This window comes from Haliotis asinina, chromosome 5 (genome assembly GCF_037392515.1).
Source record: "Haliotis asinina isolate JCU_RB_2024 chromosome 5, JCU_Hal_asi_v2, whole genome shotgun sequence".
NCBI classification, from domain to species: Eukaryota; Metazoa; Mollusca; class Gastropoda; order Lepetellida; family Haliotidae; genus Haliotis; species Haliotis asinina.
This window is the reverse complement of record NC_090284.1, coordinates 75,049,226-75,193,404: the sequence shown is the minus strand read 5'-3', so window position 1 is coordinate 75,193,404 and position 144,179 is coordinate 75,049,226. Positions and strand designations below refer to the sequence as shown.

The window sequence follows — 144,179 nt, the reverse complement described above, 5'->3', positions numbered from 1 at the left end:
TGTAACGGTCCGGCAGCGAAAGGTGTAGTCCTGGTAGTGTGTCATTATTCAATTGTTTTAGATAGAACTTTGGTCATTATTTTATCGATGCGAGTGAAACAACCCCAGAGGAGGTTGAGGAGTTTGGGAGCAAACGTGTTCATGCATAGGCTAGGCAGGAGCAACGTCCGACCTTTCAAACCTACTAAAATGTTGTAATGACTGAAATGTGTGTGATCTGTGGAACCATAATGGTGGTGTGAAATGGAGAGATATTGGTCGAAATATTGGCTACACGCTTTGTAGTATACTCAATTCCCTATACGACATTCCTGTCTCACTGAATAATTTGTGAAACACTGTGGTTAACGGTTGTCTAGTCAATAAATACAAACGACTCGGCAAATTGGGATACCAAATCGGTTGTGTCCCACTCAATTTGTCGTATCAGACGTCCACGGAAGCAAATAACCCGGTATCTTGAAACCAGGCGCCTGCCAACTGGATGAGATGATTCCCCAATTATTGATGACCTGTCAACGTCTTCTCGCTTCGAAACTTGCCATTTTGACGGGACAGTCTAGCTACAGATATACAAAATATACATGCACGGTACTCACATAGAAGACTATTGAGTAGATGAACCAACCATGAGTAGTCACTTGTACAGTGAAACACCACTGTCTTCAAAATACCAACGATGTGATTTAAGATAGAGTCAATTGAACCAGATTGTCGGCATGTGATTTAGCAACCTAGAATGTTCGACAAGCCACATAAGCCAAGCATAAAATGAATGAGGCTAACATGGGCATTTGAAATGAGCTTTGGATCGAAAGGAACTATTCTTGAAGGAGGTAAATAAGAGCTGTTGACAAGTGGGCACTTCCATTAATTTAATGATGATAAAGAGGGTGAAAAGTCTCGTTGACATGTATAGTACCTCTAGAAGAAAAACTACTACTACCCACTTTGTGGAAATGGTTTATGATTGATCCCAGGAGGAAGACTAACCACGGCCTATTACACTGAGAAAGGAAGGAATCATTATGTCTTCGGCGTTATATCTTTCTAACGATCATCCGATATCCCTCTCCCATTACGGCGCATCAACCCACAATTTACCTTTCTTCTGGGACAAAGAAGAAGCTCATTTAACATACAACCCCATCAGATTTAATTTGGATCTACAGATGACTCAAAATAAATGTCGCTGATTAGCAAGGCGTCTGATCTACACCTGTGTGACTGTCATATTAGAACGTTAGGTGTTCTATTGTCTGTAATGTGCAGTATTGGAAATCTATATCTATGTTATTGGTTAGTACATTATCACCAAGCTGTCTACTTTCTAACATCATGTATAATTAAGTATCTAACTACTTACAGTGTACGTAAAGGGTGTAAATTCTGTCTGGAGACATTATTAAGTCTAACAAGCAAGCGACGTCCATAAGTATCGAGATCCTGATCATGCATTATCTTGTATCATTGCAACTAGATGTTCAGCTCCACTAGTCACCTGTGATATTTAACCCTATGTATAACAAATCTAAAACGACAGATGTTAATATATATTTTGCTTTCGTTGGTCATGACACCCTACATACTGGCCTGAACCTTGGACATGTTGATCGTCCCTCACTAAAGCTGCAGGGAGTTGCACATGCCTGTCGTCAGTTTTACTTGCAGATTGTGTACTACACCTCGCGTCATTCAAATTTCATAATAGCACCACTCTCCAGTGGTCTCAGACGTTTTCCTCAGTTTTACTGAAGTGCATAACACCCATTTAAAATGTTTCATTTACCTCGTTGTTGTAGTTCATTGGGTTAGTGTGATTTCGCGCTGAATGGTTTCCTGTTACTTGTTGGAGTAGAAGTCGTATTTTCCAAGTCGATACTGACGATATGGCTGAAGTACTGCCGATGCGACTTTTCATTCAAACTCACTCACTTACTCACGTACGTTTTCCTTCCTTCCCTTTGAAACAATCTTCTCTTTGTATTCTTGTATTGAGGCGTATTTCCAGTACAGAATGACTGTATGCCAATAAAATGGTTGCCACCCCAGTCCAATAAAAGTAAGTTGAAGGGAGTGACAGCCATTAATGGTATGAGTATATGTTACGCAATGGGCATATACCAGTATATACCAGTCATATGGCATATACCAGTCATGACATGTTACCTATTAAATTCGAGTACTTATTTGATATGCACGTATATCTGTACTACTCATAACATGTCATGGACGCTGCAGTGTGAAGTTTGTCTCGGTGAAACACAGTGAGATCTTGATGTTTGGGAAATAATTTAGGATTACATGACAGCACCTGGGGTTAATACATAATCATTTTCAGATAATATATTTTTATGGACTGCATTTACAATTCCCAAATGAGCAAAGAAAATACGGCAAATATGTTTACTTTATTCAGCTCCCTCCTACTGGTAAGTCGATCAGGGGTAATTCACCGCGTACAGGTCTTAGGGGTTCTTTGAATAATATTGGAAAGTGTAGAGTACATTCTTTGATGTTTCTGTGATTATATTTTCTTAACGTTTTATATCCAGATTGCTGTCGAAAAAAGTAAACACGTTTGAAAAAAATCCATAATTGCTTTTCGAAGTGCAGTGTTATTTATGAATGTTTCGTTTGAGGCATGAAATATAGACCTAATATTCACAGTGCGGTCTTTTAACTGTGTTTCACATTTGTAAGCAAAATATATATTCACACAGGTGCCCCTTCGCAGATGGCCGTAATATATAAATCTCTGCCGAGCAGTCTTCCCTCAATATCTATTGTTAGATATCCTAGATGGAATAATCATGTTATCCTTTGTTTTTGTTGTACAGCTGTAGCCGGAACATGGATATAAAACGACATATTCTCAACACTGATCACGATTTACTGCCGCCTTCAAGGAGAAATCTAGTATTTGCTATCACTGATGGGATACTGGAGCAGATGTCAACCGCCTCTATGTGTTGGGTGGCTCCTCGGCTGTAACGGAGCAGGGTCACAGCAGAAAAATACATCAAAGAACGATACGAAGAACAATAATTCTCTTGGCATAGAGTTCACTGCTTACAATAGCGTTTTCTTGCTTTACTTGTCTGTAGAGAGATTGTCTAGGAAAGATATGACAATGACTATAGCCACTCTCAAATTCTTTTCAGTGGCGAATAATGTTATTCAAATATATCATGAGACCTAAGGAAGGATAAAGAATATGTGGAAGAACAGCTTCTTTAGTGCAACAGGCGTGGTGTTTCGGTAAAGGTATTTACACCGTTTTCAAACTAGTGGTGTACAGAATGGCTTCGCCTATAGCTATTGTAACGCCGAATGTAGGCTTATGCCTCCTTAATACGCCCTTAGTATGTAATCTGAATACATCTCGAAGATGTTATTGTAAAACCGTTGAATGACTGAAACGTATATGTAAAGTACCTTCGGTTATCACTGGGACCAAAATCTGTGTCTGTTTCATTTCCTCGTATTTCTATGTACACGGGTCGATGTTCCGTTTGTTTAACAAAATACTCCCTCTCTCGTACAATCTTTTGTATGAAATGCAGCATTTACTGTTCTTTTTTCTTCACTGAATGATTTCCATGTCAACATTGATTTCACATTGAAACCAAAAGTTTCTATCAAAGCACTATTCGCCGTGTCGCCTTTGTGACAGAATGAAGCTCTGCTTTTTATAATTAGCACCAGGATTCTACAAGAGCTTTCATAAGCCCAGAGATCAATACGAAACTTACCCGCTGCCAGACGTAACAAGCAGTGGACCTCCTTCAATGGACTCTTGATTAAATCCAAGGACTCTCTTTCCCAATTTCCTCTCTGATGCTGCCACTTTGTGTCCAGCCCAGCAGAAAACTCCTTCTTGCCTGGGCGGCAGGTCACTTCCTCCGTGTACTTCTAAGTCTGAGACGTCGTATGCGAACGGTAAACGAAAACAAAAGCAATGTCAAATACAGTTCGGTTCGTTTCACAGTGACATAACATTAGCAGTTCTATGCTGACAAGGGAGATAGGACTCTGATACGGGTGTCTGGTTGTAAAGAGGGGGTGTACACGGACAGTAGGTGTAGCTCGCTCACTTCATATTAAGACGTTGTAATCACAGCGAAACGGATGTGAGCTCATACAACGAAAATCAAGATAAATATCAATAAGCAAAGAATGTTCTCTATCTATCTGGCTGTGCTCCACTGTCAGTGGGTTGGTAAGTGACTAACTAAATTATGATATGAATGGATGCATCTGTTAGGTACATATTGATTGACAGAAATTTGTGTTAATTTAGTTTGGAAAGTTATTTCACTCTTATGACATTATTTTTGCTTAATGTGGACGTGATGGTGTGATGCAGGTGTTGCCCCTTTGCTAGACCCTGTTCACCTAGCTTGGATAGTGTTGGCAAACATTTATAAACGGTAAGGGCGAACACAGAGCTGCTGAATGAGTGAGTAACGTAGAGTCAGTGACGATAAGCATCACTGTGTTTGTAAGTGTTTATAACGTTTGTATCACAACTCGTCTGTTTGATACGAGACGGAAAGGGAGAGACGTTTGTGACTACTGTCAACGTGTGGTGTATAGTGACTGGGGATTGCCTCATGGGTAGGATGACTGGAGAATTAGCTCCTGATGAACATTACGTTGACGACCACAAGTGAATATGTTGATGACTACGAAGGCATAGTTTAGAAGTCCAAACTTCTTTAGTTGGTTTCACAAGACATGACAAACAAGTATACATGAATGAGGTGAGCGGACTTCCAGCTCAACCCCTGGGCCTTTCCAGCGAGCGGGATAATCCTGCTCGCGGTCGTCCCTACAAAGACAGTCGGAATGCCGGTCTCCACACTCACATCTCACGTACAGTATAGATGTGAGCATACACACACACACACACACACACACACACACACACACACACACACACACACACACACACACACACATATGTATGTATGTATGTATACATACATACATATATATATATATATATATATATATATTTAGAGAAGCAATAGCACTTCCTTCTACGGTTGATGTGATGACAGACACAGCAAAGGGGGATGACCAATAAAGGCCATAAATGTCATATACAGTAATTAATGGAAGCGAAAAAGAGGAACAAGATAGCTGACAAAACAATGTACTTTGCGGTAGTGATAAACATCAAGATTGCAGATCGAATAATAATAACTAAATATCATATAGCCTGGCTACATAGTTTTTGGTCTGTACAAATATTTTAACATGGCTGACCTGAAGTAGACACTATAACACTACAATGACGACGACAAAATGTCAGTACTCTTCCTACTTACATTCATACATGTTAGAACTAGGGGGGGGAGTCATCCTTTTCTGGATATGAAACTGCGAACCAGATTTAAAAAGCTTGAACGAAATCAAGAACTGCAATGGCCTCCAGACATGTATACCACCTTTCGAACTATGTTTCCTTTCTCCAAGCAACCAACAGAGATACGTCGGACATCATGCTGTAGCACACCTGATTTGATGATAAGTTTGTAATACATGGCCAATTCAACCGCTACAGACTTTTGAGCAAAGGCAGATGATTCACACAAGGTTGACCGAGAACCTTATGCAGGCTTTAGACATTATCTGAAATATACTCATGGAAACGAATAGGGAAAATAAAAGTGTTCCTTCATTTATTTCAAGATTTTTCTACACATGTCTTGTGAAGAAACCCGGACAAGAATAAGAAGAAACACTTTGAGTTTAACATGTTAATCGAGCAGTTTTGACACACAATTTTGTGATACATCACATTTCTCTCCAGACGCGTCCTTAACTTTAGATACAAGACATTCAATAGAATTACAATGGCTGCACAGTGGGGGCCCTTCTCGATGTCGAGGGAGACGACATCATCTTTGATATTTATGCGATGGGAGATGATAGAGGCATGTTTGTCTCGGTGATACCGTCCATGTCATCATGTACACGTGAATAACTTTTACATCTTGTATATCTTGTTGAAATATTCTAACGCTGCTCCGGGAAGATTCTGGATCTGGCAAAACCATGACAAAACACAACACAAACACGCGGCTGTTCACAGCTGTACGATATTTGCACATGTGTTTCACCAACTTGATGCATGATCCTCGCATAATTTATCTGCATAAAGCCTGCAACTGGCTCACCTAACTTGGTGGGAAAACTCATGTTCCATGTAGCCATATATATGAAATAACAATGCAAGGCCTACAAGCCCTGGAACGTCTATGAGCTCAATAGATGCTGCGAAGTGGCACAAGACAGAGTGTAGTGGCCAAACCGTTCAGTGTTTCTCTGTCTGTGATTTGCAGAATGGAGTGTTACAACATATGTCATGTTTGGGATTTCACTTTCTCAATTTACGCGTTAATGATTATACAATTATAATTCGTCTCTATGCAGTGTATCCCTTTTTGTTGTTGTTGTTGTTGTTGTTGTTGTTGTTGTTGTTGTTGTTGTTGTTTTGGGGACTTTTTTCTTTCTTATTTTTTTTCTTATGAGGGGTGAGTGGGGGGTGGGGTGTCGGAGGTGGGGTGGTCGCGGGGAGATGCTTTTCAAATCGCCATACATGCAATGGACATGGACAAGAGTGAATGGATGTTTGGCGCATCGTAGCATTTTGGCCCACTACTTACCAACAACTTTAAGGTGTCCCATCTTACACAAATCGTCCTTCAAGATCCTCAGCAGTCATAACACCTGTAGAACTTCATTAGTGGTTCCAACTTTTTGTAGACTGCATCCCCTCTTTACACCTTGGAAATACTAAGGCATTTCCATGAGTGCCCCACTATTTTTGAGGAATATAGTCACCGTCATCAACGAAACACGATAATTTGACTCGTGTCTCAGCTTCAAATTTATAGTTTGCCTTTGCAAACTTTGTTAAGAACTTGTAACTAATCGTCAGGTCTCTCCACATCTACGCCGAAGATCACTCTCCTGAAGAGTTCCGTGAATGTCACGCCGACAAACCAGAGAAAAATGCTTATTTCATTTTAAAGTAATTTCCATGCCCATATCCTTTAAAAATGAGTTTAGCCTGACGTAAAATCAAATTAAAATTGCATATAATGTGTTCTGTTTCGCAACAATCTATTGCAGACGGGTGTAAGAGCTCATCAGTGGGTCCATATTGCTGAAATGAGATTTTCTCAGGTCGTACAATTCTCTTTCGAACCCACACATGTCGAATTTCCTTTGCCAGCGTTCAGGTTTGTTGCTGGAAATCCCCTTCATATTTTTTTTTCAAAAGGAGCCGGCTGTATATGGACTACGATCCATGGAACTGTAGTGCGATGTTCGACTGCTGGACTTAATGTCCTCGGAATAAGGATCGTTATGAAGAAGCGAATCTGGTGATGAAACGTTTTAGCGAACGCTGCTGCCACGAGGAACACTGGACACTACAAAACACAACTGAAGACACAGAAATGTGAAATTATCTATTTTTATAATTATAAACTATACACGTACGTCTTGAGTATATGCACATTCAAAAAGGTTATATAGAACTTCAAATATATGTGCCTCACTCCGAAAGAGTGTGGTCGAAAACCAAATAGTACAATTTGCACTGGACTCTTGGTGTCTAGGTCCAACTGTAAAACTGCTTTATAAAATAATATGATAAAAGTCATAACGAAAAACAGCTTCAACTTTAACCTGTTTGCCACCTGTCTTCGGTGAACCAGGTAGGCGGCGACTACAACAGAGGGAAGGTTGTGGTCGGGTCGGTCATAGTGAATGTAGAGTAGATGGTCAAGACATCCTCTTTAATGTTAGTAACTGCACTAATAAAAGACTAGGACCGTCAACACAAATAGGAAAGTTAAGCATGATGTAAGTAATGTAGTCGGGCTGGCAGTTTTAGGAATGGGGAAAACAGTAGTAGTAGCAGTAGTAGTAGTAGTAGTAGTAGTAGTAGTCGTAGTAGTAGTAGTAGCAGTAGTAGTGGCAGCAGCAGCAGTAGTAGTAGTGCCACTACTACTACGACGACGACGACTACTACTACTACCATTAGTACCAATATTCTAAATATATGCTTCTGAACACTCGCCTCATCAAGGTCTGATTGTAGTGGTAAGAAAAGAATGAGTCCTATCTGCTTCAGCGCCGTATTAATCAAATAAACTTTGTCTGTATAAATACTAATACTTCTGACTCCGTAAAAACGTTTGATGGTTCTCCTGCCAGGCATCGCATAACGTATTGATAGATGGGGTTAGACTGCCGGGGAACAAATCATCCCATAGTTCGCAATGTTTTCTTGAGTCGATCAAAGGTGACGCTAACTGTCCGAATATTCCATCATGGCCAGGAAAGGTCCCAGCTTCTCAGTTGTGCGTCAAGAAGCACACATACTTGCATTAGAAAATATCGATGTATTCTCCTCTCATACATTGAACTATTCAACAGTACACTGCGTTCCAGGATTGATATATAGTGGTTGCCTTTTATCGGTGTATAATTGGTGATTGAAGTTGTCATAGGATGCCTCTAGTGGATGTCTGACGTGACCTTCGCACGAGGTATGGGAGATTAAGCAGTTTGCGAACGCCTGGCCTCAGTTAAAGGAAGAACATGTGATCGGAAGAAAAGGAAATTTGAGAAATGTGAATAGAAAATTAAATGTCTGGTGATATTTTTGGAACGTAATTTGGTTTAGTCTATACAAAAGTGACAGCAGCCTTCCAGTATGAATCATGAGTCAGTTATAGTCCATCTGTCTGAGTTCTTCATAGTTCGGTGGTCTTCACAGAGTGGTGTTCAGTCTCAGAGACTTCTTTAGGTTGTGTAAGAGTCATGTTTCCGTAATGTCCACCTTTGTCCTGGTAATCATGTAGCTATGGTGCTACAGTTGATGCTCTTTCCAAAATGTCTTGAAACTTCTCTCATCATGAACCTATCAAATTGTGGATGGTTAAATATGATACGTTTCACTCCTATCATACTTACACAATAACTATTATGTCCACGGCGTATTACTTAACAAGAATATTGAGATGTTAATACATTTGATGGCTGTTTGGATAGAAGGACCAGAGGTAAGACGGGCACGACCTGTTGGTTGCAGTATGTGTACAGCTGCTTAGTGACAAGCAGTAACGTCATGGCGGCATAAGCATCTGATTTAGTTTAAGAGTATTTCAGGCACAGCATCAGAGTAGATTCTAGACAGAAAACACAAGACTTCATGGACGATCAGCTTCTTTATTCTGACAATGGTAACGTTTCGCTATAGATTCTTATACAGTTTTCAAGCATGATAACGGCGCCGCTCGGTATCGATTTATATACCGTTTTCAAGCATATGCATAGGCTTTCAATCATATATTGTTTTCAAGCTAAATGTTTGAAAAGGGTATAAGAATCTATACCGAAACGTCGCAATTATCAAAATACAGAAGTTGATCATCTGTAAAGTCTGTATACCATCAAGTTCTAGAATGCCACTAAAACAAACCAACATCAACATTATACATCAGCACGTGCACCACATTAATACATCCGCCTGTACCAAGACAACAACATACCAGCATTTGTTTAAACAGCACGGCTTCAGAGTCCAGTCATTTCTAGAAGAAACAACTCAAAGAAACCTTCTCTAATTTCCTAACAAAAGCCCAAAGCAGAAAAAATGGCTGTGTCGTATCGACTACACGGTTGTATCCATGGTATAAATATGAATGAGAGAAGATGCCGAAGATACAGTCTGGTCACCCTATGGCTATTGCCGACGTAATGTGCAGAAGAAATTCAAATGTTGAAATGAGGTTCAACTCTCTTGGTATGTCATTATAAGGACATCATGTAAATCTAATGTGTTTTTAAAACAGTTTTGATGGGATCTAAAATACATGAGACGCAACATCCTGCCAATTTAATTTTTATTTCTTTGCGAAAAAGCACAGGATAATTACGTGAACTACTTAAAGTAGAATTGTTTCTTTGCGTCGCACAGACTCCTATAAAAAGAAACTACACTGTAACCAAATTATCAGTAAGGAGGAAAATGGCATTAGACTGTCAAATCTGGACAACAATAAAATGCGCATAGTGACTGACTATGGTCAGTATAAGTCCAGGGAGATTATATTATGTTAACTCACAAATGGACTTGATACACTTCCGCCATGGAGAATATCGATTCTGGGCGGTTGTCATGATAAACGAGCGCTTGAACCATCACACATCCCATCCCCGAACTGGCAAGGTAGTTACGCTACTTCCCTGTAACTCTGCAAACAAAGGATATCTAGTTATGTACCGATATCAGTAAAATAAGAATTACCGCTCTTGATAGTGGACGTGTTTAATGTCTGGAGGGAGGTGGTTAGATAGGGTCAATTTGTTAAACTCAGTTGTGTCAACATACAGTTGTGTCAACATACAGTTGTGTCAACATACAGTTGTGTCAATAGGTGTAACAGGAATGCATATAAACGCATGCGCATATTTACCTTTTCACCTGCACATCACTGATGCAGATCACTAATGCAAAGACAACGTAGTGAAGGGTAAATCTGAAATTGATGCATCTTTATATAGATACAAGTAGCCGGGAAACTAGGAACTAACGTAACAGAATGTAGATTCAAGTAGACAGAAAACTAGGAACTAATGTATCAGTATGTAGGTGCTAGTAGACAGATACAGATACAAGTAGACGGGAAACTAGAACCTAATGTATCAGTATGTACATTCAAGTAGACAGGAAGCTAGAAACTAATGTATTAGTATGTAGATTCAAGTGGACGGGAATCTAGAAACTAAAGTATCAGTATGTAGATTTTAGTAGACGGGAAACTAGAAACTTATGTATCAGTATGTAGAAGGTAGTAGACAGGAAACCGGAAACTAATGTATCAGTATGTAGGTGCTAGCAGACAGGAAACCGTAAAATAATATGTCAATAAAGAGGTAACAATACACAGGAAACTAGAAACTATTATTATATATAATATACTACCCATCAAGAGTTTACACTCGCTCGTGTAAGTGCAGTCACATACTTTAGTCAATTGTTCTAAAGCATATTTTTTAAAATATTCCTTACTGTTTAAAGGTATTGTTTACACAGGAACTGAGGCATTGTAACACAAATTTGTAACAATGCAAAGATTATTGTCGTGAGTTCAATAAATGGTAACATTCAGTGAAAATTGGTGAATTCTGAACAAAACGTAACACAAAAATGTAGCTGCTCTCATACGCGATATTATTTGCACATGCTTTTCAGCAATTTGATGCACAATCCTCATACAGTTCATCAGCATAAGGTTTGCAGTTGGTTCCCCTAAGTCAGTATTGAAATTGAAACCACATACTAGTATATACATAGCATATAGTGAGTGCTTTACATACGATACAATAAACAGGAAATTAAAACCGAATGCATTAATATATTGGCACAAGTAAACTTGAAACTTGAAACTGGTTTTACAATATGGAATATGGAAGACCTGATTGTTTGCCTTCACACATGCTCTGTATACAAAGTGTCGCAAACGTCTTGTGGCTCTATGGTGAACTCGGTTGAGGAAAAACATTTTCAAATCTGTGACAAACATGATGCAAGATTCAGTATTTTAACTTTTCTTTGATATTTACACGTCTCTTCAGGTGAACAGTTCAATAGACTTTGCCCTTGTTTATGACCAGTGAAATCGATGGGACAGGAACGTCTGGTATCATCAGTTTTTGACAGTGATTCATAAACACATGTTCGTGATATAGTCCGGACTGTAAATCAATATTTCTTCTGCAAGTGTGCAGTCCCTACTATTCCTAAATACGTTTTACGATACTCTGTGGTCCGCACACTTGGATCCCATCGGTAAAGTAGACATCCTTAAATTAATATCTAATGGCATGACGACTGTCACGTCAACAAGTATACCGATGAGCTTCCTCTGAAAATGCTGACAAAATATTGCATATAGAATGCATCGAGAGATGTGCATTGTATTCCGTGATTAGTAGATGTACTTTAAAGCTTTGTCGTGAGATGAGGTGATAAAATGTTTATCACTAGGGATGTTCTGCCCGACGTAAATCATTGCGACAGGATCACTGCTGATGTTACCCTGCTGATACATATGCCCTGTTTCTCTCTACGTTCCTTTCATCAGTCATGACAACCGTTCAGTTTTATAGATTATTGTTCAATTAAACGTCCAGTCTATCAGCCTCACGTCGTCTTCAGAAGTGTAACAAGCGCAGGTATGGAGTAAAAGTAACAATAAATGGCCCCATTCTACACTTTATACATTCGTAGCATAATGTCCTTAATCCCATGATTAGTTTCAGTCTTGAACGAGTCGCAAACACGTGATATCCTTTATACGTGAACTTATGAAAGGTGGGGTTTTACGTATATGTACCCCCCGAGAAGGTGGCCGCACGAAGAGATCCTGTTTTTAGGTTTCAAAAAGGGAATATTTGACTCAAAATTTTCAGTATGTCTGGAATATTACATTAGCGAATCAAGGAAAACCAGTGATGACCTCAGGCGTTAGAGCAAATGGTGCGAATGTCCTACTCTACCAGTAGCACCAGCCAGTGACACTAAAAGGTAGTTTGTGTTTGTTATATGACACCGTGCACCGGTGTTCCTCCAGTGACATTGTTTAAAAAATGAGATTTTTGTAAAATCGTATGATCACTAACATGAAAAAGAGAGAAACTTTATTTCCAGTGTAACTGATGCTTGCTCCAGAGACAGAATGTTCAGCACCTCCGCACATGGATCCCATCACACGGGCATCAAGGGAACTCGTCAATGCTAGATATGTAGATATGTTTTAAATAAACTACCCTGACTTTTGAATGTGATCAAGTGTTGTAGAGAAAAAAATATTTGTTGATAAACCATCGTCAATCAATGTGAGAATTCACACACACACACACACACACACACACACACACACACACACACACACACACACACACACACACACACACACATGCCCACATACATGCAACCCACGCCCGCACACATACACACACATCACTTGTCATCCTAGCAAATCATTTACAGAGGTCAGTGCTGCAAATCAGTAAAACGTATTGTAATTCCGCGAACAGAATCAGTTCACCTACGCCTACAAACAGTTCTTGCATTCCCCAAAAGTTCAGTCTTCATTCATAGGATAATCACAGCTATGAACTATGGTAGCATATTGATGAATCTAGACATTTTCAAAATCGATTCTATTCAATTAATATCTTTGCAGGAGAAAATGCCATTGCCTCCAACATCGTACACACTTCTCCCATATACTGGTCTGTGGAGGCAGATGCAGTATGCGGAGATGTGAATACCTCAAAGAGCATGGCGATTGTCTGAAATGGATGTTTTTGATACAACGTTGCAGTTACACTTCCACATGCAACCCATGAAGATCCGAGCTAGAATTGATCTTCTGAAACCAATGCTTGTGGTAATAGATGATTAACGGGATCGAGTAGTCAGGTTCGCTGACTTTTTTGACACCAGCTCATTGTATCCCAGTTGCGTAGATCAATGCTCATGCTGTTGGTCACTTGATTGAAAGGACGAATATTTACATACCATATTTGTTGGCATATATTTCGAATATACCTGAGTGTGAAGTAAGGCTAAAGTCACTTACTCACTCGAGAAGCTACAAATCGTGTAAAAGTGTTTTTTTAAATATAGGATATGCATGAATGCCATATCTATCTCATTTAACATTAAAGGTGAAAGATGTCACCATTGTGATGCACAAAACTGTAGATTGTAATGAATATAAAGGTTACGTATTCAAAATAGCACTTAATGAACGCAATTGTGGATGTGTTTTGCATAATTATTAGCACTGCTTAAGGACAACCATTTCCATGACAATGTAAATCCATTTTCATAACGATTAATTATCATTTCGTGATGTTTATGGACTTTGTTTCCTCGACTAACAACCGAGAAGGTGTATTTTGAGTGACGTAACGTTTTAACCAGTGACCGATTCATTGCTGTTGTTATTTTTAGTGGTAGACGATTGTCATGGGGATATTTGCATTGATTTAAGCAATATCAGCATTCATGTGCCACAAAAACATTCAACAGCTCTGTTCAATCATGGAGCATTTTGTGAATCACTACTGAATTTCATGAGGCACTAGAGTAATCTAGCATTTATCGAGCCCAACGCACCAGACAGAACCGAAAATATCCGGATTAACATTATCATAAGAAATAACCTCTTTAGACAGACGGATGTGACTAAGCAGCCCTTAAATGGTGCTGTTCGCCACATGGTGACGTACCCTGCCCTACCAGATGTCACAAACACATACAAATGGATTGTTCACCAGAACGGCCACTCCAAGATATACTATCCAAAAATGAAACGTATTTAAACTATATTAATTACCTGTTGAATTCAAACAAGCTTCATAATATGTAACAAGGGCGTTGATAATATGATTTTTCACATTGCACAAGTAAAGAGTCTATTTTACCTGAAAATGTTGATTGTGATGAGATTTCTTACAAGGATTAAAATGGCACCACCAAAACGCAATAGAAGTCACCTTCCACTTGAAGTTGAGCAGTAAAGAGCATGGACTGTCTGGCAATGGAAATCCAGATTACTTTCTGAAAATGGTATTCGTTTGGAAGGTGCTTCAAGGTTAAATGACTACATTCGTTTGGAAGGAGCTTCAAGGTTAAATGACTACATTCGTTTGGAAGGAGCTTCAAGGTTAAATGACTACACCACGTCTTGACTCTGCAACACGGGACATCGCCATTGAAAGAATACAGGTTGGAGATTGTCAGTTTTCTGAGCAAGATATCACGGCTTGTAGCTCGTTGTAACCAATCAGGTATAACAAATGACCGCCAGGACACCCTGGCCGGGACCGGGACCGGGCGACGTCGTCACCATCGCGCTCAACGTCTCCGTTATCTAAATTTATCCACCTGGTTACATAGACAAAACAGTCTTCTAAACTGGTGTATAAAGTCACTCACAAAGTCCATTTGTGGGCGAGTTATACCTGATTACAAATACAACATTTTTGCAACTGATTTCGGGACTGTGCATTTCTTTTTTTGAGGACAGTATATAGTACGCATCACAGAGTGATTTTCGTGGTACATTTTGGTGGTGGTTACAGTGACTAGATCCGATCTATTACCATTAACATTAGTTCATGTAATTCCCACTGCAGAATGCTGCTTAAAATGGCAAATAGGTGCCCTTCCGGTTCTATAAAAATGGATTGGTTACGCACGTATCGGGTGACATTAAGCCTTTTGTTGCAAAGTGGAGAGATGAGTCGCAACAAACTAAACTGATTATATTATCCAAATAATCTGACACAATAAACGTGTCTCATGCCGTTTTCACTTCTAGTCTGGGGTCATTGTGGTACCATGTTGGAAGATTATTTATAAATGAGGCAGTGTAAAGAAGGTCCAAATTGTTATGTCCTTCTCGCAGCTATCACGACTGTTCGGTCAGACACTCAATCTCAACTCCAAAGAAGTTTAGAAATGCGTTTTATTTTAAATGACTGTCATTGCAAATGGATGGATCTCTATACGACTCAAGAAGGTTTCACAATTTTGATGACTGAAGTGAATAATCTAACACAGCATAATGTGACGTTGGAATATCAACTACCATGATCCCAAGAGACCGGATCCCAAGTTTAGACTTTCTCCTTGCAAATGTGTAACTTAGTAATCTCCTATACATATCTTCGGAAAGTGCATTGAAACCAGAGCAGGAAATAGAGGGCTATGATGATTTTACATTTAGCTTTGTTCACCTGTTGTAGATAACACATGATCAGGTAGGATACATCTGTGTCGGACTTAACGAGGGGGATAATATTCAAATACGACCGACAAGAAAATGCCTATAATCGTAAGACTTAGTAATCTCTGCTAAAAACCCACATTAGCCACGAAGAGGCTTGTGTGTCATCTTCAGGGGCCAAAATTATGTTGAGTGACTGAATCTCCGGCCTCTGTTTGAACCCTCTTTGTCGAGACCACCGGTTAATGATGTTTGATGTGGCCAGCCGTGTAGCAGACTTCATCCAAACGACTGTCATCCTGTAGCAACCTTATTGCGTTAGTGAAACATTTGTTATCACTGAGAGACTTTTTGTTCACACTGTTTACACAGTTAATGTAAGCATGTTTGGGACCACCCCGTGTGTTCACGTACACATCTACATTTCTTTTTGCTTCCTCAGAATAGGATTTCCAAAGCTTGTCCCCATGATTATCGAGATATTAGTGTACTCTGTGGAATTATTGTTTTCGCTGCTATAGTTTTGTTCTGTTATATCTATCCAACAGCACATTCTGCTTATAACATGTGCGTGCGGAGAATGAACTGTAAAAAGTCTTAAGACATAAATCAAAATATAATAATGAAATGTATCTGCTATTGAACATGTTGATTATTCAAGCCTCACCGGTGGTACCCATCACGAACATATGGAATGGAAAGTAATTTTTCATCTGAAGGACAGTCCCTGATGCAACAAATACGGAAATAACTTACACATACAGTTATCCATTCAATATCAAAAACTGGAGTTTGTACTACAGACGTGACCATTGATGTGAGTGCGTGAGTTACGATTTGAAGTCACATCGGTAGTATTTCAGCCACATCGTGACTAAATCAAACTATAGATTCATGATTCATATTTCCGGTGCAATCAATTGCCACTGCTTCAAAGCGCTAGTGTGCAATGAACTGTCCTGGGAATAGTAGAACTAGCTTATCAACAACTCAAGAAAGATCATCGTACTAGGGCCCATTAGGACTTACAGTACATCTGTTTCCTGCATGGTACTGTAGCTGCATTTACACGTCACTTCAACCTAGCCATATATTACAGTAAATGTAACATACACTGCGATTAAAAATAGTAGTATGTGTATATTTACTGTAATTGTTTTAGTCACCTCTGCTCAGTGTTGTCAGGACAGTTGAAGAGTGCATATGGACAGTTTCATACCTAGATAGTTGCATCAATAACATTCTCTACCAGGAGCTATGGTTTCAGCGTTCGCACATTAAACTTGCCCTTCATGTCTTTGAATATATCAGCAGCTCTTACCTTTGAGGTGTACTTTTGAATGTACCTTATCAACAACGAATCAGAGAGCGGCATATGTCTTCTGTAGATGTCTGATATTCAGCAGCTTGGGAAAGTTTTTAAAAGCAACTGTAAGAATCACCGCCCAAAATGATGCAAGACGTACGTGTGTGTTGTAGGTTTTACCCAGACGTTGCCTCCGTACGTTTACAGAACAGGAACATTTACTGAGTTTGTCGAGTAGTCATATTATTCAGTATTTTTGGTATTGACAGTATCATGTGACTGCAGGTATTATTTTCAATGTAATCGTTTGAATTATTGCCCACACGTTTAAAGTTGTGAGTGGATCGCCTTGTTGATACTGGCATCAAATGAAGTCAATGATATTAATACTTTTCAGTCGTGGATATTCAGCAACTACATCAAGGCCAGTAAATAACCGACCCACCCATATGTTAGTGCACATAAGAGACAAACCTACCACTGAAAAATATATGAATGGATCAATGCGAATAGTGTTGACACTAATGATGTCCCACAAGTAGAACCACTTACAAAACTCGTATTTGGCCTCTAAGGACGTTTTCATACAAACCCATGATATGGTGGGTATCGTACAATATCTTAATATTAAACCCAAAATCAAAGACAGCTAATGAATTGTAACTAGGATGAACATTACCTGTACTGGAGCCACTATCGTCTTCTAGACCCACAGGGAACATACATACTTGGCTAGGTGAGCTGTAACTCATTCACTCATTGTTGACCTCACACACTGATGGATGGGTATGAATGGAACTCATCAGTGCTTTAAATTGTTCCATCAAATCGTCAAGACAAAAGAGAGACGAATCATATATTTTCGTGAATGCTATAACAAGATGAAGCCTTTAGGGCAATCACATTTTCTTTGTATGTGACAGACTGTTGTGAATAAACATTTGTGTCTTTTATACATTTGTTAGGCTTTGATGTTCATTGATCAGTTGTATCCATTCTGTGAAAGATGTGACATTCTGTAATCTAGTCATACCGCTGTTTTCGTCCCTTGAAAGACCTTGTGTTTAATAGACCAACCTGCAATGTGATTGCCAAAAAAGGTAATCTGAAGATTCTTTCTGCTGTTCTCAAAGCTGAATTAATTGGTTTGCATTAATTTCTAACGGTCCCCAAATTGGCACTCTTGGACAATAAGAATAGCACAACTATAGAAACTGCGAACATACTGATTGATCAGTCTGCCCAACCGCAAGACCCTTGTTGCAAAAATAGACATTTTCTAGCTACATCCTCGGTAATTTGTCTGATCTCGTGCTGTTGGCTGTGGGATTCGGAGCAGACGATTGTGAGACAGTCACAACGGGGAACAAGAATTTGTAAAGTCGGCTTTTTGAAAATTAGATTAGTAGCTGTTGCATGATTTCTTCAATTTTATGTTATATAAATCAGGCCGCGCCCTTCGTCCCAAACATGTGCATTGTGATGGCAGGGAAGTGCGACTGTGAAAGTAGGAAAAGTTTCAACCATCAACTGTATTCATCTGCTTGTCCCTTATTGGTTTAGTCAGTGGGTGACACATTACAAATGTGGATGAAATACTGTTCTGTTACAATCTATTGGTCTTTTAAATATTGTTCCGTTGCTCTGCTGTTGTTTCTTTTGCTTTCAACAGAAACAAAGCAAAAACCTTCACGTCGTCGTGGTTCTCTTGTTTCATCATATACGTGTCACATCAGTGGCCATATGTTTACGTTGTCGACGATCGCCAGAACATTAGAATATTAAATAAATCAACACAATGGCCAAAACACAGGCATAGTAAATAAATCAACACGATGGCTAGAACACAGGCATATTAAATAAATCAACACGATCGCCACAACTGTCATAATAGTTCTGTTATCAAGTGCACAACTTAAAACAGAGTATATTCCAGTCAGATTTATGTTTTGTAAAAGGACGTTATACTTTCGTCAAACAGCCTTTAAATAAACCGAACATTCCGAGTTCCCGAAAGGATGGAGAATAGATAATGTGCAATAGATTGGAGAAAAAAAAACATTTTGGTTAGCAGCTGACAGACCTTTGAACTCGTTTTGGCACACTTTTACAGCTTTCTGTATGAAACCACGCAGAGACAACAGGCTGAAACCATTCACGAGCAGACCATGGTAAGTCTAGACCATGACATAAGTGAAACTGTTGTTATTTCATATTCTGCATGTTCAGTGTCCATCACGTTTTTGCCTTTTACCACTAAAGTCATAATTGGTGTAATGCCAGCAGTATTTGCTACTGGCATTCTGACCTGAATCTGAACACCCGTGAGGGTAATTATACTTTAAAACACGATGCTACGTGAAACATGCATTGGTTTATGGCAGGCCCTTTTGTATTCTTTCCCATAAGCTGTCTGGAGATGAAATACGTTGGTAAGAAGTCCGTTTGATTTTGTACATATGAAAGAGCTGAACTATATTGTTAGAAAACCCACATGAATGTGTGAACATGTTGTTTCGAAATCTTCTTGATAATAATGTTCCTTAATGTTTCAAAATATGCACTTGACCAGAAGACCATTAAAGTACTGACTGTTACTTAGTTTCTGTATTTACGTATTGTAGATTAAGCACGGAATATACAATCGCCTATCAAATACTGCTGATATTCTCCACCTTCACAATTATATCGTGAACGAAGTGATATTCCGATAAATAACGAATTCCTTAATACTTAAGAGGAGGTATGGTGTCCTACTGGCTCAAGCGTTTGCTCGACGCGCCGATGACTCGAGAACAATGCGTGGAGCTCATTTCTGATGTCTCCCGAAGTGATGTTGCTGGAATATTGCTGAAAGCGGCGTAAAACCATACTCACTCGCCCCCTCAGTTGTATGCAATTGTTTCATAGCGACAGAAAAGGAACTCAGTGGCGGTAATCAATGTCTAAGTGAATTAAATCCGTGGCTGAAGGATTTCCACAGCGTGTGTTTCAAGTACCATTTTGCTCAACTGTATCCTTCACTAAATTAAGTAGGATCAACTCTGAATGACACAAGACAATTTTACACTTCGATGATGTGGTGTAGAGTATCAGAGCCAAGTGGAAGACGTGTGGAGGAATTGATCATTTGATTGTCATGTTATCTATTGCTTTAACGGAAATCAATTTTGACCTTTTGGTGTTTATTTTTTTCTTCGACCGCTATCCCCGGATGACAATTTGAAAAACATCTGTCAATACCAGACAAGAAAAACTATTCCGATTTATTCCATCTTGTGTTAAAAATATGTGTTTGTGCTTGGTCTTCGGGCTGCTTGTGTCGACATCACGACAAGAATCACAAGATCTAAACACAGTAGATTTATTGATGTGTGCATTCGAGTAGAGATCAAAGATTCCAAAAGTTTTATCTTTGCATAAAGAGCTTGACTGACAAAATGTTTCCACAAGACTGCATGACAAGGGAGGTGACGTCAACTTTCCCAGGGTCACCTGTCCCTTCACCTGAAGCAATATCCCTGCAACAATTGCCTGATGTTGTTCCATGTACGCTCTTGCATGTTCCTCTTGCCAACATTTCAAACAAAGGCATAAAACACTCCTCCAGAATGTGCTCAATCAAGGCATAACATAAAAGTCGAAGGCAAAGTTTTCAAATAATTCGGTAGACACGTGGAGGACATGTTCCAGTTGACGAAAATGACTCCATATAAGATTATAGTTGACGTGCGTATGTCGTACGTGCGTATGTCGTTATGACAACGGTTTGGAAGGTTATGCCGACCCTTTCGTGAACACATGGTAACATCAATATTTAATAGTGAGACATAAAGTCGGGTTGATAAATCCTGATAAATAAGTCGACACATTCCTGATGGATCCAGTGTCTTTGAAGCTGTTGATATGTCAACCCTTTTTACAACATTATCGATCTCTTTCGCTTGAGTGGCAGGTCTCCCTCTTTGTCTGTTTATCATATAATGGACATAGTTATAAATGCACTAAACCAATTCGATGTGCCTGGTATTGTGATTCCATTACTATGCAAATGAGGTGGCCAAGCGGGAACTACTCTCAACCTTCCCACATCAATGCCACACCTTCTTCGGATTCTGGTACGTCAGCTATTTATGATCAAGCTTAGGGTGAAATAAGGTTCTTAACATCCTTTGTTTCAAGTGGTCTCATGTGATGAAGATCTTATCATTTCCGGAATTCAGATATCGTCTTTTTTAGGAATGCAAATGTGTATTGCAAATATTTTCGATCTTGTACATAATCTGTACATGTACAGCCTGAATCCTTGAATCGCCATATGTAATCGCTTTATGTAAAAGCCGTTCCTATGAATGTCACTTTCAAAAATGTCTCATAATGAGGACACGTTTCTGTGTCATATTTCTGTCAGAAACTTAAATAAAAAGTTTAACCTAGTGTCCATGCTTAAATGGCAAATGGGAGCAGATAATAACTTAATGAAAATTTCTCAGTTCATGAATTCGCAAGGTCATAGATATATAATGAAGAGAAATTACTTCAAATGTCCATTGTATATTGCTCTTCAATTCCGCCTTTTGAAGAAACAAATTGCAATTTATTTCGGGCAAGATGATTTAATTGTTTTCTCGCTCTCTCTCTGGGATCTTACTTCTTTTATCACCCTTTCAAACGCGTTTGACAAATTCTCTTATGACACAATGGTTTTGCCTGGCGATGAAAGTTAGTAAAACGACAAAAACTATACTTGTGTGGTTCTGGAAACTGCATTAATTAGCCTACAGCAATTTCTGACGGTCGCCAAAATTTCAATCCACGCGAAAAAGAAAATCAAAGTTATGGACTGCGAGAACATATTGATCAATCTGTGCAACCACAAAACTAGCTTTTATTCAATTACGCTTTTTGCAAATATCGACATTTGTTGCTGCCTCCTGTGTTCTTGTCTCATCTAATCTTGTATGATGGCGGCTGTGATATTCAGGGGAGGTGAAGAACTCAAAAAGCGGGGCAACTGTTTGAAATAGTCACATTTTAATCAACGTCACTGTCAACCGGCGAAGCTAAAATTGTCTCTTTTGGAAATAGGATTTGTTGCCATATTTCTGCTTCCGGGAATCCGGTGTGTAACATCTTATGTCGCTTTTAAATCATAAAGTGTTATCCGTAGAAACATTTGGATTGTACCTTATGACCAAGCCCAGTATGTAAACGTTATTATTATTTACTGGTTTAGTTTGCAGGCTTTAGTAAACACCAATTTCCAATTTAAATGTATTTGTCTCTCTCTCACTCTCTCTCTCACACACACACACACATACACGAAATAATACCGGAACTAAGTGGATATTGTCATTTGGAAACGGGACAAAAAGCACCCAGTTTAATTCCAAAATATACTGAGTCAAACAGGAAACTTCACAAAATGAATTTTTAAAAATAATGAATATTTTGTCTCTGATGATACATCCATGTATCCGAAATGGTATCCCTACCTTTCAGCTCTAGAAAAACGTAAACAAAACCCTCTCTAACCCATCCTTTCGTCGTGCAAGTGGCAATACTGCCAAATCAGGTTTTGCAGGTGCAGTCGATCACGTGATCTTCGCATCGACGGTTTCTTCATTTGCACGTGTTTCCATTGGCCTCAAGAACTGAAAAAAGAAACACGTTTAAACCACAGTTCTAACGGCACTTTAAATGCCACGATTATCAAGTGTGCAACGTGAACGTGCCGTTGGCATGTTGCAAGTGGGAAGATCAGTTATTGACGTCGCAAGAGCAATGGGATGTAGCCGTCGTACTATGTATGACTTGCGAGGTCGTCCACAACAGTCTGACACCACTTCTGATCGTGCAAGGTGGGGTCGTCCACCTGTGACGTCACGAGCAGAAGACCGTCAAGTCGTCCTACGTCACCTACGCGACAGATTCCTGCCGGCTACGCGAACCAGGGCCGAGATGTTTAGAGGTCGGCCGTCCTCACAGATCATAATCCAGCGAGGTGCCGGGATCGAGCCCACCTGTGACCGGGTGTAAAAGAACTTGGAGTAAACTTTGTATACAGACTTTTCCAGTGTTATCACAACCCTGTGCACTTTAAAGGACCCACAAATTGGATTGGTAGATGACCAGATGGTAACCACACGAATACGTGAAAACACCTAGGTGTGGATACAGCAACGTGCAGTAAATATGGATAAAGTACTGTGACTATGTGTCCTAGTCCACCCAGTTGTGAATGGGTACCTCGTAAGGATGGGAAAACCACACTAACTCGGTGCGCCCAGCAAGAGTTGTATGATCCCCACGAAGTTGAGTTTGAAAATACGATGTGCCGTTGTAATGGACATCCAATGATAGGGCAAAAAGAAAGCGCCCTTTAGCAGTTGAACTGGTGAACTGGACATCGGCGTTATAAAATGTCCCTCATAATACGTATAATAAGTTAGCCTGGTGTATAGAAACTCCCAGGTATCCGCTATATTCCCCATACTTTACATTCTAACATCAGGATAACCTTTCAATTTTTTTTCAATAGGTTAGACTGATCTAAAGAACACGATAAAACCTGTCTCCAACCACCCACACTAAACATCGGGTATTCCCCGACAGCTGTAGACTTTGTCTTCTCAATCATTCTTTGTGCGTCCTGTTTTTAAATAGCCACGCATAATGGAAACCAATATAACCATGTCCTTCTCAAATCTAATACCTTTACCATATTCCAGAACAATCTATCCCGTGTTTTTTCGTACTCGACACAATGCTGCTAAGTGGCCCTGAAGATATTAATTCTCATCTCAGTTCCACGTCCAGTCATTGTTATTCTGTAAATGTGATAACATCTCCTTAGAGTGTGTGGTCGGGAATGAATCTTATCCATAGGTCTTCGTCCTGCTACACAAGGCCGTGGTGCTGGATATCCGTTAATCACGTATTTGTCACACATCCACAACCACTCTTCTCAAACGCAAAGGGTAGCTGATGAAGTAGTTTCCTTCTATATCGGGCTCAACGAGGAGAATAATACTCAGCCTAACCAGTCCTCAAACTGCATGCCGCAAAATGTCCTGTCTGTCCTGCGAGAACCTATACATCGGGAGCCAAAAGTGTCTGCTGTGGATGGACTTGTAGCATGCCGTGCTGTTCCTCACATAACGAAGCACTGGTTATCTGAAGCTATATATTGAAGAACCATATCACAAAACATCTTAATATAACTACACTTTATTATATAAACTACAACAGTACTTTTTCAGGGATGTTTGTATGTAACAATTCATGTTGCCAAGTACATGCACGTGTAAAGACTTGATAAACAAGCTTTTTTGTGCCATAGCTGCCTATAAATAAAATGTTGTCTGATTGGAACTTTCTGATTAATATCATACTGAATATACACATGCACACCATACGCTAAGACGCATGAAAGCTAAATACCTGGCATCTAAACCATAGATCAATCTACATTCATGCATGCTGCATACAATATTCCACTGGCAGCATTTGATCATTTCAGTGATGTAATTGTCATAACATTTACAACAACACGTTCCCAAAACGGCATTTACATCGACATACTCAGTGTTCCTTCTTGCGATTTTGGGAAATAGCTAGGCGCCTTGAACAAATCCCTGGTATTGTTTGTATGGATTACAGTGGGACTTTTTCATACTTCATATTCGTCAACATAATACAGAGTAGATTTTATGTTATGATAATTACATATAGGTTGTCACATATAATATATTTATTCTAAGAACCACATATAAAACATTTCCCTCTCTTTCATTAATGAAAGATCCCTATGTTTGTTTGGCTGTAAAAGTGACCCCGACAGACACTGACTTCTTCGAAGACATCATTCTGGTATGCAATATCTATATGGTTACTAAAAGTTTGATTCTGTCTTTCGCCAGTTCCGGGTTATTTCATCTCACCTATACGGACTGGAGGAGCAGGCAAACAGATAATCCGGGTGTCTGCCTCAATACACAATGGAAACGAAGTTTTTCCTTCACCCAGAAAGGAGCAGTTGAGCGAAATTCGAACCCGCAGAGACTACCCAGCAGACACCACGCTACATAAGAAAGCCTCCACCGAACAGTGTGAGCTCACTGACGTCCAACGAGGGGAAAATAATTATTATGTATATAGCTCATTATTACCATCGCTTATTGCCACACTAAACATAAAGCACCTTGCCTTGTGAGTTATAGCTGTAACGCTTAAGGATTGTATCACGCGCTAATACAGTGGTATGGAAAGAATCCATTAATGCCACAAACGGTTCCCATATAGTCTTGTGACAAAGGTGAACAATCACATTCCTGCTATATTCAAAGCTTACATTTATTTATTTATTTATTTATTTATTTATTTATTTATTTATTTATTTATTTATTTATTTATTTATTTAATTATTTATTTATTTATTTATTTATTTATTTGTTTGTTTGTTTGTTTGTTAAAAAATTATGTATTTATTTATTATGGTTGGTTGGTTTTGGCTTTATTTCCATTTTCATGTTAAAATTTTCATTATGGATAGGTATGATTTAAATCCACAGGATGTACATTACCTCCTACATACAGTACACTTGGATCCAAAGCTTGAACGATCAAATGGATTCATTAACACCACTAATACAAACAACAAGAAATACTTAGTTGGCAACGTGTAGTGTAGTTCTTGGGTGTTTCCAAGAAAGATATTGAAAGAATTATCAAGACACGTGAATTTATTCGATTGCCATAGTCTCTATTATTTCATCAGAATGAGTGAGTGAGTAAGTGAGTGAGTAAGTGGGTGAGTTAAGATATAAAGTCATTTTGGTAAATTCATAACAATTAGAGGTTAATTATAGACAATTGTCAACGAAGGGCAGACACCCAAATAGATTATAACATACATTAATTAAATTTAGTAATAAATCTAAAACTGTTAAACTATAGAAGACGATACAATATATACACTGGCTAGAAATATATCTCTAACAACTGAAGGAAGATCACTATACTAGGTACTGCCTTTGCTACCTCCATTGACCCTAGCTGGATTTACACAATCCCTTCTGTCACTGCTGCTGGCGATGGTAGGAAAATATAGCTAAACATTAAAGGCATACATATTCTGTCACGAGACTGTGTTCTGTTTTTGTTTGGGTTTTTTTTGTGTCTAATTTGTATAATAATTGATTAGGTGATAGTTATTATGGGTCAGATTTCGCATCATATTTGTTCTTTGGCAATAGTATTTTAGCGGCATGCCTTATTTGACAGCGCTCCAGCGTTATCTCCTTTGACTGGTTCTTTATCTTGCTGACTTCCAGCTATCGAGAAAGTTCTACGTGAATGGCGATATAACCACGCTTTGCTCGAATGCTCCTGACAACCTTTGTTTAGAGTACATAAAACGTGGTTGTTGTGTTGAGGAACACACACACACGGACTTACACTCGGAATCACACTGGAGTTGTGTGCCTCTGCCTTCTATTTGTCAACATCCTCTCAATAGTCGAGATTAACACTTAGTGCTTCAATGTTCTCTTTGGAAACAAGCTCCTGTTTCAGCTCTCAATGTAAATAAGATTCTGGTGAGTTAGTATATGATATTTGTGACTCATTATCCTAGACTAGTGAGTCAATTGCCTTGTACTAGAGATCTGTATTGTGATTCATTGTAACTTGTTCATTGTTTGTTCAATATATTATTGAATATTTTAGATTTGCCTGTGTTGTATTTGGCTGATTCAAAGGAGATTTCTTATATCTTTTGTCACGGCATTTTTTTTAACCGTAACAATTCTACGATTAAAAAGTGGTCAGGTTAAATTTACTTGGAATGTTTTGGGACTATAAACACCCATTAAGAATGAAACATTAAAGTCTAATAGTGCTGCTCATACTATGTCTGTAAATGTTGTGAACATACTAATACAAAATTCGGAGGATTGCCAGATGAGCCTAGTATGAATCCATCTCAGACCGTTCAAGGACATCATTTTCTCGTCATTGTTGGTGTTTTGCGTCGCGGAAAGGTTAAAATGTCTCTATTCTCTTCCTAATGTTCCTGTGTGGAGTGTTTATATATGAGCCCGGAGGAAGACCACATAAATAGCTGTGTTCACGTCATTCTTGCTTGGCAAAATTAAGATCAATGACGCGCACACCTATTTCCTTGAAGGTCTCGGCTTAAGTGCCTTGAAGTAGGTTCTCTTCTCGGTCTTCTACCGGCAGTTATCCTCACAAACTGATATCGCCTTTGTAGAGTGTATTGTATGTAATGAAGCTTACCCACGGGTCTTTGTAGAGTTAAACTAAAGCGCCGTGCTGAATGTCCCATAAATAGCGCATTTATCTCACAGATCGTAGTGGGAACTTGACGGGGACGTTACATTCATGCCGGTCTTGACGAGGAGGATAACGCCTAACATCATCAACCTGTAAATGGTAACCGTGAACTGCCCGTCTAACTGTCTTCTACCGTATTATCTTTCGTCATGATTCGATGTTCACGCTCAGATATTGAACAATTGGGCTCGGTTTAGTTCTCAGACTTAAGACAGAAACTCGCAATTTTCTGTAAATGCGAAGAAACCTCACCAAAAACTCCATACGAAATTGTCTGTGTTATACATTTGTTGTCAAGCATTCCTTTCAAAGTGTCCAATGATTAAGGATTAACAATATATTCCACGATTATTCTGAGCTCAAATTATGGAGTGGATGAGAATAACACCTAGGGGTGTTATCCGGCACCATTCTGTAAAATAATTCGAAAGGAAGGAGTAACATTTATACTCAGAGACTTGAACCCAGCCGGTAGCTTATCAAGGCACAGGCTATAATTCTCTGATGGACTATATCACAGACAAACTGTAGCGCAAGTGGGATTGCGCAGCGTAGAGAATATGACCAGTCTTCATATATGCGAAGCGAGCAAAGGTTGGCAACACACTTCCCTCGCTTCGGTTCAAAAAGTATTTTCCGTGTCAAAATAAAATATCGCCACCATCAAAGGTACACTCCAAATTCCTGACAGGGTTGTGATCTCAGATTTCCAACGCCAAGTTTCTGATCTCATAAAGTTGATATGGTCAAATTGTAACTGCCATATAACCATGGAACCGGGTGACAAGATACACTAACAATTATTCTCATATAACGTTTAATTTCTTTACACATACACTGACCCAAAAAAGAAACGCATAGCTGAAATCTCATTTTTAAAGTAGATTTTTTCGGAAAATATGGAATGGAATGACAATTAATGTAAATATTAAGTGTTTTTATAGTCAATACAACCAAAACAGACAAACAAACACAACCTCTGGTGATTATTCGCCACACCACAGCACCTTGAAAACGCTTTGTATAATCTGCACGTGGGAAAATCTGAAAGCATTATGCACGTGCAAATGCAGGATCTCAATCTTGATTATGATGGCTATAAAAGGGGACAGGTCCTGTTGCGATTCATTCTTCGAATTTCTTTCTATGCGACGCGAAAAATGCCAAGGTTAAATGAAGTAAACAGAAATAGAGCCATTGGACGTCTGGAAGCTGGGGAAAGTCAGTCATCAGTTGCCAGACGTCTGAATGTGAGGCAGAGCACGATTTCCCGTCTCTGGCAACGATACACGCAACACAACTCGACCAGAGACCGTCCAAGGAGTGGGAGACCAAGGGTGACAACTCCAGCACAAGACCGCTACATCCGGGTGCTTCATCTGCGTAATCGGGCCGTCACTGCTACGTATACCGCTGATCACGTTCCTGGGCTGCGTAGAGTCTCTCCACAAACCATCAGGAATCGCCTAAAAGAGCATGGAATTCGACCTATGCGACCTCATGCAGGACCTGTTCTGCATCCCCATCACCGTCGTGCACGTCTTCAGTGGTGCAGGAACGTTCGGGCATGGAACCTCTTGAATTGGAGGAGGATCTGGTTCAGCGATGAGTCACGTTTTCTGCTGTACAGAAATGATGGAAGGATGCGTGTTTACAGACGTCGAAATGAGAGATATGCTCGACAGTGCGTTCGTAAGGTCAACAGACACGGTGGTGGAGGTGTAATGATGTGGGGAGGCATATCTATGAACGGCAGGACACAGTTGGTGCATGTGCACGGGAATCTTAATGCTGTACGCTACCGGGATGAAATTCTGAACCGTCATGTTGTTCCTACAATTGACGCTAGAAGGGAAATGTTCCAGCACGACAATGCAAGACCGCACACAGCACGCATTACCACGGATTTCCTTGCCAACAACAACATTACAGTTCTTCCATGGCCCTCAAAATCGCCGGATTTGAACCCAATTGAACATTTATGGGACCAATTGGGTAAACGGTTACGACGTCGACAGCCGCAGCCACAGACACGTCTACAGTTGGTGAATGCGTTGCGAGATGAGTGGAGAAGAATCCCACAAAGGCGGATACGACGTCTTATACGGTCAATGCCCAGGCGATGCAGAGCAGTGATTGATGCCCGTGGTGGTCACACCAGATACTGACTTTCTCACTATGCCATGGAAAATAGAGACGCTTAATACCACTGTGAATGATTGTATATGTCTTGACACACATTTGTTAATACCCGTGTGAATTATCATTGCTCAAGTTCCATTACTTTTTGTGCAATTTAAGTTAATAAATCATCTCTCATAACATTGGATTTTCACCTATGCGTTTCTTTTTTGGGCCAGTGTATTATGTAAATCAGTTACAAAAACAGGACTGGCATTGATCGATATGGGAAACATTTTAAGTGTATTGGTTAGCTGTATATCATTAAATAACAGGGGTCAAAATATAGCATTCACGTGTTACCAAACTTCGTATAAAAGGGGCTTGAAAAAAAGACGAGAATTACGTGAAAAATATTTATTTCAAATAACGTTGATAATACTGGTTGTAACTGTTTATTTGTTTGTTTCCTGTGGTGAAGAATACAGAAGATAACTGAATTTTGTATGTACAATTCAGCTAGTTAGTGTCAGTTTTAGTTAGATATGTACTTTTTGTGCCCGAAATGACAATAAAAATATAGTAATATCTTAGTACCAGCAATGGTATGATGTAATCTGTTCAGAACATTTTAGGATAGAACGAGGATATCTGGAGACTATCACGTTTCGGTGCAAACCTGTTTTCCGATGCAATGATGTATTTCCAGCTTTTTACAGGTGAATAATTGACTAGTCATTGCATGTGTTCATAACAGGTGGCCCCAGTGGAACACTTGTACTTATAGATATGAAAACGTCTGTGTCTTTATTATTCACTCATTCATACATGAGAGAGTAATAATCACATGAGAATACACTGTTGGTAAGTTTCACACTAATGCAATATGCTAAATTCTATCGTACATACCTTCGCAAGCTCTGTAGTATGATATAACGTATTCGCTTTGGTCATATGTCGTGGGGTCAGAGTATGCCATAGCAAAATTATACTGCCAGTCCTGTCTTCCAGGTAACTAAGACCAAATCTGTTGCTATGCAAATGAAATACAAGTGTGTCAGGCCTCTCGGTTTTTACCTTTGTAAATATCATTGGTTTCAAAACAACCCCCTGTTATCGTCCTGCTTTTCAGAAAGTCATTATTTTCTTATGTTATTACTTGACCTGCAGCAAGGTTGAAATAACTAGTACTACGAAGCAACTCCATTATCCTTATAATAACACGCTCATCCATGATCCTGGTAATAACATGCTCATCCATGATCCCGGTAATACCATGCTCATCCATGATCCCGGTAATAACACGCTCATCCATGATCCCGGTAATAACACGCTCATCCATGATCCTGGTAATAACATGCTCATCCATGATCCTGGTAATAGCACGCTCATCCATGATCCCGGTAATACCATGCTCATCCATGATCCCGGCAATAACACGCTCATCCATGATCCTGGTAATAACATGTTCATCCATGATCCTGGTAATAACATGCTCATCCATGATCCTGGTAATAACACGCTCATCCATGATCCTGGTAATAGCACGCTCATCCATGATCCTTGTAATAACACGCCCATCCATGATCCTGGTAATAACACGCTCATCCATGATCCTGGTAATAGCACGCTCATCCATGATCCCGGTAATACCATGCTCATCCATGATCCCGGCAATAACACGCTCATCCATGATCCCGGTAATAACATGTTCATCCATGATCCCGGTAATAACACGCTCATCCATGATCCTGGTAATAACACGCTCATCCATGATCCTGGTAATAACGCGCTCATCCATGACAACCATGTGGCTTAGCATCCTTATCACAACACAAATTAGCATACGGTCGTATTCTGTAATGACGTACCTGGTCATATATTTACGTGTACCATCGCCTTTGTGGAATGTTGAATGTCCTCTTTGCTTTTGCCATTCCTGCTGGTTCCGGAAGGTTTATGATCTTTTTTGTCATTTGACGACCTCAGCATCGTTCTCCAGCACCTGAACTCCCATTATCCCAGTATGCAGTTTGCTATGGAGTTGGAGGCAGCTAGTTTCCCTTCCTAGATGTCCTAGTCATAACAGATAACAAGAAGCTCAACACTAGTGTCTACTGCAAAACAACTCCCAGGGACCAGTATCTCCATTTCTCCCCCAGTCACCCTATCCAAGTCAAGACATCTGCATCCGACAAACGCATCCCCAGACATCGAGTTGGACCATCTCATACATGTCTTCACAAGCTACAATAAATATCCTGCATCTTTCGTCGACAAGACCATCAACAACACCCTAGACCCTGACACCAAACCTCCACGGCAACAAACAGCCCCCTTAACCACCAGGCTTCCCTGCATTGTCCAAACTAGCCATCATATTCGTCGACTCCCTAAGCTTCAAGCGATCTTCCAATCTTCCAAACACCTTACAGAACCCCAAAGCAAAGAAGCCAGGTGTCTACCAGATTGAACGCGACTGCCGTGAATCCTACATTGTTAAAACCTCTGACTTGCTTGAAGTCTGCCACATAGGTTGGAACAAACTTTGATGCCTACCCGAGCTACTAACCAGAGACTATTCCTTTCTGAGCGTCGATCGTCCCAGTTATTGTGTTAACAGCACAAACGTCAATCCTTCAACAAAGACAGGAGATCGTCAATACTGATGACAGAAATTGGTCCTGGGAGTCAGTATAAGACGCATCCTCCAATTCCCATCGTTATCACAAGGCAGGAGGCTCATGTGATGTCTTCCGTCTTCCAGTAGATGTCACTTGAATATGGTCTCGAACCCGTTTATCAGCTAGGCGAATCATCAAGAACAGTATAGTGCAGATGGCTTAGAGAGCTATCACTGATGCATAGCCAAACACAGGTGTCCACAACTTTCCTCCAAATTAGAAGAATTGAACCAAATCCATGATGGAAGACTGAGAAAAAAAATCTTTATTTTGTAAAGCATCAAAAGTCAGATATACGTAACCTTAACTGTACTGACATTTATAAATACCATGGGTCGCTTAACCTTAACTGTACATGTCATAGAAATACCATGGGTCACTTAACCTTAACTGTGCTGACACATACAAATGCCATAGATCACTTAACCTTAACTGTACTGACATTAATTATCGCACAAGGACCATCGTTTAATTCCAGCTGTAACTATAGACACTGTAACAGGTCATATAGTGGGGATCAAAAATGAACTAGAATCTGATCATAACTGCGAAAATGTAATAACAAATTGATATATGTTACATTTGACAATATCCTACATGAGATTGTGTGCAACCATTTCTGTAACTGGTCTGGAGAAAGTCGATAGAAAGAGAGAGAACACCCAACAAATATTAACGATGAATGCGTAAAACTTGGGATACGAAGATTTAGTCATTTTTAAAAAAAAACGACTATGGTTGATATTGATGAATGCTCTTAGTAAATATAATAAAACCAACTGCGTAAATAGAACATTCTCGTATTACCCTAAAAACTATTTATGGTCAATGAAAACTTACTTTCAAAATTAAATTAAAACCTCATGATGCACATATAGATCTTAATGAGATAAAGTATTATTAGAACTTAGAGTCCTTACTGAATAGTTAAACGAAACTATTAGAGCTGCGCCTCAGTAAACAACTGTAACTGTCCTTGTAGTAAGCTCCCAGTATGAAACCTATTTTGCAAACATTTATTAATGTATCCATGGAAACAGAACTTAATGTTTACTACATACTTGTTTCATTTTACCAAACCGTACTTTTCTGAGATAAAAGACATACGTTTTAGTTGAATATATAGACTGTGTCTTTTTATAATTTCGGTTGGAGTTGCTCCTTTATTTATAGACCTTTTGCGGAATGGCCAATGGACCATTACCTTAACGTTTACTATGGCAATGTAGCATGTGGGGCGCGCTGCATGAGTCTACTTCAAAGAGATATATGAATCTTAACTCTAAGGTCGACATGTTTAAATTGCAGTGTCTTTTGAAGATATCTCTGCAGTCAATGGTAGTTAAGAGCTAGTTATTGACTATAACATTCCTTTTAGTTTGACGATGAGTAACACCAAATTGTTGAAAACCTAAATCAAAATGCTCTACCAGACAGCATCATTCCTCGTGTCACTTTCCACCAACAGATTGGGGGTTTTGAGCTGATTTTGCTAATGTTCTTGCATTATACATAATATAAGTCTATGAAAGGCATAATCATGCAAAATCATATCGTTTGTATGTTTGATAGAGAAAGAGCGATCTCCAAGAAACCGAATGTGATGCAGCTCCTCTGGTATTTTAAATGACCTATACGTCAAACCAGGTAACACATGTTTCACATATACAACGATGACAGTCTATAATGTGAAATAATCATGCTTAGCTCAATCAGTGTCAGTGATTTTCGAGAAAAGTTAATGCTAGCAAAACAACATACGGTGTTGTCGTGAAGCGCTGTAACAACCCAGAACCATTATTCTACAGGCAACTTGACAATGAAGAACGATGCAATATATTTTGGATGCTGAAAGGTTATATGCGTTCACTAACAAAAAACGTCTACCATTCTTATGGAAAATCCACGATAGTCCACAGATTAACTGTCAACTACAAATGGGGTAGCAATCATTCAAGACCATCTTGTTGCCTAACTCTGTGTTTGAATGGTGTTCGTCGGTGAGGGTCCTGTTTCGGTTTAGCATCATCTTTCAACGTAGATGTTTCCCCTTTTTATTCCGAGCGTGTCAGCTAAGTGAAGAATGTAAGGACACGGGCCTTACGCTGTTTTTTACGCTCACGAGTACAGTGAAGCCGGTTTGCGCGCTTATATTTCCGACCAGACCAGCCACAGTAGAGGCACAGGCGTTACGACTACACATCTAGTTACCAGAAAGCTCCACAAGTATACAAGAGCTGATTGTAAAGCTCACACACAAACCATCAAACAGAACATTATACAAGGCACACCTACAATACCTTAACTATGTATGTATAAGTGATAAGGATAAGTGAACGTTTGAGTAAATAAAACATATGTTGATGATTCCAGTATCCGGATTTGGCTTGATATAACAATAACGATCAAACACAGAAGACGTATGTAAATGTATAACGTCGAAACACAGTATGTGCTATCTATCCTTCACTTCTTTAAAACGTTCCGCAAAGTGCATAACAATACACACACTTCGCTGTACGTATTATCAGTTGTTCACAAGAAGTCAAACTGACTAGTATCAAGGAAGCGCACAGTTCCGTGAACGTTTAATGGCGCCTGTAATGAAACAAAATCTACAATTCACGAAATTAATGAAGACGAGATTGAAAATAGCACATATAAAAGGTAGGTGTGTACAAGGGTATCCCCAATGCAGACATTTATATCGTGTACCTGTGACCTCTAATACTGACTGATACTGCAGCATACTGAATGGAATAATTGTTTAGACCTTCAAGCAAGGGTTCTACATTTATTCGGCAACGCCAGAGATCTATTCATGCTCTAATCTCCGCCAAAGGAAGCATACACAAGAGTCGGCGCGAATATAAAACATGTGCGTCAACTGTATACATAACTGAGGTATTGTTTAGGGTTAGGTAAAACGAGCTTGTAATGAGGTAGTTATGGTATTAGGGCAGAAGTGTTATCATCCCACTACAGTCATGATCATATAAAGTAAGATGGAATGTTCAAAGTGACACTCTGTGACAGCAACCTGATGCAGACAGACGGAAGATCAAGGTGTGTGTGTGTGTGTGTGTGTGTGTGTGTGTGTGTGTATGTGTATGTATGTATGTGTCTATGATTGTGCAACGTTGCATTTTGCCCGTTATTGTCTCCTTAATGTTAATTCACTTCTTTAACCCCCGAAAAGCTCACACAGCTCGTTATGGTGTGAAATGAGTCACTTGTCTCATAACTTTGTGGACATTGTATCCTGAGGCTATAACGGATTAGAATAATATCTTATGTACAGATAACTTTACTGGGTGGAATGAGTTTATGTCTTTAGCAAACTAGTTAACATTTACGACATACAATATTTGGCTTGACTGAGACAGTTAATTGAAAACGGCTTAAAACCGAAGTAAATGATGTGAATACATCCCTCGCTTAAACCATGGTTGTACTGGCTTACATTTCAGTTCCGATCATCTTCTAAAACAGTGCCACTAGATCATGTACGTGTATTCACATATGCATTACTTAATGTCATGGTATACACCGCAGTGTAGACGAGGATACTCAGATGCTTAGTTAGTGTCTATAACGACTTCACTGTAAGCATCCAAAAACATTCAGTTCCAGAGCTATGATATGTGTTTTATGGCATTAACCCAATGCTCAAAATTGCATAAATTGGCGATGTGTATATCTTTTACTGATCCACGTGAGACTACAATTACGATATTTAATGTACAAATCTCCGTCGGGTTTCCTCAGGTTTTGAGAAAGTACTGACGTCAAACAGTTTGATATCATACAATAACTAAACTCTGCCTTCCCATTTAGAACAGGGCTTCAACAGCTTCGTCGTGAGGGACGACTAATGGCGGTTAGGATCCTTCATCTAACTGATTCATGTCATCTTGTCCCCACTTGCGCAGATCAATGCTGAATCACTTGACTGTGTAATCCTGATTCGATTATTTACAGATCGCTGATACATCTCTGGAACACTACGAAATTGAATACAGTGACCAAAAGAAATCTACCCAACAGCCTAATGAGCAGAAAACTTTATTTTTGATGACGTAAGAGACATGAAACAGTTCAGTCTCACAGTTAAATGTCAAGTCTTAATGAAAATAGTTATAAGTGTCAAAGTATACTGCTGTTGAAGGTTGCACAGAAACGAAACCGCCTACGATATTTACATTTTTGGGCAAAGTCGTTTTCTTTAACAACATTTGTCTGACACGCCCCGTTGAACACTTTTATGAATATGTTATACTTCTTAGGGGGGTAGGTTCGGAGGTCGGGGGTGGGATGGGGGGGGGGAGTAGGGGTCGGGGGGTTGAGACGGTGTGTAAGGATAGGGTGTTAGATCTGATAATCATTACATCTTGTATGGCGAGCGCACCTAAGGTTACAGCGTCTCTGAGACGGCAATATGTAACCCCGGGGCCCAGCTGCTGTACACATGACAACTTTCAATGATCATGATCCGACACTTCTATTCTGACAACTTTATGTTTCTGTGTGACCGCGCAAGGTTATCTTAAAGTATGACACAACCACACACCAAAGAGAATGCGGAAGGATCACCTGCAAGACCTAATCGAGGCCATCAGTGCATTTCAGTTCATCTTGTTCTGATTTTCCCAGATTGTACTTCTTTTCACCACAGCCATCAACGTCTATCCCGCACTTTGGACATCATACACATTCCTTTGACTAATTTAGCACTCACTCACCCACCAGTGGTGCTTTAAATACGAAAAAGGCATCGGTCCTCCTTAGCGAAGACTCTAATTAATGTTGTAATTCAGTGTCGGGTTGACTCGGCCGTCTGGGGGTAATGTTGCCAATGTCGCTACCGTCATAAAACACATGGGTGTGTGACGATGAAAGGGAGTTTTAGTATTCATCACGGAGTCTCTTATTAGCATTCCATATGTAGTAGCTGACCCACTTTATGACAATATCACCCGTTCTTTGTTGCTGTCTAATCTCCCAGACATAGCGATGCTACTGTGCGCCAGAGGCTTGCAACTCAGACTGCTACGGTCGTCAACTTGATCCCAACAACAACGCGACTGTAAACCTTGCTGTTCTGGTCATGTATATGATGAAGCACTATTACCCACAGGTCGTCTTCAGACGGGTCGCCGTGAAGAATGTATCGCTTACATTTATTAGAATTGTGTACTTTAGATCATACGTCAAGTCCAAGTGCACTGACATAGTGCCGATCGGTCCAGGATCATCAGACGAAAGATTCACGACACTTAGTTTCAACGTGTTCAGACATAATTGTTTTAGTATGGACGCTTGTTTTAACATACAGTTATATTTGTTTTTCAAATAACGTCACTAAATCTATGTATGTGAGATACGTTTGGCTTTATTTACCAATAAAACCCCAGTCCTATCATTATGCGTCATTTCAGACAAGCAGTTCAGTAAAGAGTAATCTCAGCGTGATTTGAGCCCGATGTTGAGCTTACCTTTCAACACATTAGTTTTCTTGAAATACTGTCGTATGAGTATATATTTCAGTTGAGAACATTATGCAGAGATGAACTTCCCCAGACAGTTACTTCTTTGGGGTACATGTATATGTAAATATCCGTGTCTATAACCATGTTCATTATATTTCCATGCGTTTTTGATCGCGAGATACTCCACATACAACCATATGTACATGACTACAATGCACAATTAGCTTCTATTTCGACACGACTTGGGCGATTTTACTTGCCCTTCGTTATATATCCAAGAATCTGTATTACGGATCAGAGTACATGCTGCACTCGCGGTTGGAAACCTATTTCTTAGTACTCGTACAATAACGTACAGTAGTCGATATCAGCGTAGTTAACCGCAGTAAGCATAACAACATTGGCAACAAACAGCATTACCCAAAAAGAAATTACAGACATCTAAACTGACCAAAAGGCTGGGCACAGAGACGCCTATATTGGTCCTTGTCATTCAAGTACTAAATATTCCACCTGTATTTACATGGAATGGTTGATATGCATAAATACATACATACATGCATGCATGCATGCACGCACGCACGCACGCACGCACATACATACATACATACATTGTTACAAGTGTGTATTTTCTATATATTTTGTTATTAATTCAGTACTTATTCTAGGGCATTCTACAGTGTTGACGATATTCGTAAGTGCCCCAACTTTCGGGAAATGACTAATATTTATATATAAAAGGTTGGTTGCTGTGTTGAGGGACAGACATTCCCACACAGTGTATGTGTGTGTGTTAAGTATTTGCCATGACCGGTCTCTCTCTATCATTTTGGTGTATAACACATGGGAGGTGCTTTCATCACTTATGACTCTCAGAGGCTGGTTGACAGAAGCACCCTGAAAATACGTGAATATCCTATACCTCATATAAACTATGCCATGCAAGCCATCAGTTGGGTGTGTGTGTGTGTGTGTGTGTGTGTGTGTGTGTGTGTGTGTGTGTGTGTGTGTGTGTGTGTGTGTGTGTGTGTGTGTGTGTGTGTGTGTGTGTGTGTGTGTGTGTGTGTGTGTGTGTGTGTGTGTGTGTGTGTGTGAAGTGAAGTGAACAAATGGAAAAGTTCGGTATCGCCAGAGTCAATCTCCCTGATGTTGTCACCATTGATTCAGGAAGTTGGGCTGGTTACCACGTAGGCATACAGTTACATCTGTAATTTACTAGTATTTATATTGGTAATATATGTCAGGTGCCCATGGCCATGTAAACATTAGACATCCACCCAGCCTAGCCAGGTTCTCCGGGATACCGACACATCAACTAATACCAGTGTATGCATCAGACCTAGGCCATGATGCTTCTTGATCTGCCTCCATATAACACACTTGTACATACCCCAAGCATTGGGCATGTCACTTTCTACCGACAATAACTACCTAACTTTCAGGTTGCTATCTGCAAATGATTTTCATGAATGTCATACGTTTCCAAGGAGCAGAGAGTTTCTAAGAGTATGTTTACGATTTATTTCGTTGAACACACATGTCTGGAAAACCCCTTGATGCAGCCTCCTGATATATAACTAATTCCGTAATATGTAATTACCTCTTCTGACTGATTTGATTATGTAAATTTGCAGATAGTTCTCAAAAGCATCGTTTGGCACCTCACCATGTGATGTAATGCCAGTTCGTGTATTTCAGATTGGTTAAGTCCTCAGACGCTAAGCTGCTGAATACAAACCCCAAAATAATTGACGATCCATGTATCGTTCAACAATGCATTAATCATTATTGTTCACTTATTAATGTTTACCACTGAAGGTGAATAACTCCACAGCACAACTTCACTCTCGTTATTTTAGCATTTTGGGAGCATAAATACTAGTAGCTGAAATTACCTCAGATATATTAGCTGAGTAATGGCATCTTCATCGAGTGTTCAACCTCCTTTTACGCGTCCTTTTCAGATTTATCGCACTGAAATGCTTAAAAACTCAACAGAAGACTCAACAGAAGGGAAACAGATGTGAAGTCGAAACAGGCAAAACGGTAAAGTGATAGCTGAAGACATTATGAGATAAGATAATCGATGAGTTAAGTGCTTTTATGATTATATATATATATATGTGTGTGTGTGTACATATATGCGTGTGTCCGTGCGTGCGTGAGCGCGTGTGTGTAATAGTCACTTGGTAATGATTATCTCGTTAAACTTTATTTTCATTAAAAAACGGATGTGGGAAGTGACATGTAGTTGACATTGCAGATTCATTAAACATCATATTTACTGCTTTAACCACTGAGATGCTCCACTGACGACATGAAACGCTTTCAAATTGATGCCTCCTGTCTATAAAAATAGGAAGGACATATATATATGTTAATGTATATCTCTTTAACCGTGCCCATCCATATTGCCCCATCTAACTGGCTAATTATGCTGCTTACTCGTGAAATTGTTTCGGTGGCGACTGAACTGTATGAATAAATACAAGCAGGAAATCAGTGTCATCTCGTTTATACAACACCAATCCTTGTGCTGAACTCAGTTCTAGACCAATTCTGCCTTACAACATGCGAATAAAAACTAATAAACAATGCTGCTCAGTTTTTATATGAGTTTGTATATTAGCGCCAACATTTACAAAGTTTAAAACAACGTTGAAATGGAATCATTTACAGAAATACTATACTGATATAGAGTAGAAGAATATTCATCTTATGGCAAGACGATGTACCTAAGTAGTGAATTAAGATGGTTTCAGTTTAAAACCCTTCATAATATACCGAGTACCAATAAGTTATTATTTACGATGGGATTCGTTGAACCCACAGCATGTGCCTTATGTGATGACTCACTTGAAACCATTATACATGTCGTATCATATCACATGTCTAAAATCATAGGGAGAAAACTTTCAGAATGGCTTGCAAAATATGCGGAAGGAAATATCGAATTCAATGAAGAGAAAGTAATATTTGGGTTTGAGGAGATGCATAATAATCCTTTTAATTCAGTCATTCTTATAACAAAATCTATGTTTCACAGATGTACAATTAGGAAAACCGAACCAAATGTCCGTTTTACAACAAGAAATATAGATATTTCCAGGCAACAAAACTTACAGCATTCTCTAGCTAGACAAACATGCTTTCATGCCTTTTGGTCGTCTTTTCATATACTTTTCAGAACACGGTGCATTGATGAATATGACATTTAATGCGACCACAATCCAGTAAACAACTATGACGTCTTCGCCGTCTCTCTATGCTCTACATACGCTTGTAGTAACCCTGTGTAAAGTCTTTGACATGAATGGCAACCCTGTGTACATCTATGGCATTGTTCTCTGCATGTACTTTCCAGTAACCTGGTGTAATGTTATTTACATCAATCATAACCTGTAACCCTGTGTAAAGTCTTTGACATGAATGGCAACCATGTGTACATCTATGGCATTGTTCTCTACATGTACTTTCCAATAACCTGGTGTAATGTTATTTACATCAATCATAACCTTCTGTACATTTTCAATGTCCTTGTATATATACTTTTGAGTATATCTAAACGAGAAACAGTTCTCTGTACATCTATATGTACATGTGTATAGTGTATATGTATTGCTACACAATGGACAGAAATGTAACCAAAAAGAGGAAATAAAAAAGAAAACACAACCATGCGTGGCATTGTCTGTTTTGTGTATTAATTCAGGTAAAAAGGTTTAGAATAGCAGTGGCAGGAGTCACATGTTTTTCTCACCATTTGTTGATTGAAACAGGCAGATATGAATGTAAAAAGACAAAATATGTTATGTTTACTTTGAACTTTAAAGTTAACGCAATAGAAGATGAATTACATTTCCTCCTGATATTTCCATTTTATGACCGCTTGCGAACCAAATATATTAAAAGATATTTTACTATGCCCCACAATATCTGACAAAATTTTCCTCACTGGTAACAAGTAAGAGTCCATTTCTTCTCCAAAACATTTCAATGTTCATTTACTATGCTGTGATTACCCTGTCTAAATTCCTCTAAAATGTCACGTAACTTAATGTACTCTACGGCAGTGGCCTTTTGCAGTGCAAACACAGATTATTGTATAAAAATGGAGACATGTCAGGTTAGACGGTGGTGAAAATCTGTGCTTGATTTTCCACATGGTAACAATTAGTGAAACCTGTTTCCCGCACTCCCAAGGTATTTTATTAAAAGTGGCGAAAAAAACGTAGTTACTCGTTCATGAAACTCAGTACTGTTAAAGCCGAAGATATTTTAGTGCTGCAATGCTCATGAATGTTTCATTAAGATAAGGGTCTTATCGAACGAAATACTTTTCTGCAACAAACGCTGCCAACGTGCAGATTCTACAAGTCTGCAGACACAGCACTCAGTACATACACACATAGTAGCTTCTAGCAGTGCGTCAACATGTCGTCTTGGAGGAGACTATTCTGGTATCACTATCGATAGTACACATCTATTTCTGGCATGGGGCAACATGTCAGCTTGGGTCGACACAGAACCTACTGTTGTGCGGTAACTGGGCCGCCTGGTTATCAGTCAAGTTATGGTGAAGCTATGTTGGAACAATGGTGTAAGTGTTCATGTCTCGATAGGCAAAACGGGTGTGCATGCCTTAAAACGTCCCATTCATATAGTAACTTCGGTAAAGATCACAGTTTTTCACACATAGGCACACTTATTAACTCATTTACCCCTTAATGACTGACAGTGTTCAGGGAAAGAAAACAGAGACGAGTAGTAAAAATATATTCCCAGGGTAGCTGACCCCGCTTCTTTTCTCATCAGTTTCTATTTGATATCTGATGGTCAGGCTCACTGACTTGGTTTTAACTTGTTATCGTACCCAAGTTACGTAGATAGTAGCTCACGATATTTTCGTCTGGTCAGTTATTTACAGACTGCCACCATATCGCTGAAATCCCGACAATAAGTATCATAACATAAAATCAGTCTATCAAAGTTATGTTCACAAGCATGTTGAAATACTGACTCTTATATACAGTAATACCTTTCTATTAGGAAGTGGAAGAGGGGAGGTTGTACACATGTGACAATACGCGCCCTCTTTTGTTCTTCAGTGTGAAACTCCCTATATTTTTAACTTGATTTCTTTGAAAAAGTATTTTATCAATAACACAGAAATATGCTTCTAAGGCGTCGAAAAAATGTGATCAAATCGATGGTTCCATTTGAGGAATTCAACCGGACTAATCATTTTGGATATTGTGATGACTAACGATACAATGTAAAGATTGGTCCCGTAATTTATGTTAACTGATTGTGTACGTCATGGTGCACTTACACGTGTGTTGACAGTATTTGATAATCATCTTAACCGTCGGTGGCTTGGATTAGTGCAAATCAGCAAACTGACTTACCGGCAACCGACAAAACTGACTTAGGCTCAACTGGACTTAGTGAATATGCTTTAGCATCACAATGGCCAACATTCCTGATACACTGCAGTAGCCTGTAAATGATCCACCATCACAAAATATTGCCTGACAACACGAGGAATGACAATTTTGACAATTATTAGAGGTGATCGCCCGATCCAATTCAGTGACCTCCTGTTCCTAAGTCTTAGGTACATTTTCAACGTACGTAAGGGCCTTGTTGAAAATAGACTAAGCAGTGTTTGATACATAACGTGATATATATTTACCACAAGTTTGGAAAATATAAACATGAATGTATGTGTGCATATCTTTGGAAAATTGAAATATGTTAATATAGAAGAACTGGGGATTACATGACTTTTTCACAGAAAGCAATGTTTGTTTGCTTGTATTACCATTGTTATAATTGTACACTTATGTGATGTAAGTATGGTGCCGAAATGAGAATGCTTGATACTTCCTTCAACGACAAAGTATTAATTTCAACGTAGATGACAAAATATAACCCCAAATGCATTCAGGGGCTGAGGATCTCTCTCAACTTGTAAAACCCTATGTGCCAACCCGATCTCATCGCTCCAGTGACCAATCTTTTCTGCAAATTTAATGTACAAGAACAAAGAGTTTTGGTGACCGACCATAATCTACCAATGCCTGTCTGTGTGTCTGTCTGTTTGTCTGTCTGTCTATCTGTGTGATTGTATGTATGTATGTATGTATGTATGTATGTATGTATGTATGTATGTATGTATGTATGTATGTATGTATGTGTGTGTGTGTGTGTGTGTGTGTGTGTGTGTGTGTGTGTGTATGTGTGTGTGTCTTTTGTTACGGTTAAGAATTTACCGTGACAACAATTTAAGAAATCCCCTTGTAAACCAGCAAAACAGAACAGAGACACGTTGTTTACGTTCAAAATTATGTATTGTTATGTAACGAGAGCAAGGTATACAAAGTCACAAGTCAATATAACAATGCAGATTTCAGGTACAATTCAAGAGAGACAAAATCTAAGTCAATGGATATATATAGTAGCAAACTCACCAAAGTCAGGGTGTGAGAGAGAATCAACTATGGCAGAATATCAACACAGCGATCGGTGCGACAGCAGATAATGTAGGTCAGGCGTTGACAGGTTTCGATTATCAAGCGTGGCAGTGATGTAAATGCGTGTGAGTGTCAGGGTATAGGTGGCAATTCTTCTGCTCCTCTCCATTTTGTGAATTTGACCTCAGATCTGATTTCAGGTGAGGTAAAAGTTGGTGTTCTTGACTCTATCCCAGGATGAATATCCGGGTATTTTTCCTTCTTGTGCAGTGACTCGTTCAATGTCGAAAGGCATTTCGACCAAGACTTCTTTGCAGAATGATACCATTTATGATTTGTCAGGTACATTTATGGATCATTCTTTGTGTGAGGTGGAGACAGATGACTTATCTTTAAAGAGCAGTAGTTCTTCAGGACTTCTTGATAAGTCAGATAGTTTGTCAGGTGGTGAACATGTTCTTTCCAGAGAGCAGCTTATTAGTGCACAGGGTGAGGATGTTGAAGTGCAGAAGTTGGCTGGTAAGGCTGTTTCTTTTGAGGAGGTTAGCAAGGTTCCAGTTTGTTATTACTACAAGGATGGTGTTTTGATGACGAAATGTAGGTCGCCGGATATTCCTGTGGAGGATGGATGGAAATTGTACCATCAAATTGTGGTACCGAAAGGATATCAAAAACATGTACTTTCGTTGGCACATGGAAGTCCTATGGCAGGTCTTTTGGCCCAGTCTGAGACAAGATGTGGCTGAATTTTGTAAAACCTGTCATACATGCCAGATTGTTGGAAAAGCACATCAGAAAATTCCTACCGCTCCCTTGAAACCTATACCGGCTTTTGAGGAACCTTTCAGTAGATTTATTGTTGATTGTGTTGGTCCACTACCTAAGACTAAGTCTGGTAATCAGTATTTGCTCACTATTATGTGTGCTTCTACCAGATTTCCTGAAGCAATTCCGCTTCGTAGGATTGTTGCTCCTGTGATTGTCAAAGATTTGATCAAGTTTTTCACCTTAGTTGGTTTGCCAGATGTTGTTCAGTCTGATCAGGGCTCAAATTATATGTCTAAGGTGTTTCAACAAGCTATATGCCAGTTAGGTATTAAGCAAATTAAGTCTAGTCCTTTTCATCCAGAGTCACAGGGAGCTTTAGAGAGATTTCATCAAACTTTGAAGAATATGATCAAGACTTATTGTTTTGAGATAGAGAAAGATTGGGATGAGGGTGTGCATTTGTTGTTGTTTACTGTCAGAGAGTCAGTTCAGGAAAGTTTAGGGTTTAGCCCCTTTGAGCTTGTGTTTGGTCACAGTGTGTGTGGGCCACTAAAACACTTAAAAGAACAATGGCTCAATGACAGACCTGAGATCAATCTCTTAGATTATGTGTGTACATTTAGGGACAGATTAACAAAAGCAAGTGAGTTGGCCAGAAGAAACTTGAAAGTTTCGCAAGATAAAATGAAGCTAAACTATGACAAAAAGTCAAAGGAGAGAAATTTCACTTGTGGTGAGAAAGTGTTAGTTTTGCTTCCCATTGCTGGTCAGCCACTGAGAGTAAGATATGAAGGTCCATATGTTGTTGACAAAAAGGTTAGCGACACAGAATATGTTGTCCTGACACCTGGTCGTCGTATACAAAAGAGATTGTGTCATGTCAACATGACAAAGAAGTATCATGGCAGGTTAGAAACCAAACATGTCAATTGTATTGCCACACTCTCCCCAGTTACTGATTGTACTAAAGACAATTGTGAAAATGTTGACAACATTGATGATTGTGTTAGCAATGGGAAGTTTGATGATCTTAGTGATAATGTTTCACCGAAGTAGAGAAATTCTGATGTGTTAGCTCACCTTGATGAGAAACTATTACATTTATCCCCTAAACAGAAAGTTCAAATGTCAGATTTGATTTACGAGTTCTCTCACTTATTTCCTGATGTGCCTGGTCGAACAGGACAATGCTGCACAATGACATTATTGAACCCAGTGACAGTCCGTGGAGTTCACCATGTGTTCTTGTGCCGAAGAGTGGAGGTGGTTGGCGCTGCTGCGCTGACATGAAAGCAGTCAATGTACTCTCATGAACTGACTCGTATCCTATTCCGAGAGTGGACGATTACATTGATCGCATTGTTCAAGCCAAGTATATAAGTAAGTTTGACTAACCGAAGGGCTTTTGGCAGATTCCACTTACAGACCATGCAAAGAAAATATCGGCATTCGCTACACCAGATGGACTCTATCAGTACAAGGTGATGACGTTTGGTCTGAAGAACGCTCCAGCAACGTTCCAGAGACTCGTCAACAATGTCACATCAGGCCTTGATCGTGTCGAGGCTTACATGGATGATGTTATTGATCATGACATGGTGTGGGATGACCATCTGAAAAGGACTTGTGCTTTCTTCGAAAGATTGTCTGAGGCGAAAGTAACTGTGAATCTCGCAAAATGTAAATTCGGAAAGGCACAAGTTGAATTTTAGGGCGTGTTGTAGGGCACGGCCAGGTACAACCAGTCCATGCTAAAGTTGAAGCAATTGTACATTTTCCAGTACCTCAATCTAAGGGAGAACTTATGAGATTCTTGGGTATGGCTAGCTATTACAGAAAGTTTTGTCAAAACTTCTCAGACGTTGTATTTCCACTTACCAACCTTTTGAGGAAACACGTAAAATTTCAGAGGGATAGCAGTTGTCAGACTGCATTTGAAAAAGTCAAAGCCATGCTCATGAATTCTCCAGTATTGCAGGCACCAAATTTTGAGAATGCATTTAAGTTGCAAATAGACGCAAGTGATGTTGGTGCAGGTGCTATCCTTATTCAAGAGGATGATTCAGGAATTGAACATCCAGTTTGTTATTTTTGTACATTGGTACCATCACTTTGCCAATTGAAGTTTTTACTGATCACAATCCCTTGACTTTTCTTCACAAAATGAAGAACTAAAATCAGAGACTTATGAAGTGGAGTTTGACCTTGCAAGGGATCAACCTTGTGATCAAACACATTAAAGGCAAAGACAATGTTTGTGCTGATGCATTTTCCAGGGTGTAAGTGTATGATGACCTGATGATGCTGTATGTATGTATCTGCATTTTGTCATAGTAATTCTGCAGGAAGTTTTCCATATTGCTCATGTTATTACATGTCATGTTGTTATGTTATTATTGCTATGATTGTAACAGAACGTTTCTGCGAAACTTTCTTTTCCTCAAGGGGGAGAGTGTTACGAGTATGTATTTTCCATATATTTTGTTATTAATTCAGTAATAATTATTATTGGGTCACAACGTTTAGTGTTTTGAATATTAAATATGATGGTCACATTTCGTTTTAATAGCTGGTCAATACTTTTATAATTCTTGTTTTCAGGAATTTATCTGCTCCTTGTTTTCTATGTACCAACTTCCGGGAGACTTATTCTAGGGCATTCTATAGTGTTGACGATGTTCGTTTGTGCCCGAAGTTTCGGGAAATGACCTAGTAAATATATATAAGGGCTGGTTGCCGTGTTGAGGGCGACTCTCACATTCACATTCATTCTTATTTGCTGGAGTTACATCGCCAACACTTGATATCCCGTCAACGCCTGAATCTACATTATCTGCTGTCGCACCAATGGCTGTGTTGACATTCTGCCATAGTTGATTCTCTCTCACACCAAGACTTTGGTGAGTTTGCTATATTGTATTTCGTGACCTCTTGAATTGTACCTGTAATCTGCATTGTTATATTGACTTGTGACTTTGTATACCTTGCTCTAACAATATACATAACAATACATAATTTGAACGTTTATAACTTGTCTTTGTTCTGTTTTGCTGGTTCACAAGGGGATTTCTTAAATTGTTGTCACGGTAAATTCTTAACTGTAACACAATCTATGTATTTATGTATGTATGCATGCATGCAATTATGTATGGAGACTGTGTTGACGTGTCTACCGTGAGGTGAATAACTAGTTGAATGTTCTAGATAATTAGATAAATTCATCTAATACCACATTAAACCTTTTCATTCTCTTTCAAGGGGCATGGAGAAAACTCGGGTCGTGTTACACCACAAAAAGTCGATTGTGTACATATGGCTGCTTCTTTGGAGAATGTCCAAACCTACATAAAGTTATTAGGGGATCGCTTACAATAAAGGAAAATGGTGAATTATAATTACTACGAAGAAACGAAGCGTTACTATCAAAAGGTCTTACGAGAGAAATATTCTTAATTTAACAGTTGGTATTATCTTGATGAACCTGTTCCTGATATTCTCATTAATGTAATCCTTCTTTCAAACTTATGCCACATAATTGTCACTGCCGCAGGCATACACAGAGATTATGGAACAAATGCTTATCGGGAATTCGTACAACGTGTTTTAGGCATCAGATCGTTTTACGGTGCTTTGCAATGGGCTTAAGTCTTACCTGACACAATGGCATGACAAATAGTGAGATCACGATTAGTGTTCGCACTGGTATTCTAATAAAACTAATAGAGACCACTTGAAGCGTTTTCAGCAATGTATTTGGGCTGGAATGACGTCCCACTAAGTACTGGCCTAGATATTTGCCGAGGGCTATTTCAGTTAATGCGTTGCCTTTCGGTATGGGCATTCCTACAATAACCAGAATAGAACATGTATCGCTCTGATTTCATGCCTATTGCTGCGAGAACCCTACACAGTGTGGTCCGTCCATCTATAATGCCATGATATATTGTACCACACATGTACATGGAATGATCCGTCCATCTACAATGTCATGAGATATTGTACCACATAGGGAGTGGTACATATACGTCCATCTGCAATGTCATGATATATTGTACCACACATGCAGTGGTCCGTCCATCTACAATGTCATGATATATTGTACCACACATGGAGTGGTCCGTCCATTTGCAATGTCATGATATATTGTACCACACATGGAGTGGTCTGTCCATTTGCAATGTCATGATATATTGTACCACACATGGAGTGGTCTGTCCATTTACAATGTCATGATATATTGTACCACACATGCAGTGGTCTGTCCATTTACAATGTCATGATATATTGTACCACACATGCAGTGGTCTGTCCATTTACAATGTCATGAGATATTGTACCACACATGGAGTTTTTCGTTCATCTACAATGCCATGATGTGTTGCTCTATATGTCTCTCATCATCATCATATGATTTGTTGTATCTAAAGCCAGAAGAGATATTTTACTATATCTTACTCAGAACTATACTATTTTCTATATTCCCTGACAACCAACAAAATATAACACGGAGAAGTCTAATTTTTTCACTATTTTGTATTGAGCAAAAATATAGGCAAGATGCAAAGATTTACAATAGAGGTTTCATGTACAACGCAACTGAGTCAGATCTAAAGCAATGGGTCTCAAATATGATGTCAACTGACCAAAGTCTTGGTTTGAGTATGAAAAATGAATGTAACGGCAGTCAGTCAGTGGTCATGTAGTTCGGGCGCTGACAAAGGCAAGTTGGTGTTGGCAGAATATAATGGTGTACTCCAAGCATATCAACAACATCGAGTTAGGGATTTCGATAGGTGTTTTGAGCAAGGAAATGTGTTCTCCACCACGGAGCAGAAGTAGTTCAAGCTGGGAGTTTTCGATACAATGAAATTGCACTTTTTATCCGCAGTAACTGTGTATGCATTCACGTGGTATGTGAATACCAAGGATATATGACCAACTTCTTCGAAACGACAAGATAGATTTTTGGACGACAACTTCTAGACATGGAACTGACAAAGCTGGCTTGAGGTTTTATGCGCGAAAATATGTCCTGTGAAATAAGGTGAAGCTTACAACCTGTCTCGATATCATAGATAGTACTAATCGCGATGTACCACGTCGTAATGGAATCAAGCTTTAATGGTACTTGTAGAACTTTCCTGTTATAATCGTAAGAATAGATACAGCTGCAGCCAGGATCACCAACATGATCATGTTTCAATACATAAAAGGAAAGTTGTCTGATCCAACGGTATCATGGTCTCCATCTTGGCGAAGAGTAACCAGGATCTATACCGACATCATTGTTTTGTAGCACTAGAAATATTAAGAAGGATATTCTTGGAGGTGGCACAGCAAAAATGATTATGTGGGATCGAACACTTTTTTCAGCTGGAACTGGACAATAACCAAATGCCCAACTCTGAACATCAAAGCGTTTTGCCAATGAAGACCACTGGAATGGCACCTGCTTGAGAATGCTGAACGATTGATCCTTTGCCAGCAATTCCTGGACTCGACATGACTAAAGGTGCTTGTATGAGATGAGGAACGCACTGACTCACTGCTCTAGTAACCAACTAACTTGATGTACCGTGAAAATGATTGCTTATCTCAATCAAGAAATCAGAACACCACACGCAGTTCTACAGTAGATAGTAAACGAAGATGTCAGCGAAACAATATAGACATGAACGATAAATGAGGAACCTGTAGTTTGTACGTCATATTGTTTGTCTATGGTACACGGAGATATCTTACTGAGTAAGCAATGATACGCAAACGATTTTAGGAGAGCACTGAGTACCAATGTCAAAGATCTAGTATGAGCACAATCGCGAATTTGCTGCTCCACTCACCGCATGAAAGTCGGTCATTTGTTCACACACTGTATATGGACCACTAAGCAAGCTTACATCCTATTTACAGCCACTCGACAAAGAAACGAAGAAGTCACACATCATTATAGCATATTAAAAGTTAAGTAAATTTATATCCTACTTAAGTACAATTGCAAATGACACAAGAAAACCTTTGCACGGGGAATGATTACAGACAATAAAAACAATGATGAGTTGTTCGCCAGGTTTATCATCAAATACCACACAGACATCAGCACACAATCAATACAGACGGTATGGACCAGGCCTTTCTTGTGATGCTGATTGAGACTGGCATAGTCTTCTCGGCGTTTGTATACGAGGCCTTAAGTAAACGAAGTGTTTAAAGAGTGGTAAGTGGTCCATTTTAGTTAGTACTGACTGGGGGCCGTTTAAGGACCCCCGAGAGTCTACATTATTGCATTTAGATTACATCTAGGCTCACAGTTCTTGTCCTGGTGAAGAGAGTGAGTTGGGGAATACATCCCTCCAAAGATAAAATCGGACAATCTGACGAAATAAAGTCTTCAGCGTAGTGTTTTATTCTACATGATGACACTTCCTTCTGGCAACACGTGTTAACTCAGTTTGACATCGAGGAAATAGACGAAGACAAACAGAAATGGTCGGGTCAGTTGAGTGAATACTCATTAATGCATTCAGTGAGAATTCTCGTACAAAAAGAGCATATGTGGTTCTATGTAAACTATCGCGTTGTAAACTCGTTTAGTAAAAAAAACGTTCTGTTTGAAGCATTTCAATCACATACAATATGTCCGGCATAAGAGGTCATATGAAGTATCGCATTCACCTTCCTGGTTTGCTCAACATATTTTAGGTCAGGGAAAGCTGAAATAAAGAACACGCTTGAGATTTTCTCATGGACTGCATTGTTGCATTTAGAGTACATAAGGACCGTGCAAACAGTTCCCAGAAGCATGCAACTGCTAGATTTTGTGTCACTACAGAGTCCTCGCCCACTAATGTGATTTCCAAGATCTTTATAAATGATATCACATATATTTGAGGTATTTGCAGCTGTGTTACATTTTATTCCTGACATTTATCTCCTGAAATGATATCTCATCTTACATGGGAATTGAGAACTGCAGACATGTTTAAGATACAATTACATGTTCTGTTCCACGTTACCTTTTGATAACAGAAGCTAACTTGGAAGTATTGAACACAATTACATTTAGATCAGTCGGGAGCGATCGAGTGTTTTATTTACCATCAAATTCATCAAATTCAGCTGCAACGAGTTATTAAACCTGTACTGGGGAAACACGCGCGAGTTTCAAGATGCTCCAAGGGGAAATCACGCCGTCTGCTTTCCCTCAAAATCTATACCTGACTCCTTGAAGGAATACTTCAAGACACAAATAACTTCTAGATTGTATTTTCTCAGTGGATTCACGTATCGTCCCTGGTGCTACGTACACGTGTATGCATGAGCTAGAGATAAAAATATATCAATTTCGAGTTTTGTATCGAGCATAGTGTTTACATGATGCTCAGGGATTTAAATTAATCACCCACAGCAAAGGATGTAAATGAGTATGCTTTTACATGGCAATACACCAGCAATATTGGAGAACACATTAATGTTCCAATGTGGGGATTGGGACACGGCTCTTTGTCGAGCTATGCTAACGTATTAACCACAAGCCATCCCGGACACCAGATTGATTTAGGATAAGTTTGAGAGCCCGTGTGCATACAGCCACAGAACGGAGGGCCTGGTGGAAGACATTTCGGCCTAATATGACTAGGATGGACAGCAATGGTGTTGCTAACTAATTTCAACACCATCTTCTCTGACGTCCACACATTTTGCCAACCAAAGAGGCACCTTTCTGGTTTCGAATACAATCCTCCACTTAGCAGTCATTTCCATAATGCTTGTCTGGCAGTTCTTTCATCATGTCTGGGAAGACTGGTAAATACTACGGTGCAAGCTTCGGTAAATAGACTAGGACATTCAGTGACTTCCAAACGATGTCGTACATTGCAGCCAGGGCAGCCTAACTTGCGCTATGGATTCCACATTCGTGAGAACCGAGCATTTCAGCCGAAGTCAAGTGTATCCAGATAGGACACGCGTATCCTGAATTGTGTGCTGTGTGGGGCAGAATCCATGGATACAACAATCGGAATTCAACAGAATAGTAAATTATCCCAGGGCATTTGAGCACTGTGTGTCTCGCACATTGTTACAGATATGATGATACTGCTTTTTAAATCAAAATAACTATCCCTGTTGTGTTACATTTAGGTTTCACTTGTTAAAACTGACAATCATGTGACCGTATAACAGTCACTTCTGCTGACTTTCACTTTTCAAAAGAGGGTAACCATTTGAGGAAAACAAAATGCATGTTTTCCAAAAGCAAAAGATAATTTGCATTATGGTTTTTCTTTTAAACCAAAGGTAATAAACCATATTATGATAGCTCTGAAAGAATTCATATGTACCAACCTATATTTTCGCAAAATATACTGGGTGGCGCTTACCTTTTCATTCACGGTATAGTATGGTACTCAGGTACACCTGCAGCATGGGTCCTAATACTCTCCGATAAATTGACAATTTCCCTTTACATGTCCACACGTGTGCATCCTGTTCACTGTATGTCTTCTTACGTGTTTTCGTTTATGAACATGGCGGTTTTACAAAGCTATAGATATTGTTCTCAACACAGGATGTGTTCTATGCTGATCAAACTCATTTTCGACTGTACATGTGTACTACCATGAAATTGTTTGCTACAGGAAGATAACGTGTGTCATATACTTACTCGCCAGCACACAGTCACCGTGACATCCACCGTGACATGGGAGTCAGACAAATGGTAGTCTAGACTGCGTACTTTGTGTACCCCTCTGAACGGGGTAGGCGGCTGACTTTATGTGCTGGCGATTAGGTGTCTGACTCCGAGGGCACGGATTCGAATCCCGGATGGAATTTAGTACTGGAATTTGTACTGTACTATGAAAGTCAAAGAAAAATCCCAAACATGACATATGTAACATTTGACCACTTTCTAAATGGCATTGTGTAATCATAGCTTTCGGCCATGGGAGCCGTGCCAAATTACACTTATAATATCAGAGGGGTACCTAAAGTACACAGTCTAAACTACCAGTTGTCCGATTTTCATTTTTGTGGAATTCGATGTGGCTGAGCGGGTTAGCCGGCTGATTCGGAGGATGCGGGTTCGAATCCCGGATGGGACTCAACCACTTACAAAGAAAGTGTAATTCCAAATATGACATATGTTATATTTGACCACTTTCTAAATGGCATTGTGTAATCACAAGCAGGTCAGGTGTACGTTTACATAACCGTTCTGCTTGGTTAATGGGCTTTCTAAAAGTTGGGGAGTCAAAGATGAAAGACACAGCTTTGTGGATTACAGCTTCTTGTTTATTACGTTAAGCGACGTTTCGATGTAGATTCTTACATCGTTATAAACCTAAAAGTGAATACAACCAAATAGTGCATGGTATGATATGACAAAAGCGGATTAACATTAACAACAGCAAGTAATAGAACAAACAAGTGCTACATAATTGGAAGAGAGCCGTGGGCAATTAAAGCGACAAATAGCACCAGTGATGAAGACAACGACGAGGGCAATGACAATGATTAAGCATTAACAACAAATAGACACAGTGCTTGGATATTCTACAGTTTGACTAGTTCTCCATAGGCCGATGTTATGTAGTATCATTGGTCTCTGTTGATCAACGGTTTGTAGCGGTGGATTTCGATGAATTCCAACAGTTTCCTTTTGGACAGGACTTCGAATTCGTCGAGCTTCATTTTATGAGTGGGGAGTTTGTGTTAATGATCTGAGAGGGCTGATTTGCTGTCTTGGCTGTAGACATTTTTTGTTCTTTTATGCGGGTGTCAACGGGGCGAGAGGTTTCACCTATATACGAATTCATAGTAACTGTTGATCTTGTAAATACTTGTATGATTTAATATAAGGGTAAGGCTATTTCCCTGGGCAATCTCCTTTACAGAAGCCAGAGATTTTTCATTAAAGGCACGACGAAGGAGGGCAGTTGAAAAGACAGAGGGCCCTGCAAATGATAATGCCCTGAAAAAAGCGTTACCGTTATTACAGATAAATGAATAGAAGTTTTAATAAAGTAAAAACAAAAACAACGGCATCGGTTTAGAAGCATTTGCTGCTAACAACAAACGACGGAGGTCACTGACACTCATTTTACAAATCTAGACAAGTCTCAAGAGTGATGACATTCGACCTTAACCCATGCCCATACTACCAACGGCCATTGTCTTCAGTGCTCAACAACGTTAGACTTCCAGTCGATATTTAATTTCATTGCTTTATGTGGTAATTGTGGTACAATTGTTACGGTTGGCACAGGCAAGAGAGTGCATAATGGCACAGGTACACGTGACGAATGTGAGCCAGATATATCTTCAGTAATGAACTCAAGTTCAAATGAGCCGTAGACTAGGACAGTTGATTCGGGGGCCATATCAACGCATGTGCTTACATCAGCTGAAAACGTTGTCACTTCTGACATTGCCAGTAAGCTTTTACAAATACGGTTTCAACGCTACACTGCACGTTTCAACTTTTCAAAATAGGTCATTATATTTTGAGCAGAGTGAAAAACACAGAGAGTGTTTCTTATGAATTTCCATATTCGATTTTTACGTTCTGTGTCACAATGCGTGAGCTGCCGTCGTGATTGTGACAGTTTAGATATATATATTCTGCAAAGCTTCTTGAATGTAACATTGTCGTATCCACTTGGTGCTGGCTGGCGAAGATAGTGAGCTACATTCTACCACAATCCATCATGTATGCCAGTCAAAAATAAGACACAAATATGGTAGCATGTATCCAGGTACATATTCACAATAAGGTTAGTGCGTTCACTCAAACCTAAATTCTCTTTAACCTTTGTTTCAGCCAATACCTCTTCACTCCACATCTCAGATACCAGCAAAGGTGGTGCGTGAACTTATGTCATGAGAGGATGGATGTCAACATGCTTTACAAAGTGTGCCAGGGCACCTTTGATGGATATGGAAGCGTATTAGGGCCACCGTGAATCTTTTTTAGTCTCCTACGTAAGACTTAGTATCTCCTACGTAAGACTTAGTATCTCCTACGTAGGACTTAACCTACGATAGTATATCCTACGTAGGAGTTAGTATCTCCTGTAGGTGATGTTCGATATATGTTATTATACATTAATCTAAAATGGTCAACTTAGTTCCCCAGACACGGAAACCGTTTCCTTTTTGACTGTTTCAGTCACCGTTTTGGAGTTAGAGAGATATGTTTCATTTAGTCTAAGAGTCTACTGTTTCCTTCACCATTAGACTCGTGTGTTCAACTATACTACCCATCAAAAGTTTAGACTCAGTAGTGTAAATGTAGCCATACCTCAGTCAACAGTTCTAAACTAGATTTTGCAAAATATTCCATACTGTTTAAAGGTACTGTTTACACATGAACTGATCTAAAATAAAACCAATTTCGTAACGTTGACAAGATTATTGTCATGCGTTCAACAAATGATTAAACTCGATGAAAAATGGCAAATTCTTATCAAAACTTTACACCAAAATGAAGCAGTTGACATGTACAATATTTGCACTTGCTTTACAGCAGTTTGATGAATCATCCTCGAGCAGTTAATTTGCATAAGGTTTACATGCGCAGTTGTTTCCCCCTAGCTGGTGGAGAAATTCATTTTCGTCGTAACCCTGTATTCATATGTAACATAGAGTGGGTGTTTTAATTGAGTCTAGACTTTTGATGGGTAGTATAACTGTTGCATATTACTTTCATGTGTTGGACCGACTGTCGTACTTTACTGGCTCGCGTTCAGTTACGCGTTGCTGTGAGTTCACTGTTACATGTCGCACTTCGTTACATTTTTCTATTATGCGCTGGCTATTTCAGAGGTCGTTGCACATTAGTCATAATCTGCATGCACAGACGTGTCTATCGGTGGCAATCTATGCGTACTCATTTGCTTATACAAACAACTATAATGACACTTTTTTTGCCTTTTTTAATTATGTACTGCTTTACGCCGCATTCAACACTTTTCCACCAGAGTCAAGTCAACTTGCTAACAATTACGAAAAAATAAATCGCAAACGAGCGTTATATCTGATCCAACCCAGCCTCATATGAAGACAAGCAAACCTTTCGGAGGACGTGTCCTAATGAGAGTTTCATATCAGAAACTTTTCCCCCTCCTCTGTCCGTGTGTGTGCGTGCGTGAGTGCGTGAGTGCGTGTGTGTATCTGTGTGTGTGAGAGAGAGTGAGCGAGGCCATAACTGCAATTAGATCAAGGCTCACGTCACCCAAACGTAACACACAAACACACATACACACAAAATAACTGCGTTAGTGTCCTAAATTTGCGTTGACGTGCATTTCTACTATCTAACGTCCTGCATGACCAAACATTTCTCAATTTAATAGCTGTTCATAATCCGAACCTTTAAAAGGATATGTGACGCAGTACGTGGCAGATAGTATGTCCTACGCAGGAGATACTAAGTCCTACGCAGGAGATACTAAGTCCTTCGTAGGAGATAATAAGTTCTACGTAGGAGATAGAGACACCAAAACAATCTCCGTGGCCCCAATACGCTTCCGTAGTTTTATTATACATCAGTTCGTGTGTATACAGTACCCTTAAACAGTATGGAATATTTTGCAAAATCTAGTTTAAAACTGTTGACTGAAGTATGCGGCTACATTTACACTAGTGAGTCTCAACTTTTGATAGGTAGTATAGTTGAACACAGGAGTCTAATGGCGAAGGAAACAGTAGACTCTTTGAGTAAATGAAACAGATGATAGTAGACTGTAGACAGTAGTAATGTTAAATATATAACACATAACCGTAGACTCTAATATAAAATTAAACACATGGTTGTAAACTCATGTTTTGACAAGCCAGAATCGGCTTTATTTGTAACAAACTCGATCATTCCGTGAATTTCCCATTCCATTCCGAGAGTAGCCCGAGAGAGACGGAAGCGTCGTGTCTCGAGTGAAAAGCACTCGCTCTAAGTTACTGAGCGGAACGACTATTGGCACCGTTGTGTCAACAATTTGTATGTGTATTTATCATAAAAGAATAACAATACGACACACAAAGTAATTGGAAATACATATTTCAAATCATATTTGCTATTTGGTATCTTATTGTCGTTTCCTGTCGAGAAAACTTATTCAAAATGTTGTAGAAACAGATTCAATATATGTCAACTCAATTTCCAAGATTTCGATCACAGTTTGTTCAAAGTCCTGTCAAATCGTTGTCTTCTATAGTAACACATAACAACTTGTTATACAGTGGCATGCTTTATTTTCCTGAGACGCCACATAATAATACAATAATACATCAAATATTGAACAAACCACGTTCATGTTATTTACACTCCACCTTCGGCTACCTGGCATAACTAATATCTACCAGATTCAACAAACAGGAATGCAGTTACATCTATTACAAATCAACCCTGTCAGGGCGCTAATTCGTAGAAGGGACAAGTGTTCATCCTTTTCATGTCTAATCTAACAATGTCGAAATCAAGTGGCTTGATTTGCTATCGGTATAAAATATATCTGGTAATTGACAACGCACACAAATGAACAATGTTGTCCATCACAGGTTTTAGTCAACATTAGTGCATGTATCACGCATTGCAATACTCTCAAGTGATTAAATGTAAAGCACCGTCCATTTTTGGCATCTCAAAGAATCTAAAACAGTTATGCCCCATATAAGTCTGAGAACTTGAAAGCTTTGTCTGGATTAGTTTTTCGATTCAGCAGTCAGGGTGCGTATGTACAAACAAATAGTGTTCCAAAACTACTGTCGCTGTCCGCATATATTTACTCTCGTCTGTCCTTTTGTAATATCTAGTGTTACGAACGTCGTAACATGGTTAGTCAGACATCAGAGCAAAGGGAACCAGCCATAACATTTTCCCTTCACAATACGGGTTCCTATACGTACAAGAAGGGATAACAACAAACATTCACAAACTATGCAAAACATGAAGGCGTATATAAGGTTTACAACATGTCTCGAGTTATGTCTATGGCATACCGTGAGTCTTTCATCACAGCGAACATAACATGATCAGTGATATAGATCATGGCTCTTAGTCTGCTGGGAAGCAGTCACTTAGTGGGTCTCCTCTCTGCTCCTGTCTTCCACTGACATCAAAGTGGTCGTCAATCTCTAGACAAAGCGACCATAGTTCGTGACGTGATCAGCCGTGAATGTCATGTAACTCCCCTAGGATTCATAACGCCAATGAAGAGTCAGCGTTCTGATTAGTGCTGCTTACGTGTCTGGGGCATAGAAATAACTGATACAGTATGGCCAGTCCTGCAGTACATCGATTTCAAGATGAGGGATGCTTGTTGGAAAATTTAATTTTGTGTGCAGCTGAGTAATTTTCAATTCAATGTTGCAAGAAATAAAATGATTTGATTAACGGGTTCTGTGTTTTGTGTAATTTCGTTAACAGTAATGTGGTAACCCCCTTTCTAAGTAAATACAACACTCGCACTGGATGTTCACATAGATGAAACTACAAACGACGTCCAAGGAAGGTCCAGTCCTAAGCTCACAACGTCCATTAACAACTCTTTGTTAGGTACAAGACACTTGTATGATCATAGAGATTTCCGTTGTGCCAACAATCCCTGCCATCCTTGAGAGTAAGCAGGCCGCGAGCAGCTGTCACGTCACCCGTTGTGTACGCGATGTCGCCCACGTTGTTGCCGAGTTTCCAACGTCGTGCACCGGGACGGTACGTAATTTTATGCTTCCAGCATGGACAGGAATGCACAAGGGTCCTCAGATCAGCCTACAAGATAAAACGGAAACATTTTATGTTATTACCAGTATATTTAAATCACGATTAAAGACTCATCTTGAAGGACTCGTCATTGGGTCATGTGTACTGTTTCTGCATTCCTGTCAATGAGTGAGTGAGTGAGGACAAAACAACAATATTGCCAGACATAAAACCTTTCAGTCGAATATTACATGTGTGTTCAACGGTAAAAAGCACTTCAAGATATCGTTCCAAGAGCCACGGTCCATGGTGTCATGATATGTTCTTTTGATCTTCACAGAAAGCACAGAGTTGTGTTTTTAACGCAAAGCAATCAGCATCAAACGATAAATGTCTTTGGACAGTTCATAACTGATGCAAACGCAGTGTCTATTATTCTTTTCTTTCCAGGAATATAGGTCTTCTGGCTAGTTTCGGCTGCAGACACAATGCATCAGCCCACACATGAAAACTGGACACAGTTATTGTTGAATCATTTGCACGTAAAGCATAAACTGTGCCCGCTAAATCTAGTCAGTTCACTGTGAGTAACTGCATGGCCTGGCGAGCAAATTAGCTACGTGACACGTCTTGAAAAATCACCGATTTCTCTCTGACATCGTAATCCCTTTAGGGACGTATGACTGGTTGGCCTTCGTCTGTGGGGAAATGAGAACCTGTCTAGCAATCAAAGAGATTCAATGATTGTTTTCCCAATGAGTAAACGTGTGGTCGGAAGTGCACTGTTTGAGTAAAACAACTCATGTTCGATTTCTGCTCGACCTCCAAGAATATGTTTAATTGGACTGGTTCACGATCAAACTTTAACTAACTTAGAGAAGCCGTTCTGGAGATTATGTCGGTTCCACGTCTCCCTAGTGAGCCAGTAGTTGTGGCAGCTATGAACGAGTTTTGGCAGCGAAACATCATGGAACGGCAAATTCTAGCCAGGCGACTATTGCAACACCCATAGTAATTACATCAATAGCCTCTCATATGATTGGGGCTCCACAGTGCATGCGAGGTTCTGAAGGCGCCAGTACAAAGTGTTGATAACTTCGTAAGAACATGGAATGTAAATACGAGCTATATAATCAGAGAATGAACTTGTTGGCACCAACAGTTATATTATTCATCATGGAGCAAGGTTGTCAAATGATTCGACCATTCATTCTGTCTGGACGCTCGTGTATTCAAAATGTTGCGTGTGAGATTGTCTTAACGCAACACTGGAGAAGTCATTTTGATATGAGAGACACTGTCTGAGTCGCAAATAGTACTGAGATGAAATGTTTTGGCACATATATTTGATCCTCGAGCACGGTAAGTCGAAAACAAATTCTTTTGAGTACCATTCGAGACTACATTGTCCTGCAATCTTGCATCAGCAGTTTGTGAGCGGGAAAATGATTTACCTCAATTAAGATGGCTTGTTATTTCAGATGCAGTTCTAGTCTGGAGTAAAGCCCTGTTGTACCAAAGGGAAAATGTAGCGCAAATGGGGTTGCGCACCATAAAGAACCTGACCAGTCCTCATGGACGCGACCGAAGCGAGCAAAGTTTGGCAATGTACTTCCTCGTTTCGGTTTGAAACATTTTTCAGGTCAAAATAAAATATTGCCACCATCAAAGGTGTACACCCATTTTTTCACTGGGTTGTGTTTTCAGATTTCCAACCCCATGATTAAAAATTACTCACCTGAAATATATTTTATTCAACGTTTTAAACGCAGCTAGTGGTATATGAGATCGTTCTTCGCCTCCGTTCCCCTTGCCAGTTTTTTAATTACGTATCCGCTATATGGTATACTTCCGGAGGTACCTGGCCCGCTTCTTTCGCCCCCAGAATATTTTGTATGTAAAATAAATGTTACGAAAACTCTAACAATAACGATGACAGATAAGAAAAATAAACTCCAATAGGTTCATGGTAAAATTAGGCAATATGGCATTACTTTTTAATTTCTTACTTTCCTTTTTTTAAATTCTTACTCCTTTACTCCGTTGAACCGGAAGCTGGTAGGGGAGAATGGAGGCGGGGAATGCCACGAGTGGCGCTTAAGATATTGAATAATACCTATTTCACGTGTAAAACTATTAAATATGGGGTTGGAAACACGAGACTGCAACCAAGTGAGGAAATGGCAGTGTACCTTTGATGATGGCGATATTTTATTTTCACATGAAAATATTTTTTCGAACCGAAGTGACGGAAGTATGTTGCGGTAGACTGGTAATATTCTCTATGATGCGCAAACCCTATTTGCGCTAGAGTGAGCCTGTGGTTGTACACAGGTCTCAGGTGTATGCCACGCTGCTGACATGTGTATGCTTTTGACAAATATGTTACCATGAAGCCGGGATTCCACCACATGACCAAAACAAGCTGTTGAATGGTGGCCTTGCTATCCTAATCTAACGAAATTTTAAAAACTTTTATTCAGTCGCAGTAAAGGGGTTTTTGTTTGGTTGTTTTTTCACGTCGTACTGAACAATTTACAAGCTATGTCGCGGGGATCTGTAAGTAATTGAGTCTGGTCCAGACAATGTGGTGATCAACATAATGAGCCTCGTCCTACGGAAATGGGATACGACAACGTGTGTCAGCCAAGTCTGCGAGCGTGGCCACCTGATCCTATTTTAATCAGATAGAAGACTTAGTGTATTCAATATTTCCAGCCATGTGACCCATAGTACAGTTGGGTTGTTAGATTTTTTTTACATTGCACACTCACATGGAAGTATAAATAGACATACGCACATTACCATTTAATGTCAAAAATCTCTTTTAGGAATATTGAAACATATATTATTATATTGATATTTCCTGAGCTTAAGTCTCCTCTTACGATAAGACTGAAGACCAATTCTAGCCCAGATCTTCACGGGTCGCAGTACAGAGATCAAGATATGTCTTGACACGGATTGTTGGCACATTGCGCATTTTTGTGTGACTTTGAGTAATGTACATGCACTTGCCTTAAAACTGTCGTTCATGAAGCCGTAGATGACTGGGTTAACAAAGCTGTTGGCCATAGCCAGCCAATGGCAGGCGTAGTACAAGGCGTTTTTGTCCGCCTCCCGCATCAATTCCGGTATGAACGACTCCAACAAGAAGAACGTGTGCAGAGGCAACCAGCACAGGCCAAACAGCAGGACGATGATCACCAGCATCTTTACGATCTGAACAAGATACAATTGTACATCGAAGAGCGCCAAACATAATTTTTAAACATCTTTAAGACTTTGGAATGCCACGACACTATAAACAATATATTTCTAACAGTGCGAAATTTCAGCCAAATGGAGGACAGGTTAGAGCGACTAACCGGCTAATCTCAGTAAATCGATACTGATTGCTATGGGACGGACTCATTGCAGTTAAGGGAACATTGGTACGTGAAACGTTCAAATTATGACATTCTACTCTATACATAACAACCGGAAGATATGACTCTTAAGGGACAGCATAGCATTGAGATACTGCATAACATTTCATGAAGCACAGCTAAACATTCAGACGTATTCACGTACTGGTAGATCATAGGTAGCGCACTGATGATATCACCATGGGCTCTACAACAATCTGTCTTAACAGCCCAAGTGTGGACCATAACAATATAGGGCATGATTTGGTTTCTTGTCCCTCATCACAGTGTTTGTGTTGGAGAACCTTGAACTTTGTGCCAGCAATGAATACACGATGATTTGTGAATGTTTTAATGCTTCAGTCATCATTGCTAGTCGTTATCTGAGAGAATTGCAACATATTCACCTCTTCGAACAAATACGAAATCAATCTTAACTAACGTCATGAATATCAAGTTTCAAAATACTTCGAAACATCTAATCTATTATTATGTTCTAAATAAATTGGTAAAAACTGTAATCGTTAAATGTTCTAATAATATCCTTATATTTTCAAAGTAATAATTACAGTATTTAACACGTTATCACTGTAACATGTGTTTGAGATCTGACAACTTAATCATGCAACCTGTCTTTTTCTGTTTGTAGCAAAGGCAATTTGTGGAATCAGACACAGTTTATAACACACTGACCATATCTTGTTATGTTCATGATGCACTCACCTTTCGTTTCGACTTCAGTTGCTGAGCATCCCTCATTTCGTCAGTGTGACCTGGCAAATGGCGTCTCCACAAAATTCTCCCAACCATAGAATATGTCACTGTCAATATTGTCAACGGAAGGAAATACGTTAGAAACATTATAAACAAAGTGTAGGATTTCATCCATGCTTCTCTGGGCTCTGGCCATTCCTCCTTACAGTGTGTAGAACCGTCCGTGTCTTCATATGTCCGTCCAACAATAATCTGAACAATGTTTAAGGCAATGGCTATGAACCATATCAAAAATATCACAAATTTGGATCTTAATGTTGTCAATCGCTTCTTCAGAGGGTATGTTATCGCGAAGAAGCGATCTACTCCAACCGCCATGTTCGTAGACACACTGGCAGTTACTGCCATCTGTTGAAGGAAGGACACAATTGGACACATGGGAGCAGAAAATATCCATTTCTCCAAAATCTGATACGTGAAGGTGAATGGAATACATATAATGGCCATGATGAGATCGGCGACAGCAAGGTTTATCAAGAAAGGTCTAAGTTCTGTTCGTGATCGATGTCCCTTAACAAAGATAACGATGGCAAGTGTATTGCCAATTACAGCGGCAACACTTGTGATGGTATATAGCATGATCAGTGTCACTCGAGATCCCATGTCAAGTGCCATGTCACCAGTGGCATTCATTGCAACTGTATTCGACCCCAAGTTGGCTGTGCTGTTGTAAACTATGCCAATGGTTGTATTCAAATGTATAGCTGTTGATGAAGACATTCCTCCTTGAATATCTGGAGGATTTGGAGTTGGTGTATGTCCTAGATCCATACGTATTCGTTCTGATTCAATATATGTCGACGTATTCATAATTCCTTGCAATCCAAGATCAGCTCATTCCAATCTTAAGTTCTGTGTCTGCTGATCCAGTCTGCAAAGATAATGGATAAAGGTATTAACTGGGACCACTTAACAGATCAAATGATTAGCACTATCGATACCACGTTAAGATCTAGCACAATGCCGTCTCGGACGGCATTCTGGTCTAAAACTGTAGGTGGTTGCATTTCTTCAAATACATCATGACCATCTTAAGGACCAGAATTTCTTTAACGTTTCCATATTTTAACATTGGTTTCCACAGAACATTAAACACTGCTTGTCTAGAGCGCATTATTCACAGACAAAGACGTCGCCACTTTCATTGGTCATCATCATCAATATTTATTACAACCCATGGCACGATCACCTTTATCAATATCATTTCCGATCAGTGCCCCAGCTTCATAAAGTAATGCAGTACATTACTGTTCACGTCCAAATGTTTGTGCCTCGCTAAAGCAAGACTTGGTTTTCTTTTTGTTATAGCTTACAAAAGAGGTCTGTAGTACATATGTTCCAATGGTGGTTACTGGTTACAACTAATGATTTGCGCGTATTACCAACACCGGGTCTCACTGATTGAAAATCGAGTTTTTTCAGCATTTTTGTTTTCTTGTGTACATGTGTTTTTATGAAGCAGTCAGAGCAAGTGTTACTCCGAACTTATTTAGTCATCAAGTTATGACCTAAACATCATTTTATCAATTCCAATACGTATACACAGGATCATGTACACTGTTAGCGGAAAACTTTGTCTACATATAACCACTCGTACTAAAAATAACCTAGTTGGCAAAGGAAAGTGAACGTCCTTATTAATGATCGATAAAAGTAAAACATACATTCGACTTTCGATTGTAGAAAAACACTCGCTGTCAATGTCGCACCAGGCAACGTTGACTTACGACGTCTATGTTTCTGGCTAGCTATTCTCGAAACGTTCGTAGCCATGCGAAGTTCTTAAGCCCATTCTTAGCACGCTGGCTACGAGCAAAGTTAAGAATTCTTAGGGTTACGAACTTTTCGAGAATAAGGGCCGTGGGCCACCACGATGTTCCTGGTTTCCACGAAGGGGACGTCAACCGACACCTGCTGTACGTAGACGTCGTAGCACGGTACGTTGACTGATGACCTGTCCTGGAGCCGTCGCCGCAGTTTCCGTGGCCGTGATGACCCTGTCGCGCAGATGAAGAGTACGCAGATTGCTGTCTGCATGATCGTGGCCTGTCTTGGGCCAGTCTGCCTGTAATGTTGGAACACCCTGATGATAGTACCGCGTGTACAGTTCAATATGGCTGTTGTTGAAGTCCATCTGCCTGTGTCACTCTCTCTCTCCTGCGCTGTTATCCGTGGCATAATTTCTGTGGTTTTCTCGTAGATTAGCTGCCTTTTTATACCAGCTCTCGACAAGCATTTTGCAGAATTTCCGAGATGCACGTTTAGCTATTTTTCGCCAATTCACGTGCTTCTACACAACCTACATGCCGAGTTGTGCATGATTTGTCAGTGTGTGGGCTAACCGTTTCGGCCTAAAGGATTTCGCTAACTTGCTTAACTTTGCAAAAAATTCAAAATAAATAGTGTTCACTTTCTTTGCCCATTAGTGTATTAATGTGCAGCTTGTACGTAGATACCTTGATATCATCGATTTTAAGGCACAGAAGACATGATGCTTTGTATATGATAGGAGATGATGAATCAAAAACCACAAACACACAAAATGTTTGTATGAAGAAACTGTTTTCAATTACTTATATAAATAAAACGAGGATATTACGCACACAGAAACATGCCCATCTAACAGTAGCTTTGTGCAGTAGAATGACTTTGTAGATATTATATAGGATGAACCATATTCATTCTTACGTTTCAGGTACACAAAGCAAATGTTTATGCTTTCTTATATACAATCTTTGAACAGCATGAAAAGAGTAGCTTTTACGATAGCCCTAGATCTTCACAAAGGTATCAGACAAGACCAACACTTTGGTGAATATGGCAAAGTGAGATGTGTTTAAAAACACCTTAATATGGTAATTAATTTTTTTTTTCTATTTTAGTAATGATCACTAGTTCGATCATAACAAAAGCGTATTTCTTGTATGTTTGATTTGCTATGAATACGTTTGTGTATTTAATAATTTTGTTATTGTATTTGTCCTCAGTTGAATTATCTATCGTGCACTAAGATTCACGCCAGAGATCAACTATAGACATACACAATACTGACAGAGAAAGTTGAAATGATGATCTATTAATTTACAATGTGACGTTACAGGCGAACTAGGAATAATATAGTTTTGTGCCAGAAAGTTTGGCTATTTAGTGAAGACGCGTTCGTGTCCTGTAACTGTTCCATGAGTATTACTGACATTGCCCTCTGCCTACTTTTGAACATAGACTATTCTCTCGCAAACAAAACCACTAGTATTTAATAATACTGAAGGTTCCTGCAACTAATCAGCTGTGGAAAGACATGGCCATGCCGTGCCTCTGTCCAGCGCCCCAGCACATTCTTAATGTGTAAACCAATATCCGTTCAGCCATGTAAATAAACGCCCACTTATTTGAGTGCAGAGGAACGGGAGATTCGAACCCAAGACTAAGTAGCTGCGAGGTATCAATCATCCCTTTTATTGTCAAAGCTAATTCACTTAGCGATGGAGCCAAACGTCGATGGGCGCTGACTACCAGAATAGACAGTGTTTGATCTAATCTAACGTTTGTTTGCCACATTATTTTCAATAGCCTCTTTGTAACGCACAATCTGTCAGGCTTGTAGGTTGTAGCTAATTTTCTAGTCTCAAGATGCCACTGACGGCAATTTATTATTCATTTGTACAAGCCGCGGCGCTGCTGTAACGCTCTATGCAGTCAAGAGGGTATCATGTAAGAAGGAGCCCATGTTCGCTAAAGAGTTTTCATGAGGTTCAAGATGACACAACGTGACACTAAGACAAATACAGCTGAAACACTAAATCTAGACAACAATGGGATACTCAAAGGCTTTGCGTCTGTGGTGTTTCTCAGACTTATGCAAATAAAACATCTTATTTTGACCATTTATGTTGAATCAAGCCAACCCTAGGGACGTTATAGACGTCAACTGTAAGTGGCTCCTTGAATAGAAGAGCCCTAGTTGCAATTCCCTATCACGACAAATTAATTTCCTCTTGCAAACAGAAAAGGGTCAGAATGTGTTGGCGATGAAATCCTCTGATTGAGACGCTAACTCAATTTTTGATTCATTGATTTTCGTTTAATGGCACCAGGAACCCTGTAAGTGACCAGTTAGACATTGGGAGAGCATGGCGTATATGAACTGCAGCATGACTGAAAACGTTTGAAGATGAAAATTCTGACTTTGATAGCTACTAGATTATCACCAAGAGAGAAACTGTCACTTGTTTTCGTTTAACTTTCCCCGGGAGCTATGACAGTGACATTACTCGGGTGGGAATAGATACCTGTGTAAACATTATGTGAAACAAAAGCAAAACACGAGGCATGTACAAGCTGAAAGAAACAAAATATATATTTGTTTTTGATGAAAGTAAATGGTTTGTGTGCTGTAACGCCATTGTTGCTTGAAAGCGAAACAGATAATTGAATGGCATTATGTAGATAATTGTGCTATGATGCACTACATAGTTGAGATGAAAAAATGCTAACGTCCGTGCATGAATAACTGGTGCCAAACAGTATGTATTGAATAAATGAACATGCTATAACTTGATTACCAACAAGTGTTAGAGTTGATTGCAGCCACACCAGACAGGACCTTATGTGCTTAATCTAATCACGCCTGCTGTCCAAAATAGAGGGGATATGTCAACAGTCAGATTTCACTTCCACTGCATTACAAAACCATTTGCCAACTAAACTGAGATAGTGTAACTTCATTCTTCGCACGTTAAAAATTTTATAAAGAGATCAAACTTGAACTTTGCCAAATCCATAATCATTATGTAAAATAACCCTTGTCACTAATGCAGGGAAGATGTTCTTGATTTGTCCTCGTTAGCGTCGGACTGGAAACGTTTTTCTCACCGTGGAGATTTTCTGCAGGAAACAGTCTCCGTGTATTATTGATGGTTCTTATTTGAATCTCACACTTTCTATTTCGGCACATCTCCATCCTGATGAGTACTTATCACGCTATCGTCTAATCTAGTTGTCGACAAAATACACGAGTAATGCGGGATCTGTCGACATCAATCGGAAAATGACAGACCCTTTGTAAACACCCTTTACCAATGTAGGGGCTTATAGGCTGCAGTTGGACAGGTGCTGGCCGGCACAGGCATTCATAGGATCCATAGCCACCAGTGGTCACCATGATACAGACAGCATCACACAATCTAACATAACTGACAAGATAATACAATACGATAAACTCACAGGTGGAATTCACCGTGTAACAGCACTTCATGTGTATTACATGGTTTAATGGTTCTAGAGGGGACGGCGGTGTGCTTTATTTAGATAGCTGTCTGCGAGGTACTACAAACCACAGCAATCGAATGGCAGCACAGACTATTACGCAATACTCCAGAACAGTTACACAATACATAAAGTTCGTGCATGTGCCTCGGCTATCTCACCTTACATCTGACATTACAAGGCCAGAATTGGTGTGAAGATCATCCTATTTTGGACGTTTGAACACTTTTACAGGAGGTGGATATTATCAACCTTGTTTAAGTACTAAAATCACTGTTTTTAATTTGTATTATAATGTCTGCCACCCTATCTATATTGCCATGTACTGAATGTTTAATTAATGAAATTCTATGACACGTATCCTGAATGTTTAGTTAAAAGCTCGAAGGAATATGCAGAATGAATAATATATGCAGCTTGTTTTTTTAGAGAGATACACAACATACCTACTTAAGAGCACGCCACTTATATCATGTTTATATATGGCACAGATGATTTAGTTAGTTTTGACAGCAATGTTTGGCAAACGTCGACCAGGAACCCGATGAGTTTGTAATGCAGTGTTCTGGTTGTCATGAACACACAGTTCCATGCGTAACATGAAGTTTCTTAACATCGATTAAGCAAATTCAGCGTGGGGTGGTATATTGCCATTTTGAACGTAACCTTTAAAACATCCTTTGATAACGTCTTACAACTGATTTCGTTTGAATCACTAGTAAATTTACGATTGCGCCTAATTGACACTAAATCTGAAATGATTGCTTGTTCGGGTATAAATCTATTTTTTAAACGTTTATGACTCACATGCTGACATGATCTTATGATAAATGTCTGTGTAAATCCCTGATCAATAACATGTGATGCAAAGTTAACTACTGTGTATACTGTAACAACATGCCACTTCAAAGACGTTACTGAGAGAACATGAAGACACTGAATATATGGCAGGAAAATAAACCTTCAACCGTAAACGCCTGCGCCTTCCATTTATTGTGATGTGTCCTCCCATCAAACCCAAAACCGTGAGGAGATATCGACACATGTTGGTGTGATTTGGCTCGGTATTAATTGAAGTGCAGGCCGAGATACGAGTATGCTTTCGTCCTGAGTATAATCCGTGTAAAGTAGTCAGTATTTGGATACGGGAATCACTAAGTGTCAACATGCATTGAACTCAGGGTGAGAAGTACCCCTGGGATTGGCACATGTGACCCCCTGTACATTACACACTTTCTTCGTATCAGAGTCATGTATGTTCATGGTGGAGATGTAATACAATCTGACAAATGACAAAGTGGGCACACGTTGTGGATAACATTTGAATGTCTACTTTGAAAACTATTTGCTCTGTATATGAGAACATCTACACATACCTTTCCGTGCGTCCCATCCGGCGTATGTTAAGTTTTCTATATATGAATAGTTGCAACAGCTGTAGCAGGTAGCCCTGTCCAGCAGCACCTCATTTTCACCTCCCAAGTACAGAGGACTTTGACAAAAACCTCCTTCGGACAGTCAGTGAATGCATCAGTGACTTCATTGAACGATTGCTGGGATTCAGGTGTTGAGAGGTCACGGTAGGTCATGCTACATGCGAACATATGCGGAGTGTTCTCGGTCAAATGTTTTATAGCTGACGTTCATGAATAACCCGTTTTGTCGCCCTCGTGGAGCAAGAGGTCACATGGGCTGTTGTTACTGTTAGTTGGCTAATAGAGCCTTGACATTAAGCCGTCAGCGGAATATTTAACCTGCATTTTTGGGAATACACAAAAGTATTCGAAAATATTGACAATGGTACAGGCTGTTCAATCGTAGCAAGTGGAACTGTTTATGTTTAGGTATAGCGGACTATCTCAGGGGCACTGCACCGACCAACTGCGCTGATGTATAGATATTATGCAGCGTAATACACGTGTAACAATTCAACATACACTACCTGGTGAGATCCGGGTTAGAACTAATCTTCAGTAACCTAGGCTTGTCGTCAGAGGCGAGTAACGGGACCGAGTGTTCAGACTCGCTAGCTTATGTCCCAAGTGCCTAAATCGTTGTTCATGTTGTTGATCACTGGATTGTTTGGTCCAGATCCTATTATTTACGGACCATATAGCTGGAATATCGCTGAGAGTGGCGTAAACTAAACTCACTCAGCATACAGTTTAGAAACAGACTTCAGCTCAAATACTTAATACAATGAATGTTCACAGGTCAGACCGAATGATAGGGTTCTATGCCCCAAATACTTTAATATTAGAAGTTTATTTCTGCTTATATACTTGTAGGTATATTGCCGATACATATTTCACCCTACTTACACATTCCTCAATAGGTTAATGTTTTGGCTTGTTTGATGGTAAACAACACATTCCTATTATCTCATATAAATGGCATCCAGAATTCTACCCTGGATCTTAACAGGAGCCAAACGGCTTAACGTCTAAGAATTTAATATTATTTTAGAGATTGTCTGAAAATGTCTATTCATTTGACCAATTTTCTTATTATGACAGATGAAGTCGACGACAGGACCTTTAATAAATCGTGAGACCCTATGACATTTGAGGAATACTTTTACTGTGATTCGCAAGTGCTGTACATGTACACAAGCTGTCAACTGTCTACAGCTTGCACCGCTACTTACCGACCCTTGCAGCTGAGTCCCGCTCTCTCTGTAGTGAGTGCAGTGCGGTAACAAGTGGTATCGTGAACGTTGTGGGGATGGTTCTCAGTCGGTGCGAGATCGACAAGATGTAGCCCACAGCTACACACAAACACAGTCGCTTTCCTCACTCTGACACGGTACATGATGAATTTCTGACAGCACTCCTTTCTATTTATATTTTAAGTAGAATCCCACTGTCTTGGATTGGCGATAGGCATATATTTGGACAGAAACGTCGGTCAAAAACGTTGGACTCATATGTTTTATGGTGGACATAAAACGAACATGATTTGTTTGGCCTGCGAGCCACACTGGCCTACATGTATGTTCCGTGTGTCTTAGTACTGTCTGGATAGAACCACGGAACGGCCATGTGCTCAAATGGATATGCAATGTGCTTTGTATATTAACAAATAGCACTTCAACAATGCAGCTGTAACAGCTTGAAACAATCAATATGCACTCAAAGTCTGCATTCGAATATTGGATTTAATCAAGATTTAAAAAAAGGATATTATTATCTCGGAGTGCTGTAGACTGGCACAATATCATCAACGAATGCTGTTGTCCAATGTACATGTATACACACGTACATAAATACAATTTCTTCAGGTTTATACGCGTTTACAGAAAGTCCAGGTATTTGTTCTGGTGAAACCTCTTTTCGTGTCCACAAGAACGCTCACTGCTCATTGATGCTGCATTAAATTTGAATATCTCTGTGTGTGCATGTGTGCATGTGTGCATGTGTGCATGTGTGTATCCAAAACAACTCCATGTCTGCGTCCATTTGCTACCATAACAGCATCTATTCACACATGTGCCACACATTTACATCTAATTCTTGTCATAAACATATGCAAACACCTCTACAGTTCTTGTCATAAACATATGCAAACACCTCTACAGTTGTGTAGTCTGCATTCATCCTTCGTGATTAATTTAATCTGAAACAGTCTGAGTTCACTCAGGTGAGGGGCAAGGACGACGACCCCTACACATAGACAAGTGTGTCACACGGTGAATACTTACCTACCAAATTAACCCGCATACATATTGTACACAACTAATGTTTGATGCGCATGTCTAGTTGATCTGTGAAGGCAGAGTACCCAATCCCCTTAATATAGTCAATGTATAGTATATCTGTGAATCTAAAGTACCAAATCCCCTGAATATAGTTAGCCTCTGGAGGATTTGTGAATGCAAAGTATCCAACAGCCTGCTGCATATAGTCAGTCCCTGGTGGATCTGTGAAACCAAAGTACCATTTCTTCAACATATAACCAGCCTCTATCCCTCATATACCGAGCTTGTATCACAGCTTATTAAATGTGATCTGTCACGAATACAAAGGACTGAAATAGTCATATCATACATTATTCCTGCCATATAACGACGAGGCCAAGTCTGCATTTTGCTATGTAGGAAAGCTGTTATTAAGTGAATACAGTTTTCCAAAAAAACCTCTTGTTTCCTAATACTAATAATAGAAGTCAAAAATAGGTATTACATTATACAGCGCGGGTACTCAATATGGGAGGCAACTCTTGTAGACTGAAGGATGAACCTTACTATATCAAGAGTTATTTCCACTGGTGTATGTCTCCTCTGTTGACATGGGAGACAATACAGCCAAAAAGAAAAGAAAAGAAAGCTGGTACTAGATGATTGGGGTGTGACTAATGCACAAGATGTTGCTGGTAGACACAATTTCCATCACAAGAAAAGACTTGGGATTGAAGACAAAACAGAGACAGGGGGTCAAAAGGACGTTCAGTACTAGAGATCTACTGTGACATGATCGATCAGATTGTAATTTGGGGACAGTAGAAAAGAGTTGAGGACAAGACAGAGACAGGGGGTCATAAGGACGTTCAGTACTAGAGATCTACTGTGACATGATCGATCAGATTGTAATTTGGGGACAGTAGAAAAGAGTTGAGGACAAGACAGAGACAGGGGGTCACAAGGACGTTCAGTACTAGAGATCTACTGTGACATGATCGATCAGATTGTAATTTGGGGACAGTAGAAAAGAGTTGAGGACAAGACAGAGACAGGGGGTCACAAGGACGTTCAGTACTAGAGATCTACTGTGACATGATCGATCAGATTGTAATTTGGGGACAGTAGAAAAGAGTTGAGGACAAGACAGAGACAGGGGGTCACAAGGACGTTCAGTACTAGGGATCTCCGGTGACATGATTTGGGGACAGTAGAAGATAGTTGACTGACTATATTAGAAATGAGATGATTAATACAGGAGGCACCATGTATGAAATGAAACATCTGGACAAGAATCACAAAGATATGTCTGGGTAAAAAATCCTTTTTCCTGATGGAAGTTCTGTCTGAACCTTACATTACGAAATGTGTGAAAATTTAGACAAACGCTACCGTGAAACCTCTACAACAGCGCCTAAGACATAACCCGACATTTCACACGTGTGGTGGGATATCCTCCACTCCCTTGTGGACCTTCACTTGACATTTGACGAATGAACGATATGTTCACATCTTAAATGATCACATCCTTCCAACGACCGAACACTGTATAAAGATAATTGGATTTTCCAGGATAACAACGACCCAAGACACATGGACTGTCGGCTACAGAATACAGGGACTGTCTTACGACATTGTTCAAGTTTTAAACTGACCCAGTAACATCCCAGATCTTAACCCCATTGATAATGTTTAGGGACTAATGAAGGGCACGATACACCAAATAGGACTTAGAAATATTGCCGAAACAAAGTTCTGGGAATAGTATAAATATGGCGTTATATGTATAAATGCACCAATCACAAAACCAGGCAATCTAGTTCCACGTTAATTGTATACAGACACATTTCCAGGATGTGAATACTTACAGACACATATACAGGATGTGAACAGTTACAGACACATTTAAAGAATGTGAATACTTGCCCATAAAAGCCTATCATATTGATCTTAAGGCAAGTTACAGATATCGATGTTAGCATTTATATTGTTGACCTGGAAATAAGACATACAGAGAGTGATTCCTGTAAGAAGCAATTAAATTTCGCCTTTGATGAAAAATACGTACTGGGAAGGAATCTCCAATAATCATACACATGAAGACGTTTACAAATAACCCTATTTGTGTCGCTTTGATTGACAGAGCACATTCTACCGCACATGTTTAGTTTCGCTTGTTCTTTTTATTGACTCCTAGCTAACACGATCTCCCAGCTAATACGATTTCTCCTTGGATAAAAATAAAAAGTAAAATCAAAGCTTGTAACTTCTAAACGTCTCCTGCATGATCTTTGTCGATGAAGAAAGGAAACAAATTAAGTCCATCGTGTTTTCATGTATTAACGTATTCAGGAAACGATGTGCTTCCATTGTAACAATTACTTGTCTTGATCGAAATACGTTACATCAATCAACTGTGCCTAAGCAGACATTTCCATTTGTTTGGCGGTGTTAATCTAAACAGAAATCCAGATCTTGTTTCTTCCCTCCAAAATCAATTCTTCACATGTATTGATTGTATACCTCCCATACGCCCATACAGTACGTCATAATAATTCAAAAATCCGACGGTGCCAAATTTGAATCAGTACTGCAGAAGTGCAAAGCACACTTGTGCATTGCACCCTTCGATACAACCGGTATACTCACTGTTGGTTTGTGTCAGGCAGAAGGTGAGCAACCCACGTTGTAGTTCCTTCAAAGGAACGTAAAAATTCCTTCCAAACCCAACCAAACTACACCGCCTTTACAATGTCTAGTTCATTGAAGTATGAAGTATGTATGCACGATACTTCATGATAGATGTCTCGTCTCCGATGATTCTCAATCATATCGTGTAGCTTACCAACAGTTTCCACAGTGGTCGCAGTTGAAGATGTCTTAGGTCGTCTTTTAGGCCCCTTTAGCCTCTATACGTCCACTACCCATATCCTAATAGTGGCAACAAAAGGAGACAATCCCCTCCCTAATGGTGGCATCGTGGATGTCATATTATTACGCTACACAAGATCCAAGTAGATCCGTTTTATTTCAACTCAAAATATCTTCCTTTAGCTCTCACAGCTCTCAGGCATGGGCAGGATGAACTTACTACATGCACTCGATTATAATACTATACAGCGATCGTGGTTAGGCTCAGAACCTTTCAACCAAGCCTCGATTAAAATGAACCCCTCCGTATGACCGAGAAGGCTCAATGCCCAGATTGGAGGTGATAGTGTATTTGTTTGCTTTAGAAAAATGAGTAACTTTGGTCACTGCACTATGGTCACCATGTTAAGCAGGGCGTTCAAAAACAAAGTACAGATTTGCCTTGTTATTCTATCAACTGAGTACTTCACATGTGGTCTCATCCATCCTTCAATATGGAGCGACCCACTTTTGTCTATTATGACCTCATGTCTTCTACAGAGGACATCTTTCATCGCCAAGAACATTTGTTTATGATCTTATGTTCTAAAAACAGATGGCAACAAATGAAAGCAGTTACTAGTGGCTAATAGTCACGCTCGTATATCACTTTCAACTGCGTTAGTTTAGAAATGATAACGTTTATGTTTTTTAGAATTTCGATTAACAAAGTTTTTTTAAAAAATCTCATGTCAAGTAATGTTAATATTCTGATAGTGGCTTTGATCTCTGATGACCTACTTACATTTGAAAAATAATCAGTCCGTTCATATATAAATAGAAACAAACAATGTTTTTGTCAATTTATCGTCCGTTTCACCTGGGTTATGGTCATTTAATAAAGCGATATGGTAGGCACCCATGGTCAAACGTACCCTTTCATGTACATGTGAATTATAAAATCAGCGACACAAAGGCCATGAAATCCATGCCCGTTAAAACTCCATGATGTGTCTGACCTCGCTGTATCTCGAGTCGTTTTACCCAAGGCTAAGTCTGTTCACAGCGGTTTCCACCGAGTCTTCTTACATACAAACGACCTCGGTAATATTCTGTACAGACAATGCCATTATCTGCAAGGCATGGCATCTGGTTGTGTCGTCTGAAAGACATTAGCCAACGGGTACGGGCAATATTGAACCAGTTTCCCCACTTCCATAAATTCGAGATGGTCCATGCATCCGTAACATTCTAAACTCACTTCAGTCACAAAAAGAGTCAAGTAGGTGCGTTAGCATTTCCGACGATCCTTGTAACTCTTCATAAATGTACAACCTGATGCTAACTTTTCCACACAACGCTATTGGATTGTTCAACGGAGCACAATGCTTATTCAACATTCCGTAAAATCGATGTATAAATTTGATCGATTTCCTTCAAAACTGAATCATCTATGAAGAGTAAAGGTTAAGAATGATTGATGAACCGTTTGAGATAGTATCCTCCAGGTTTTATGACCATATGCCGGAGCAATATCGGCCAGACATTCTACTTGATGCCTAATTCGGCATCAATTCAGCACCAGACACGTGACGTGAAAGGAACACGTCTACGCAGTGTTGAATAGATATACAGAAATATACAATTCTGCTTGATCAATAACTAGAATGAGGTTTGATGCGTTTCATGCACATGTGAATACTACTTAGATTTTCATATAGTACTGACATTATCGCAGGAACTGTACCTGGTATATGGCAGAGCTCCACAAGTTCCTAATTTTAGCATTCAGTAGACAAGGAATTGGATTAGAGACTGTAGCCCTCTCACAAACATTACATCTATATAATTCTAGTACCATGACATAGTGACAAGTGATAAAAAAATAACATTTTTAAGCCATGTGTTTCTTAATGCCTCATAGTTATGCATTCTGGTGAGTCATTAGTACTTCCTTGTAAGTGGCAAGACAAGCCAGAAACACAGAGGTCATCAATTGTATAAAAAGTGGTTTCAAAGCCAGACCAGGAAGTCACATTAGAATCGAAGAATTGAGGAGGAAAAATATAAATCTGAGCTTAGTAGTGCTTACTTCATATTTGATGTCAGAGGAGAGTGAATCCTGAGATCTTGGAGATATCTTTGAAAATCAGTATTGAAAATGTAGACGTCAAGCGCAATATGCTGAAACAACGCATTGCTAATGACGACAAATGTCTAGGTATATCTGTTACGTTAACTTCAAAATTAGGTTTATTGTACTGGTACAGTTTCATCTATTTCCTCGAGTGTCGAGGGGGACAATATTTCCTTTACTGCCGGTTGTGTGGTTGATTGTGAATCCACGTTTATATGTGAGGGAAAGTATTATTCCAACGGCTTCCACACAGTAAAACTGTTTTCGCGTCTTCGTGATGAAAGGTTCCCCATTACAAATATCGCATTAATTACAAGACGAGGGTTAAACAATCGGACATTCGATTCGGAACATAAACAGCACGGAGACAGTCTGTACATACATAGCTTATCTACGAAATTGCTTTTGGACATTGCCGTGAATGCTTATTGTAGATAGACCAAGACAACTGGCTGATGTGTCTCGCACGGCAGGTTTCCCTGGCTAGGCTGCAATTAGTGATGCTACTTCGATGATGCCGCTCGTGACCCTTAGTAAATAACGTGACAAGAGAAAGTTATCGTTTATGAACACGTGTGATTAGGAATGGGATGCCGAAATGAGCCTTCTGCCTCACTCGAAGAGCATGTTTGCCTAGGTTTATATTTTATTCTACATTCTATTTTCATAAAATGTAAACTACAATAATAGTACGTTCAAATATAAATACAGTCGTTATATACAGTTTATTAAATTGCATGTATGTAATAGTATATCAAGATATAAGGTAAACTAAGTGTCCCTAACTGGGGCTATAGGGTTGAATTTGTTTGTATTTCGTCTTGATCGGAGAACAAGGTCGACTATCCGGTTGGTATGGGCCTTCAATTCGTCATTAATACCAAGAACATGTATATATTCACTGTTTCAGCTGGGGAATTAATCACGCGATTACTATGTTTCCCCTTGACAATACAACTGGGGGAAGTACGAATGAACGTATCACAATTACACAACTGCAAGGCAACTCATAACTGGCTATGGGTCAGTCGTCCATCTGTCAAATTACGTCACCAAGACGGTTGGTGCTACCAATCTACCATATTATCAGTTCGGACAAATTCTGGCTTTAGGCCAACCGGTTCTGACATTCCGGCCATATGCACGGCAATACTCCCAGTTTGGCGTTCACGTCACCATCAGATACGCAAGCAGGCAGGCAGATAATGCATGGCACTTTCGAATGTCATAGCGTTAAGAGAGCTTTGAAAATCTAGGCCCGGGACAGTATCATCTTAAATTCTTGTGTACAGATCGTGATGATCGTGCAAGGGTCTACATGCGTTTTTCTGCGTCCAGTGGGATTTATACTCTGGCTGTATAAGGGCGATGGTCTGGAAGTCACCAAAACACATAGGAGTACAACAGGAAAGTGTAATGGCGGAGTCAGCATAGGATCACAACACTTATTAATGGTAATGTTAATATGATAGCCTTATGCTGTCGTGGTTCTGGGTGATGCTTCACACATGGACGGCCATGACAACCTGTTTCTTTAGAACGTACGTGGTGTGAGATTGGTGAACATCTAGTCAGGTTAACACTGTTGTGCAAGTCTGTGGTCTAATGCATTCAATGCTCGGCCAATGGAGTCTTCAAAGTACCGGCACTACCACACCTCGGTCAATGCAGACGATTGTTGCATCCGATTTAATATATTTTCATGAAGTAAGGTTTACGTCACTATTGGTCGTCAGCATTTCTAGTGGGCTTTTTATCTTCATCTTCACTAAACTACCAAAGTATGCCTCGAACCAATACCATGCACTTAGATTATGAAGTTGCATCACCCTGTTGGTTATTGAATTTCAAGAAAACAGACAAATATACATAATCTCTTTAGTCTGTTTCCATATCTAATCAGACTAATCCAGCCGTACTGAAGCATGAAGCATGAAGCACTATCCATCACGATATCAAATTTGAGTGGCGTCCTTCATCGTTTTAAGGATGTTTAGACAGACTTCAGCACGTCGTTACGTCATGTAATCAACCAGTTCAAATTAATCTTCTTGTAGAAATCCTAAATGAGGTAGTTTAGTTTTGACGTACAGGTCAGTTCCGAACTACATAATCTCTAGGATATATTCGTCAACAAACATACCAATATCGCCCATCGCTAATGCTTCAGGATACAAATTCAGTTCTCTTCTGTTCAATCAGAAGTCTGTGCAATTGAATCTTTGAGGGGACAGCCGACTGGTTTACTGAATGTGTCAACAACAGCAACAACAACAACAACAGCACTACACATCGATCATTATCCTGAACATGTCTTGTGTACATGCTGAACGCAACAATTACTGGTGACACGAAACATACACCCTGCTAGGCTCATCATTAACTGGAGCAGATCCACAAAATCTAACATAACAAGATTTATTAGCGTTAAAGTTGACATGAAAATAGCCACACAGCCTAAACTGACACATAAATTACATGTTTCTGATCCGAGCCAACGTCTTACAATGCCAATTACTGTTGAAACAGAGGGTCCTTTTATTCTGTTATTGATGTCTTGACGCAGTTGAGAGCATTGAAGTTGCGAACCTGCATCGTGGCAACCTTATAACTGAAATTCTTGGTCCATGAAAGAATGTTGTTTCACGTCAGTGTTCGTATGTTTCTGCTATATCGAGGCATGCATCACCAAGAGAAAGGAAACGCACAAGTGGTTTCATATTCTTTGACCTCTTCACGGCTTTAAACGTGATGATTCGGACGTGTATTGAGACAGAAGAAAGTCGACTTCAACAACGAATCAATAACTGTTGTATCTGTTAGTGTCAGGGTGTGTAGATATGAGACGTAAACCAGGAATTTCCAGGTTTTGAGCTCATAGCAATAAGTGTGTTATTTCGAAATTGGGGAACCCGGTCGCAGATATCCTTGGCCGTTGTGGTAATGCAACATTAAATGCATCGACACTGATGCTTGTCAGGAACAACTTCAGTCCATCGACAGCATTACTTCTCGAATTGGCTTTGTGGCCTGATTACTTTTTTTAAAAAAAAAGAAAAAAAAAGACTGTTTTAAAATTTCAAGCAAAATCAAATCATGCAAATGTCAAAGAGCAGCCAAACGTCTTATAAGGTGGTAAAATATATTTGGGCATGCATCAGTGCTACTAATGTTTTAAACTTTTTAATCAAACCACGAATACGTTTCTTTACTTTGTGGACGACAACAATATACATCAGGATAACAATCACTCTCTATGTAAAATGTGCGTATTGTCATCAAAACACATCAAAGATGAGCATGTGCATCTATATGTAACCTTTGTGTGTTTTCATACAGCTCCCCATGATTCTTATCTCCGCAGCGTTGACATTTAATTAATCATTTTTATTTCTGCAATTAAGCAATGTAAACATAAACTGAAAAAGGAAAGGTTTATTTCAAGAAAACCTAACAGTTGGCAATGTTCTGCTTGACGGCCCAGGTAACCTATGGCAGGTATCTGTCGTTAGCCGTTCCCGTTGACATATATATGTGTCTCCGTGATCGGCTCGCCTACGTGGACTCCACAGCTGGGTGGTGTAACAGTGAGACTAATGTCTTTCCCAGTAGTGTTATTTACAGCTGACAGGTGCAGTATGAACGCTATGCGAAGATTCTATTTGTATCACTTTCACGTGATGCAGTATTATCATGAAATCGGCTCTCGTTTTTATGGGAGACTGTTTTGAATGAATATCTGTTTTTTTACGGGAGGTTCGTAAAATGGATATCATAAGAGTGTTATTCTCTTAATCAGAGCAGCATTTCACAACGCTATCTTAGCTTAAAGTGATCGTAACTCCCATACTTTAACATACACTTTCGACTGTAGTACCTCTACTCGCTTTGTCATATGGGTCCAAGGGCGCTAGCTTTACGACGACTACAGAGTAGCAAGACAAGGGTTTTCAACTATGACTGACGCGAATACAGGTTGTTCAGGATAGAATGGATCTCACATTCCCCACACAAAAACAGAATGCAAAACAAGGTTCTGCTAAAACACATGAACAGGTGTTCTTGGTGTATTTATATTTATTCAAGCACGTGTATAAAATGTTCTGCATGTTTCACAACAGCGGAGCAGTCCCTTTCGACTGACGTGGAAATGTCAACCTGTTACATAGAATGATAGGGATATAATGGCCAACTCTTGCCAGAGTCATGAAATCGTTGGTTTGAATCCCACGTTCCCACGTTCTTTTCTTTGTCACTAAGATGACTGTGCCTGGAGCAGGGAGTTCATTATTAAATTGCGCCTATAATCATCATAAGCAGTTGGTTTACACATTTTTAGTTAATAGTGACGACATGCGAAAGGGTAAGCCTGTCTTCACTCAATGACTGAAAACGTCACAAAGTTAGTATTCTTATACAATATGTTGCGGCCTAGTTATATGTAGATTGAGATCATGTGATCTATGGTAAGTCACATGACTGTAAAAAGGGGGAGATAAAGGGGGGGGGAGCATGCAGTGTTATGCTGTTTTTGAGGCTGACAGTGTGAGTCAGGAGTCAGAATTCAGAGTTCCAATACGGGTTTTCAACCGTCAAGCGGCAGAAGCACAGTGTGCAGTGTAAACACATGATAAAAGTTTGCTGTGTGGAACTTCTGACATTTGCAGCGGTGACATAATATATTGAAAATTATTGCTGAGTGATCTCTTTTTAACTTCAATCTTATGTATGTTGAGTGATACATCATGGCAGTTCTATGACGTCAAGCTATGAAATCACAGAATGTGACAGAATTGTAGTAATTATCGATCACCTTTTCTGGCAACATCCTATGAAATTTCATTTGGGTAATCGCCTTATGATGAAACAATCTGCCTCGTCAACCAAATCTCTGGATGCAAACATTTTCTTCTGAATACCAGATGTCAAATTGAATGCTAGAGAGTTATGCTTGGACGAAGCAGATTCCACTCGGGGTAAAGTGCACAATAGTGGTGAAACCTGTACGGCTGGTTAACTGAATGTGTTAACAGAGGTGTTATAAGCAGTAAGCATGGGCTGCACCAAGCATGACTCACAGTAACAGTATTATTTACATATTTGTGTAGTGCCTTTACATACTTTGAACTAGTGTATTTTACTGTGTGGTATTGAACATAATCTATACCTATAACATGTTTTCAGGGGGTCATATGCATGTCATGAGCAGTACAAAGTATGCTTTCCAGTTATCCATAAGTACTCTGCTGTTTGTACTTATAACTCGTTATAGCTCAGTCAGTCCGAGCCCCTGTCTAATCCACCAGGCATGCTTATATCTCTTCGTGTATATATGTCACATATAGCTATGTATACATAGGCACATTAATTCATTACAAGTAATCAATGAATGCATTTGATAAATGTATGAGTAAACGTCATTAAACAAATGCCATCCGTCTACGTTAAATGAATAATGTTATACAAGTATGACTGTGAATTTGATATACCCGTACATACGTCTGGGTAATATATCTTATGGAAGTATTTCAGGTTGTTTGTTCTGACTTCCATTAAATAAATCCTCAGTACTATGAACTGTGTGTTGTTCATAAACAACTCGCTTACATCACCATTCACAGAAATTGCATTCATACTATGTGTGCTGCCTGATCCGCTGCAGCCATACGTCCGTCATTTGATGGCGGCATGCTCGGCAGACTGAGTTTCTCAGGGACCAGAAACACATGGCAACTCATGCGGCTTTAAACCGCGGTTTAGAAATAGATAGCATGAGTTGCTAGTTCTGTACTTGGTGTGGATATTTGTTACATAAATAATTGGACAAGACAGTTTTATGGGCTGACATATTAACAGTCACTTTCAAGGTGATTTCATTACGGAAACACTTCTTGTTAGTGGCATAGGATGTAAACGTTTTATAGTGCTTAAAAATATTGTCAGCGTTGTGTTTGTAAATGTCAGATACTTTATGACCCCGCATTGAACTGCACCTGCTGTTCCAGGGCGTAATAACACGTTACTTAAAGCAGGATTTTGTCTTCCTACACTCACATATAACTAACTATCTGGCAGGCTGTGTTTGTTATTGAGACGGTCACACTGGTGTCAGTAAAAACATTCATTATCTGGAAAGAAATGTAAATTTCCAACTAATTCGGATTGTTTGTAAATTCATCTGAGTGTTTTTACACTTAGGTTGTGATTACCTGTCCCTACAGCGAAAACAGGTGTTTAGTGGTAAGATGACAAAACAACATCATCTCGGGATTCAGCCAAGGTTGGGATAACAACACCCTGCCTGTCGTTGATAGTGTCTTGCGACATATATTCATCTGTCCCAGAATCACACTAAACTGGTTCTAGTACAATGTTTCGGAAAGTCTATACATACGTCTCTAGTCCATAATTCATTATATCCGTGCTAAAACATTCTTTCGTGATAATCGTAAAGACATATCATATACATATATTTGCGGTAATGCGTTTAGACTTCTCTGACACGAATAGAAGCAATGTACATCCACGTGTGCAGCATCGGAACAGTGATAGGCATTACGTTAGATAATCAGCCAATAACAGTAACAGGAAGTGGTTATGAAGCTGATGACTAATGGTTGTTCATGTGTCATGGACTGTTAATTATAGATTTACGCACAGAAACCTTTGCGCTCTCTAACGAGACACTTAAAGTAAGAGAATGACCATGAGATATTGACACTGATACACAAAGGGTGCGACTGTTGCTTCGGATTAAAACAAAAGATATACAAATATAAAATTATGTGCATTACATGTCTAAACTGTACATGGACAGATACATACATACATACATACATACATGTACATACAGACATACAGACATACATACATACATACATACATACAGACAGACACGTACATACATACATACATGCATGCATACATACATACATACATACATACATACATGTACATACATACATACAGACATACATACATACATACATACATGTCTATATACACAGGGACATCAATGTGCATTGATGAGGTTGCTCGGTGCTGATGTACACCTGATGGCTCAAGAAAACACAAAACAGGCCGTGATTGAGTAATTAAACGTGAACCAGAATAGAACACTAGTAAGCTTAAGTACATCCCATCCTGTAATATGTCCAGTCAGGGAACATTAGTGTAATTTCTATAACCTGCAACATGGCACAAGTAATACATTGTATGTGTAGCTAGCTGTTATGACTGTATAAAACGAGGCGGAAATCTGCACACACTTCCATCATTTCCTGACAGCAATAACACCTTTATAAACATAGGTGAATTGGTAAGTTGGCAGACAGGAAAAGGAACTATGCACATTAACACATTGCCCACAAATAATTAACAACATAATAACGAATTTAGTTTGCAAGAACAGACAGCTAAAACTGCCATTTCACAAACAACTTATTTTCATGTGTTCATATTATTCTGCATTTCAAACACTGTCAAAGCATCTACATATTTCTTAATATTTATATATATATCGTACATGCGAGGTTCTGGAGCTGGGACCTGTAGGCAGGTGTTTTCAAATGTAAAGTTCGCACTTAATGTAATGAAATAGCGACCCACTCACGACAATTGTTGACAATCTTATCCCTCCTTTCATTGAATCACGTATATTAGTGGAATATAACTCAGATTACTTGAATAACCCAGATTACTTGAATAACTCAGATTACTTTGAAATGTGAACTGTACAGTGTCAGTGGAACCATCTCACGCCTCGTTGTGTACTTCTGTTTGTTTAAGACTTCACCTGTGTGAAGGGATTCTGTCGGTATGCAGACTCAAGTCACCAGCATAGCCACCATAAAATTTACTTTAATTGCAATACCAGTGATAAACCTCACATGTGATAGTTAATTTCATTTAAGTATTTTTACCATTATTCAATGGAGAGTGATCAGTGTCTTATTTCGAACCATATCAAAAGTGTGTGCGTACACATCATTTGTTATAAGTGAGAGGGAGGCCAGCATCCCAGAAGAGGGTCCATTTTTTCAGACACTGTCATTTCAGTGACCAACCCCTTTCAACATTTATGCTAAATATGGTGATGTGACAGGTTTTTGCATTAGTCATTGGACGTCAGATGACGTCAGAGGTTTTGTTAGATCATTGGCCTGTCTGTATATCGCAGTATGAAAAGTCAGCCTCGTGAATATCGCGCCAGTCCGCCTCTTGCCTCCAGACAATCCCAAATTCGACAAGACATATTCCTAATCACACGTCCAATGTCGCCTTGGTTCATTTCATCCCATTATTCATGAAAGGTAAAAGAGCGAGTGGTCTTATGTTGTTGATGGCGAAGTACGCGGATATCACAGACATACACGATGAGTAACAAGTCTGGAAAGAGTGCTGGTCCTGGTAAGGTGGTTATGTTCTCGAGCCAGAGGGACCCAGTAACATTAGAGGCATTGTGTACTCTTGTGTTCCCATCCTGAAACACAGGACGACACGAACGTGTACCTCCAGGATGTTATCACGGTTGTAACGCCAAGTCACACGTCCGAACATGAAAATCTGTCCTGCCAGTCACTGTGATCTCGTTACTCTCAATTCCATAATAACGACCGTCCAGAGTGACTTTAACGACATGAAAACGTTAGTTCCGTCTACGCCATGTTGTGCTGCGCCTGTCAAAGACGTCCAAAGCAAACCCTGATCCACCAAAAAACGTAACGTTTGCATAATTGGTCCAGCGCTGCCGTTCCTGACACCCAAAACGTCTGGGTGTAATGTGACTGTCCGTCAACACGTTGACGCAGGTCAATCAGGTTCCATATGCGCAGTTGGAACCTGCCCAGTCCATTACGAACAGCCAGTCCATTCACTCTAGCACCTGTAGCTCTGTCAAGTTCATTTCTTGTTTGACAGGCACGTGGATCATGGTTTAAAACTCAGATGTTGCGATGAAGAGTTCGTGTGTGCCATCTGTCGCACTTGGTTGACAAGAAGGCTGTCTGTCAACTGTAATCTATTAGTTACTGATCACTGTTAATCATTACGAGCTGCATACCAACAGGTTTATTCCACCCAGCAGTTTCCGACGTGACAGATGCATTACATGGTTCTTTTTTTAAAAAAAAGTAAGGCTGTTAAGAAGAAACCGATGTTAAAACAATACCAGAGCAGTTTTCAGTGTGATTTTTAACACTGAAATGTACAGCAAGACACGGGCACGTATCACTATAAATTTATAGTCTACCCTGACCACGGGTAAGTAAACATTATGGAACAAACGCTTGCATGAAATTGTCATGATTGCACGGCAGTCATAAGTTGTGAATGAAAAAAGTAATTCAAATCCATTACAATCACACAACTTGGTACCCACAAAATATCAGATGCTACCACTGCCCGATACCTCCTGGCTACAGACCGAATCAGTCGTTGGATGTTTTGTTGTAGACTCTTTCTTCATTCCTCCTGAAGCATGCGGACCAACTGTTGAAGATTCTGTGGTGGATTACGACGTCTGCGTACCCGTCTATCGATCTGATCCCAAAGGTGTTCGATTGGATTTATATCCGGGGATCTCGAGGGCCAGGGAAGGGTATTGATGTTGTTATTGGCCCGGTAATCCAGGATGTGGGGCCTGGCGTTGTCCTGTTCGAAGAGCTGCCGTTGACGGTCAACAAGGTGAAGGACCTACGGACGGAGAATCTGGTCGATGTATCCACTGGCTGTCAGGTGTGCATTGGACAAGCACAAATTCCGATCTGCGGGTGTATGAGTTCGCTCCCCACATCATAACACTCACTCCACGGAATCTGTCCACCTGTCTGATGCAGTTAGGAGCAAACCGTTCATTACGTCGACTGTAGACACGGTCTCTACCATCACGTTGCCTAAAGAGATGACGGGATTCATCGCTAAACCATATGCGCCTCCAGTTTGCCAGGTTCCGCAGTCTAAGTAAACTTATCCTCAGTACTTTTTGTTACACTCCACTGTCGAGTCTAACAAAACCTTATGGGATGTCGCGTCAGGTAACCTTTGAGATTGACCAATCAGAACACAGCTTACCAAATCGCGAAAGTGGATATTCGCACATACCTTTTGAACATTTTATCTCGAAAAGGTTCGTACCCGAACGATTCCGAAAGCTATATAGCGTACGCTCGCTTCCAGGTGATGCACACGGCGTACGTACAACCATGACAACGGTGAGTAACCAGCGCTGAAAATGGTGTTTTGGGCAATATTCAAGGATGTCATCCTGCGGATGTACTAGCTAATGGTAAAATAATTGTGTTATATGCGGATTTTTGTTTGTGGAGAGATCTATGTCAGTGACCTAAATAATTTGAAAGTCCCTCCGATCCCTAAATAGTAGCCGTTGTCTGATTGATTAAATCTATTTAACCGTCTCGCGTTTGATTGGATGGTCATTGGTCGCCCAAAGGTTACCTGACGTGACCTTCTACTAGGTTTTGTTAGACTCAGTGTTGGAGTGTAACGAAATACACTGAGACTAAGTTTACTCAGACTGCCAGGTTCCATGGCAGCACCGTGTTACACCATCTCACGCGTCGACTTCGACGTTGTTGTGTCAAGGAGGGGGCAACTTTTCTATGCTTGGCACGTATTCCCGCTTCTCGGTTTCTGATTGTCTGATCGGACACTCTTAGGTCTTCAAACTGTTCTTGTGCTGTGTCCCGGGAGGTTCGATGGCTGTCACGTAGGTAGGTTACCCGGATGTACCGATCTTTGGCAGGTGTGGTGACTTTAGGTCTTCCTGATCTTGGACGGAATCGATCCCACAATCGAGTTATTGTGCTGGGATAAACGTGGAAGATCCTTGCCACCTCATCCTTTGATTCGCCAGCTTGCAATCGTCCAATTGCCTGATTTGGATCGACAGCGTTGAGACGTCCCATTTTCGTGTACATTACTTGCAAAGATCGTGTCTGAAATTGTGAGATTCATCTGGGTTTTTTTATAGTCAAATGTTGTGCTCATGCTTTGCACGTGAGAAACAATCATTCGTATGACATCACGCACATCATGACAATCCTGATTAATAAAACTGTTAAAAATCATTTTTGGTTGCGTTTGGTCAAGCATGATATTCTAAAACATTCCAGAAACAATGTGCAAACCTGTGAAAAAGACTTTTTTCATTTTTAATTTCATTTTGCGTGTCTTTTTTTTTTTTTTTTTTTTTTTTTTTTGAAGAGTCATGCCATCTGCAAACCATACTTTAATACCCTTCGTTAAGTGATATTACCTGTAATAAGCAGGTCAGCAGGCTAACCTGGAGAGAAATGCATGCTATAGTGGCTTCTTGACGTCAGTGAAATACAGCCAGGAAGGTGATAAGTAGCAGATAGATTTCTTAATTACAACCTTGTGTTATCTATCACCCGTTCATGACTGCAGATCACTCTCTGTGTGGGCGTAAAATGTCGAGAAAAATCAACATTATACATAAAAGAGAGAAATGTTACATTTTGAATCCGTTTACAAAACCATATCAGTTGTACCAAATGATACCCAAAACTAAAACAGAAAAGAAATATACTGTAAAATCATCTAATAACCCGTGCATAATCTAGTTCTACACGACAGAAGATACTAAAAGTAAATTATCCTTACCACGCCTGTTACTGTAGTCGTTTAACATTTTCCAAGGAAAAAATGATTTGGCATTCACTGTTTCTTGAAGCGAATATCTGTACGTGAAGATCAATATCCCATATGTTTCTGACCCTACCCGTTTCCCAACATACCTTCCAGAATTATCTTTCAATTTCTCGCCTAGGTACTAAGAACTATGATACATCGCATTACAATATTTCGATGGAACCTGTATGATATCTTTGCCAGAAGTAAGTCGATAATATCATCGGTTATGACACTTCGTCTTTGGACACTATTTCTAAATATGTCTAATACACATTTTGCAAGTAAAACCGACACTGGATACAAAAATGGTGTCCGCCTAAAGCTGGTAACTTAGGCACATTTACTTTGAGATTAAATGTGAAGACTAAATGCTTCAGGTTTTAATGTTAGAGAATCATTAGCGACATTTCTGAAACGACCCGTTTTACGTTAATATTGCTTTGGAGGCGTTTTAGTGTATATAAGTGGTTCGAGAACACCTGGTGTCAGCCCTGTTTCCGAAGAATTCATCATCGTAAATCATGTATAATATATGACGCATGATAAAGTCTCCTTGAGCACACATAAGTACATGTCAACAACAGAGGTATGCTATTTTCTGTCACCGACGTCCTTCTAGATTACTAATATCCATCTGAGGACAATGCACGACTTGGACTGATACACCTTGAAGGGGAGAAGCAGTGAAACAGTAAATATCAGTACTCTTTCGTGTACATAACTTCAGGTTCCTGTTCTTAAATTCTATTAATGTTTGAGCGTAATATTATTTAATGTTAAAGGCATTTGTTAAAGGCATTCATGAAACATTAGATTGTCCCTGTATAGCTTGAGGTGCTATGTACCTCACCATAGCCATAGTGGGTGTTCAACAACATTAACCACTGGTATCCTCGTGTTACACCGGGAATCATCAGTTTGTTGTTTTTACAACGATCAGTGACAGTAGATTCCATGAATTATTCGCCTGAATTTTGTTGTGAATAATATATGTGACTCTATGTATATCCCTCTGGGCACTGACATATAAAATGCAAAAACCAGACCATGTTTCGCATAATGTGATCTCATTGCGTACTTTATGTTAATTAAATGTGTAGCGAAAATAGGAGTGGGGAATGCAGGTCAGGAAGACATTTACAATACATTAGTCTGGGAGCAAATTACTTCAGCACCAAACAGTTCAGGTAGCAGTACTTGTTTCCACATGCATGTCAATGCCAAACGTTTGACAAACGTCTTACGTGGACACATTGTGCTGATGTCCATGAAACTGCGTTGTGTGAAGAGCCAAGATATGCGAATGGATATGTACATCACAGACGTTTGGCTCTTCATGACTATAGAAGTGATGTGCAGAATGATGAGGTTTCGGATGTAAATTACATTACAATCATATCCATATGAAGTTTTGGATTACAGCACATCGCCTGCTAACAATCCTGACAAAATCCACTCAAACACACTGGAAATTGCAAATATATCACTTTCTGGTATCTGTGCACGTGGATCTCCTGATAATTCAGTTATAACATATCTCACCTACAATACGTAAATCGCTAGAGACTTTTAACTGCAAGTATGTTGTGTTTGTACCTGAATTTCACGTTTTCAGAACACCTATCAAAGAGGAATTTACTGTTTAGCTGTTTCAATGACGAAACACATGTAAAGTCGTCGGTAAATGTACAAAATTAATACACGGTAGTGAGGCCAATAAAACAGTGACCGAAAATTGCAATTTTCTAGTTATAATGGGAATGCCTGTACGGACAAGCATAGTCCTTTGTATCGCCGTAGCTGTAGCTGACTTTCATAGGGTGAGATGGTAGGAAACCATGTATCCACGCATAAATGTATGTAGCATATATAGAAAATGACATTCATTCCTTTAGCACTTAGAGACGTATCCTTCATTGCTGCTCAGGAGACACTAAATAGACCATCATCTAACCTAATATGACGGTTTCGTGTGAAGGTTATTTCACACATACACACACGCGCGAGCACCGACCTCGCTAGTAAAATCAAAACTAGCTCGAAAATCTGTGGTGGCTGCTAGTCGAAATATCATGTTGGTCGCTGTAAATTACATTCTATTCTTAAATCTTCATACAATGTCCCTACTTCCACGTTCAATATCTCGTACACAGAAGCTAGTTCACTGCTGATGTAATACGATCTAACTGCCTGATTACAGTTCTCTGCTTAACGTTTGCGCTACTGGGATTGACATTTGCAAATTTCTCTTCCGTAAAACAAATGGATAAATTAAGTGTAATGGTAACATATTTGCGAATGTTGCTGATTGTCAACAGTGAATACAACGGCAAGAACTGGAATACGCAATGCGTGGTTGGGTTTATAAATGAAACTCCCCAATACAAAACTGGTTTCGTTCGACTGATTGTGTAACAATGTTGTTTTTGTCAGCTGTTAGCATAAAAGTTCGTGCAATTGTCGAGATAGGAAGGCCATAGCTTGACAGATGTTTCCAAGGGATAAAGAAGTGCATTGTGTTTAGTGGGCCGTGGAACAGTTTTTTCAGTTCATGTTTCTGTGTTTCTGTATTAAGCATATATGAATTGACGGTAGTCATAAGCTGACAGAAGTCCCATTTGCTGCCTGGGCCGAGTGTAGAAGGGGTGAGGGCGCTGAGATTTGATTAGCTCTTCCAGCCGAACTGTGCCAGGATCATCCGAACCCTATCTCCTACATTTTTATCTTAATCTGTAAAACACAATGATATAGGCAATTAAAACCGCGCCTGTTTCCACACACTGGTGAATGCTCAAAGCCCTAACACACAATTACCCCGGATAACCGAAGCTGCTTGTGAAGCGCTAGAAGGTTATAGTCACATGACTTATCCCACCGGGTACCCATTTTCTGCTGGGTGGACAGAGGCAATTTCTAACAAACTCATTTTTCTAAGGTGAGAAAACATTATTCCATGTACTTCGTTGTGGGGCAGGACTGTAGTGTCAGGAGTCAAGATGTCAAACACGGTCACCCATCTAAGGACTCACCGCACCCAACGTTGCTTTAGTGTAACTTCAAGATAAGATACAACCCACGAGTTTTGTCAGTAGGCATATGCATTGGACCAAGAGTTATAATCAGATCGACGACTGTCAACTGCACGACGAGATTTGTAATTCCTATGACGGAATGAAGTTGCAAATTTTCCAGACACGGATCATGCTGTACCTGTAACTTACCACATACATGTTCTATAAATTTGAATCACAAGCAGACAACATCACCAATTTATTAGGTCTATAGCTCAGCCTGATATTCTACTTTTAAAAGGTTATTCACAATATAGGTACGGCTAAAAACGGAAGCAAACCTTAGTATTATGGTAGCGGTGGTAATAATAGTAGCATCAGTAGGAAGTAAAATTAGAAACATTTATAGAATGTGTGTCACTGATTACCTACCATCGCCGAGTCCAGAATATATGTTGCACAACAATGTATTTATAAAATAGTAGTATACAGTCGTATCAATTAACGTGGATCAGATACAAGAAATGCAATCACACTGAGCATGAGTGTGATTCGGTGACATTGCTATCGCCATACATTTCCAATGTATGACTGAGTGGTCTTGTGAGTGGCTGTTAATGGGTGAGTGAGCGACATCCGGTGTTATACCACGCTGGGCGATCAAACACCATACCCCCAAGGCTAAGACATTCAAGGTTCCCGTCAAGCCTTGGGCATGTCGTTTGGTAAGCGAGTGGACAGTAACACGTTTGACTCAACCCTGACACTAATTATGCATGAGACAATTCCATATTTTGATCTGCAAAACCCATGGATATCTACGAGTAACTGAGAGATGTCTAATAGGTGAATGGGTGACTTGGACAAGCGTTTGCAACTCGTGGCTGACTGACTTTGAACAGTGTTTAAAATCTGTCATTGTGGGATGACAGACAAGGTTCACAATCAGGACGAGTTTGACTTCGACCCCACGAGCATACGTGCCACACCACAAGCATATCTCCAAGAGTGAGTGAGTGCGTTTAGTTTTACGCCGCGCTCAGCAATATTCCAGCCATATGGCGGCCATACCTCCAAGAAACACTTGTCGTTTTAGATGAGTTGTGTACTACACTACAGTGTCCATAAATAATGGTTTATTATCGGACTGGACATAAATATAGGTTCATTAAACGTTATTTGTACTCATGAGATTGGTCAAATTATGCAGGATCGCCAATGACGAATGCATTAGTTGAGAAAATTATCCCAATGCACAATGTATTCCATTATTCGTTGAACGTACAAAATGTACATCAACGTGTATCGTGTGCTTATAGCCCACGGCGGTTGCCAAAAGGTGTTGTCTGAGTACAGGCTATGCCACAGGATATGACCTAACATGACAGTGTATGACTTAATATGACAGCAAAGTGAAAGACAATCGTAAACAGAGAAGCCATCTATTCTCCTGCACATGTGGAGTTGCCACCGACTCAGAAATTTTAAGACACTGGCAATAATCCAAGGTGTTCTATGCATTCATGTCAGGAACAAGACAAATGATAGTGTGTTGACATCCCAAATAACCGTTGTACGTTACATGTGTCGATGGTATTGGAATTAAGGTGGCTTGCATTGGCAAAATAGATGATGTTACTGTTTAGTGGGGACTATTACTATTTCATGAGAATATGAAAACCCCATTTCTTATTAAAGTAAAAATAACAGGTGATAAACTTTTCTTACTTTCGTCATTTGGATCTCCCTTCGAAATCCTCAAGAGATTGCTGATTTGGCCGATGTTCAAAGGACTTTAATTCCTGCATATATCAGACATAGAGGAACTACTTCTGGCAGGGTGGTGGTATACATGTGGCTGTTTAGCTCGAAGAGCGTTGAATAAGAACGTTAAACTTATTCACACTGAGAGCAGCCATGGAGTCGTGTGTTTGTATTGCGATGATATTTATCGTTTGTTTTTAGACTCTCCATGACATGAATTGATTGAAAACGCCAGTTGTTTATCATTCAAGTGAGACAAAGTATCCTATACACTGGGCCATACATGATGTTTTGAAAAGCTTTCAGCACACTTTCTTCAGAAAGGCGTAATCGGTCGATGAGAAATTCTCTTTGGAAAACATTATCGCATCAACTGGTGGACACGCCCCATGATATTGTGCAGTACATTGGGGAGCAGTTTGCTTGTGAACGGACACTTTAATTTTAACTTAGCTACATCAGACTTTGGATTAGGAACAGTCTCTTTCAGATTGGGTATTTTTAGCAGTTCTTATAAATCACAACGTTACTTGAGATTGCAGATCTCCATTCGCTGTACATGAGAAAAACGTGTGTGAGTTCCATACTCGATCTAGTCGTGGTGCTCTATCTATTTTGTGAGCAGGATTGACTGGGTTTGTTACAAGTTCTCAAGAAGCAAAACCACGACAAATGATAGCAATGTCAGTTACGTATAATGCTCTTTGACTATAGTTAATAACTGAACAAAAAGAAACAATATAAACTGAAAATTTTTGACAACGAAGTTGTAAAATCAGCTACCTGAATGTGTATATTAGCGTGAACCCTATGCTTCCGATCTCCAGATGTTGGTACCCAGAAACAAGTACAATACACACAGCGCAACGTAACTAAACCTGGCCGAAGTAATGTGTCTTACCGGGAAACCATATCAGTCACAAGTAGTATATCTCCACTGACAGAAGAGTGCTTACCTTGATTGTATTGCGGCGCGTACAGTACCAGTCATGTATTGTCTCCATCCATCATAATCCTATGTGTAAGCGCAATTACGAGAGACATTTCTGTAGCTCTACCAGGGTATTGATCACAAGTCAGCGCCAGTTTCTAACCTTGCCAGCCAAGCCCGACCACACGCAGGACTGCCGACAGCAGCCAATTTTCCCCATGCTTTTAGAGGTAGGCTGAGAGTTAAGCTTCCGAAACCACGGATCGACACGTTAAGAAGAAGCAATGTTCAATTACTACTTGAGTTAAGCTGCGTGATTTGCCTCATCGCTACAGAGAAGGGCTCTGTCTGTCTTCGGGACATGGTGATGACTGAAGCAATGGAACTCGAGTTAACATGGCACTGTCCCATAATTCTATTGTAATCAGTTACTCGTGTTTACAGAAACGTAACTGGCTGTGGCTTTGCGCATCTTAGTGTGTATTGTTTCCCTGAAACATTAAGTACTTTGACCATCTTTGTGATAATCTTTGTGATACTGAAACACTGACATACGTTCACCTTCAGAAGAGAAAATTCGGATCGGTTGAAAAGAAAGGCATTATCTGAATACGTTAATGAGACCCGTGTTGTCGTATGATACGTATGCAGAGGGCTGTTTAAACACTGATAACGGTACACAGAGTACGTAGGGTTGAAACAAAGACATAAGCATACAGAAAACACAGCAATTAAATATTGATATAAGTACACAGACTACGTAGGGTTGAAGCAAGGGTATACGTATGCAGAGGGCGCTCTTTTTAAACACTGATATAGGTACACGTAGGGTTGAGTGAGTGAGTGAGTAAATATTTAATGCCACATCAGCAATACTTCAGCCATATCGTGACGGGAACATTTAATACTGCAATGGAATGTATGTATATTATAAAACCTGTTGTCAAAGGACAGTAAAACAACTAGAATATCACAGTTACAAAACTAGTGTGGAAAGGTAAAACTAATATCACTATATGAAGACAATTTGAAACACGGGCTATATATATCACCAACAACTGACGATAGATCACCATACAAGGCACCATGAGGGCTTATAGTCTGGCAGAAAATGTTTCAGGACGGTGTTTGGTAACTTTACTTTAAAACTATGAGTGCTACCCGTTTCCAATTCGGCAAGAGGCTTTATAATTCTTCTATCATTGAGGATTTTAATTGTCATAATATATCACTCGATAATAAGAAAGTTGTCTATAAGAGTTGTCATCATTTCAAGTCACAACAACACCTCACATGCCAAGGGTGTTGAGCTACTTACCGGAACAGCGACCCGGTCATGCAAATAGGCAGGTCACATGTCACATTCTTACATTATGCTCGGCAGGTCACATTACTTGTCACGTGACTTAAAGCACGTGCATTTCACACACACACATCTACACACATCATTAATTTTACTTTGAATGTTTGTGGACCTACGTACCCTCTCAGGAGGACACGTAGATTTGAAGTATTTCAGATTCACAGGATGCCTAAACATAGATAAATGACTACATTATCCGTGTGTTATTGTAATTCCTGATATAGTTGAACTGGCAATGAACGTAAACACTTAGCCTCGACCGCCAACGCTCACTTCTTTTGTGACAACGTACTGTCCTGGAATGAGGGTCGAGGGAGCTCCTGTTCTGCTGCTTATCTGTATCGTCATTCAAGCACTTCAAGTTTTCTGCTTTCATTTTCAAATGTCTGTTCGCTCTCACGAAAGCAATGTTTGAATCTGGTAGTTACTAACCATGCCATTTGAAACAGCCATTCTCTCTCAACATATAATACGGTGTTGTGAACTTTATTATACTGCTCTTCGTTAGTTGGTTACTAAAACTGGAAACTGTGGACATGTTAGATTATGTGCATGATTTATTCATTCATTTCACGCAACACTGTGTAAGCTTTAATTCATATTGTCATTGTCTTGTCATCTTGTCTGTTTAATATCATTGTCTGTAGTTTTACATGCCTAACACAATTGACTAAGTTTTATTTTGGACGCCAAAGATATAGCCTGTTGTTATTCTCGTCATGCTGAATATCGAGAATTGTGAACTTTTTGCAGAACTAGAGCACCCATCCACATATGCAACAGCTGTCCAAAGAAAGAACTTTGCTAACATTGCATATTATTTACCCACGAGTTAGTATGAAAATTTGGTCTTGTAATTTAATTAACATCAGCAACGTCGATACCAGTGTTTTTGTCAGTGTGTAGTCAGACGTAAACACACAGCATATTGATGTTGTATCTATAATATCGTCTAATGTACGGTATTATTATCTGGGCAGTTACATAAAGCTCCCATCAGTATGAAAAAGAATAAATGTTCCGACTCACTGCGAAAGTATGCCGAGGTAAGGAAGGAAACAATCGATGTTTTTCAAAAGAATATATTTCAATTTGATTCAGATTTCAATGTATTAATATGCATGTGTTATGGTGGACATCATTCGACGTTCCTGGAACAAATCATCAAAAATCATATTTTGTATCTGTATCATAAGAAATAAAATCTCGTTTGACATTGTGCATGACACATGCAACAGGGCAGGTTATTATCTCGCGCGTTTTGCACTGAAACCCAATAAGCAGGTCCATTTGCATGTGAGAAAACCTGAAAAAGTAAATGCCTTGAAGTTCAAAGGCATACTTATTCATTTCGTAACATGTTATTTTGGGATTACAAAGCAAAAATATTTTCAAGGTGAGAAGTATATATTTTGAGTTACGATCCGTGCAATACCAATGAGTGGCACCTCACGAAATTGGCTGATAATGTTCGTGAAAATACCTGCAGACAAAGGAAAGAACAAGAACTGACGACTAATTTCCTAAGAAAATCACCAAGATTTGAAACAGTTGCTTGTATGGGTTGTGTACATGATCTTAATAAAGGAAAACATCACAATCAACTCTGAATGCCCATGTAATAAAAGCAGTCATGGTGTACTTGGTGTGCTTTCAGGCTGGACAGTAAAGTACATTTCATTTTTATGTACTCAAAACGTGTACTTTTATGTACTTCAAAATGCCTATTGTACTTGTGAAACTGAATGTTTCGGTACAAGCTGCGTAGATCAAACCCTTTATTTACCACACACAACATTGTGCAAAATAAGTTTATGTTGTTACATACGACACTGGAACATCATTTGAACCTGCTTATTGGGTTTGATGAACATTATATTGTGTACTTTCTACGCTTCCATAGATAATACTACCTGTTTTCCTGTTTGGGGGTAGTAGAGTAATGAGGTTCCATAGAGCAAGCACTTTGTAATCCAGTAAATGATGTAACGGGCTACTGTTTTTTTTCGGCCAGGCCCAGTATCAGTAGCTGACATTTAAGGTGAACAGCTACATATGGGGTGGTCATCTGTTGGATCATCTGTGTGGGATGTCACTCCACATCCCGACAGCAAGCTGGTTGACTCACAATCAAAACACACCTTCAAATTCGAAAGACAAAATCAACAAATATGATCAAACTCTTTAAGAAATAAAACTTTGGCAAAATAATACCTTAGTCAGTCCGTAAGCTGTAGATTCAACTGCTTTCCATTATATGAGAGTCGACTGAAACATAACTGTTGTTTGTCTGACGCATGTCGATATGTCTACAGTGGGCTGTAAACGTGTCGGCGAGTTATTACGGACAACGGTCGTTAACATGATGTATCAGTACTGATCTGGTGCTCCACAGTGAGCACATTTTTTCAGACAGCACCAGCCCCCAAGTTTCTTCTAGACGTCTACCGAGTGGCTGATGTAATATGTGTAAAGGTACGAGGGCAATACATGTATTAGAGGATATATACACACACTGCCGGTATTAATATCATTGATATGTATCCAACATTTACAGCATATTAACAACAGACTATACCTGTGATTCCACTTCAGCTTACTCGAGATTGACTCCAAGATGAGGAGGCTTTCAGAAGTGCAGGGGTAAGTCTTGTTTATCGATTGTTTGAACCATCATGAAGTCAAGAAGGAAAGGGCAAAATGGATGTTTCGGAGCAGCATCAGTGTTCTCTAGAGGTGTCAACTACATCGCCTGTCTGAGGAATGTAGCATCCCCGGCCGTCATTTCACACAAGCACATCAGAATGTGTGTTCGCATAGCACACACAATTGGCCACATTAATCATCAGTGATACTCATGTCTCTATTGTAATATCACCTCAGTCATAGAGATTCTTTGTGTTTTACAACGGATGCTCCAGAATACTATAACTGTATGTGCAAGGTTTACTAGTCCAAATGAAGTCGTTCATTCTTCCTCCATATTGTTCCTGTTTTTCCTAACTTATGGGTTTGTATCCTCCCACCAGTAGGTAGAAAGGATGTGGAATGTTCGGTTTGCAAACATATAACAACTGGCCGAAGGTGTCTGATACAAACTATGTTGTGCATTTGCGGGACTGATTTGTGACGAAGCGGCAATTCACTTAACATTACCGGAAGCTCCAAACCACCCGCATATTGTCTGTTTTTGTGACAACTCTCAATGTATAATGACTACAATATATATATAATTGAAGGATATTATTATATGTGAGTGTGACTTACATATTTCCTCAGTTGTAAGTTGTATCGGTCGTCACACATCATCCAAAAGAAATGCCAAGAAGAGGCCGTGTCATGGGGAGTTTTGTGAACAATGTATTTTCTTTTCGGAGTGTCCTTCGGAGTTTGATTCAAACTGTCTCGCCAGTGACTCATCACACTTGGCTTTGGCTGTACTGAGTCTGTGATATATTGAGATACTGAGTGGTACAGCTAAATGAAGAATCTTATACAAGGAGGCATAAATAGAGATCCCGAAGCGGCAAAGCATGACGATGACGTGGCTTACGTGGAATATAATGCACCGTCAAGCACGGACTGGGCCTGACTCGTTCCCTTCACTGTTTCTGCTATCTCAGACAGTAATGATATAGGCCAGAGTAACAGTTAATGTTTAGACTAATTAAATGTAGACAATATAAGGGTTTCACATCTGGTCCTAATTACAACGTCTGGCGAGACAGGTAGGCTGTAAACGGTAGCCCACCGGTGAGAAAATAATTAATTATTATTACCAGGAGGATGAGTTGTAAGCGTGTCATGTGTTGTTCCAGAATTCGGGTATCTAACAAGGTGACATTACAGTCTAGACGAAATTCCAGAGAAGACTTCACAGGAAACTATCGTCTTAAACTGGTGTGCTATCAAAGACGGCCCCTAGCTGACCAGCTACATATGCAGCAAAGATGTAACACCAAAAGAATGGTCAGGATATGTTTAAGTTCATATCACTGATATAATCTCAACTTAGGACGAGCATATTACTCGAAAGTTCGAGCAAAGTGCTTCCATCATTATCGGTTTCTGTATAATATTACAGCATCAGCAAATATCCAAGTGAGTGAGCAAGTTTAGTTTTACGCCGCTTTTAGCAATATTCCAGCAATATCACGGTGGAGGACACCAGAAATGGGTTTCAGCAAATATGTATGTGACCTTGGTGATATTTATGACATAGGATTTGTTTCATCTGATCCTTACCACTCGTTTTCCCGTTTCAACCTGTAAATCTAACCTGCTTGGGGTGCAGCTGCTGCACGTCATTACGAGGAATTGGAAGATTCAGCCTCATCACACCGATAGCTTGCTCAACAAACGTTATACAAACTTCCTGTCTACATCATTCTTATACTGGAAATAGAATTCGTAATATCTCCTCAATTAATCTCCTTCTGGATGTACAATAATCACCTGGCTCTTTGCCATAAGATGTGCGTTAATACAGTGACGCTTACAAATTGAAATTGTAAACATATTAAAAGTATCCATCAAGACTAGAAACAAGAGGAAACGTGAGTAATTACATGGCCTGCTCGTCTTCCACAGCAGCAGAGGCAGTGATGAACACCGTCCTGACGTCATCAGAAGGGATACGAAAGATGTACAGTCACGCAGATTCACAGGGCCCGGGACGCTTTTGTCATGGTCGTATTCAGAAGCACTTATAAATGATCCCATGAAATAAGCAATCGGTGCGCTTTCTGAGGTCACACTACTCATCTGTTATCACAGGCGCATGATGCCATACCTACAACATTTAAAGTATGATCAAAATATAAAATATAAAAGAAACGTGAAACCCAGATCAAGTGTGTTAAAGAGGTAACAGGGCCCAAAAGCTCTGAATCAAAGTGAAAAAATGTGGTATGACCTATATTTCTGTATCCTCAAATATCGAGGGTCACACAAACTATCGATGCATCGGCAGCGTTTAGTTTCTACCTTCGATTAATTGCTGTCGGAGCAATTAAAATACATCGATATTTCGATGTCTCGTTACATCCTAGTATATGCACATTATGGAAACATAGTATTCACTCTTCCAAGTGTGTCACGTTGATAATACTACGGTTAGAACACAATATACTACATCTCCACATGGCAAACTGACTAGAGCGTGACACCCCCTTAGGACAGTTGCCATCTGTGGCGCATGCATCACGGACAGATAATTGACTATATTGATTCTTGATGCTATATCAGAAATCATCTCAGCACCAGCTTCCTGTTTACACAACTATCTATGTAATAATATGTGGGACATATTGTTTACCACAGCGCTTGATACCATGTGCAAGGAAACATATTGGGTAGGCTTGCAATGGCTCACTCAGCCAGATCGAACTCACTATGACACATACAGGAATGCTAATGGATTTAGATGTTTGTCTCGTATTTTGATAGGAAAGTATAGCAGCCTATTCCTAACTCATCTTCGAATTCAGCATTGTGGATTGCAATGCGTATCCATCGTATAATTTCTGCAAAGGGCCTATCGATAGAGATTTCTTAAATACTTAATCACAGTAAGAAGTAGGTGTGTGTTCTAGTATGTACACAGTCGTAATTGAGTGGCAGATGAACCTGTCGGTACTCGAAAGTGTCTACTGAGTAGTGGACTAATCACAGGTTCCCCCAAGTCTCGAGTTTCGCACTGCAAGAACCGACCAGGAAAACAAACAACACCCTCTGCCATCTACCTAAGTGAATCAATAACACTACACTAAGTGAAAAGCAACGTTCCAACTGGACATATCTCTGCACCAAAAATAAGACGCATGCGGGATATACAGTGTCTGATGAAGAAAGCTTGTTGTTTCCTGTTTTGCCGCCTTCTGGGTTTGGGTTTCAGATAAACTGATCAGTAAACAGACGACTCTGCAGAACGTTGCATGTACAGAAATGGCTACCTCGTCTTTTCTAAAACCTCCGATAACTTCTCGTGATGATAAGAAGTACCGGGTGCCAGTTATATACACTTTTCTTATTTTTGCTTTTGTCTACCTTAAACAACATCACATCCACACCATCTGATCAATACTATGAGTGAAGTCAGACGCTAAGAGAGATTCAACCTAAGTCTACTGATTCTGACATATCAATGACATGAAGCTATTGTTGTAATGCTATACAGCTACCTCAGGAAGGAATCTAGTGCAGGACTGTGATGGTGACATTGTTTAAACAATCACCAATATTCACATTGTTCCGAGTTGTGAACAACCTCCCACCGGGCTCAGTTTCAGTGGGTGGGGCACCCTTTGCAGTATCACATGTTTTCCCTCAGACTCCGAATCGTGCTTCTTACCAGCTTGAATTCACTATTTGCTGGTGGCGACTAATAAAGCATGTCCTTATTAGTCAGCCTTGCAACATGTCATTCCAAGATTCATTGACTTGTTTCAAACTACCGTATATACAAGTGTTTTGTTTACCATCCGATATGGTACAACATAAGATCTATTTATGTTTCTATTTCCGTTATTTATATTGATACATGTTACTGTTAGCAGACCGACCAATCCCCCAATGCTATCCATGTGTAATCGAGTAGAATCAGTAGCCCCCGCGCAAACAGCAGGTAGATTAACGAAACTCCAGTTCGTCTCCAGGCATTCTGGTTTTATCACATATCACCAAAACCAACTTACTACGCAAGTGAGAAATCGGCTGCAGCAGAAGCGGTAGATGAAACGTTAGCATTTATGTCATTAGCATATCATATGGACACATACCTCTGGCAAGAGCATCAGACCACACACTAAAACTGCCTTGTCTCAATAGGTGAGGTGAGGTGAGGTGAGGTGAGGTGAGGTGAGGTGAGGTGAGGTGAGGTGAGGTGAGGTGAGGTGAGGTGAGGTGAGGTGAGGTGAGGTGAGGTGAGGTGAGGTGAGGTGAGGTGAGGTGAGGTGAGGTGAGGTGAGGTGAGGTGAGGTGAGGTGAGGTGAGGTGAGGTGCAGTTTAACATCGTACTTAAGAATATTTCGATCATATGACGACGTACATGTGTATGTATGTGTGGCTGCTTGTTCTAGACAAGCTGATTTTATAGTGATAGTTCACTGAGATAGCATGCCACAGTTAAGCATGAATACCCCACTCAGACACATTATACTTCGAACCGACCAGTCCTTCTTGTACCCATTAATGCCGAGCGCCAGACAGACCAACGAGTACTATATTATACACCTTTTGGTATGACGCGGCCGGGCATCGAAGGCGCTCCTCTGTTTATGAGCCACACGGATACGGTTCATCGTGTAGTAATGGTACTGACAGATCTAACAGCATGAGCTATAGCAGACCCAATATGTATATTTATTAGACACCCGTAAGTATGTACGGTGCAGTCTTACCCGCGGCTAACCGTGTTAATGTAATATGTAAAACTGTTCGAACACTTACAATTCGTCATCCTCAAGGTAGGTATACATGGGAGGCCCACCTGCAGCGCTCTCGTAGCTATACACTGCAGGCTTCACCGGTGTCTGTTGAGCAAACAGCGGTGAATAAACAGAAACACCGTATGGGTAGTACTAGAAGCTCGCGACTCATATACACCATTCTTGGGTAACGTTACACAGAGGTAATGTTCCTCTTATACCAATATACATTTGTTAACCAAGATGATGCATGTTCCCTATAGGATGGCGTTCTGCAAAGGTTGGAAGTCATGGTAATTAAATGTTGGTGAAATGACATCGACAGTGACTAATTATTATTCAGTTTATTAGAAGGAGGACCAATGAGAACAACTGTAGTCGTCTTAAGAGGTATGATTACTCTCGGAATTAGCTGTTCAATAAGATAACACACCTTTCAATTCTAAGTTTGTCCAGGAAGTTATATCTCACATAACGCTATGGTCCCCGTCCTAACGGAAGTACATAAATGTGTTACAAATTAGTAAGTTGTGATTAAGACAAAATTTATTCACTGCATCGCTGAATATCAGTGACCTGTGCTTAAAACATGTGTATTTTCAGAGCTCTCATGTTAAATAAGAAACGTATGTCAAGTTTCAAATCATTGGCTTTAACGGAAAGCAAACAACTTACTTTCCGTAAGAAATGAGCATTTCTGTACTGTTTGTTTTCACGAATATAACATTAAGATTCCAGCAGACCACGTAACCATATGTGGCGGTGATTCTGTGTAGAGCTAAGGTCACAATCAGTTTATTTTAAGAAACTTTGTGAGCGGAGAGTCCTTGGATGGATGACCATATTTGGCAGTTTCATAGTTGCACTACGGTCCTTGGCCTAGAGTTTCGAAGTTCTCTTGCGTTAAGATAGTCGTAAGTGCCATACATTGATACTGACCCACGACTATCTTAGCGCCAAGAGAGCCTCGAAGACCTTAGCCCCACCCCACAACGAAACAAATGTGATACGTGTTGTCCCACCTAATGCAGGTGAACTTAAACCTTGAGCGCCTGGCCATTTTCAAATACCGTCTGTATTCTCCACAAGGAGAGTTCTATGCTCGTTGACCCGGGGTAATATTAGTGGGTAAATGCGCAATATACATGGACTATCAGTATAATTATCCGAATGAACCAACTGAAAAATGTATTACAGAGTACTGTCTATAAGAAACTTCTTTAAGATACCTCTACCCGAGGCAAATGCTTGAGTGTTATTGAAGTTATGTGTCTTGAAGTTTGGTTGGTAAGTTTTACTTTAGTCCAAGATCAGTATGATTAAGCAAAGCAAACGGAACTCGCTTTCGTGTTTCCATACTTGAAAGTGACAATATAGAGTAATCACTCTCCATCATCTACGTGTAAAAGGGCTAACCAATCGGGAATGTAACAGTGAAGGAGAACTAAGAATCAGTGATGACCACCATGTCATGTGAAACCCTGTCTCAAATCACGTACGGCCATGCAATGTGAAGAGCCTTGTCGAATCCGGATCGGAAAAGGTAACGAAGAAGTTCCTCTATAGAATTGGTTTTATGTGGACTGTATGATACTTAAAGGAAATGAGATCATCATAACCACCCAACGCTCTTCCTCCGAGGTCAAACACGATGCCGAGGCTTAATCTTCATTGAAAGCTTGCATATACAATGTAGATAAAATATTTACTTCGTGCTATCAAACAGTCAATCTTCCAATTAGTACATATAATGGCAGCACTCTGCTGACTATCTATCGTCATGTAATGTTTATGATTCTTCAAGACGAGATAACGTTTTGATATGATCAAGCCGTCGTTCGCTGAACCTCAGGTCAATGAAGACTACTACACTTTATGAACAATCTACATATCTATGATATCGGGTGAGAGAGCGACTAAATGCAAGAGTGTATTATGTCATAGGATGGAGACAGACAAGCTCGAGAAGAAACCGACATGCACTCAGGTTCTCGTGCTGTGACATCCCTATCATCCAAGTGACGCATGGCAGTCATGTGCTTCTTACTTATCTCAACGTTCTGACATCAAACATGGAACTGTGGAACTAGTTTCCAAAATGGGAGGCAGAACATGTACAGATAGAACAACAATCTAAAATAATATGCATAATGCATAATATACTTCATGTGTCTTTAAGAATTAGGGAAAACGTCGTTGTTTTAATGTCACTGTGAATGGAAAATCTCCAACCTTTGAGATTGCACATAGTTCCCAATCACAAGGCTGATATACCCTGTACCCAGACTGAACTTAGGTTTGTACGGCAGGCTGGATAAGATGGACGAACAAACAGAAGTGCTGCACGTGTCTTGACGGGTACCATCCACGAGGCAGCATACTGCTAGTTGATGGTGCCCTAGAAACAGGTGCTAAAATATGCTATATTCGGAATCGTACGGCGGACTCTGCCTTCACCAAAGACTTCCGATCATTATGGAAACGGTTTACATGAAAATCATACGACTGGACATGTTGTACTCTCCATGGACGAACTGTAGCGTTCGCTCTGCGCCGCTTTCATCACACTCGGTGTACATATTGTACACAACATGGGGAACAGACCTCAGGAGGGGTAGCTTGACGACCACTGACCTGCCTAACCGTTCACGATCGCATGTGGATCTGATGACGTGACACCTTTTGAAATATTCATCAGCCTCCTTTCATAATATCGTCCATATGATTCTCCCAGCTTGGAAGCACTGTACGTTGTATAAAGTTAGACAGAAGTCTCGAATAGCATTTCTCAGTTATTAGATGATCTGATACAAAGTAGAATATTTACCATAACCTACACTTATATTGCGGTTAATCCAGACGAGAAGTACTTCCAGAAGGAATGTCTTTTTGATGCCTTAATTGAAGGAGTTATTATTTAGTATGGATTGAATTCGAAATTGTACGCTAACAATATTACAGAATGTTATGACCAGCTTGTGATCCTCCATGAATAATTTCGATCACAACGAAATCTAACAAACTGAACATCTCCACAACAACTGACCGGACATATGATTAACGATGTTTTTCGTTTCAGGCTGTTCCAATCCATAAAGATGTTCCATTCATAAAGACGCCATTTTCACCACAGCGTGCGGAAGTGAATTGATCGTGCACATTAAACGGCATCTCAGCATACTTATGCAGGGTAATGTGAGCTGGGGCTGTGAGATTCAGCTGGGACTCTCATGCTGACACTAACTAAGAAACACACCGCGAATACATGTACAGAATAATATTTGTGTGATTATGTATGTATATTCACGATAAATACTAAAGGGCATGTTTTATATGGAGATTGGATGTTTGTTTGGCACGTGGCACTCTGTCGTCCCGCACAAAGAGCATCTCATAGTGTATGGAGTCTCTCCCACAGTACACGTGGATCGGCAGGTCTAGCTACAGCAAGTCAACTAGTCCCCGGACCTGTTGATGGACGTATGAATTCAACAGGAGCTCAGGAGTTTGTCAGTAATTAGTTTGCCTCGTCTTCTAGAAGTAATCAACAGCAGATGCATGCTGGACATGTGCTCTCCGGTTACATGGATTTCTGGGGTGAACATTAGTTAGAGTTCCTGTATAGGTAATTGGCGAATCTCACTAAACCTACTCTTGTATTAGGTGCAAAATGAGCATTTTGTCTTGACCTTGCGCTGAAATATGATACAATTATCCAGCTATTATTGATACAACATTTGAAAACCAATATCAGTAACAAAGAGCGGGTGAGTGAGTATGGTTTTACGCAGCTTTTAACAACATTCCGTTCCAGCAATATCACGGCCGGGTACACCAGAAATGGGCCTCACATATTCCCCATGAGGGGAGTGTGACGACCCAACGCCATTAAAAAAGAGATCACATTGAGATCTCACAGTTGTTCTGTGTGTATTCTGGACACAGTTGTTCTGTGTGTATTCTGGACACAGGTGTTCTGTGTGCATTCTGGACACAGTTCTTCTTTGTGCATTCTGAACACAGTTGTTCTGTGTTTGTTTGACACAGTTCTCCTATGCATGTTTTGGAAACTTGTACATACATCAGCCTCCAAACTGAGGTTCAGTGTTTACTGTAAAATACATACATTTCAAGCCTTATTTGAAACGGTTAGGGTATCATAATCTACAGGATGATATAAATCTCCCCACAATGCTCTGCGCACCAGCCACTAACCTGTGGTAAGTATAATATTGGCTTTCTGAATTCAGGCTGCTATATCCTTATAGCGCCAATCATACTCGTGAAACATGTTAAAAAGGTAAACTGTCAATACATGTAAGAATCGCATGTATATTACCATAAGACCAGTGTTACAAAAGGCATCTACAATCAATTTACTGATGAGGCTTTGCCTTCATAAGGCTTGATACATTAAACCGTTATATGTTCTGCCCTGAGATGTGTATAAAAGTGTATTCTGTTGATCTCATATGAATAGTTCATTATATGTCTAAAGCGATTGGCCGTTCCAAATCGACAATTGCCGCAACATGTCTGCTGTGTTTCAGTGTCTGAATTAAAAGATGTCTACTTCAAAGTCCATCATTTCACGTCAGAAGTCATCCGCTTTGGAATTTGTTGCTTTGGGGCGAATCATACCAAATCGTATCACTGATGTCCTGCATTCATCTACTGGCATGATAACTGTAAAGAGAATTCTATACGTACCTCTCTAAAACTACCAGCTTCACCCCCCTCTGATCTGCGTACAGCAGAATATTTGATCAAAACTACGATTGCGTATAACCCCCTTCTTACATGAAATCAATGTTTGCACTCGATTACATGGCTACATGTCTGCTTCATGAACGTTCTTAATTGAATCTCAATAACATCATCGCGGCCGTTTTATGTATGTCTTTCAGATCTAATGTCATGAATAGAAACTTAATCAAATTGGAAGCTGACTTTTAATCATTTCATTGCAAAGCTAGCATGTTGCCCAAATATGGAACATGAAGACACACAATTAGATATTGGCCAGTTTCGTAATCCTGACCCACGGACTGTGCTCTATGATCATCACAGGTGTCCGAATTAGAGCATGTAAATTAGATTCCGTTTACAAGAAGATACATTTCTACATCCACGATGTTAGTCCTAGGTTACCTCTTCATCGCACAAGCAGGTTTGCTGACCCTTACAATGGCTTCATGACGTTTTCACAGGACAATTAAATAGAAGAACATGAGGAAACACTGGCTTAAATATGATGACGTAAATAGGAAGGGAAGTTATCACTGCTTTGCGTTTACCCTGATTACAAGGAAGGCCACTGTCAAAAGAAGGGCTATAAAAATACTGAACAGTTATCACTGTTAAAGCTCTAAAAGGCAGCTCAGAAGTTCTCAGTAGCTCACACAGTCATTCAAGTTGGCAGGAGTTTAATCTCTACGCACGTAGTCAGCAGGCGCTCGATACATTACGGAGTTAGCCAAGAGCCAAGACGTTACACACTATAGACATGGGGGATACATGCAGGTACTCCCGCTGCTCTTTTCAAGCAATGAAGGTTATGCATGGGACTTTGAGGATGAGACGTTTTGATGTGTTGACGCCTTAAGCTCGTGTTATCCTAATGTTTTAAATGTCATTACTACTATTTGGACCTTATGTTATAAACAATGCGTCAGATCCTCGGGCAATAGTGCACGGTAATAAACTAAATAATCCCATCTGACTTCAATGCATTCCGGTCTTACCTTTCATTCATAGTCGTCTTTTCGGCACGTGATCTATATGTTGAAAGTCTGACTACATGTTATATGTAGACACAGTACACTCCACGTGAATTAACAATGCACTTAGTTCCTCCAAAGGAGAAGATGATGCGACATCGTCACTTCTACTCCTCACTGCCAGAAGAGTTACTCTTCGGGACCCGCTAGCTGTTGGTGTTGTGACGTCAAGCTGGCTTGCCCAGGAGAGGTTCTCTAGGGGCAACAACAATGTGACAGTGGAGTGAGTGCCCAGCATCTTTCAGCCTGGCTATACCGACTCACACGTCGACCGGGGGAACAGCTACCCACTGTGAGAACACGCTTCTAAAACAACCACAACTATGCTGAGATGACGTTTTAAGCTTTCCCTAATGAGTCCTAAAAACATTTTCTTTCAGACTGAAAACTGTGTTTAGCATTTATGTTGATAATGAGTCTTAATTTCATGCAACGATTGTGTGTTGTTATTCCATGACTCGGTTCTGTCTACATAACAACTGTCAATTATGTGATGTTATTATTTCATTACACAGAGCATAATCTAGGAACAACATGACGATGATAATAGTGTGTCTCAGTATTCAAATCACAAAGATGTTTGTGTACCTGTGGTCATTTCAGGAAAGATAATCACCAGTGTTTGTCACGTAACACACATGACTACATTTGAGTAAAGCTACATATTGATCTAACTGAAACGTATATGCAATAAATATTCATGCCAAAAATGTCATGTACACAAAATTAACGGCTATAAGAAAATTAATGTTTCAGCGAAACATTTTATTATAGCAATGGTTCGCTCTCTTAGCTCTAATATTCTAATATTGCCATCCAGCTTGTTTCTATCGCTCGATGCACTTTCCTAAATTAACTAATATTGAATCATAATGGTTTGTCAAATTAGCGAATCTTTTAAAAAATGCATCTAATAATAAATCACGTACCCTCCATATTTGTCAAATTGATATATTTAAAGTATCTACTGTTGTGCCTCACAATAATTCTCAAGATGATCAATTTTGAGAAAACTTAAAGACACGTATGATCTATGCATCTATGCGCTCTTTGATTCCACAGGTGTTGTCATTGCGAATGTGCGGCAAGTAATCGAAGGCAATTTTAAAGACATTTTCGAAACTGTTTGAGACTAATCGCCAATAATTCAAGTTCAATTTGCATCCTGTTTGTGATCGTTGGTGAATCACCTATGTGAGTTAGATTTCCAATTTCACAGTAAGATGAGAAACCAAGTCAGAACGTTAATACTGTTTGAAACGTGCTGGACCACCAGCCTGGGTCTGCCTTTGAATGAGCATGGATCATTATGTGAGAACTATGTCAAACGGTCCATCCCGTCATCAGTCCAGTAAACGGACATATCAAGTGCTCATCGCCCACGTGTTGTAAACTCACTGCCCCCAGCAGTACGCAAAAATTGCCTTATTTTCCCTCAAATCTGGAGACTTCTCCAACAGTATATTACTTACTGTCCAGCACAAAAGCTTTTGAAAAGTACTTATGGGCCAGACGCATGTCTCAGTCACCTCTCAGAACATTAAAGCCGACCATTTTGTGAGGATTAATCACTACAGATATTAAGTCTCGGTCTATCTGCATGTTTAACCATTGCTTCTGAGAGGTCCATATAAATGTTATAATTGTTTTTATTTCTGTTACAACTGCTAATATATATTTACTTATATTTATTTACCACACTACGTGTCTATAATATCGTCTTATATCATACAATTGGTGTTTAGTTGTATAAGAGTGTTTCTTGTGTTATTTTCACACTGGGATTATTTATTGGTTCAGTCTGAAACCTCCTGTACGTGGGCAGAACAGTGGAAGGCGTCCAACAGTACAAACAGTATTGTTTTCGGGCCGTGAATTTTGCATTAACGATATTAAGATGCAGTGCCAGACCATGCGCATAAGCATGTCCAAATCATCTCATATAGTTTTAGAACACACATATATCGTCCTTTTTGGTTTGCCATAGCAATACACCGACATGTTCCGTTGGGTGAGATGTCAAGCCTAGCCCGTCCCTGTTTTCACCTATTACTATCACTCGATACCTGTTTGTATTTCTGTAATTACACATTATTGCCGAAAGAATTTCACTTTTTAGAGACAGTAATATATATTTCTGAATCTCCTGAAGACGCAGAACAGTGGTGAGAGGCAACTCTTTGATCCATACGCCCATGCAGCTCGTATCATGAGATATGATACAAACGCACTTACCGGGTCCAGGAAGCAGGGAATCCGTTTCCCATCACTCTGCACTTCTATGTTAACTCTGGAGATTTCCAAAAATCAACCCTTGTTATCTAACTACGTGTGAGGCATTTTGCCAAAATGCTTATTTCCATGCTTAAATTTTCCAATAATTCCATCTGATACGCCATGTTTGGGGTCTGTCTCTGCTGGTACAGTTCGTTTGCACTGTATACGCCAACACTCGCTTAATCGAGATGTACTTGAATTACCTGACAGAGTTCAACGCCCGACCTAATGAAAGTGAGTGAGTTTAGTTTTACGCCACACTCAGCAATATTCCAGTTATATGGTGGAGGTCTGTAAATAATCGAATCTGAACAAGACAATCCAGTGATTAACAGCATAAGCATCGATCTGCGCAATTGGGAACTGATTACATGTGTCAGCGAGCCTGACCACCCGATCCCGTTATTCGCCCCTTACGACAATCATAGTCGCCTTTTTTGTGGGAAGTATGGGTTGTTGAAGATCTCTACCCCGAAATAGTCTCAACCTACTTTATATTAATTCATAGTCACATTTTTAATTGTTGGTAACAATGACCTGTTTTCAATTGTACACACTTGCAATATGTAATCTTAATTCTACGCACTAAAGGATACAACGCATTTTTGACGAGAGCACAAAGAGTACATAAAGTGTATGATATCACTAGATGATATTCTTATGGTGTAATGGAGTTATTGAGTTGTACAGACGACAGTTTAAAAGACGGCTTGTAAGCGAGTTTACTAACTAGTAGTACAGAGACGGACACAATCTATTGAGATGTAGGTAAAACAGATGTATATGTGTAACGATAATTGTTTACGAAATTCCGGGACTGCAAGGAGCGATGACTTCGAAAATCAAAATAACTATTTTGTCATGTTTTGCTTAGTCAAAAATATTAATGAATTATAATTAATTATAATTAGTGAATGCATAAGGTATCTATGTAGTCATGTGATCTTTGACCGGGTGTCTTATTATATACTGTGAAGCAGTGAGGTCTGGATATCTGCATGGTTTGTAAATCTACTGACTGTAGTGAGCATGAAGCGGGTGCAATTGACATCCTTATCTGTATAGTGCAATGACAAGTACATGAAATGATCGACGTACACCACCGACGATTGATATCATGTTAAATGTTCTATGACGCGTCCTGTTTTCCTCGTTTCCTCCACCACTGTAATACATACATCACGTTTTCATGTGGTTTAATTTTTATTCCGATCTGTCCTTTGGACGTATGTCTTGTGCTATACATTAGTCTTTAATCGGGATGTGCAGGTTCGTCATGGGGGCCTACAGGCTGACACGACCAGCTCGTAACGCATGAGTAAAACAGGCTTATGTATGCTTTGAAAGAAAACATGCCACCGAACTATTCCATTTTAAGTAGATCACAGGCAAATATTTATATCCAACCGGTGGTCAGTATTTCGGTCAGCTGCAGGTGGAGAAGATTTATGGGCTGATAAAGTACGGTAGTCTATACGTTTTATAGACTTGGGTCTTTATCGTGCTTCATGAAACGGGTAATTTGGGCACAGCGGGCCTTAACACAAACACGCGTCCCCAAGAACCGAACAACGCACTCTCGCGAGAACAAAGACACACCCTGATTTACCAATCAGACTTTAAGGGTAAGATGGCATCATTTAATGTAACGTACCTCTGTAACTTTAGTTCCACATATTGTTGGATGTTATTTTCTACAGTGAAGGTACAACATATTACTCAAAGTGGGAGATACTCGGATAGTCGGACATAACACGTTTCCGGTAATAGTTGTGCGAATATGAACGTACAACTAACCTGAATATTCATATACTGTAATATTATATTGGAAACACATCACAACCGGTCGTGAAGTATGACAGCATGTTTTATAGGCACCAGTGATCCTCAAGGACGCAGGGGTGAGATGGGAGATTTAAAGTATTTTTTTTTACTGCTTGGTAGTGCGTAACACCGCCACGATCTATCACACATTCATTCACCTATCATGGTATATTGCAAATGAATGTGTCAATGGTGATCGCGGGAGTCTGTCCCACTCGACCTGTAGCGCATGACCAAGTCCAGCCAATCTGGTTGACGGCGCATGACATAGATGCTTACGTATCTCTTTCATTTCCAAGACGTATTCGGTTTGGGTAAAGGTCAAGGAACATTGCTGGCCATGACATTCTGTGGATGATGTGCTACTCCGGGTGAGCGTAACATAACGTCGATCCACGGGCGTACGAGACAACATAGTTGCCAGTATGTTGTTACGATAGCATTGCCCATTTATACTTCCTTGCACAATACGGAGTTGGGTTTGTTCACGCTACAACCGACCCACTGTCAAATGTGGGATGAGATCTGAGGCTGAAGTAGATACTGACGTTCCATAACACGATCACAACTATTAGGAAGCGCCACGTGACTCATCTGAAAACATGACATTTGACAGCAACATTTGCAACTCCTTAACGTCTGTTGACAATAAATATTACGGTATGTAAGAGGTGGCACAACATGTGGTCATCCCGCAGGGTGATGTGCTTCAAATAGACGATATCTAATCGCCTTAACTCGAGCTCCAGTGCCCTCATGACAATTTGCCGCAATTTGATCTAGAGATTGCGCTCCACTTTGGAGAGCCTGCATCAGGAGCAATCGATCCTATGCTTTCGTCGTTGACCTGGCATCGTCTGCAATGGCGAATGGACAACATTGTGGGTTTGTTGGTACCAGTTTCTCAGTCTGCGAACCACGAACTGCTGAATATTGAAATCATTTTGTCCTCAGACGTCTCCACGCTTCCAGCATGCTAACAGCCCGTAGATGCTCAGCACGTTTCAGACCCCGCAGCGGTAGTTCATACAACTAGCTGATGTAGTAAATAACAACAGTATGTTAGGTTGGATCAATACGATTAACGTCATGATTAACGATGCACGTTTCAGACCCCGCAGCGGTAGTTCATACAACTAGCTGATGTAGTAAATAACAACAGTATGTTAGGTTGGATCAATACGATTAACGTCATGATTAACGATGCACGTTTCAGACCCCGCAGCGGTAGTTCATACAACTAGCTGATGTAGTAAATAACAACAGTATGTTAGGTTGGATCAATACGATTAACGTCATGATTAACGATGCACGTTTCAGACCCCGCAGCGGTAGTTCATACAACTAGCTGATGTAGTAAATAACAACAGTATGTTAGGTTGGATCAATACGATTAACGTCATGATTAACGATGCACGTTTCAGACCCCGCAGCGGTAGTTCATACAACTAGCTGATGTAGTAAATAACAACAGTATGTTAGGTTGGATCAATACGATTAACGTCATGATTAACGATGCACGTTTCAGACCCCGCAGCGGTAGTTCATACAACTAGCTGATGTAGTAAATAACAACAGTATGTTAGGTTGGATCAATACGATTAACGTCATGATTAACGATGCACAGAAATAAATCGACCTTACTCTGAAGTGGCGAAATATCAAAACGGGTCAGAATCGACACCCAACGCTGAGTCGTTTTTGTGTGCAGCACGGGGAAACTAGCTTAAAGGGCTGTCGTCATCCGGATTATTGTCGTTAAAAATAGATGATCCCCACTGTGTTAAGTGTGTATAATAGATACAATACATGATCACATGTCAACAAACGTTCTTGCTGTTTGGGATCCGATTGGGAAATAAGTATCTGTAACCAGATTTAACTTCTTCCAACTACCTGATGTCACCGACGGGAAGCGTTCAAACAATCGCAACCATCGTTTGATTGATTCATAAACAGAAATCTAAATCGGAGAATGACCTCTGCTTTGAGTAATGTCTTATGGTTATGAAAAGCGTCTCATCACGTTTATTGTCAATCGGTTCCAGTGGGTGTTCATCTTTACTATATTAAGCCCGAGCTTTCTCACGTTGTTGTAATTGAGTAGGTGTGTAACGACTCTTTCTAGAGGTAAAAATAAATATATCTCTCTGCACGTTGTTTATAACGATCATGTATCTATTCTTCTTGTTGGATGTGCATGAGGAACAGATATGTTTCAACTTTGTTATTTTCATGAGTTCCAATACATAGATTGCATTGTGAAAACACCCTTCGTCGATTTAAATGAGATCAAAATACATTCACAGATATAAATAGTAAAATAACGCTGGCAAGGTGAGACTGACCGAGAATTGTGAGTCTTACAGAAACTGGATCCATGTTCTCAACGCGTCCCACGAGCAGCCTCTGACGTAGTCAAATACTACTTTACCAGAGACTTCATTACACAGGGAGTCGCATCACTTAGTCCCTATGGCACGGGCCTTCTCCGATATCAGACACTGTATATATCCTCGCTATTTGTAGAGCGGCCAGTGACGATCCTAACGATTTGTTGTGACCATACAGTTGATGAGACGGCGGCGAAGAAAAGAAAATACCTTACATGTGCTGCAACATCTCTTGCAAGAAAATATATATCACAGACAAACTAAATTCCTCGTATGGGGAATCATAAATGTCGCTCAGACCAAATTGTTTGCTTTCCATTTATGACTTTGCATGCTTGGGAAAATCATAGATGGAGAAAAGCACATCTAAAATGGCGATCAATTGATTGGCAACTGTATGCTGCATGAAAGGAGTTCACTCGTTATCAGGAATCATCCAAGTTCCTTCCGACATGTTCTCTCCCCTTCGCACGGGTTATCAATACATTCCCATTGCCACCACTGCAGTAAGGGCGCGGGAATATGTAGAACGAATGCAGTACAACTACCCAAACCACAACACAAAAAGGTGGACCAATTAATTTTTGTCAGATATTTCAAGGACCACACACCGTTTTCAGAATATTCAAACACTGAAGTTAAATTGTTCGTCCTCTCAAGGAATCGATCGGTTGGCAAGATTTCCCGAGTAACTTGGACAGTGTCTAACCGGCACGTCCTGTAATACCAAGATCATTTGTGAAAGAACCATGTACTAACTATTACGGTAGAGCTTATTATCACGATACTCACCATGACCTGAAAGTAAGGGATGTATGTGGAAGCGATGCCCACAACCAATGCCCGTCAAGATAATACGTAGAACAACCAATTCCCTACTAGTGAGTATGAGCTGTTGCTGGTTTTCATAATGGTTTCACCTTACACTTGGAATGGCTGGGGTGTCGCGAACATTTGCTGTCATCACTATTTGATAGGGGTTCATACACAACACTTAGGTTTCTCAAAATTAGAACGTTTTTTGTCGAATTTGTCACACTGTAAGGTGTGTTTACTAATTTTAACCACGTAACCTAATGTTCTGATTATTATGAGGCAAGATGTATTCACGATCGTTTTCATATCAGGTCATATGTGTATGTTTAGATGGTGGTTCATATTACATATACCTCAGTACATAAGCAACAGCAGTGATGTCTGTGTGACGTGGTGCAGGCATGTCAAAGCCTGCGTATTTATGCTTTCAAAAATTTTTACATTTTACATACGAATGATATGTCCAGGCTTAGAGGTAAGACTGATCATGAGTCAAATATCTTCCCTAACGGTTAATCCTGACAGCAGACACAGCGATAGACGTGTCATTATCAGTCAAAGAAGAGTTAAGGTTATCACAGAAATGGTTCATGTTCACAAGGGATAATGAGGAACCCAGAACAGAACCGTGGGATACCTCAGTGGTTATCTATGCGACCGGGTTACAATTCAAAAGACAAGTAATCTTAACACTGTAAGAATTTGCATTTCATTACCATATTTTTCAGGTTCATAAGAATGCTTACAGAGGCCACTGTGCCAAAACCGTTAAAGAGCATAATAATTACACATAAATACACATTATAAAACATCACATACTACCATACACAAAATCTCGTGCTTGTCCATTAATTGCCAAGAGACATTTGACGGGCACGGAAGCAACCCACATTGGAACTTATTTAAAACGCTGATGGCTGAAAATATTTTAGTGGTCTTACCAGTAATTTGCCAAGTACCCTAGCCTATAATTCGGGGAAATGGACTTGCCATCTTACGTATACAGTGGAGGGACATTAGCTATTTTCTAGTTAAATGTAGAGGTATAGTGGAGACGTAGTAGAAATTGAATGACATAAAGGTGTTGCACCTGTATCTGCATGTAGGCTCTCTCAATCTTTGATCAAGGGTATCAATGTGTCTGTATTTGTTACTTTCTTGAATCGATATCATCACTAGGTTTTTTTGTCTTTCGTTGATATCAGTAGGAAAGGATTCGTAGCGGTGTTCAAAGGGAACTGAAGGCTGAGCGTGAGCTTCAACATTAAATACAGAAACAAACTATAATCATTATTGTATGGGTTAAGTAACATCCGAGCTTACATCGCCACATAACGGCGGATTTACACGTTGTTGATCGTTGTCTTTGAAAATATATCTCAAACTTTCCGATGTTTCCTTTCGTTTGCAACCTTTTTCATCCTACTCTAGCTATCGGTATTCCTAGTACGTGTTGCAAGTCAGCTCGAAAACTCATTAGTCGACTGTGACGTCGGGGATCATTATCAGTTTATAAAATGTCACACGTGCCTCTTGATATGTCAAAGAATGCATCATGGAGAACACTTCGTCCTTATCGTGAATATCAAATACCAATTTAATTATACCTGTAAGGTTTCAGTTCCGATCATAACTGTTTAAGGTAGGATCTATCAACATCGCCGTTTAATGAAATGTGTATAATTATGCTCCGTGAACATTGCGTAAGTGGTGATGAAACTACGCAAGTGGTGGACCGTGTCATACATTTCCCCATGTAGGCCACAGACAAGAAGGATATCACATTTTAACATCTAGTTCCTGGCATGTGTTGAAAGACATACCGATATAGAGTGGCAGTGCGCATGTCTGATTTGACATGGCAGGTAGATTCTGAGTGAGTTTGGTTTTACGCCGCCTTTAGCAATACTCTAGCAATATCACGACTAGGGAAACCCAAAATGAGCTTCACACAATGTACATGTGTGAGGATTCGCGCCCGTGCCTTCGGCGTGACAAGCGAACGCTGGACTATACCTATACCTCATTCATAGGTACCCAAGTGTAGAGTCATCTGTTAATACACCCCATATGCAATTTGTGTTCCTGTTATGCGTTTCAGCGCAGTGTTTGTCATGCGATAGTACTGGTAGATATTCACGTGCAGTGCAGTTAATGACATTTTAAAATATCAGTGATTATACAAATGAAGTTAGTGCTAATATTTACCTAGTTCTACAGAGTGGACATGTTTCCATGAGAGGTCTAGTCGGGATGTTGGAAACAAGTTCTGACGGTAGTCATGACGCAATGCGAGATGGCTGAGGTATGCGCGTTAGTCCCTTATTATCTGGAATGTTATTAATATTGGAATTATGCACCGCACTTCAATGACTCTTATCAGAATAATATAATATTACAGCTTTATTAAAACGCCACTCTGTAATACATCAGCTGAATGCAACACACGGACAGCAGTGCACAGTCGAATACCATGACATATCGGTGTATGATACAAGTATACAAAATACATGTTTATCCATAACTGTTATATAAAATTGTAAAAGGAACAAATGAACCATATTTATCTGCTTGAGAATGCAATCATTTGAATATAGCAATTCGTACACCGTCAGTGGTCGTTAATTTGTCTGATTAATGACGACGCTAAAAGTCTCACGTGACTTCCATTATACTAGGGACCATCTACAAAAGGCCATCATAATCCAGTACACAGTACCTATACATCTGGAACACAGGTGTCCATGAATGAATGTAACCTTGAAGTTTGTTATTCCTAGGTATGGTGGGTCGTGCGGATTTAAAGACAAACTTCCAATATGTTAATGAGCACCTGATGACATCATGTCCACCAGCCTGGTTTTATAATCTACACGGATCTATTTAGATTCACGACAAAACGTTCAGCATCTCTATTCTAGCGTATCCTAAAACATATGCATGTAATATATTAACCCATGCACTTGATCCATACAATGAGTCGAAACAGTTTTGAGGGTCCTGTATTTTCTGAGGTCATATCAGAACTATAACGATAAGTACAAGAATAATCTATGCAGTATACATGTATATGAAATACTTCTCAAGGGGTTTGTTGTTATTTGTTAAAACCATGTCACTAGACATAAAAATGTTAATGAAAAGGAATATCAAGTCTTGAGTACCGCCCGCAGCAGATTGCATTTGACATAACCAGAATGTGTTTAATTGAATATTTTGGTGGTGTATACCAATGAAGTTGTTTAGCCAACGATTAGGATTAGATATTTGTTGCAATCCAATCTGTCGACACATGCACGAGAAAACAAATACACCGAAGATCTTGTGTTTGTTAGTAGACATTTTTAACATGAATGCATACCAAACTAATGAAGACATTGAAAACAATTCCTGAATATAGCCTGTTGTCTTTGACGTTCAAGCCCAAAGTGTATGGTTTATAGGGAAGTAGGTAGGGATGGGTTATTATGCAGCCAAAAGGGTAGTTACTCTCTGCAATAAATTCTATAAACCTGGATCTTCCTCGAAATTATCGGTAACTGTCTATCAGTTTGCTATTTGCAGTCTGTATGAACACATGTCTGGACGAGTTATGTGAGGCCAATCACTCAGCCACTGTGGTGCTGTCCTATGTATAGGCCATATAGGGCGTTGTTAGAATCCCTACAGGCCATTATTAAATGAAAGATATTCCTTCATTTGCTTACTAGCTCTTTCTGACTAAACAAATATATTACCCTCTCCTGCAATACAGAGCTTGTAACCATAATCTGCTTGTCGAGGATGGCCGTTGGCTTCGCAAATGAGAGAATGTAGGACATATAAACTATGTATGTCGCCAGTTTTACCCAATAGATTCCTTCACCTGTTTAAATATGAAGCTTCAAGTGTATGTAGATCCAAATTTATTCCAACAGAGTGTCTCAATCACAAAAAAGCGGAAAACCAGAGGAAGTGATGAGGCTCATGTGGAGACACCTAGAGTAACACTGCCACAGGTTATGTATGCCTGAGAGATTTGACAAATAGTTACATACAGAGTAGACTCAACGCAAACTATTGTGGAATTCAGGACTGATATTATTAAAATATGACTAAGGCATATGGTATCAGTAGCAGCAACATGTGCACATACTGCTTCATCTGGAACAATAGCCGTGCATATTTCCATCCACGTACTCATGCTTGGTTAAGTCACACCAGTCCATACATGAATAACGTTATATCTACTAAAGTCGACTTTTAATAAGTCGCTTTCTTTCTCCTTCTTAACATCTGAATTTCTGTTCATTTATGAGCCCAAGGATGAATTTGGTATTCAAAAAGAGCATTGTGTAATGTATAGTTCTTAAAGGATGTGAAAAAAGTTCCCACTGGCTCACTTAAGTCACTGTACAAACGTATGGCTCATATTGACACTGTGATTATGTAAAACCAACCGCGTTTGTTTGATGCCTTTGTCATGACTTGTCACAAACGAGATTCATCATCTCTACCGACACCACTGTAATATAACGACGTTCACGGTGTCAGTGCCCTCTACATTTCAAGGAGGTCACTGAATTGCGATTCATTTGCATTACATTCTCGTCCTACTCTTGGGGTTATAGCCTAGCGAAAGTCCTTGACCCTAGCCCTGACTGAGCAGCAAGTTAGCAGACTTTTCTATATAGATTAAATAGACATATCTGTATTACTAAGATGATATACAGGTCACGGCACAAAACTTAGTGATTCCATAAACGGCGAATTGTAACAATATTTTAAATATTATAATATACGACAAAATGTTATGGATGTCAACTTCTTCTTTATTGTTTTCACAACTTGTCCCTTCGTCAGGTGGATGCTAACATGGTAGATGAAAAGAGAAAAAGCTGGTGTGGTGTTGTTAAGATGGATTAATCAATATCATCCCCCCCCCCCAAAAAAAATTGTACACCAATCAAATACATAGGCCTATATTGCTTAACAAAATACCGAACTCTAAATGCCTGTCAAGAATCTAATTTAAATACTGTTCCTTTTCAGAAGCTTGTTTAAAATTAGTTGTCTGCAAACTCATCAAACATAAAAAGATGCAGATTTTATATCTTTATATCTTTTCCAAAGTATTATCTTGATTAACCTGTGTAAGTTCAACACTGGGTGGAGTTTGCTATCGTAATACCACCAGCAGTTTGATAAGCATTGGTCATTGTGTGGATTTGTATGACAGTGGGATTTCGACATGCGTGACAGAACCGTCGTGATGCATTCGAGCTGACAGTAATAAGTTACAATCAACTACATTCTCCCTTATAACTAGACTGAAACAAACATCACAAAAATCCGCCGAACCAATCCAGTAATACACTGTACGAGTTTCTTAATGACCCAACATCAATGGTTGGTCACAATAACGACCAGTGCGAAACTAAATTTGACACTCGGATTTCAAAGAAACCTCAACTCAAGATTAGAAGATATTCTACAGAAGCCCCTGTGGGACTTTTGCGTTATTTGGGTGGTGAATCGTATTTGTGCTCCAGGAAATTCTGCATATGTTTCGTCATGACGATGTTACTGTAGAAGCCATCCATGTCTCAAGTGATTGGACAGAAATGGAGTTATCCGTGAGCGATATGTTTCCAATTTGGCCGAGTACAAACCTGTCAAAAGCCCATCAGTAGTTAAAGACTTCTAGTTATGTCGTTTATCTGCGAGGTATCCAAGTGTCTCCTCTACTGATATCCAATCAGCACAAAGGGCTATGTCTTGTCGAGTCAAATAAGGTTTTATTCCCAAGTAACACACTTGGGGGAGGTATTACGGTGTTCGTCACGACGTTAGGCACGATCTCGAGCAGTAAACAAGATATTTTTTAAACAAGGGTTGGGTCAGATTTAAAGGATTTGACTACGGTTTTGCAGAAGTGTAAGCGCATCATTAAACTATTGTAATGGAAACTCAGTTATGTTCTCAAATTATTTTCATTGGGCATACGACATCAGAGAGGTTGTGTTGTTGTATGCACCTCAACAATAACGATGTGTTTGTCAGTCTCGGAATTGCCCGAACATGTTTAACGCGGCATACAACAATGTGAGCGTACGCTAACTATAGACTTTGCTTGTGAGAGGACAATGAGAATAGCAGCTAACATGTTTATTTCCTACCGGAAAACAACTACTGCAATATATTACCGTAAATACATTGCTATTCAGTGGAATGAGAAACTCGTCATTTGCATTCAGTTAGAGAAAATTACATCAGCCAAGCAAGATAAAAGGGGGAAAAGCAGCATGTTCTTATCGTTGAGTAACCCAGACAAATCGATCCCAAACCATTAGGGCAATGCAAAAACAATTCCTGTCGACATGGCAAGCTCCATTCAATTTCATGCCAGTTGCGGTGAGAGGGACGTGTTACTGGAAACCCTTCGTTAAACTCGTGATCATACATGCTTCTTTCCCAATGTATCTAAACGGTCCTGGTCACAAACTTTCAACGAATGGTTAGAACTAGACAAGCGTCAGGTTTCTCCAAATGATTACTGTTTGTTTTTTCTCAGAGCAATCCCAGAAAAGGGCCCATCTCGCTGTTTCATTAAAACATATACACTTATGGTGTATCTCAACTCGTGCGTTTCTCTCTCGTCCTGCAAGGCTGAATAAACAGATGTAAACTTAAGAGTTTCGAAACACGTCAAGCTGTGGTGAGCCCAGGCGATTCCAGTGTCACCTGTATTACTCAGTGTAGTGTAGACAACACACATGTCCATTAAACCGTTACGTCTCCGTCAATACCAGCCACTGACGTGTAGAATCGTTATTTGCCGAAAGTAATCATTTGTATGGCCACCAGCCAAGCCTATTCTCGATGGCCGTCATGGTATCTGCTTGCAACCAATGTCACGACAGCGGAACCGAGCACTTAGTCTTCCACGTGAAGGAATATAATAAAAATAAATGGCCTCTCCGACAGACATATCAATCTATATGAGTTGACATGGTGACCCACTGATCATCATGTTGGTAAATGCTTACGCAGTCTACAATGCTGTGTAATAAGGTAGCCATTTGAAAATTGAAACTGATACTATTCTATAAATCAAACTAATAGAACACATTTACTGAAACTGTTTGATGCCATCCTCGCGAGAGATTAAACAAATGTGCATTTCCATAATATTATGAACAACGAAAAGTAGACATTCCTGGTGGATGAACAATTACAACGGAGATGAAACAAAATTTGGAAGAAAGTCGATGTGCCACAGGGGTGATGGCTACAGGGTGTCACACGTTTGACGCTATAGTTTCTATTACATCTGAGAAAAGAGCAATCATCATTAGAAAGATATTACTTCATGGAGGAAAGGTACCATACACGGTGGATCCTTTAAGAGCCCTGGGTAGTATGATCTATTAGTAAGTTATAACAGAAGATTTTTTAGCTGTAGTTCTAGATAAATACTATCACGGCGTCCCCCGAATGAACAAAAGGCGTCTTATCCTTTGTAGCGTTGTGTGTTAATTTCATCATAACCCTACCTCTTCTTGCTTTGTCAACGAATGCTACTTATTGAGAGTAAGTAGATGCTACCACATGCATTGCAGTTTTATCTCAATGTCAGGAACTGCTGGAAAATGATAGTCGACTGAAATACATCAGGAAGTAGAATTATCAACGAACGTCTAGACCTGTTTCTGACTGTAATACCAATTCTTATAATGAAAACCTCTTCTCTTCTCTTATCCATTAGAGATGTCCGAAATCAACCGCAATACAGAAAAACATCTGTAAACGATAGCATCCTATCTACGCACACTGACGAATCTCTGACATTCCAAATATCGCATAACAGTGGGTCACTGGTGAAATGACATTTCAGAAGTCGGAGCCTACAATCGTGGTTGTTCCGATGTCGATACACACATTCATTTCTTCTCTCACTTCAAAAACCTAAAACACGTTAGATTCATGTTTTACTTCATCGCTTCATATCAAAGAATGGTGTGGTGAGCACATGTGCTGTTTTGTGGAAAATCAAGTATTGTATGTTACGTGGGAGTCAACAACTGGCTATGACGTCATGTGCATAGCAGAGTGACTGGGCTGGCTTGACACCGATTTGTACATACCGTAAGTTTAACCACGGCATATCGACTTGACGTATACGTGAAAGCCCGATACGATGTAAGCGTACTCTTGTAATGAAAACATTACCGACTGGTATTATTCTGAATAGAAGAGGCAAAACCATTTCCTCATTTATAAGAAATATTTGGCAAAAGCATAGTACATTGTACATTTGAGTGTGTGAGTGAGTTTAGTTTTACCCCACACTCAGCAATATTCCAGGTATATGGTGGCTGTCTGTAAATAATCGAGTCTGGACCAGACAATACAGTGATCAACAGCATGAGCATCGATCAGCGCAACTGGGAACCGATGACGTGTCAACCAAGTCAGCGAGCCTGACCCCACGATCCCGTTAGTCGCCTCTTACGACAAGTATAGTCGCCTTTTATGGCAATCAGGGGTTGCTGCAGGACTACTCTACCGCGGACCTTTAGAAAAAGTGACACCCGTTATAAAGATATGCAAAGTTTAGTTAATTCTAATTAAGGTCTACCTTAAAAAGTTTGGAAAGCTTACTGAAGTCAGTCAATAAGTTGATCTTATTCAGTTTGGGGTGGTTTTCATTAAATGCAAGACAGTTTAAACACCTCCGTGCGACATTATGATAAGACTTGTCATGGCTTAAAGCAATGGCATCGAGCGGCAGTCAGCGTGTCTGCATGTTTTGTATCTTCGTCAACATTACACAGTACTAAACACCGCCTTCACCAGCGTTACATGTGTCATGAAAGTCTACTGAGAAACCATGTTGTAGAGCATTATCAAAAATCAGGTATTGACAACGTTCTATTTCTGTTCCTTCTGACTTAATAATGCAGGGATTTATTTGATTCTGACAGAAACAAATTCATCCATTGTACGATATGAACGATTGGTAGCGAACGCACAGCAGCCTAAAATAAAAGCACAATTAAATTGCTGACAACGTCGCCGTTCTCATGAATAGCGTAGAAAGGCAGACCCGCTTTATATTAAAACTGGCGTGTCGGTATTGTCGAATTTGTCGAAAGCAACATTGATCCAAGCATGATTAAAATATCTGAAATAAGATAAAATAACAACCAGAAAGATCATTCTGATGTGTAAATCGGTCGTGCCGATACCATAAAGACTGTGGTTATTATAAGACTTGAATGTAATGAAGTGTGGTTATGTTTTATAAAGTAGAGACTAAATTACAACATCCCCAGTGTAAATCACTCTTGAAAAACTTACCCAGCATGTTAAGTTTCAGTGAATTTTTGCCGCATGCGGAGAAACTTCAATACATGCTCATGTATGCTTTTGCCAGGAGATCCAACACTTGGAGCGTCCACCGTGTGACGAGAAATGTAATCACGTCTCATTGAAACATACAGTACCCAAGGCAAAACTAGGGTAGGACTTGCTTTTGGAACTTCCATAAAAAGAGTGAAAGCAGCCGTAAAGGCGAAAATCGTCTTAGAAATCCTCGGCAAACGTAATTCAATCCTGGCGGGTGTGCTATTTTCAGTCATTAGACACGTTTTACTCAATGGGATAATATGTCCGTGAGGTTGACTGGCTTCATGCGTAGCGAAGCAGCTCTGACACGATACATGTGAAGTAGCGGTCAGAAAGACATAACAGCAGGGTGACTCGCGTGGGTGACCTCTGATATGATGGCCAATGGTCTGTTCATAGCTACTTAGGTACTTTCCTATTGTGTTAGTGCCATTATACGCTGGTCAAGTGGTGTTACTGACCAGCATGGGCGATAAAACCCACTACATATGGAGTTTAGCCATATACTCATCCCATCGACACCCAGTAATGAGGACACATGCTGCCAATCTCACGATGAGGCTCACATGCGATGAGCCAGGACTTGTATTAGAGGGTTGTTGTAACCTTGTTACGGTTGCGATGTATGTTCAGGTAAATAATCGCCACTAACTGACAGAGAAACCATTTCATTGCACTTGAAATGAATATGACAGCATTTCAGTCATTAGTTTTAAAGATGATTTATTAGTCCATTGATGTCAAACAGCATTTTGACGAGTTGAGTAGATCAGCATGCATACTCATACATAATTCAGGACAAAGATATTCTGATCAAATGATAACATCAGCTTTAATATCATTGATGGAGTGATCTAAAGCAAACACGATGGCTAAACAAAGAATGGTTTTCGCGTTCTTTTCATTTACTCCTTTGTAGTTGCCATCACAATTATATGATCATAAGCTATTTGCCATGTCTCAAAGTTAAATGCTGTCACGATAACCAATGTAAATTATATATTTCAGTATTGGTGGGACCGTGGACGTCCAAAATAGATGGTGGACATTTTGACAATACACAGTTTATCGAACAGATAGTCGAATTAGTGGAACCCATGCAAAGGTACAGTGAGATTCCTGTCAGAGGCAGCTACTAAGCGGGATATGGCTAACATTGTGAGATACGAAATGTGTATTTGGTTGGTAATCACGTGTTCAGGGGCATGGAAAGTATATTTTCGAGCGTGTGTGTGTGCGCAGGTATTTCATGGAATGTTGTTTAGTCGGTTTCGGAAACGCTCATTCTCTGTGTTTCGGTAGTAGCGTCCAGAGCATGGATGTGTGTTGCTGTTGCGTGGGACCGAATCCCGGTGTTTAGGAGACAAGGTTTCCGCTTTGGGAGTGAAACTTTTCGTCCGCATGGCGAGTTTGCCTGATTCGATTCGATTGATGTCTGCTTACATATATATGTTACAGTCAGATTTTCGGGAAATTACTATAAATTTCATGCATTTCATAAAGTGATTAAGAGGGTCAGCCATTTCGCCTCATTTTGTGTAACAACAATGAATACACTTCAGTCATTTCATGCAATTTCACTTCATATGTATATGTAGTGGGCACGGGTTTGTGAGGAGTGACTGCTCTGGACACAGCAAGTGTCATACAAACAGGTGTACGTTCTTCAAAGTTAAGCTGAAGTGCAACAATCGCTGTTACAATAGTTTTAACTGTTAGCAACAGTAAGTGATGTTGAAATTGGGATCCACTTTTGTACATTAAGTTAGGAATTGCAATTTCATAGAATGGCTGAAGTATATTGATTATTGTTCCACAAGATCAGGCGAAATGGCTGACCCTCTTGGTCATTTCACGAAAGGACTGATTTCACATTCTGGCTGTAACTCCTACTTTGTTATGCGTGCATAATCAGTATAGTTATGTCTAAGGTAAAATATGTGTGATATCTGAAACCGGACATGTTATGAGATTACGTTTGTCCGAAGGTTAGTTCATTGTGGTGTTGTAAGGTAAAGTATGTGTGATATCTGAATCTGGACATGTTATGGGATTACGTTTGTCCGAAGGTTAGTTCATTGTGGTGTCCTAAGGTAAAATATGTGTGATATCTGAAACCGGACATGTTATGAGATTACGTTTGTCCGAAGGTTAGTTCATTGTGGTGTTGTAAGGTAAAGTATGTGTGATATCTGAATCTGGACATGTTATGGGATTACGTTTGTCCGAAGGTTAGTTCATTGTGGTGTCCTAAGGTAAAATATGTGTGATATCTGAAACCGGACGTGTTATGAGATTACGTTTGTCCGAAGGTTAGTTCATTGTGGTGTCCTAAGGTAAAATATGTGTGATATCTGAAACTGGACATGTTATGAGATTACGTTTGTCCGAAGGTTAGTTCATTGTGGTGTCCTAAGGTAAAATATGTGTGATATCTGAAACCGGACGTGTTATGAGATTACGTTTGTCCGAAGGTTAGTTCATTGTGGTGTTGTAAGGTAAAATATGTGTGATATCTGAATCTGGACATGTTATGAGATTACGTTTGTCCGAAGGTTAGTTCATTGTGGTGTCCTAAGGTAAAATATGTGTGATATCTGAAACCGGACGTGTTATGAGATTACGTTTGTCCGAAGGTTAGTTCATTGTGGTGTCGTAAGGTAAAATATGTGTGATATCTGAATCTGGACATGTTATGGGATTACGTTTGTCCGAAGGTTAGTTCATTGTGGTGTCCTAAGGTAAAATATGTGTGATATCTGAAACCGGACATGTTATGAGATTACGTTTGTCCGAAGGTTAGTTCATTGTGGTGTCCTAAGGTAAAATATGTGTGATATCTGAAACTGGACATGTTATGAGATTACGTTTGTCCGAAGGTTAGTTCATTGTGGTGTCCTAAGGTAAAATATGTGTGATATCTGAAACCGGACGTGTTATGAGATTACGTTTGTCCGAAGGTTAGTTCATTGTGGTGTTGTAAGGTAAAATATGTGTGATATCTGAAACTGGACATGTTATGAGATTACGTTTGTCCGAAGGTTAGTTCATTGTGGTGTCCTAAGGTAAAATATGTGTGATATCTGAAACCGGACGTGTTATGAGATTACGTTTGTCCGAAGGTTAGTTCATTGTGGTGTCCTAAGGTAAAATATGTGTGATATCTGAAACTGGACATGTTATGAGATTACGTTTGTCCGAAGGTTAGTTCATTGTGGTGTCCTAAGGTAAAATATGTGTGATATCTGAAACCGGACGTGTTATGAGATTACGTTTGTCCGAAGGTTAGTTCATTGTGGTGTTGTAAGGTAAAATATGTGTGATATCTGAATCTGGACATGTTATGAGATTACGTTTGTCCGAAGGTTAGTTCATTGTGGTGTCGTAAGGTAAAATATGTGTGATATCTGAAACCGGACGTGTTATGAGATTACGTTTGTCCGAAGGTTAGTTCATTGTGGTGTCGTAAGGTAAAATATGTGTGATATCTGAATCTGGACATGTTATGGGATTACGTTTGTCCGAAGGTTAGTTCATTGTGGTGTCCTAAGGTAAAATATGTGTGATATCTGAAACCGGACGTGTTATGAGATTACGTTTGTCCGAAGGTTAGTTCATTGTGGTGTTGTAAGGTAAAATATGTGTGATATCTGAAACTGGACATGTTATGGGATTACGTTTGTCCGAAGGTTAGTTCATTGTGGTGTTGTAAGGTAAAATATGTGTGATATCTGAATCTGGACATGTTATGAGATTACGTTTGTCCGAAGGTTAGTTCATTGTGGTGTATATGGAATGTAATTCAGAAGGTTTGCTGTCTTATCCTGTTCCAACGTCATCACGTTGTAACTTGTAACTAAACAGTCAGAACACATGTTTGTGTTGATATTGAATATATTCACATATTTGTCACTTATACTGTACCTAACAGTCATGTTGTAGGGTGCACAGTTTTATAAATAGTCATTTTCAGTATTTGACAGTTGCCTTGGGTATTTATACACTCATACAATTATTCTCCTCGCACGAGACAGCAGGCTTTGCACTTAGAGCGAGCAGCTGGCAAACACTTATCTATTCCATATTTCTAGCTATCTGACAGCAGGTTGCTCACCTGTAGTAAGACTGCTGCTTTTGGAAAACGTTCATATTTTTGTAATATTCCTGAGTACCAGTCACAAATTGTGACCAGTACTTGTACGTCATGCAAAGACACTGTCAGTGTGACTAACGCCAACGTTCAAGTACATGTACACAGCTGCAGGTAAATGAACACTGAACCTTCTCGTGGTTTAGAAGGAAATATCTTCTCTATTAGGACATCATATACGTGGTCATACATGGAAATATGGTAGGAGAACGTAAGGGAGTGTTCAAACAGAAAACTGGATGTTGGGATGATTTCTCAAAATCAGATTCGAGTTTTCTAAACAGGATTTGTTGGAGTTGCAGTTGCTAGTGTTGGGATGACTCAACTTTATGGATGATCGACCTCACATTTTAACAACTGCGTCGTGTCGGTGTAGATTAACATACCGACAAACTATACTTCGTCATCCTTTTTCCAAACATGTACAACATCTGAAGAATATTTCTGGCGCGGACCGTTTAACTGGATCATTGTTAGAAACGGAATCAGCAATGCTCACTCATTCATCTTAATATTTCAGATTTTACAATATGGAAAGGAGATGTTTTTGAAATATACAGAAACCGATCCTGGCACAAGCAAGCTATTTAGGCTGATCACAAGCTTAGGAGCTCAGGGATCTTGCACCCTTCACGCATTACAGATAACCTAGTCTAACTCATCCTCCATATCTCCAGGGTATACTTTCCAATAAATCTCCACTCTACCCTGAATGCATCTATGGCTCTGCCCGATAATTATATTACCTCCCTTTGTTGGTTTCGCATTCTCACAGTAGCCAATCAGCTGAGCCGCCCTCACAACTGAGCTTGCCATTGTCAACTAACACAGTCACGAAGGCTTGGTTGCAGTACTACTCAGATTTTTGTGGAATTCATACAGACAGATTGACAGGTCTGAAAGTATAAACAATAGATGCAAGAACAACATCTACCTCTTTGAAAGTATCTCTGTTTCATTTGTGTTGCCAAGTGTAATGGGTGAGATAATTTAAGAAGCGAAAGAGAGACGTCCCATCGTAGACACCTGATTTGATGCAAAACCAGCTATGGGAGGTAATAAAATCATCTGACCAAGATGTAGATGCATCCAGGGTATAGTTCAGATTTATCGGAATGTATACCCTGGTATATCGGAGATGAGTCTAACCCAGCAAGAACGTTCCCGACTTCCATTTGGGCTGTGTTCTTGACTACAAACACAACAACTCTAATCGTATCAGAATGTTTTACCTGAAGTGTCATGATGTCACTTTTTCCCATGACGACCTGTGACATATTCTAAGACATGGATGGAATCCAGGGTCAAAACCACAAGAATGATGATGACTGTACACCATCATAATGTGTTCGCACCCATGTACTCCGCTTTCAAGGTATTGGACAGTCTACTTAATTTCATATATAATCTACACTCCATATTTACATTTAATGCAATCAGCACACTGATGGCTAGTACAGTCCTAATCAGTAAAACCCTTTCTCTCTACTTGGGAACACTCTGTACACGGTGTACAGGTCGGCGCAATCTTGTGCAGGGAGCCATCAGTTGTTCGAATGTCAAGTCATGTGCTGGGCGCTGCAAGAGTGAGTGGGTGACTTTAGATGTCACCGCACTCACCAATATTTTAGCAATATACGATGACATGATTCAACCGAGTCAGCGAGCCTAACCACATGATCCCGTTAGTTGCCTTTTATGACAAGCATGGGATTCTGAAGATCAATTCTATCCCGGATCTTCGCGGATCTGAAGACAGCAGCATACGGTTTTGACGTGGCCGGCAGTTTGCGTGTGGTAGATCACCACACTAGGGACCATGAGGACTTACATTTACATTTGTTTCCTGCATGAACCCTGGCTGGATTTGCACCATCCCTTTCAGCCGTTTGCAATTTAGACACATCCACTCATACTTTGAAAATGCACATATTCCACGATTGAAAAGTGGAAATTTACTTTGAATGTCTTGGGACTTACGTATCCTTTCAGGAGGACAATAATTGTACAGTACTTTAACCCTCCTCGAGGATATAGCCTCTTACAATCTGAGTTACTATTTCAAGCTTCCAATCATAAAAAGGCGATACATGTATATTGTTTTGAAAATACATTAAATGAGAACTGATATTTTCAAAACGAACCTTCATAGTCTGTAATTGCCACTAGTCGATCTACATTTACATGTTTTTTGTTGATATGCCAGACACATGTTTATGGAACGTTTATGAGATGATTTACATGTCAACCGTTAATAATCAGACAGTATTCCTCACAACCACCATTACGTCTAAAACTTCCCCTAGTGTGGATCTGGAGTATGAATTGCATTATAGCAGGAAGTCAATGGCAAACACAGCTCGAGTGGCTGTAGTTGGTTGTTACCATGGTTATGAAAACAGCGACGGAAGATGCACAGCGCTTTGTTTTGTAAACAAGTGTGTTTCAAGGTTAAGTGGGATTACTTGTTATGACAGAAGTAGAAGAAACAAAAAACATACTTCCGTGTATAGAAAAACATAAACAGGGCTCAGGGTTGTTCTGTTTTCGTGTAATTGTTTACACAGTTTAACGCATGATCATTAATTGTACTTGCGACAACAGACCAACTTGGCTGGAGTTTTCACTAGGCGAGTTCTTTCATAACCATGTACGTCTAAGGATTTGTACAAGTGGCATGTTATTGGTTACTACTTTTTATAAAATTATGTTTAAACATACTGTACTTTATGCAGCATACTGGATAGATAAGTCAGTGAAAAACTGCATGTGTGTTCCCGTTTTGGGACTGACTTCAGTACTTTCAGTTGCGTAAGGTTTTAACGTTTGAGCTTGACAGGGGAATGATGTATTTCAGTGTTCCTTCCATACCTTCCATGTTACAACCGTGATGTCATGTTGCTCCATTACCAACAACAACCCGATGCAAACTGACTTGATTTGTACATGTATGGGTTTCGGCTGGACCGGCAAGCAAGTGTATTCCAAATCTCCCTACGACTGACCATTCTTCTAAGGAATCGGATATGACGATAATTATTGACCTCGCAAGCACGAGTCTCTGATCAGAATTGTAGCCTTGTTTACATAAAGTCCAACTAAATTACTGAATAAAACGGTGGTATAGCCTACACATCTAGTGTTGTTTTCTTGGTTTAAATACCCACATTTATATAATGTGTAAAAACCATACTCAGACGTGAAATATTTGTTAGATCAGACTCATCCTTTCCGCAACACAGATGAGGGGAATGCCCACATCTCCACTCGAGTGACTGGCTGTGTATATTCTGAAACAGCTAATCAGCGTTCAGAAAAAAGGTTTAACTTCCCCATGGACATACAGGGGAAAAACTACTACTCGCTGTGTTCCATATGCCAGTATTAATGCATGGATACAACAAAGGCACATGCTAAGACATTCCTGTAACTACCCCACATTTCGAATCGAAATACGCATCTATCATTGCACAAATCCAGCATATTTCGAAATTCCGGTTGACAGTTGTGGCAGAACACTTCATATGACCAATCTTCATATCTAGTGTGAGTGAATTAGTTTGGGTGGGGGTAGGTGTGGTGTGTGTGTGCGTGCGTGCGTGTGTGTTTGGGAGGGGGGAGCTAGGGATTGTGATTGTGATGGCACTGTATCTTAAAACTGGATCTTTATCAATGCGAAGAAAACGAAAGTTCCTCTGTTTTCTCCATACAGTGGCCTTTAAACAGGTAAATCTGGCAGCGTCGATCTATATATATAGCAGATATGTGTATGTTGTGATGCATAATTTTTAATTCAGCGTGTTCTGGGAAGGATCGGAAAAATTAGATACCACAGCCCTACATACAGAGCTGACATGTATGATATATGATATGTTGTGATGCATGAGTCTTCTGACAACGTGTTCTGAAAAGGTTCAGTTGACACGTTGTTTACCTGAACCGAAACTAGCGCTTGTGTCAATATTTTCTTCAGATGGTACTCCAAGCCGATCTTCGAGATTATGACAGGCTTGACTTCTTAGCAAGCTATATTTGACTTAAGAAGACCACCAGATCATTTAGTGTCATGTACATTACACGTTTCATACACTCCACTTAACCTTTAAATTAATTACAAACTACACCATACTTTCCCAATGCCTTAACCACCAGCCATACGCATATCTTGTCTGATCCTTCACCAACATACCTGGGGTTGTTTAAACAAGTGTGATGACTACCAGCCCGTCATTTCCACTTCCTTATCGTGTCTGATAGTAATCAAGTTCCTCAAGGGCAAGACCTTCGACCAAAACCTGTGGAGAAGCACCCACCATGGCAGCCTTACCTCTATCAATGACTTGATGTGAAGGGTTCGTAGACATATCATGTTTCTTTTTCATTGTTTGGTAAGTATAGATCTTCACACTTCCTTATCCTCGCAACGTTAAATATTAGTTTGCCACCGTTCGTGTGTGTGTGTATACGTGTGTGTACTAAATATATATAATATACTATATATATAAACTAATATGTATGTGTGTGTATGTATATATATATATATGTATATATATGTATGTATGTATGTGTGTATATATGTGTGTGTGTGTGTGTGTATGTGTGTGTGTGTGTTGTCATTATTTATGCTACCTATATCGAAGATTTTGGACAATGAAAATGAAAACCACAATGCAATCGTTGAAGAGGCAGATAACATGTGACAGTGGCGGTGAATTACAGCTCATTTGTTCTGCAAATAATCATTTCAAGTTGCAGTCGTTGATGGATCAGGGATGAAGAAAGCTTCCAGACTGGTAATACACCACACATGCTAACATTCCAACAACTAGGATGCGGTATGTTGTTGGAGACTATCAGGCCATACTGGCTGACGCCTCCCAGTCATCTTAACCTGTGTATGAGCACACTCACTCTTCGTTTGATAATTTGAAATAAATGTTACTGGCGATAAAAAACGACAAACATTCTTGTTTCATTGCGAACTCAACTTATGAATTGAGAAAATGTATCACAATGTAACAGATTTAATGTTTTAAACGGTTTTAATGCTATTCAAAGGCTTGAAATGTTGATTTGAACAGCGTAAATATGTTTACCCTTGTGTTGACAAATGCCAAAGAGTGTTCCTCAATAATCAGGAAACAACCAGTGGAGTACACTTGCCTCTCTGACCTACTAACGCTTGGAAGGGTAACTACGCGTGAAACGCCCCCAGAAACAGGTCAAACGATGTTAAACTCCAGTTTTTTTATTTAATTTATTGGAGATTTACATTCACTGCTGTGACTGGAAATGGTATGCAAATAGACATTGTGTAGTACTATATGCAGTAGCTGTTTACAAGCTTCGCAGAGTCGTTTAACATTTTTATGCATATCTCTTGAAAATGATTTTGCCAGTATTCCACGACCTCTTTCTTTGATCGCATTTTAACTGCATTGTCCTAATGTGAAATCCGGATTCAGATATAGAAACTGGTTTCATTTTTATGAGTGGGATAGTCTATCTCTCTTACTGTCCTCTGATTAGGACATATTGTTTATAAATGTCCAACTTATACATGCCGCGATATGGCCGAAAAAAATGCCGATGTGACGTTAAATCTTGACTCCTTCACTCACTCACTCCCTCACTCACTCACTCACACTCTGTTTGAGGAGATGAATGGCCTAGTGTATGGTAGTTACATTTCTGAAAAACCAAATGGATTCCATACGTCATTGCACAGCAACCTATTTTTATAATGGTGATTGTATGATAAACTCACCACTGACCCATCCATGTTTGCACTGGCATGTAAGAGATCGTGATGTTCATATCGTCTCTTAGTTTCAGTCATTATGATGAGGGAACCTCATTGTATTGACTCCAAGTGAGGTAGATATTCCATTTGGTAATATTTGCACTCTTGACTGGAGCATACATCAACGTCAGATGTAAGGTGCACAATTATTTTCATCACATTTCATTGTTTTTTCATTGATTTTTTCCAATTTCAGAGTAAGTCAAAATTAAAGTCTTTCAAAATATTGTTTCCAGCCATGTTTCCGCGGGCATGTTTTACGATGTAAAGGTTTTGCTGTTTATACTTATGTGACGGCGCCGATGTCATTACGATTACATTCAGGTCTGTTCCCAAAGTTGATGCCGCATTCATTTTCTGAAAATATTCTAGACTGGTTCAAGAGACCATCCACTTCAAAACACATGCCATATTTGGGTTCCTCTTGCTTCGCACGTGTCTATTTAATTTTTCTTATGTATTCCCTCAAAATGTATTCTTTCCTTTCTTAACATTACTTGCCGCGTTGACATAGTGTTTGCTTAAATGATTCTGGTTGTGTTGAGCACAACAGGGTGGTCTCAAAAACCACATTGATCATGTGATTTTCAAATTCCGGCGCTCGAGAACGTCCACAGGCAGAAAAGTGCAGTTCTGGTTGCCATCACTATCCACATAACCGTAGAAAACAGATACCGCTCAGAGTAAACACACGGCATATGCAACTGATGTGTAACAATCATGCAGTATTTTACACAGTGATTACTGAAGATCAGGTGGTAAATCGAGTGCGTCTGAATTCTTAATTGAAACACAAAGTATGAATCTCATTCTGATTCTCATTCTTGGAATATGTTACTGTTGATATACATGCAAGCTACATATACAGTGTGAATATGGAATACTTTCATCCGTGTCCTTACTTACTATTCAAAAGTTCGCACTAATGGCCCAAGGACTCAATGAGCTATTTGAATGTTCTCTAACCCGTCATAAAACTGAAATATGGCGTACGTATTCCCTACAGACGAAAAGGATTTCAAAAGCTAGTCTTAATTTGGTAAATGCCATTCATGAAGGCCATTTCACATTAAGCCACTTACATTATCTTCCAAAGCTACAGATTAATACAGTCTATTTCCAAAATATCCCTTAAGTCTCCAATGAAATCTTTTTTCACATAGATGCAGTTACAGGCAAATTAGCACCATGGAAGCATGGACAACGACTCCGCAGAAATTTCTTTATGAGCGTCTGATAAGCTGGAATGTCTGGCCTGGTGGAGAGTAAAGGCTAAATTGGATAGCCCTTCCGTGGTCCTTTATAGTAGGAGAGAGCCGAAGGTCAGGTCGTTCCCACATAGCGGAGCTCTGGCCCTTTTCAGTTGGCTTAATACACGCTACCACGCTCTGTCATACATTGATTATGGTCTGGCATTACTGACCCGAACTTAGCCAAAGTCAGATCAACAACAGCAGAATACGAGTTGAACCCATTTTCAATATTCTTGAGATACCCATGTTTTCTTAGAAATGAACTTCATTTGTGTTATCTATTGTGTGTGTGTGTGTGTGTGTGTGTGTGTGTGTGTGTGTGTGTGTGTGTGTGTGTGTGTGTGTGTGTGTGTGTGTATATATATATATATATATATATATATATATAATATATATATATATGTGTGTGTGTGTGTGTGTGTGTGTGTGTGTGTGTGTGTGTGTGTGTGTGTGCGTGTGTGTGTATGTGTGTGTGAAAAGAAACACGTATCAAGTCACAAAATGTGCAGAAAGTTACAGAAGCGGCACAAACCCTTTGCATCGTCATGAGAAATAATTTTTCTATTGTATGATTCCGATTACATCATGTATAATGTTTATGAATCACTTTCAAATGTAGACAAGACCAGGTGTAGGCTAAACCTAGGGATTATCCACATGTGACGAACATGGCAGCCATAAATCCTTCTGATTGCTTTACTGAGGCTATGAATTGTGTGACCCACTCAACGAATGAAGTGGGGAAAGGACAGGTCTCGATTGTACCCTAAATGTTGCGCAGTGGCTGGAGCTGCTGTCATATTGGTTGAAATAACGGGCGAGTGTTCCACAGATGAAGTCATGTCTCTGTCACAGCAACAATAACAAGCTTTCGAGATTTCCTGAAAACTTCTTAGACTGGGTAATGTCTGAATCATGTAGGTTTCCGCTCACGGAAACTGACTGTGGATTTCCAGCAGTTTCTGTAGCAGAAAGTAACATCTTTAGTTTCAGCGACTGGGAACTGTCAGAAACCGCAACTGTTCCACAAAGGAAGTCATGTTTCTCAAGATTTTATCGTTAATATTATGAATGTATTTGTCACTCTGAATATGCATCTTCGGAACTAAATGTGAAAAGACAAGGCAGTTTTATTACAGCTGTTTCGACGTACTAAACTACCGCGTTTTGACGGCGTGTGCAATATTTCACCTGTAGCTGTAGCTTAGTTAGCGTCATTTGTTTCCCGTCTCTATACAGCTCCCCGTGCTGATGTAACTGTCACACATTTACTTCACTTTACAAGTGCTTCGTGGACCTAGGAATTATGAGATAGTAGTGTACAAGGTGATGGTGCTGCTACAATTGAAGTAAGTATTTAACTGACAGTTTAAAAGACACAAGGTATTAATTTCATTTCAAATACTTCCTGTGTAAATAAGGGAAGCCTTGTCTTCTTAATAGCTGATCTCTGAGACAGACAATTAGGTGAACATTTACCCAGAAGTCTTTATATTTTGTTCATTCTTTCCAGAATCCTAGTATTCTTGTACATTTTACAGTCACAATGGTTCTTTAAGGCGCGGCAACGCATCTTCCGAATGAACGGTCACATTTAACCTTTCTTCTGTCACTAGTAAATAATGAGTGAGTGAGTTAATACACTGAGTCAAAAAATGAAACTTCACAAATTGTTATTTTCAAAAATAATGAATAATTTTTCTCTGATGATACATCACTGTATCCCAATGGGATCCCTATCTTTCGATTGTAGAAAAACGTTAACAAAAACCCACTCAAACCCATCCAGTCGTCGTGCAAATGACGTTTGTGCCAAATCAGGCACCAAACTGGCACCACTTATGATCGGCCAAGGTCGGGTCGTCCACGTGTGACGTCACGAGCAGAACACCGTCAAATCGTCCGACGTCACCTATGTGACAGATTTCTGTCGGCTACATGAACCAGGGCTGAGATGTTTAGAGGTCGTCTGTCCTCACAGACCATTTGAAATCGGTAGCGGGCTGCCAGTCTCCATTCTCGACGTCCATATCGTCGGCCAATATTGACCCCGTTTCATCAACGCCAGCGTCTGCTGTGGGTCCAATGTCACCTTCGATGGACCCAGAGAGACTGGCATCGAGTCGTCTTTAGCGATGAATCCAAGATTCTGGAGATGATTCTGGAGTCTGAAGATGATGTCGTGAACGGTATGCCCAATGTTGTGTACAAGTCAACAGATTCGAGGGCGGAAGTTGAATGATGTGGGGTGCTCTCTGTGGGAACAACCGTTCCCGACTTCTGGTCATCCGTGGAAACCTCACACCTGCTGCTTACCGCCACCTGGTGCTCACCCCTGAGCTCGTTCCTTTCATGGCGGCTCATGGCGCAGGTCTACAGTTCTAGAAATTTCGAATTATTATTCTTGCGTTTTGACATTGTGTATACCCATTTTTGGAAACGGCGGTGTAGTCTAATGGAACTGACTGTGGCACTGTCGGTGTATCGAGTACATCACACAGATCACAGATTAACCATCTTACCATCTCTCGTTCTTTTATAGTGCCCTGAAGAAAGAATGCAAAGAATGCACAGTAAGAGATATAACTTGTACAAGACTTAACTTAAATTATACACTGTTTTGGACATTACAACATAAACACGGGCTATAGATCGCCAGCAAATGAAGGTAGATCACCATACCAGGGACCATGGGGACTTACAGTACCTTCGCTAGCTGCATCGGCCATACCTGTATTTATACCATTCCTTCAGCCTCTGGCAGGTGTAGGAAAGTTAAGCTATAATTTATATAAAATCACACAAATGCTAAGTTCAAAACTTCTGGTAGGTCGAGACGTGCTTTGAAAGTTATTGGACTGAGGTATCCTCGCAGGGGTCAATAGTTTTACAGTGTTTTAACCCAAACAGAATGAACGGGAATGTTAATCATGATCATTAAGACTTTAGTATATATTTCTCTCACTGGTAGTATTTCTTTTGGTCCAGTACATTACCGTTACTGTGTATGACGTCAGCGTCAGCGAACAGTTTCAGAATTGGCCGGGTCAGATTTCAACTGTGTTTTAAGGAAATTAAGGAAATGTCAACGAAGCGTATTGGAACGACGTTGGACGTCAGTAGATATGTACCCCGTTTGTTGGAGACTCCAATGGCGATAATATATGAGACAATCACTGGCAATTGTTTTAATTATTTTAGTTTTTTTAATAACAAGCATTCTTACACGTCCATAAATGCATACCGTGAAGGCATGATTATACCTAACACACGGCCGGTCAGTTATCTTGGTAGATCCAACATGGGCTTGAGCAGTGTTGCTGACTGAAAAAAACGATATACTTGTAGCAGTGATACAACACCATGTATCCTGAGTTGATAGAGGTGGTTAAAATGCTGCGATGGTGACTTGAACATAGCAAGAATCAGGGTCTGGCGTTTCTGTAACGACCTGACTTTAGCCACCACGTGTCCTTCACCTCACTACCTTCACTGATTACATGGATATTATGAATCGGTTATGAACAAGTGTGCCTTCTATCTACAGAGAAAACTGCCATTCCGTGCTGTATTTAGTACCCTGTACATGCCCACTGAACAGCTTTCGTTCCTCACTCACTGAAACTTTTTCCTTGGGCTTTCAACAACACATGTCGTATTTAAGGTAGAGGGTGGTTGTGATGGATTACATGTGTGGAAAAAATCTGCACATGTGTACACACAATTTTAAATATCCATCAAGTGTCAAGTCCTCAGTGAAAGATACGCCAAGAGGAACCTTGTCAGTTAATGCACTGTAGTTCACAGCAACAGGTTACATCACGGCATGCAATAGAAACACGATTCAAGTAGCGGATGGAACAATAATCAACGCAGGAACTCATTGGTTGATGTAGATAATGAAAAACTGGTAGCAGGTTTGGGGTCTAAAATACGTACGAGTTTTATCATTGTAAGAAAATATCATTAGCTCATGTAAGAAATTGTTTCTGTTCAGACAGCCATAATATACTTCTGCTACTAATGATTGTGACTACTGACGGCCTCTTACTAGATAATAAGGAGACTGTTTGGCTTGGATAGAAAGAGTGTTCTGTATCTACGTTAGTAGAATCACTCTTATATTGATGCTCAAGTATACACAGAAAAGAACTTCTTTCAAAGACAAATCGATGTGCAGAGCTGTGTCCACAGTACTATGACCCGATGATGGAAGATTAGAATGCGCCGCTAACCTAATGAGTTCCAAACCTTCTTTCCTCATATCAAGTGGCTACAGCCGCTTTGATATTTCTGAAATTGGTGTTTAAAGTGTTATACTCCTCGCACCTTGCTAAATAAGAGTCACGAACAGCTGCGGTATCGGCTAATGTGTTAATTTTCACTTACATCCTTCACTGTGTTAATTTGAGGACGATTTCCTTGCACGCATACATGGATAGTACCAATTATATACGCCATAGTCGACGATATTATCCGTCAGAAACTATGTTCAGCAGCATACCAGTGGGGGTCATGCTGAATACGCTGAAACTACTGTTCTCAGCTATATATCAGTTTCAACTAGTTGGCCATGGTATGGCCTTTTCAAAAATGAGAATGACATGATCGATTTGCATCCTTGAGGTGAAGGCTTCTACATGCCAGGGACAAACGTCCATTATTCAGATGCTGCATTTCACTGAATAGACTTGCCTCCCTTTCGTGTGCCGAGTTTTGTCCGCACTATTCTTACGACTGTGAATTTGAAACACTTCGTAAGCCCAGTAACCTAACCGACATGAACCCAGATCTCGCATCTACTATAACTGCACATGGCATACTTAGCAATAGTAGTTTTTGCGTTTAATTTCTATGGTAATCTACTGTCATGCAAATTGTACTCTGCTCAATCTTACATCAAAAGGAACTTCTTTTGCAAATTATGTACGTTAAAACCAGAGCATAACCAAAATCGATAGGTTCCAGCAAACTTTGCCATATACAGAAAGAGTGACGAAGCTATATCTTGAAGTTAAGAAGAGGGTTCATACAGTGATTTGAATGGCTAATGGACTTATTTATTATCCATGTATCCATAGAAACACATACTCTTTGAAGATGAAATCTTTAGACTATGTAACAGCAAAAATAAAAGGTCATTTACGTCAATACCGAGGCGGACAAGCATGGATCTATGGATCTTGAACCTGGGGAGATAAAAGTCCATTCTGAGATTTCATGTAGCCGTCCCTTGTGTTTGTGATGAAAGCGACTGTAGCATCTCAACTTCCATCATCCCAAACATGCAATTCCTGATAAAGTAAGGTTACAGTACAAGTATCTCTGAGCTTCTATTAACGAAATGTTTTATCTAGTTTCAAAGTGTATTAATGGCACACTCATGTGAAGCTTCATCAGTATTTCTTTGTCTTAATAGGTCACCCAGGATAGGAACAATACACGTATGTTTCTCATAAGAGTGTTCATTTCTCCAAAGAAAATCAAATAGCCCATGTAGACAGTTTTTGAACACATGGTATTGTCAATGATTGATCGTTGACAAACACATGTTCTTGATAAAGTTCGAATCGTCCAATCGATTATCCATTCAGATGAGATTTCTGAATATTGAAGGGTTTTCACGAAACACATTGGCAAAAATTAAGGAAATGTATTAAATGTGTTATCTAAGTTCACATAAGCCTACTAAGCTTGAACATAGTTAACACACATAGATTCGACACACGAATGAGCATGTTTTGTTGTCATTTTCAGCATTATTTCTTTTCACTCACTGCGCGTGTGTAGACACAAGGGAGCCTAAAAGTCTGTACCTGGTAACACCACCCCTTGCAACCGTCACTGCTCAACTCCGCCTTGGAAGGGAGTGGTGAAGTGGGAAGAGAGCTGTGAATGTAGTGATTTGATGTAAGATTGTCTCGAGCCACCCCTACCCCTGATACACCCCTTTAGGGTATGGGATCACACGCCATGATGCCCTCTTCACCATATTAGTTCATCTGCCTAACGCAGTAGGGCGCACGTTCACATCGATAGACAGGTTGTCTCCGATACCGTTGCTGCAGGATGAAAGGCGATTGATCGCTGTGCCAGGTCTTGTCACGACAGGTCCAAATTTTGGTTGATGTGCTCGAATTACCGCTTCTCTCAGATCATTTCTCATGGTTTGGTATCTGTCTTGCAGTGTCCGTGGATGAGGGAAATCGGTGACGTAGCTGAAACACCCGGATGAATAAGCCCTGAGCGGTCACTCTGAGGAGCGGTCACTCTGAGGAGCGGTCACTCTGAGGAGCGGTCACTCTTCCTTTTCCATTCCTGGATGGAACTGACGTGGGTACATCAATTTCATAACCGAGATATGGTGCGGAAGTGCAACGATAGACTGGGACTCCTTGGTTCCAAAAGTCCAATAGCGATATATCTGTCAGTAGCAGTCAATCTTGATATTGTTTTATCTTAATGTTCGTCCTAAATTTCACAA

At 39.8% G+C, this 144,179-nt stretch overlaps 1 protein-coding gene across 4 annotated transcripts; it reads right to left on the bottom strand.

Annotated features, from left to right (window-relative positions):
• Window positions 1-58,264: 58,264 nt before the first annotated feature.
• LOC137284269 (substance-K receptor-like) lies at window positions 58,265-119,408 on the bottom strand. 4 transcript variants are annotated; one of them, XM_067816018.1, is made up of 4 exons: window positions 119,308-119,408; window positions 63,862-64,783; window positions 62,750-62,953; window positions 58,265-59,800 (listed from the first exon to the last, which is right to left on the bottom strand). In XM_067816018.1, exons 2-4 carry the CDS (start codon window positions 64,720-64,722, stop codon window positions 59,570-59,572), a joined length of 1,296 nt encoding a protein of 431 aa, XP_067672119.1. In that variant the 5' UTR covers window positions 64,723-64,783; window positions 119,308-119,408; the 3' UTR covers window positions 58,265-59,569. The 4 variants fall into 4 exon arrangements, with proteins under 4 accessions (XP_067672119.1, XP_067672120.1, XP_067672117.1 ...); XM_067816019.1 differs by lacking the exon at window positions 119,308-119,408 and adding an exon at window positions 109,754-110,102; XM_067816016.1 differs by lacking the exon at window positions 119,308-119,408 and adding an exon at window positions 95,245-95,639.
• Window positions 119,409-144,179: the final 24,771 nt, after the last annotated feature.

What these genes read in the sequence shown, in the direction of transcription:
- LOC137284269 (XM_067816018.1), bottom strand. Translation starts at nt 64,722, where the DNA reads ATGAATACGTCGACATATATTGAATCAGAACGAATACGTATGGATCTA. An exon ending in AACTGAAGTCGAAACGAAAG is followed by an intron (nt 62,954 to 63,861) that starts GTGAGTGCATCA and finishes TATCTTGTTCAG; the next exon opens with ATCGTAAAGATGCTGGTGAT. An exon ending in TCATGAACGACAGTTTTAAG is followed by an intron (nt 59,801 to 62,749) that starts GCAAGTGCATGT and finishes TTTATCTTGTAG; the next exon opens with GCTGATCTGAGGACCCTTGT.